This window comes from Muscardinus avellanarius (genome assembly GCF_963383645.1).
Source record: "Muscardinus avellanarius genome assembly, chromosome: 1".
Lineage (NCBI taxonomy): Eukaryota > Metazoa > Chordata > Mammalia > Rodentia > Gliridae > Muscardinus > Muscardinus avellanarius.
The window spans coordinates 70111821-70255999 of record NC_137786.1 but is presented as its reverse complement, the minus strand read 5'-3'; the positions used below and the strand labels follow the sequence as shown (position 1 = coordinate 70255999).

The window sequence follows — 144179 nt, the reverse complement described above, 5'->3', positions numbered from 1 at the left end:
ACTTCCCTTTCCCCCCTTTCCAACAATGAGTGTCCAGGTTAACCATGCTAAATTCATACTTTTACACATATTCAGATATAGCTCATCCACCAATTAACCTCAGCCTTATTCATTTCCTACACTTCCATTTCAGCTTTGCTGAGGTTTCTTCTCCAATGTCTGGAGTCCCTCTGTTATTCCCTAGTTTGGGCATATTAGAGAAAAAATAAGTCCCTTCTCTTTCTGTGCTTGCCTAATCTCACTTAACATAATGTTCTCCAGGTCTTTCCATCTTCTTACTAATGACATGATTTTGTTTGGTTTTATAGGTAATAGAAATTTATTGTGTGCATTTCCCATAATTTTGCAATCCATTCATCTGTTGATGGAAAACTAGGTTGGTTCCATATTTTGTCTATTATAAATTATGCTGCTATGAACATAGGTATGCATATGTTACTGTAGTTCTCTGAAAAATAACTAGGAGTGGTATAACCGTATCATATGGTGAATCTATTTTGAGTTTTCTAAGGAATCACCACACTGATCTCCATAGTGCCTGAACTAGTTTGCACTCCCACCAACAGTTTAAGAGTTCCTCTTTCCCCACATCCTTGCCGGCATTTTTTGTCTTTTCTTTCTCCATATAAAAATTCATGACTGATTTTTCTAGGTCTAGGAAGAATGTCTAGGAATTATGTTTTGAGGTTATAGTGAATGGAATTGTTTTCTTTATTTCTTTCATTTTAGATTCATTGTTAGCATTTAGAAAAGCAAATGATTGTGCTGGGCATGGTGGCACATGCTTGTAATCCCCATGCTTGGGACGCAGAGACAGGAGGATCACACAGATTCGAAGCCAGCCATGCTGGCTTAAGAGATCCTGTTTCCAAGTAAAAAAGTATAAAAATAGGCCTGGGAGTGTAACTTGGAGGTAGAAAGGTTTCCAGGAACCCCAGAAAAAAGAAAGAAAGAGAAAGAAAGAGAAAGAAAGAAAGAAAGAAAGAAAGAAAGAAAGAAAGAAGAAAAGCAACCGATTTCTTTAGATTAATTTTATATTCTGCAAATTTGCTGAATTGGTTAATCAGCTCCAGTAGTCTTTTGGTTGAGTTCCTTTTGTCTTCTAGATAAAGGATCATGTCATCTGCAAATAAGGATAATTTTAATTCCTCTCTTCCTATTTGAATTACTTTGATTTCCTTCTCTTGTCTTATGGCTGTGGCAAGAGTCTTGAGGACTATATTGAAAAGGAGTGGTGATAGTGAGCATCCTTGTCTTGTTCCTGATTTTAGAGGAAATTCTTGCAGGTTTTCCTCATTCCATATGATGTTGGCTTTGGGTTTATTGTATATTACCTTATGGTGTTGAATTACGTTCCTTCTATTATAATTTTCTGCAGTGTTATTAACATGAATGGGTATTGGATTTTGTCAAATACTTTTTGCTTTTTCAGCATCTATTGATATGATCATGTGGTTTTTGTTCTATTTCTATTTATGTGGTGAATAATGTGTATTGATTTGCAGATGTGGAACCAGCTTTGCTTTCTGGGATGAAACCACCTTAGTTGTGGTATACAATGCTTGTGATATGGTTTTGAATGCATATAGCCCGTATTTTGTTTAGAATTTTTGCATCTATGTTCATCAAGCATATTGGTCTGCAATTTTCCTTTCTTGAGGTGTCTTTATTTGGTTTGGGGATTAATGTGATATTGGTCTCATAGAAATAATTTGGAAGAATTCCATCTCTTTCAGCTTCCCAGAACAAGTTATGAAGTATTGGCATTAGTTCTTTACTGAAGGTTTTGTAGAATTCAGATGCAAACCTGTCATGGCCTGGGCTTTTCTTTGTTGGCAAAATTTTTATCACTTTTTCTATTTCTTTGCTTGCTATTGGTTGTTTTATGCTTGCTAGGTCCTCTGTGTTCAATTTAGGTAGGTTTTATGTGTTTAGAAATCTATCGATTTCTTCCATGCTTTCCAGTCTATTGGAGTATAAATGTTCAAAATAGTTTCTGATAATTCTTTGCATTTCCTCACTGTTTGTGATGATGTCTGTTTTCACTTCTGATTTTAATAATTTGAGTTGATTCTCTCTTCCTTTTGGTTAGGTTAACCAGGGGTCTGTCAATCTTATTAATCTTTTCAAAGAAGCAGCTTTTTGTTTTGTTGATTCTTTGAATAGTTTTTATTGTTCTCTATTGCATTCATTTCTGCTCTGATTTTAGTAATTTTCTGCCTTTTTCTAGCTTTGGCATTAGACTGTTGCAATCTTCCTAGATCCTTAAGATGTGTCATCAGGTTGTTTACTTGGTGACTCTCTGTTCTTCTTATGGGGGCACTCAATGCTATAAACTTTTCTCTTAACACCACCTTCAAAGTGTCCCATAGATTTTAGTAAGTTGTGTCTCTATTTTCATTTAATTCCAGAAATTTCTTTATTTCTCCCCTTATTTCTGATCTTACCCACTCATTATTCAATAGTTTATCATTTAATCTTCATGTACTTAAATAGTTTCTTTTGGTCTTCCTGTTGTTGATATCTATTTTCATTCTATTGTGGTCCGAAAACATTCAGGAAATTATATTATATCTTTTGAATTTTCTGGTGCTTTCTTTGTGGCCTGGTATGTAATCTATTTTTGAGAAGGTTCCATGGGCTGTTGAGAAGAATGTGTATTCTGCTGTTCCTGGGTGAAATATTCTGTATATGTCTATTAAGTCCATTTGGTTTATAATTTTCTTTAGTTATGAAGTCTTTACGCATCTTTTGCCTTGAAGATCGATCTAGTGGCATGAGAGGTGTGTTGAAGTCTCCCAATATTATTGTATTTGGGTCTATTTAAGATCTGATGCCCTGGAGGGTTTGTTTTACAACTGTGGGTGCACCCACATTTGAGGCATAAACATTTACTATCATTATATCTTCTTGGTGGATTGTTCCTTTTAATGAAGGAAGTGCCCTGCTTTGTCTCTTCTGATGTGTTTTAGCTTTAAGTCTTTTTATTTTTGGGATATCAGCATTGCTACCCCTGTCTGTTTTCAGTCTCCATTAGCATGATATATCTTTTTCCATCCTTTCAATTTCAGTCTATGAATGTCTTTGGCTATAAGGTGAGTTTCTTGCAAACAGCCTATATTTGGATTATGTTTTTAATCCACATTGTCAATCTATGTCCTTTGATTGGTAAGTTAAGTCCTTTCATGTTCTGAGTTATTATTAAAATATAATTTTTGTTTTCTGTCATTTTGTGTTCTATCTTCTGTTTTGTATAATGTTATTTCTTCTTTACTTAGATGTTCAGCTGATAAACTTCATCTTTTCTCCATTTCTGAAGTCTGCTTCTTTTTTCTTCTTTATGGTTTATTTCTTTAAGTATTTTCTCTAGTGCTGGCGTTGAATTCCTGAATTTTTTGAGATTCTGCTTTTTCTTAAAACACTTTTGTTTCTCCATCAGTTTTGAATAATACTTTGCTGGTTATAGCAGTTTTGGTTGGAAGTTGTTTTCTCCCAGGGTGTGGATTACATCATACCAATCTTACCTGGTATTCATGACTTAGGCTGTATAGTCTGGGGTGATTTTTTTGTTTTGCATATGTCATTTGTTCTTTTGTTCTTACTGCTTTTAAGGGTATGGTGGCGCACACTTGTAATCCCAGCATTCGGGAGGCTGAGACCTGGAGGATCACAGTTCGCAGACAACCTCAGCTACGTAGTGAGGCCCTCTGCAACTCAGTCAGACCCGGTTTCAAAATAAAGAATAAAAAATAGGGCAGGGGGTGTAGCTCGGAGATCAAATGCCCCTGGGTTCCATTCCCAGACCCGAAAAAAAAAAAAAAAGAAAAGAAAAGATTATTTCCTTGGCCTCTATGTTGGTCATTCTGATTATTACATGTTATGAGGAGGTCCTTCTTTGATCTTGTCTTAACAGTGTTCTGTATGTCTCCTGAACATGTAAGTCCAAGTCTCTTTCCATATTTGGAAAATTCTCTGAAAATGTTTCTCTGAAGAGATTATGAATACCCTTGGTCTGTACCTCTATCCCTTCTTCAATGCCTTTTATCCATAAGTTAAGATGTTTCATGTTGTTCCATAGTTGCTGGATGTTTAGGTTTTGCTGCTGTAATGACTTCTGTATGCTGTTGACTGTGCTTTCAGTTTTGAATGAACTGTCTTCTGACAGTGATATTCTGTTTTCCATTTCATCTAATCTTCCAGAATTTCTTTCTATTGCTGTCTTTTTTCATTTATTGAATCTTTCATTTCATTCCAGACCTCATTCTGATTCTTTCTTAATGTCTCCATTTCCTCTTTCATTTTCTGTACACTTGCTTTGAGGTCTTTTATCATATTGAAGATCAGGATTCAGAATTCTCCTTCTTGCATTTCTAGTAGGTCAGTATTTGTGATTTCCATTATTTCTCCACTGTTCCTAATTCTCATATTTTCAGGGTTCTCCCGCTTATTTTTCTGATGTCTATGCATCTCATCTTTTGTGGATCTAATGTCTGTGCCAATCTTAGTAGCAAGAATTTAGAAGTCTCAGCAGGTAAGCATAGAAATCTGTTCTCCACCACTAGGGCTGGTCTGGTCTGACTTCTTCCATTTTACCATAATTGGGAGGTCTGTAGTGACCCCAGAGATACTACTAGTTGGGTCTAATGTTAAGTATAGGTCCCCCCAACACTTTCCACTGATCAGAGCCTGAGTCTGTCTGAGCCTCTGCTATGTCCAACAGCAGACCGTACTCCCACCTTCTCCAGGTTGGACCACAAGGTCTCAGACACAGGGAGTTATTGGGGCTGCTCAAGTTCCTGGGGGAACCAGGCTAGGTATTTTCCCACAGGAACTGTGAGACTGCTCTTATGGTGTTATTGAGCACTGCTCTGGATCTGTGGGGGGGTTGGTAATCTCAGCTGCCACTTCTCCTTCACTGTGTTGTACCACAAAGTCTCAGAACCAGGAGATTTGTTGGGGCTGCGCAAGTCCCTGGGGGTGCCAGGCTAGGTGTTTTCCTGTGGGGACAACAACATCACTTATGGTGATATTGAGAGCCGCTTTGGATCTCTTGAGGGTGTGGTAATCTCAGCTGCCACTATTCATTCACTGGGTTCAACCGCAAGATATCAGAAACAGGGAATTTATCACAGCTATGAGAATCCCTAGGGGTGCTGAGCTGGGTGTTTTTCAAATGAAACTATGACTTCTCTTATGGTTTTATTGAGAGCTGCTCTGGATCTCTGGAGGGTGTGGTAATCTCAGCTGCCACTACTCCTTCACTGGGTTGAACTAAAAAATCTCAGACTGAGGGAGCTTTTGCAGCTGCATAAGTCCCTGGGGGTGCAGCACTGGAAGTTCTCCTGCAGGGACCACAGTTTCACTTATGATTTTGTTGCAAGCTGGTCTGGTTCTCTGGTGGGCATGGTGATGACCTTGGCCACTGCTAGCAATATGGCACCGCCCAGGTGCCCTCGGCCATGAAGGGTGCAGGTTTCTTTTTGGATGTTGAGCTTTATTCTGGATCCCTGGAATGCATGATGGGCTCAGCTGCTGGAAGTTGTAGCTGGTATTTGCACAGGAAGAACTGATAACTTACAACCCCTTGATCATCAGCTGCTCACTTCAGGTTCTTGTTTTCCTTTTCGGCTCTGGAGTCTGGTGCTGTGAGGCAAGATGGCGCTGCTGCAGTGCCGCTGCAAGGCAGGCAGTTTTCTTTTCTGTTCCCTGGTCAGTCTTCTAATATTCTTATTCTCTGTCCCTTGTATTATTTTTATTTCTCTACTGATAGTATTTTTTGGCTTTGTAGAAAGCTGTTTTTGAGGCACTGAAGATCGGATGTCAATAAGACTTGTAAGTGCCACTTCTGTCAGTTGCCATCTTCCCAGAAGTAAATCATTTATAATTTCTACAATTAAAGTTCTGATTTCTCCTGGCAATCTCTGCATTCTGTGTTGTCAGGTTCTATTATTGTGGGGTTATGAGAGCTCATTGCTTCCTTCTTCTTCCTCCTCATGATTTCAGGTTTCTTAAGTTTGTATCTTTGTTGCTTTTGATAGCTTTCACTCGATAGGTGTTGGCTGATATTATAAGGGCAATTTGTGTTGTATTCAGTGGTGAAGGTTGAGTGAGGAGGAAGGTAATGAAGTGGTAAATGCAAGAATAGGGTAAAGTACAGATAAGATTGAATAAAATGATAGTTTGTGTTTAGTAAGGTAGTATATAATAGAGATTAGAGATAGTGAATATGTTGTAGGATTCTAGTAACCAATGTAGAGTATTTAGTATAGTGATATGAAGTGTATTTAATACAAGACAAAGAAAAAAAAGAGAAAAGGGATGGAGAGAACAGAGTACATATGAATACAGAAAGAAGCTTGTGAAAAGGGTAGGAAACAGCAAAAAAACAAGTGCACACACACACAAACACACACACATACACAGTAACAGAAAACAAAATGAAGCAACAATCAAATAATACAACTCTACAAATATAGGAATACTGAGCAGACTTGGCCTCTGCAGTCCTCCTGGGTCTGTGTACATTCTTTCTGCCATTTAAGTTCACATCCTTTTTTTTTAAAATTTTTTATTGGTGCATTGTAGTCATACATCTTAATGGTATTCAAGATGGTGGAGGCATACAAGCACAAATCACCCAATTAGTCTTTACCCAATTTCCGTCCCATTCTCTCCCTCTTCCCTACTTCTCATGTATGGCTTAGTGATTGACTTTGATATATAAGGTTCACATTTTATAACAAGTTCTTGAGCATGTTCCAAGCACTCTCATTTGCTCTGTAACCTGTTGTTAGTTTATAGACCCACTCTTTGGTCTTCAATGATTGGGACCCTGGCCTAGTGTCCCTCTCTGTGCAGGCATCAAGTGCCACTACCAGCGCCTTTCCTGTTGCAAGCCTGGGTCTCTGATGACTCAAAATGGAACTTTCTCTGAGATTTTTTTAGTCTATTCAGGCAGCCAGTATCATTGTAACTGGTTCAAATGTAAAGTGCAGGTCTCCATGCTTTCCACCAACACTAAGTCCACATCCCTTCTTGTCTGCATAGACAGTAAGTGCCCCTGAAACCAAACTCAGTGTATATGTAAGAGTCCACATTCTCCACAGGTAGAGCTGGGTTGGTCTGACTTCTTCCTGGCCACCACAATTGAGTGGTCTGTGGTGATCTCAGGATGCCCTGATAGGGCTCTGAGCCCTGGGGACTATAGGCCATTTTGCCTGATTGGCCCTGGGAACCGTCTGTTAATCCATGCCTCTTCTGTGTCCTACAGCAGACTCTATCCCCACCTTTACCAGGTGAACTGCAAAGTCTTAGACCCTGTGAGTCTATGGCTTGCTGCTCAATTTCCTGCAGCTTCCCTCAGTGGTCTCCCACGGGGATGACTGGTTTACTTACTGTATTGATGGGTGCCCCTTTGGAACTATGTAGAATAAGGTGAGCTCATCTTCCACTGCTGTAGGTTGTAGCAGGGGTCTGGCAAGGGGAGCTGACTGCTTACAGTTCCATTGAACTTTAGCTGCTTACTTTGCTTCAGGGTACTGTTGTTTTTTTGTGGGGTTTGGGCTTTTTTTTTTGCCTTTTTTTTTGCTGGAGTCTCTGGAGGTGCAGTGCTGGCAGTTCCAGCATGGTAAGGCAAGAGATGGGTGGATACTTTTCTGCTCTTTCTTTTGCCTTCTAGCTTTATTTCTGCTGCCTTTCAATTCTTGATGCTCTGTTCAAATTTTTGCTGGTTTCTTTCTCTTGTCAAGATGCTAGTTTTCGTTTTCATTTGGTGGTACTGGGAAGTTAACCCAGGGCCATTCTACCTCAAAACTACACCCAAGCCCTATATTTTATTCTTTATTTTGAAACATGGTTTCACTGACTTGCAAAGGACCTCATCAAGTAGCTGAGACTGTCTGTGGGCTGCAATCCTCTTGTCTCAGCCTCCCTAATGCTAGAATTACAAGTGTGGGCCACCACGCCTGGCTCAAGATGTTGTTTCTATGGTAATAGAAATCAAGTGTTAGAAGAACTGATATGTACAGCTTCCCTTGGTTGCCATCTCCCCAGAAGTTTTCAGAAATAAATTTAAAAGGCTGGTTCTTCAGAGTAAACATATAAAAACTCACCACATATCTTTATGCTGTTTCTGATTTCACTGTAGACCAGGTTTCATTGGGCTCTTTCCTCTAGATGAGAATTAGTATTTTTGTTGGCCACTACTTTTCCAACAGAGCCTCACACAGTCCTTCATGTGTTGTATCTGTAAGGAAATATTTGCTAAGCAATCTTAGAAAACTGTTATTTGTTATCACTGTTACATATTGGAATGAAAAACACTAATAAAGAAGATATATATAGTCCCTAGATTAGGGATTCTATAGTCTTTGACCTATTACACTATTTTGTCTCCCCCTTATCCTGCATTTCCAGAAGCATTCTAAGGGAAGTTGTCTAAATTTCTTTATTAGAGTCCTTATTTATATATAAGGATAGAGAATATGTGCAGCCTTCCTGAACCCTTGCTATAAAGATGATCTAAAGTTATTACCCTCCTGTCAGTACTATGACACCAGTGGTCACTCCAACTAAAGGAGGATTAACTGAGCTGCAGCTCAGTTGAATTGTAAGCAGTCAGCTCCCCCTGCCAGGCCCTTGCTACAACCTGCAGCAGTGGCAGATTAGCTCACCCTGTCCTGCAGAGATCCATCACCATCTCTTCTTGCAGTAGTATCCACAAGGAGCAAAGCAGAACACTTCCACATTTGTGACATCTAGTGGCTGAGCATTTGCATGACACCCCCTTAAAGAAAGACAATCTGGCCAAGTCAATAGTGTCTCTGCCTAGGTATCATAGACTCTCTAAAGAAAATAAAATAAAGTAAATTACACTAGAGCACACCTCATCCCTCAGAAGAGTTCAGTGATACTCCAGTTTAAAAGTAGGCAGATTAAAACATAAGGTGTTTTTTTTTTCTGTCTGCAGAGTATTCGCTTGGATACAGAAAAGCACAAGAGTCAAAGTGTGCCAAAGACTAAAAATAATGATGATAAGGAAGAATTGAAAGCCTAGACCTCATCACCAGGCTATTCTTTCCTTCACAAAAGGGAGAAAATTAAGGAGGAGACATCCCCCACAGAATCATCTTGCATACCAGTGGGAGACCACATTAAGAATGAATCTTCAGACTAAATAGCTGGTGTCTTTATAGATGCTAGTCCCTAAGGAAAGAATTTGGAAATCAACTGAGTCTTAAATCATTTCTGCAACAATGCTGACTAGTTGGCATTCCCTTTATGCTTCTGCTACAAAAAGACATTCCAGCTTTGCACACATTATCTCATTAAAATTAGCCCTCACAACTCTAAGTGTCTTTAATTCCCTTATTTTGGTAAGTGGAAGTACAAAGTCTCACTGAGACTAAATATAACTTTCTGGTGTTTACAGCTAGAAAGTCACATTGTTGGCATCTGAGTCTATGTCACTTTGTCTTCAAGGGTAGATTTTTTTCTTCCATATGACATTTATTCAGATACTAGTTTTATTAGTTAACTAATATTCTTTTATTTTCTACCAGTATTTTCCTCTTTTCTTGCCCTCTTCCCCTGTAGCAAATATTCTGGGTTCATTGCCTCAGGGGAGGCATATAACAAAGCAGAAAACTGAAAATACTATCCAATATTGGAAGGGTTTTTTGTTGTTGTTGTTCCAAAAGTCTAAGTTAGGAAATTAGAGGTCAGGCATAGTGGTGCACACCTATAATCTCAGTACCTGGAAGGCTGAGAGAGGAAGATCACAAGTTTCAGGACAGCCTGGGTAATTTAGGAAAACTCTGTTTTAAAATAAAAATAAATTAAAAAGGGCTAGAGGTGTAGCTCAGTGATAGATCACTGCTGGGGTCTCTTCCCAGTACTACAGAGAAAAATGAAACAAAGAAATTAGAGTACTCAAGGCTTAGATAAAGTTTAGAGCATGTCAAGAAATTGGATTTGGGGCAAATAAATTAGGCCTAATTATTTTTCCGTGATTTCAGAGGTAAAGATGAGAGAGAAGACAGATGGGTTTTTATAAAAGAAGCCCTGAAGCTTTCTTCCTGAACAAAGCAAAAGACAAAAAAAATGCTTGCTAAGATATCTTTTGCAGTTCAGCTGTGTATACAAGAGAATTCTGGGATTGCATTCTCTGTATAGGTGGGAAGCTGCTGGAGCCATCAAATCTATAAAGGCCATGGTGATATAAACAAGAGATGTCCCCAGATGACTAGGTTGGGAAAAAGTAAACACTCTGCTGTTTAGATATAGTTCTGGGAGGAACATGAAGTGTGGGGGGGTGAGTCTAAATTGATTGAATTTAAATTTCTACCTCCCTGAAAAAACTGAATCATAAAATAAACCTTATGCTAAATGAGAGAAAATAAAATCATATTTAAGAATGATCTCATATTGGTTTTCTGGACTGCCATAACCCAAAACTATATGACTTAAAACAACAGACATTTATTCTCTCATGAACTGGAAGCTAAAGTGTGAGCTGCAGGTGGCAGCAGGGGCATGCTCTCTCCAAAGGCTCTAGAGGACCATCCTTTCCAGCCCATATTCTGATAATTGGATTTAGAATTCAGACTAATCCAATAGGACCTCATCTTAACTCAGTTTTATCTGAAAAGACCCTATTTCCAAGGAAGGCTATGTACACAGGAAACACTTTAGGAGAGAAATACAATTCAGGATACTGCACAACTGAATCTGTGGCCTTTGATTCATACCTATACAGGTAAGCTTGGTGTGGAGAAATGACACCATTTATGATTAAAAGTATAAATGGCAGGAGGTTGTGAACAAACACTAAATGACTGTGAAAACTTGAACAGAGTGATTAGCCTCTAAAAGTCACAAAGTCCTCATCTTCATTGCAACTAAAAAGCTGTCTACAATACTTTCTTGCACTGATATTCAATAATTTTAATAGCTCTGAGTGGAGGAGTAGATGAATCCCACTACCCACCACCACCAAACAATGTAATTCAACAGTATCATAAAACTACACTTACCTGCTACCTAATGATTTTCCCTTCCTTCTTGGCCTATACTTTTCACCATTAGTGTCAAAAGTATTAAAAGGCAAATGGACACATATATTATCTTCTGGAGGTCACTGCAAGAATAATCTTGATTCTGGATAACAAATATATATACATATATATATATGTGTGTGTGTGTGTGTATATATATATATATATATATATATATATATATATATATATATATATATATTGTGTGTGTGGTACTGGGGGTGGAACCCAGAGGCTTTCTACCTCCAGGCTATACTCCCAGACCCATTTTATATTTTATTTGGAAATAGGGTCTCACTAAGTTGCTGAAAGCCTCACTAAGTAGCTGAGGCTGGCTTTGAACCAGCGCCATTCTCCTGTCTCAGCCTCCCAAGTGCGGGGATTACAAGCATGTGCCACCACGCCCGGCTAACAAGCAATTATACTGATGACAGAATTTAGTCATAAAATGCTGAAACCATAGACAGACCTGATTTGTAGGAAACAAACCTCATGGTTGCCAAAGGAAACAAAGATATGTTTTAAAGGAGAAAATGCCAAAGAGGTAACATAAGGTCTAGGTTCTATGTGGTTGCTATGTTATAATTGCAAATGTGTTCTAGAAATAAAGCAGTGAGCCAAAAGCCAAGGAACAAAGGCCAGCCCAGGCTCCCACTATTCACCTCCAGAGGAAAAAAATGGCAAACTTCCAAAAGGGGCGGGGCCCTAGCCTGCAGAAGAAAGCAACAGAGATGGTCCACTTCAATAAGAGATCATTCCAAGGACCCTAACAGCCAATACAATACTGAAAGTGATTTTCAGTGGCAAAGCCTTGGCTGAAATCTGGGCTGCTTTTTATACCTAGAAGCTCTATTAGGGTAATCTAGAGTAAAAAAAAATGAGAGAGAGAGAGACTGAGACAGACAGACAGACAGACAGACAGACAGACAGACAGACAGACAAATAGAGATTAGGAATTACCTCATGTAATTTTGGAAGCCAAAGAGTTCTAGTGTGTCACCAGCAAGCTAGAGACCCTAGAAAATAAATTGTGTAAACTCTATTTCAAAGGCCCGAGAACCAAGGATACCATCAATGTTGTTAAGTTCTAGTTAAAGGCAGAAGAACACTGAAATCTCAGCTCAAGCAGTCAAGTAGGAAGAGACTTTCTTATTTTATTTAGGATCTCCGTGGGTCGAGTGACGTTCACCCTACTTGAGGAGGGACATCTGAGTTACTTATCCCACCAGTTCAAACCTCTCCCAGGAACCCCATCACAGACAAATGCTAAAAGAATACTCAATATTATCTTTAGATCCATAGTTTAAATATTTTGTGCCCTCCCAAACTCATGTGTTGAAAGCTTAATTTCCAGTGCAATAATGTGAGAAGATGGGGCGTCCAGATGGAGCCCTCATGGATGTATCAATGCTACAATGAAAACTGTAGGTGGAAATGGGCTCTGTTTTAGTCAACATTCTCACAACCATCATCCAAGCACCTGACACATAAAACTTAGAGAATGAATAACTTTATTTGCTAACAGTTCTGGAGATTTTGGTCCATGTTACCCTGGATTCTAAGCGGAAACTAGAGCTGTAAGACCTCAGGGCATCATGGTGGAGAGCAGGGAGAGAGGATGAGAACTGTTGTCAGCTCATGGTAGCAGGGGAGAAAGAAAGTAAGTGGCTGGCTAAGAAAATCAATCCCCAGCCACACCTTCAGGGCCCAACCTCTAGCCATGTTCCATCTCTGAACATGTCCCTGTAGCTTAACACATGCGATTTGGGGGTCATATTAAACCCCCCAAATAGCATACTCTGTCTTTTGCCTTTGCCTTGAAAGGAAGAAAGTTTTCCCCAGCCTTTCCCTGAGTATGCAGTGTTCAAGACCTCATCTTGGAACTGGAGTCTGAGCCCTCTCCAGACATCAAGACCATGGCAGCATGTTGACCATTTCTGTCCTTTATAAATTTTCCAGTGTTGGGTATACTCTGTTACAGTGGGACAAAATGGACTAAGAAGACATCTAGGAATTCCATAGCCCAGTCAAGTTGACGCATAAAACTAAGTATTATACTCTGTCAGTAAAATATATTCAATCATCCACTGGCAAAGAATGGTCAGGGTCTCAGAGTGGTGGTAAGAAATGTTGTTCTCTGGAGACAGACAAACTGCCTGGATGCCATATTTATTAGCTGTGTGACTTCAGGCAAGTTATTATTTTCCCAGGGCCTCTGATAAAATGAAGATGACTCTAAACCTCCTATCTGGAGTCGTGAAAATTAAAAGGGATGCTGCAGGTCAAGTGCCCCATAAAGCCTGATGTCAAAGAACTGACTGGTATTTCTCATCATGGCGCAGAAGCAGAGCCACAGTCTAACCATTGCATAGATGAGGAACAGGAAAAATAAAGGGGTTAAGTGATTTGCCCAAGGTCATCCAAGGTCAGTGGGCACAATGCTGTGTCTAGGATTTCAGTTGCTTGCTGTACTGAGAAGCCAGAGGATAGACTTTAAGCTATACCTAAGTTGAAAGGCATCATGATCTTATGAAACTATAGTTGAGACAGTTGATGTAGAGTTATTGGAAATCTGCAAAGATTAAAAGCTGCAAACAAGGTCAAATAAGGTGACAATTTTATTTCTAGCCCTAAACAAGCTTAGAATCTTACCTCAACAAGATCTCTCTGTTGACCAGAAAAAAAAATTGTCTTTGAAATAAATCATACAGAGCCTTGCAGTTCATTTGTTATCTACAATATTCACACTTATGAAGTACACTAATAACAAGGATACTTTAGGTTCACAAAAAACTGAGAGTGGAGAGAGCTCATTTGGATATTAGAAAGAAATTTGGCCAAAATTATAGAAAAACTCAACGAGTAAGCTAAAAATTGAACTGTAAGATATCAAAGAAAACAATAATATTTTCATTTAGAATGGAAAATATACTCAAAGTCATTATCCCTTTCTCCGTTTTGCAATATGCTTGTGCGTTGTGCTTATTTTTATGATTGTGTCTACTTTCCGCATAAACTCCATGAAAGCAGGATTTAAGGTGGTTTTATTTTTGCTAACTAAAGTTTTCAAAGTATTTAAATGAAGTGACAGATAATAATTCACAATTATTATATATTTACATATTTGTTGAATAAATGGGATATACTTATATTTGTTAGGGTGCCCCAGAAATACTTTAAGGGAAATTTAAAGCCACCATTTTGAGATTGGTCCATATAAACTTGACTGATAAAAACCATTTTTCTCCTGCTTCCTTTTCATAATTCTCCCCTTCTTTCCTGCCAGAAAATAACAGAGATCTCCCAGAGATTTCTGGAAAATGATATTTTCGCAAGTGAAGACAACTAAGTGACTCATTAACCAAAACTCTTCAGCAAAGCAGTTAATCCAAGTTAATACTCAATAGCTAAACATACTTTCAAAACATGAGGGTTAACCCAGTAATGAGAAACAGTAACTTTCAATATTCTATTTACCTCTAAAGCTCAAGGTTTGCTAAAATAAATACACTAGTGGCAATTCCCCTTTTGTACTAGAACTGGTTGTTCAGTTTAAATTAGTTGCTCCCTTCCAGGGTATCATTATATTCTCATGCTTTATTGCTATAAATATAATAAAAATGCATTAAGATTATCCATTCACAACTTCTTGGCTTTAGATCAGGTTTGAATGCAGAATTGGCAGCACATATTGGAACAATTACCAACAAAAGAGCATTTTTCCAAGATCACTTTGTGTTTTCCTTTCACTATACAATGGATTAAGTAACAATGAATTTTCTGAGCTATAATAAAATCATCCATTTCTAGCATTTTAACTGATGGGGAAAATTGTGGGTTTTTATCAAAAATAGAAAGTATAACACTTAGTAGATGAATTCATATCTAATTACATGCTTCTAAGTTTTGTAGAAAGTATAACAGTTAGTAGATTAATTCATATCTAATTACCCACTTCTCAGTTTTGTAGAAAGGCAATACTAGAAGATTGAAGTAGAAATCAATTTAATAGAATCCTGAATTTACATAAAAATATCTCTTATTGTTTTGAACCATATTCCAAATTTCCAAGTATAGACCTATTGAGTAAAGTTTTCACATCAATTCAATTTTAGTATTCAAATATATTTCCATGGAGAAGGAGAGGGAACTCATCTTACAACAAAAATCTGTGTCAATAGTAAGGAATATTAAATTCTGTTATTTATTCAGTGTATTTGCTTTTCTAGTATTCAGCCTATCTGGTATAGTGAAAATTTAGCAAGAATTGTTCAAAGCACCATGTATGTTTAGGTCACATCTAAGACTTTGGGTCTCTCAGAAGCATTTACTTTGGAATCTGCTCTGATTTTACCACTCTAAGTCAGCTAGATCTAAAACAACAGAGATGGAGAGGGAGGAGGCAAGGAAATGCTATTCTGAATTTGTGTGTGTGTGTATATATATATATATATTATATATATATGTGTGTGTGTGTATGTATATGATGTATGTATATGTATATATATGTATATGTATGTATGTGTGTATATATATATATATATATATATATATATATATCCTTCAATATCATGTCTGCTTTCCTAAGGAAGTAGTATATTAGCTTAGGCATTATGGACCTGGGATATAAATGAAGAAAGTGCACAATAATATGCAAAAAATCACCTTTATTTTTGCAAAGCACTATATTTGAAAAATACATACAAAGTACAGATAATCATTCATATTCATAAAAATCATATATGTGGATTTATATAGTTCCCACCAGGGGAGATTAATAGGGATCATGTTTCACTTTTTGTCTTAAGGAATTAAAGAGAAAGAAAAATATATATATACAGAACAATGGATTTCAGATACTGAACAATAGGCAGCACTGGACAGTGATCCTTGATTGAGGAGCGACAAATGAGACAACTCAAAAGATGCAGTTCCATTTGTAGAGTTGAAAAGTGGAAATAATTCACAGCCTCCAAGCAAGTATTTTAACTGGTCCTTCTTTCATTTTTCAGGATGTGTAAAAGATCCATTTTTTCAACAAATACTAAGTCCATGACATGTTACAATTATAAGCACTATTAGCTAGTGGAGGAGATAAGCAAGAAATAACTAAACAATAAAAGTTAATAGATTTCAGCTGATCAAGAGTATAGTATAAAAACAACGATTATTCATAGGAAGGAATAAGGACAAAGTAAATGGTTGTTTAGATGTGATGATCATTAAAGTTATTTCTATTTGAGCAGAGGACTAAAGAATGAGAAATAGAAAGGAAGAGCAAGAACATTTGATTCCAAACATAATCATTATCTATAAAGGTCATGCAATGGAAACTGGATCAACAGAAAAGCATAGAGAGCGGAAGAAACCCAGTAGAAAATGAGTTCCAAATGGCGAACAAGGGCCAGATGATGAAGGGCCTTAAAGGCCATAGAAAAAGCTCAGGATTTTATTCAAAGTGGATTTTACTTTAAATCAGGAAGCTCTTGAACCAGCAAGTAAAATGATTGTCTCTCTAAAAAATAATTCACCCAACTACTGTGTAAAGAATGAACAGTGTTGGGATAAGAGTAACTACACAGGAGCTGAAAAGAAGATACTTTAGGAACAGTATAAGAAATGATGGTCGTGAGAACCAGGGTGTTAGTTCTAGATATGGAGAGATGTGATTGGATTCAGGATACATATTCAAATTTATATTAAAATATACATGACTGATATGATCTGATTGACACAGCAGTCAATCATTAAACATTCCTATATTAAAGTACTCTCCCCACAGTGATGGTAGGAGGAGATGAGGCCATTAGAAGGTGATTAAATTAGAGACTAGAGCCCTTAAAAGCAGGATTAGTGCCCTTAGAAAAGAGACCCTAGACAGCTAGCTTTCCCCTGCTACCATGTGAAGTCACACAGAGAAGATGCCTTCTGCAAACCAGGAAACAGGCCTTCACCAACTATTGACTCAGCTGCACCCTGATTTTGTATACCCACCTACCTCCAGAACTGTGAGTGTTGATTTTCTCCTGTTTAAATACCATCCAGTCTATGCCATTGTTCTTATATTAGCCTGAATGGGCTGTGACACTATATTATACTCTTTTTTTTAAGTTTTATTATTGGTACATTGTAGTCATACATCTTAATGGAGTACAAGATGGTAGAGGCATAGATGTAAACATCACTCATTTAGCCCTTCCCCAATTCCCTCCCAATTCCCTCCCTCCTCCCTCCTCATGTTTGGCTTAGTGCTTGACTTTGATATGTTTGTGAATGTACATCATGTACATTAGGGAATTTCTCTCTTCCTCCCTCCCATCCCCTCAGTTAAGTTGCTTTTTTTGCTCATCTATAGGATCTCCTTCTTCATCTAGAGTTTCTCCTATGACTCATTTTCTCCCTAGCTTCATATATTATGGACAGCATCAAATTTCTTATTTTTTGTGACTGACTAATCTCATTTAACATAATGTTCACTCTTATAAGCAGTATGCACTGACTCATTTGGTAATGCCACAACCCAGGAGGTAGGCATATGGCTTTCCCATTTTAAACATTTAAAACTAAGATACACAGTAGTTAAGTAACTTGTCATCTATTACTATCTAACAATGTTACAAATGAAGCCAAAACTAGAATCTCTTAACCATTAACTAACACTGTAGAAACTATGGGAATTTATAATCTAGATATCACCTTCATCATACTAACTTTCTTTTGGTTTCCCAAGTATTCCATATTCTTTTGTCAATCAGGAACTTCATGTAGGATATTTTCCCCTCAAACATACTTTCTAATTTCCAAGTTTTTTATGTTTATTTTTGACAGTGGTGGGAATTGAACCCATGGCCTCTTGCATGTTAGCCTAGTGCTTGAATATTGGTCTACAATCCCAGACCCTGTTTATGTTTCTTCTCCTTCTTCTCCTCCTCTTCCCCCCCTCCTCCTTCTATTATTATTATTATTATTATTATTATTATTATTATTATTTCTACCTCACTGCAATTTAAATGTCTCCTCCTTATAGTGGCATTACCACACTATCTAAAATAAACACTCTCCACCATTCACTATTATTCCTTCTTATAATAGTTATTTCTGCTTTTATTATCTTTATATTACATACATTTATTTTGTTACTCAGTCATTTCTTTTTTGGATAATAGGGACAATGTTTCATTACTGTATTTTCAGCACTCAGTACAAGGTCTGGCACACAGCAGTCAATCATTAAATATTTATTCAATAAAACAAATAGAAAATCAAAACCACTTTTAGAACAGACAGACAGTAAGAAATAGGAAGAAAGAACATAAGAAATAGGGAGAAAGAACAAGTTAAGACACAGTTCTGTAAATATGGGTCACTCATTGCCCAAACTCTCGGAAGAATTATATGTAAGAAGACAATCACACATTAATTCAACAAATTATAGTCTAAGCCCAGGCACCCTTGAAGTCACTGGAATGGATATAGTAGTGAGCAGACCAGATGAGAACACCTGACTCATGAAGCCCGTAGCCAAATGGGAGGAGGTGGGCAATACCTCCATGACATACTAAAAGAAGAAAAATAAAGAAGGAAGTCAAGAAGTGTTGAGCAAGACAATTAGAACCTGGGGATGATGTTCAAGGAAGGCCTAGGTGAAACAGTGCCATTTTGTTAAAGATCTGAAGGAGGTGAGAAGAACAAGGCAAGCGATTTTCTGGAGAATGAGTGGTCCAGGCAGACTGGAAACACCAGCAAAGCACCAAGGTGGATGTGATAAGCCTAGAGTGCGATGAGCATAAACCCCACACAAACAGACTCCACCGAGTTTGTTTGGTTTTGTTGTTGTTGTTGTTGTTGCTTTGTGTGGTACTGGGTTTTACTCTGGAGATATGGGCACTCATTAGAAGAAATTCAGTAGTGGAGTGATATTCTCTCGCTTAGGTCTTATGTACATTTTGTTGTTGTTGTTGTTGTTGTGTATTGTTTTGCTTTTTGTTGTTTGGGGGTTTTGTTTTTGTGTTTCATTTTGTTTTGTTTGTTTTTTGGGATTCAGGATTGCCTCTGAAGAACTAGAATTACAGGCATATGCCACCACATCTGGTAAAACTTTGATTTAACATGTTCACGCTAGACACCCTGACAAAATTAGACCAAAATGGAGCAAGGATGAGTTCATACAGTAGTCCAGGGTCTATGTTATTGCTTGATCCAGATACAAAGTTGGACCAGGATGGGTTGGCCCAGAGTGGTAGCAATGGAGCTACTGAAAGAGTAAGACAGTGGATGGAGGGAGAAAGGGCAGGAACTTATATTTGCATATGTTATGTTTGAGATGCCTATTAAAATTCAAGTGGAGAAGTCATATTGGCAACGGACTCTATCTGTACTTTCATAAAGAGGTATACCTTGAATAATAAACATAAATGGCATTTACAGCCAAATGACTAGGTAGTACCAATAAAAGAGAAAGTGTAACTAGTAAAAATATGGAAGAAGCAATAAGAGAGCTGCTCAAGGAGTAGAAGAAAAGTTAGGAGAATGTGATTCTTAGAAATCAACAAGAGTTATTTAAGTAAATGATCCCCTGGGTCTAATGTTGGCTGGAGTACTGCACAACTCCTTGGCCAGACAACTTTTGGAAATCCTCACTTTTACTAGTTTTTTTTTCTTCTTTTCAAGCTTGGACCAGAAAAGAATTTATATTCTTCAACAGTCAGCAAGAGAGCCAGGCATGGTGGCACATGCTTGTAATCCCAGCATTTGGGAGGCTGAGACAAGAGGATCATGATTTGCAGATGGCCTCAGCTACTTAGTGAGGCCCTTTGCAACTCAGTGAGACCCTGCTTCAAAATAAAAATAAAAAATAGGTCTGGGGGTGTAGGTTGGAGGTATAATGGCCCTGGGTTCAATTCTCAGTACTAAACACACACACAAAAAGTCAGTGAGAAAGACCTGGAGTCAGAACAATGTGTAGTTGGTTTCCTTGCTACATTATAAATCTTTATGCCTGTAGATTTTCATTACAAACAAAATTAGCCTAAAATCTTATTGCTCTAAAAGACAACTAAGTATTGGAGGTTATGGTTCTAAAGCCCCCACAAGGCTTCCAATTGAGCCAGAACAGGATTTCATTGCCCAAGCCCCAAGTTGCAGAGGGAATCAGAGCTGCTGTTTCCATAGTTATGTGGATTCTCATACTGGAGAAATGAACACTGCAGAATTTGGAAGTTTTTCTGCAAATCACAGAAGTATGTTTACCAATAGCTATTTCTTCAACAATACATTGAGAAATTTACAAATTATTTCTACTTTTGGAATGAAATATATCATCATAAGTGATGATACTGCATGATCCAAAGCCTCAGATGAACAATTTCATAACCAAAAGTCAGGAAAAATTTTGATGTATATTTATAAATCTTTATTTATATTATTTGTATATTTTAAAGTAGCATGTAATATATTACAGCTATAATTAAGGTTATAGTTTATTATGTAGTACATATTTAATATACTTAATGGGTATAATTAAATATGACTAGTGTCATACAACCCATTTTTGTAATGAGATATTTTCCATTTTCAAAAAATTGAATGATCAAATTTTATAAAGTAATAAATATTTCATTTGAATCTAAAATCCAATTTTATATTCTTTCAAAAGAGTCACCATCTCCACTGAGGCTTGTGTTGGCAACCTCAGAGTATTAATTCAATAAAGAAGATTAAATATTAATACAGTGTGGGACAGATCATTTTCTTCCTTTCTTGAGTTTAAAACTTCCATTCTGCTTTTCTTTCTGAGTACATAAAGGGAATGCACATAATCCAAATAAAATTAGGGCTATTAGCATGTCATAATTAATACCAAATGACAAAGAGAAATCATTTTTGCAAGCTAGCTTGAATTAGGCTTTTTTGGATCCTTGTTAATTATCTATAGTTTCAGGTTTAATATGAACCACCAACTCCTGGAGCTGACTTCAGTCGACTTCATTTGTGGTTTAAGTAATTACTGTTTAATAATGTATTATACATTACACAGATATTCATGGGGAACCCAAGTTTCAATTACCTGTCACTTCAAATCACAGGCTTCCAGCAATTAGCTTCTGCTGCATAACTTTTAATGGAACAGACCCAAGTTAATAGAAAGTAGCAGCAAAACCAGTTTGGCATGAGTAGATTTCAAAATTACTCAACGTGGGTGCCTGTTAATATATTTCTTTACAGGAATTAAGGAATTCTCTGTTTCACCTTTCTGAGTTTCTGTTATGTGTGATGAAAGGGATAACAAGAGATCATCCTTTCAGGTGAAGCTCGGGTGTCAGAATTTCACCAGTGATCTGCTTTAAAACACTTTTAATCCAGCCAAGAATCATTTCTATTTATTTATTTATTTATTTATTTATTTATTTATTTATTTATTGTTGTTGATCTAGGGATGGAACCTAGGGGCATTCAACCTCTGAGGTAGACCCCCTGCCCTTTTTTTATTCTTTGTTTTATTTAGTTTTTATGTGGAGAAGATTTCAATATGTTTCAACATATTGAAAATGGCATATATTCAAACTATGCTTGGTACCCTTCCCCCCACATCCCCTTTCCCCCTCCCAACAATGAGTGTCCCAGTTAACCATGCTATATTTATATTTTTACACAAATTCAGATGTAGCTCCTTCATTAATCAACCTCATTAATCAACCTCAGCCTTCTTCCTCTCCTCTCCTTCCATTTTAGCTTTGGTGAGGTTTCTCTTCAATTGTCTGGAGTCCTTCTGGTCTCCCTAATACTCCCCAGTTTGGGCATATTAGAGAAAACATAAGTCCCTTCTTTTTCTGTGCTTGGCTGACCTCAGTTAACATAATGTTCTCCAGGTCTTTCCATCTTCTTGCGAATGCAATTTTGTTCTTCTTTATATCTGAGTACAAATCCATTGTGTGTATTTTCCATAATTTTGCAATCCACTCATCTGTTGATGGAGACCTAGGTTGTTTCCATATTTTGGCTAATACGAATTGTGCTGCTATAAACATGGGTATGCATATGTTATTGTAGTTCTCTGATTTCAACCTTTTGGACAAATACCCAGGACAGGTATAGCCAGATCATATGGTAGATCTATTCCCAGTTTTCTAAGGAATATCCATACTGTTCTCCATAGTGGCTGAACTAGTTTGCACTCCCATCAACAGTGTAAAAGAGTTCTTCTTCCTCCACGTCCTTGCCAACATTTGTTGTTATTTGATTTCTTTTTGATTGCCACTCTGATTGGGGTTAGATGGAATCTCAGCGTAGTTTTGATTTGCATCTTCCTGATGGCTAATTTTCATTTATCTATTGGCCATTCGTATCTCTTCTTTTGTGAAGTGTCTATTCAGTTCAGTTGCCCATATCTTGATTGGGTTATTTGTTTTGCTAGTGTAGAGTCTTTTGAGCTCTTTGTATATTCTGGATATTAGCTCTCTATCAGAGTGGTGGCTGGTAAAGATCTTCTCCCATCTGTAGGCTTTTCTATAGGTTCTTGGTAGTTTTCCTTTAATAAGAAGAAACATTTTAGTTTAATGCCATCCCACTTGTTAATTCTTGCTTTAGTTTCCTGTGCTTTGGAGGTCTTGTTGAGAAAGTTACTGCCTGTGACTATATGTTGGAGTGTTGAGCCTATGCCCTCATTTCTAAAAGCAGAGATAATTAAAAATTTATACTTGAAATAAAATCCAATGTCCTAATATGAGCTGAGACCTTTGTCAATGGTTTCCAAATTTGCTATACTTTAGAATTACCCAGGGACTTTAAGTTGGATTCTTTGAGCAACAAGGATGAAGGTTGGATGAGGAAGATGAGGAGAAATAGAGGTGCTTAGTATGGAATGTTTTATGGGTTTGCCAGGTATGGCCAGGTTTGTGAAAACTTCACTGTGTAATAATGCCCAGAGTTACATTATTTATGAATGTATTCAGACTGCAAATCCACTGAATCAGAATCTCCAGGAGCTGAGAACCCTAGAAAATTGAATAGGTATCTGAAGAAATGCTGCTGCCTGCTAAATTTTGAGAACTAGTGCTGGTATTGGTGCTCCAAGACCTGGCTGTTCAATGTGTGTCTTCATTACCCACCTCAGCTGCTCCACCTGAGAGCTTATTTAACCTGAGGAACTGCAGATCTCATCTCAAACCTCCTGAATCAGAATCTGCATTTTAATAATTTCTCAAGATAACTGATAAACATATTTGAGAAGCACTACTCTAAGACAGTGGTTCTTTTGGCCACAAATTAGAAGCAAATAGAGAAGTTGTTTTAAAATATATTTATCTGTCTGGTGAGCTGAGCAGGTGGCTCCCAGTAGTCTTCATTTCAACAGAGGGAACTCCACATTGATTGATTTATATGTGTTTAGGAGAAGCTTTCAATGTAAGGAAAAAGAGCTCTACTACCAGTAAACAGAAATGCAGGAAACACCTTTGTCCTTATCAACTGTCCTGTTCTCAGCAGCAAGCTCACAGGTGAACACAAAGACTAAAATATTGGAGTCTGACTCTTGACTCTATCTATGCAGAGGTAGTCACAGCATCCCTAGATCCCCAAGTGACTATGGTTTTTCTAGACCTCCCCAGGGATGCCCTGGTGACTTCCCTGCATTCTCTCACAGCAAAGGGTGCCCTTCTTTCTCTACTAGGGAGCACATTTCATCCCTTTTGCCTTAAAGCACAGCACTGCATATGCCTTAGTTTCAGTCTCTAATAGTTCTTCAGCTTTTGTCTCAAATGATGTGAATATTAAGAGAGGTCATTTAGCTATTCATTTAAGAAATATTTATTGAGTGCCTGGCGCATGCCAGACACTATTGCAGGTGTTAGGAACACCACGGTCATGTACAAGACAGAGGAGGCCCTGTGCTCAGGGAGCTTACGTTCTTGTGAAAAGAAACAGATGGCAATATACTCAGAGGAGAGCCAATGGCACCCAATAAATAGTCCCTTCGGCACATAGTTACTGAGCACACTTTAGAGCCATGTGGGTTTAAAAAAAATGACCTGATGCAAATATTCTCTTTTAGTTGTGTTTTTCTGTATTTCCCAACACATTCACAATGAGCAGATCTTACTTAAGTAATAAATTAACAACAACAACAACAAAAGAGCAATGACATAATTTAGCACATATCTAAAAGTGTTTTCCTGGTGTCTAGTAGGGAGAGTTATGATTTAGGTAATGATTCCATAAACATTAATTGCCCATGCTGCTTTCAACCGAGATGCATATTTTCCAGTGCTAACAGTGGCCCATTCATTCTCTTATTTCACCGGCTTTCATCCTTTGTGCTAATCTCTATCCTCAGTCTCCTTTATGAATAGATAGGACCATTTTTTTTGTTTTAAACCCTCATTTAATTAAAAATAATTATAAATGTGTTTCTTCCTGTATAATTAGACATTTCCAAGCTCTTTGTAGATGTTTGTCTATCAGTAAGCTTCAGTAGTCCTTGGTTTCCTACCTATCTTCTAATTTGGGCATGAATGCTTTACAATATTTCTGCTTTCCTCAACTCTGCATGATAAGTGTTTCTTTCTCTAAAACCTTGACAATATCCTATCACTCTCATTCTTCTGAAATCACTTTTCTAATTTCCTTCTATTTATTTAGCTGTTATATTTTTTGTTGTTTATTTCAAAATTCTCAAATCACTCTTTTTTAACCTACATACTTTATACAAGATGAAATTATTTTTAATTTCTCTTATACTTTAAGACCCAAAGTCAAAACTCAAAGGATTGCTACATATTAAAGAATAAAGATATTACTTATTAGAAGGCATGTGTAATACAAATGTTCCCACATTTATTTTTAAGTAGTGGCACTTCCCTTTAGTTCCAGACCAATATTCCCAAGCCCACACCTTACCCGACAACAATTTTATCAGACTCCTTTCCCTAGTGTTCTTGGTATATACCATAAGATATCTTGATATATCCCATTAAGGAATGCTGCCTGTTCCATAAATCTGCCTTGCAAATCATTCTGACCCCAGCCAGCATTTTAGTACCATCTTTCCCTGGCTTCCTAATGCTATGCTGCTGATCTTTCTACCTCTCCACTTCACCCAAATAAAGGCATGATCTAATTTTGAATTCTGAAAAACACACAGTTAAAATATAACTAAACTAAGTTGAGCACCTGAGATAATATGAAGTCTTCTGACACAGCTAAGCAATACTCAAAACTATTAACTTTATTAGACTACTTCCAGAATTCCAAGGCCCCTCTACAAATGTCTTCTAAAAGTTTCTCTTGACAGCTTAAGTCAAAAGAAACTGGAACTACCTTTCCTTTTCAACATGAAAAGGCTTTCTGCAAAGAATGTTCTTCTCCCTGGATTATGACCCCAGAGAAAATAAGCAGAATATGTATTTAAGTAAAAACTTATTCCAAATGATAGATTTTATAAGAAGAGAACATCCCTTTTAACCCAGAACAGCTCAGCCTTTCCTTTTACCAGCTCATTCTAAAAGATAAATTTGGTCTTAAACTTGTGTTACCTAATTCCCCCAGATTCCAAATGGATTCTCCAAAATCAAAAGAAGAAAAAAAATTCTATGAAAGATTGAAACATATCCATATCCAGAGAAACAAATTCTGGCAGATTTAACATGACAATCTCCTTTTCCCTTCTTGTCCAACTCTCCACACCTGTATGTGTAAATCTCAAAATACTGGGGTTTTAGCTCAAAGAAACTTGTTATGCACAAATGTAGCCTCTCTACTCTTTCTTTTCTCCTAATTATAAAACAAACATGGAAAACTTAACTTGAGTGTGATCTTAGTCTGAGGGATATCACACTTTATTTTGGAAATTTAAGCCAGAGAACAGAGCCTTAGAACCAACCTGTCAGCTTTGTAGTTGTGGTTATACATAGCTTAGTCAGAAAAATGGCTGGCAGCTGCCACAATCACATGGTTCAGTGGCTGAAAGAAAAGAACTAAAGACATAATCTCATAAAATCACACAATAAGGTGCTATGAAAGATATCCATGGTAACCAGTGTTGTGGCTTCCATTCTTTATGTAACATACCTATCTTATGGTTAATATGAACTAGGTTACTGTCGGGGCCCACTCGGCTGGACCGAGATGGCACCCAGGCTTGTTGCCAGCGTGGATTCAAGATGGCGCCTAGGCTTGCAGCCAAGTCATGAGACTCACAAGATGGACGTCTCCTTGAGCATGCGCAGTGTGCCATGCTACGTGCCTGCAGAATGATCAGTGACGCAGCACCTCGTGCTACCACCAGCCTGCCTATGAGAGAGTCAGAAATGTGCATGCCCTAGCTGTGGAAGCTTGGGGTTGGTAGGGAATAGAGGGAGGGATTATGATGCTGATATATATTGTGCTTGTTGTACGCATTGTCAGACATATTGAGAGATTAAGGATCCATTAAAGAAGAATTCATATTTCAGCTGAAGAGGTGTCTGTGTCGTTCTCTAAGCCCCTGTGGGTCAGAGTCTTGGGGGACGATAGGTTACTTCCATAATTTTCCTGAAAAAAATATATGTAAGGTCACTTTGTTAATCAGGAATCCATCAGGAAACAGATGAACAATCATATTGGGTAAGTAGAATAGAGTTTAATAAAGAGACTATTTTTAAAGGTGAGCAGCTAAAGAAGAGCCAATTTTATAGTGGTACAAAAGAGTGGAGCTCTCTTATAATGCCAGTACCAAAAGGTCCAGGGGAGAGAGCCATGGTGGAGCCAAGAGGCAGAATCTTTGGAGAGTGCAGCCTGGCTGGAGACAGTGACTTTAGACTAGGAATGCCACCAGTTCCTGGAAATCCATAGGATTAGGAAGGAGCCAAGTAGTCACCCACAATGGCATCCTGTCCACTCTGATTTCCTGCAATGTTTCCCATGAGTAAGCCCAATAGGAGCCTTTATATTAAGTGTCTTTGGGCACAGAGCAGGAGAAGGTTGGGTAGTGGATCTGGAAGGGCAAACCTATGTCTCACTGAGTCCAGTACCCTTCCTGGTCTTCCATTTCTGCCTCCTACCATACTACCACCTGGACAGTCTAATTCTTAATCAGAGTCAGAACAAGAAACCAAACTGACCTAAATAAAAGGAAACTTTGATAGCTGATCTACTTTAGGATTTATATATCAATTCCTTCTAAAGCACATAATACCTGAAACAGAATAGTGTGGTTTTATAACTTTATAAAGTATTAGATTGTACAGGTAAGTAAGGTCTATGAATATAAAAATAAAATTTATTTACAGGCAATCATGTTCAAAAATTCTGTACTGGGAAATACCAAGACCTGATGTGCCCAGTCTAAATAATAATCTTCTGCAGTAGGTTGAAAGGTCATTTGGAATGAGTTGCCTCTACAGATAAAAAGGCTTTATGAGACATTGATGCCAAATGGTGTAGAAAGAAGAACAAGCCTATGAGAAACTTTTGAGAGTAAAATTCATAGAATTTGGTGATTGGTTGAATACTGATATTAAGTTAGAAGGTAACAACTCTTAGGCTCCTACATAGTGCTATATTTCGAATCTTTGTCTCCTCTTAAACACATGAGGAGAGCATAATGTGCTTATGAAACCCAACTAGCTAGACACAGAAATAAGCATGAAATAGAGAGTAAAGCCATTGTTTGATTCCATCCATAGATGGAATCAGGCAAAGGTGGAGAGTAGAACCAAGAGTTGGCCAAGAATGGAGGCTTTGACATTTCAAGCAATCACCTCTTTCTACTTTAGTCCTTCTCTAATCTTTCCCATCAGAAGGTAAGCTCTGTAATCACGGGGACTTCTCCAGTCCTATTTATAACTGTCCCTATGTCTAGCATAGCACCTGGACAATGGTGAGTGCTCAGTATGTGTTACTCAGTGGATGGTGAGTTCAATCTGGCTAGTGGACCTGGGGGAGAGTGATCTGATCTAGGATCTAGAGCCATTCAGAAATCAGCTCACACCAGAGGATTTAAGAGCTCATCACTAAATTTGAAGGTTTTCTTCCTGGCTGGCTCTTGCTGAGAAGCTATGACATACCTTCTTCGCTCTATATTTGTCCATTTTTAAATACAGTTTAATTTCTGAATTTAAAAATTTGTCTTTTTTTTTTTTAAGAAATGAGCATTTGTTTCTATATGTGTGGAGGTGAGGATAGACTAAGTTTTAAACTCGGGGTTGTTCTACCTCTTAGCTACACTTTCAACCCTATTTTGTTTTATTTTGGAACAGGGTCTTGCTAAGTTGCTGAGAGCCTCGCTAAGTTACTGGGGCTGACTTTGGACCTGTAATCTTCTTGTCTCAGCCTCCCAATTTCTGTGTGTGCTCCCCCACTGCTGGCTAAGAAATTAGCATTTCTAATCACAATTATTTATTCAGTTTTCCTTGTAGTGAAAGCCTTTTCCAACGTTACCTTGTAAAACCAGAGGCTTATTCTAATGTTGGAAAGTAATTACTACCTGACAGAACATATACAAATGCAGATCCGTAGTGTACTAAAAACCTGAAAGAACATTAAGAACTGTGTGGCTCAGTGATCTCCAAACCAGGGCTGCCTACCTTTGGAGTATATCTGAATGCTCCACACGATGCATTAGTACACAAAGGGAAGCAATTTCCATAACTATATCATCCATAGAATATCTTTCCTAACACTCATCTGCCTGAGAAGATGAGTGGAGGCTGCAGGTTCTACCTCTGCAGCTCCCTTTTTGTTAATTCTAACAAGCTTTAGAATACAACAGAATCACCTGACATGCTTTGCAAAGACTCAGACTGCTACTCCTCTTCCCCAGGTCTCCAATTCAGTAGGGTAGGGTCTGAGAATGGGTACTTCTTAGAAGTTCCTAGATGATACTGCTGCTGCTTCAGGAAACGAACATTGAGAACCAAAGACTATATATATATAGTTATACATTTATAGTTATAGTTATGTATATTTATAGCTATATATTACATATATAAATTTGAGAACCAAAAACTAGATAACTATATATGATATATAGTTAAATACATATAGTTTATTAATATAGAGATTATATCAAAACATCATATATGTATACATCTACATATATATCTGTGAATGTATATATATCCACACATATATATGTATATATATCCTTTTATTTATATATAAATAAAAAACCAACCACTACATGAAATATATCTCTCATCCATTTTAAGTCTTTAGATTTGTTACCATGGAGTATAGGAATTCTATATAAACCAAGACAATTCAATGTGTGTGTGGGTGGAGGAGGTACTGGAAATAACACCTAGGGTGCTCTAATTCCAAGCTACATGCCAAGCCCTATTTTTTTTCTTTTTAAAACAGAGTCTTGCTAAGTTGCTAAGAGCCTCTCGAAGTTGTCCAGGCTGACTTCAAACCTGTGATCCTCTTTTCTCAGCCTCCCAAGTCCTGGGATTTCAGGTGTATGCCACTATGCCCAGCTCAAAATGCTTTTTGAGGACAGTGTGACTAATCTTTTTTTTTAAATGAGGTGTTTCTGGAAAAAAAAATAATGGAGAGTTTCATTGTGGTATTAGTTAAGAGATAATTGAAAATAACTTTTTTTTGTGTGTGTGGGTCTGGGAATGGAACCCAGGGGCATATGACCTCCGAGCCACATCCCCTGCCCTATTTTTATTCTTTATTTTGAAACAGAATCTCACTAAATTGTGGAGGGCCTCACTAAGTAGCTGAGGCTGTCTGCAAACCACGATCCTCCAGTTTCAGCCTCCCAAATGCTGGGATTATAGGCGTGTGCCACCATGCCTGGCTGAAAATAACTTTTGATACAGTACTATGTGACTTGTCAATAAGTCAGAAAGGGCTTAAAAACTGGGTGGGTAGCATTGCATACTAAAACTCTCAAGTCCATCTACTTATTTATGCATTTCAGTATTTAAGTCTCTGAAAGCAAAATAGTAATAAAATGTGTTAAGCTATGTCATTCTATTTTTAAGTAATCTAATAATTCTTTTTGCACTACTGGAGATGAAAGCCGGAGGCATTCTACCTCTGAGCTACAGCTACACCCCCAGCCCTATTTTTTATTCTTTATTTTAAAACAGGGTCTCACTGAGTTTCAAAGGACCTCACTAAGTAGCTGAGGATGTCTGTGAGCCGCGATCCTTCTGTCTCAGCTCCCAAATGCTGAGATTGTAAGTGTGCACCACCATGCTCTGTTCTAATTATCTTAATGAAATTTGTTTTTAGTATAATTTTATAACTTATGTAATTATCTTTTAAATTCTTTAATAGTTTTATATTATGTTGATTAATTGTACATGAATAAATTATAATGATACTCAAACTAGGATATTGTTAATTTATAACTTTGTTCTCATAAAAAATTTAATTTTTAAATTTTATGGATAAATTTGATGCATACATATGTGATAGCTTAATCAATGGAATACTTTAAAATATATGAATATTTCATATATTTTTTAAATTTCATGTTTCATATTTAATAAAAATTTCATGAAAAGGACTAAAATAAAAACAAGTCCAGAAATGAGAAGAGAAAAATACAACATTTCTGACCACTAAAAAGACTATCTTTTCAAATATTTGTAAAAATATTATATATATACACATACATAAATGTTATGGTATCTAGATTTAATTGAACAAATTTAAAAGAATGATGTATGTGTTATTTTATTATGGTAATATTTGAAATATGCCAAAAATAACATCCTTTACAATTGTTTAACTTTATGATAAAAAATTTTGATGACTTAAAATCTGAGGCGTTCCTAGTTTCAAAATTTTATTTTAGAGTAAACAGCATCAAAAATCATTTAAGAGTGACTGCCTAAGGCATTACACTTTTAATGTTTGGCAGGGATCATTTGATGGACTCAGACAAAACTCTGAATTAAATTCCAATTAAAACCCAGACTTTGCTTATTCTGTAAACACCTCAACACAAACCATTCTTGTTTTATTTTGGCATTTGCTGCTTCTTGTCCAGCTGGGATCCAAACACACAGAAATGAGAAAAGATTATAAAGTCTTGAGTGACTCATTCAAAGACCTCTATAAACTTTCTGTTCAGACTTCTTTCAGAAAGAATCATTTGGGTGAATTATTCTGATTTGCTTAGCGATTGCAAATTGCAGCCCAGAAAAAAGAAAGATACACAAATGTCAGTGCGAGCCCATCACTGTGGGCCCTGCTCTCCAAAAACCATTTCTCTGTGCTTCTAGTATTAGGGAGCATACAAAGAAACACTTTGAAAACAGACACCATTTGGTCTTCAAGTACTTGATAGCAGCTTTTACCTTTATGTAGAGTATGAGTTCCCTCATAGATTCTAATCTTGGTAGAACAGTCATGCCTAAGTCGTGCACAAAATCAACACCGAAACTGCGACATATTTTTGTCTTTCCATTTTCAAGCTTCATAAAATGAATGATTTGTAGACATGTAACTCATAACTAATCTAATCCCTACTCACAATAATATATCAAAATTTCACTTCAGATCAACCAAGGTCTAAATACTAATGCATTAAAATGAGGCATTTCTACCAATTCAATCTCTCTTACATGTTTCCCACGTGAGCAAAGCTGGAAGTCCAAGCCTATTAAATCGTCCCCTATGACAGAGGCACATACTTCCCCAGCCTTTAAAAAGGCAGAGATCCACCTCTTGCTTACTTGGGGTAGTCAAAGGCTCCTTACCCTTAGTCTGTCCTGGTGTTCTGGGCATCCCTCAGGCTCCAATTATTAATACCTAGATCAATCAATAATCTAATAAGGGCATATTTGCACAAGGGATGCAAATTCTTGTATTCTCCTTTTGAGTCATTTTTATTTAAAGTTCTGAAAGACTACACACTAAAAGGACAAGCCTAGAGAGGAAAACACTCTCTTCTATATCCAGTCTGTTCAACTCTGTGTAGTGTTGCTATTCCATGAAAGAAGACTCAAAATAAATTTCAACCCACTTTTGTGCTTTATCTTTTATATGACTTCAGGTTGTATAATGGATTTATGCTTCCTAAAAGTGTTAAATAAAGTGGAATCACAGATAATTCTCATTGGTTATAACCAGCATAAAAACCTTTATGTGGTGCTGCATGCCTGTAATCCCAGTACGTGGGAGGCTGAGACAGGAGGAGCTCAGGATTAATGACAGCCTCAGCATTTGGCAAGATCCTGTTTCAAAACAAAAAAGGCCCAGAGTTGGAGCTGGAGAGAATGGCCCTGGGTTCAATCCTCAGTACTAACAACAGCAACAACAAAACTCCTGTGTGGATAGAGACATGGCTAGCTCATTCACCACTAAATCCTCAGGGCCTAGTAGCAACTTGCACACAATAAGTACTTAAAAAATAGCTAGGGAACACTAGGGAACAAAAAGTGAAGGGATGGGTGGATCAGAGAATGGGGAATGAGAACTTAGCGTTTTTGGCATCCTCTTCTGATTATTGAGATGTGATCATCTAGCTGTACATTAACCTCCTAAGTGTAGAACAATCAGGAACATAATATCTTGCGTTTTTCTTGAGAATTTCATGCAGACTCTAGAGAGTACCTGCTTCCAGTACACACTAATGTTGTCACTTTAGGCAAATTACTTAAGCTCCCTATGCCTGATCGCTCCTTAGTAAAGGCCCATTTTTCATAGGCCTATTGTGAGACAATGCATGTAGAACTCTTGGCCTGGTTCACAGGAAGCAGCCTCTAATGAAGAATATCACTTTTCCTGTTGCACATAGCTTTCTTATTTCAGATTATGGCATCATACATAGATTAAAACATTGCCAGAATTACTATCTCATTTTTGCAGGTACATACATCGTCATTTCCCTAAGTCATTGCAGTCAAGCCAGCAGCTCTTCCTCTGTGTTGGAACCAGAATATAAAACTGTTGGCACAGCTTAGGATTTAAAGTTGTAAATAACCAGACAAGTCACAGTGTAGTAAAAGAAGGATTTTAGGTTTCTTTGGTGAAACAAAAGCAGATATAAAAAGTTACAAAGATTTTAGATTTTCATTCACAAAAAGTCATTCACATTTTACACTATACACGTTATAATATAAATACAGGAAAGTATTATGTGCATTGTAATGAAAAAGGAAAATAAAAATCTAATAGGTCAACACAGTGTTTTTCTATGCTCTAGAACACCTAAGGGCAGATTACATTTAATACAGGAACCAAAGGAACTTGCTTAGAGACACTGTGTATGATTGTGAGCTAGAGTCATTCCTTTTACGACAAAGGAGGTTTAATGAGAAAAGAATAAATTGGTTCAACCCTTGTCTGCTCTTTTTCTTTATCCTTTATTTTTAAAATTTAAATTAAATTCATCCTAACTGATACTTAAAAACATAAAATGTAATATATTTATGGGGTACTATGTAACGCGCCAATACTTGTGTATATTCTGTAATGTCTAAATCAAGTTACACATCTCTGTCTCCTCACACACTTATATCTATTTGCATCTTTTCTTTTATCTACTTCTCTTAATGTGGCTGTAACTAAAATGAGAGAAAGAGTCCTAAATGCCTTCTTTCCATCAGGTTTTTCTTTAAACATTAAATTAAGTGGATAATGATTCAAAGTCATCTTCAGCAGTCACTTTATTCAAATAGAAGGGAGTAAATGGAGTGGGAAGAGACAAGAAGAAATTTCAGCACATACACTCCACCTAACAGGAAGAAATGCCCACGCTATTTCTACATATACACGCTTGTTTGGAATGGGCAAACACCACTTGCTGAAAGCTATACACTTTTCCGCTCTTTTCATAATAAACACTTGATGCATTCTACCCATCACATTATTTAATCAGGGACAAAGTACTTATATTATATGGTTCCACGCTGTGTGAGCAAAGTATAAAGGCTAACACTGAAAAATAACTAGCATACTATATCAATTTTCAGGTCTTGGGGAAAATAACATCCAATAAATTAAATCAGTATGGCTTACTTCATTTATTTATGTATGCTTCACAGCTGCAGCATTCATACATGAACATTCAAAACTTTATAAAAGATTAAAATGGTTATATATACAAAAAAATTTTTTTGCAAGTGTGTTGTTTTAACAATCCCCCACCCTCCAGAGCCCTCAGTCTATATTCATTTGAAATGCCTTGGTCTGTAACCTTATCAGAGTTAAGTGTTATGAAAGCCATTAAAAAGTAGACCTGGTTGAGTTAATAATTAGCACTTTGACCCCTAAAAAAAATGCTCCTGGTCATAGAAAAGTCCTCCACTCAGGCCTTTCTTGTAAGTGAAGAAATGAGAATGCAGCAAAAAAGAGTTCCATGTTGGAGTTCCCAGGTCCACTGGATCCCATTAGCCAGGCTTGAGCATCATGTGGAAGCAAGCGGAACCGATGGCTGAGATGTGTGCAGTGAAATACAAGATTCTGTTTGCTGGTTGTCCAGTAAAAGCCATCCTCAGTCTTGGCCGACAGTCAAGGAGCAAGTAAAGCCATTTCCAGCCTAAATAAACTATGCAAAAGCAGCCGAACCAATGATTAAAGACCCCAAAGGCTCCATAATCATCATTAAATATGCCTGAACTCAGTGTGACTTTTTATTTTATATACAGGATTAAAAATCAACATTAAATCATCTTATTTACACAGCCATCGGTGCTGAAATTGAGCTTTTTAAATAGTACAGTAGGCTGGTATACATTACGAAATGGTCTGCACCAGAGGCAAATAGAAATCTAAAGAAATTACATAGGCTGGAAATGCTTACTTTCTGCCCTCCTTTTCTTTCATTTTGTTTGCTCTCTTTTCCAATGCCAATACTTCAATTTAAAATGTTTTGGGAGCACAGCAACCCCAAATGACTGGACGGTGGTCCCCAAATCCAAACCAAGTGATAATACTTCTTGAGGTGACAGGAAAGGCACGGCAAGTTAGGACTTTGGCTGAAAGGATGAAAACACATGTTCGCCATTTTAGGGATCAGCGCCTGGACTCCTGCCACCTTCGGCTCCAACGATGATCGTGTTTTGATGTATTTACTGAATTGTCCTTTGCTGATGAGGAATTTTTAAAGTATTTCTTAGAATAAGTCCTTTGGTATGTGGAAGCTACATGGAAGGAAAGAAAGAAAGAAAGAAAACACAACAATATTACTTGCTCCATACCCTAAACTATCAAGACCACAGTGGTAAAATGATGAGGGTGTCTAGTAGTTGTTATAGCATGGTTGTCCATTCTTTCTAAAGGACCACTTACGGTTCATGCAGGTAATTTTAGGCATGGCCCATTTTCCGTTTCCTAGGCACCGGATAGTTGGAAGGTGGCGTTGAATGAAACCATCTTTGCAATGATATCTAATCAATGAATTGATTTCATAACGAGGTTTCATCTTTCCAAAGGTCTTGGCATTTTCTACAACAGGGGGCTGGCCGCAAGCAACTAAGGAAAAGCAAATTGGGTTATTTTCAAATAATCTACTTATTTCAATTAGAATCCATATCTATCTATCCCTAGCTCTCTTTTCTCTTTAAAGTACTAAACCATGCACATTCATTAAGGGCAACCATCTAAAATTAAGAAATTGAAATTGGTCAAGAAAAAAATCAAGTTAAGACTCAGCCTAGTTTGAATCTCAGACTATGTTATCTTGAAGTTTGCTTTATTAAAAAAAGTCATGGACCTACACGATCATACATTTATATATCCATCTGACAGGGCCACTCTTCTGGGGAAAAAAATACAAATTAAAAAGCACCTATCTCATGCCAACAGTGGACTATTGGTATTGTTCTCATCACCATCCCCAGTTTTTATTTATTATTCACCTTCCCTTGGAATGATAATAGATTTTTAACAATATCTATTACCATCACTTCCCTGAAAAAACTTATAATCTATGATAACATCATAGTTTCAAAATATAGAATATACTCCTAAGTATAAACAAAATAGTCTGGGTTTATTTATATTTATATTTTCTTTTCTATCTCCTATATTGAGATAGAGGAAATGAATGACTAGTATTCATGCCTCACTTTTGTAGTTACTGTAACAAATTAAAACTCTTGAAAAGAGCAAATAAGGATAAAGATTGAAATACTTAACTCTCTTTTCAATTTACAATGAAAAATTCTAATCATCAAAAAACTGCAATAGCTGGGTATGGTAATGCATACTTATAATCCCAGTACTTGGGAGGCTGACACAGGAGCATTACAGGTTCACAGCCAGCCTCAGCTACTAAGTGAGGCCCTCTGAAACTTAGTGAGCCCTTGTTTCAAAATAAAGAATAAAATAGGGCTGGAGGTGTAGCTCAGAGGTAGAATGCCCCTGAGTTCAGCCCCCAGTTCTGAAAAAAAAAATGCAATACATAGAAAGAAATTTAAATATATTAAAATATAGAAATAATTTTAAAAGTAAAAATAAAATGAACCTCTCTATTTTGAAATTCAAAAAGTTGGAAAAATTGTTTCAAATAAACTCAACATATTTCTGTTTCACATTAGTGCATTTATTCAAATGATATTTTCAAATTACTGCAAAATTACTATGTTTTTCAGTATATCTATAATGTAACAATTTACATATAATTCTTCCTAAGTGGCATTTATTACCCATAGTTTAAGAATTCTGACATAACGGGCTCATAAGAAAATGTCATTCCATCTCATAATCCATGCAAATCTTCAGTGGGTGAATGAATATCAGAAACCATGGTGCCAAAATGTTCAGATTTTAATTTTCTAATATGAAAAGTTTGTTATTATTAAGCTTATTTACATATTCAGAAGACTGATCTACAACCAAATTCTTTTTGCATTCACAAATTTGGAGTTAACTATAGAGTTTCTTTATTTACTTCTGCTTGGTTTCAATCTCAATACATGCATACAACTTTACTGTAATGTGAAAGCTTACAGTATAGCCCGGATGCTAGCAAATATCAGATATAATCAGACCAAACTGATACGGAAGGTTAAAATGATTAGACAATTTTCGTATGTGATTCTGTGCTTCACTGTTCTAAATTGTTTCATCATTGTGTGGAAAGAAGTGTATGATTTTTTAGAACTCTAAATATATGAAAACTATAAAAAAGCTAAAATAATTCAACAAGTATGGTATTGGAAAGAGCAGGAAAATAGGCCAGAAATACATCTGCACATATATGCTTGATATTTTACAGAAACAACATGGCAAAGCAGTACAGGAAGGAGTTTAAAACTGGACAATTGAATAGTCATATGGAAGAGTACATTTGGTTTCCTACTTCAGAGAATGCATGAAAAAATAAATTCTAGATAGTTTAAATATATAAATAAAAAAGCAAAATAATAAAACCTCTAGAAAAAATATTAGAATACTTTTATGAATTTACAGCAAGTAGAGGTTTCTTAATACGCAAAAGGTTTAAACCATAAATAACATTCAACAAAATTAAGAATTCTGTTCATTAGAAAAAAATTAAGAATTCTGTTCATTAGCCAAAGAAAAACTCAAACACGGAGATGTTTGCAACATTTATAATGTGGCAAGGGATTAAAAACAATAATATAACAAAAAATCTACAAATCAACATGTTAAAAAGTACCAGTTTTCAAAAATAAAAGATGAATAAAAAATGTATTCAAGAAGAGCTTTAAGTGACCCATAATTCTTTAAAAAAGATATTGAGGAAGTAGTATCCAAGAAAATTTTAATTAAATCACAAAAGATAACATTTTATACCCACCAGGTTGGCAAAAATTTCAGTCTGATAAGTCCAAATGCTGGAGAAGATGTGGAGTAACAGGCCCTCAAACACATTGCTGGTGGGAGTATGAATTGGTACAACCACTTTGGAAAATAATTTTGACATTTTCTAGTAAAACTGATGATACATACAGCCTATGATTCAGCAACTTCACTCCTGGAAATATGCCCTTCAGAAATTCACAAAAGTCTAGCAAGAACAAGTTTGAAAATGTCATAGAAACATTGCTTATAGTAGTAAAAACACTGACTATAACCCAAATGTCCATGGACAGGAGAACTGATAAAATGCTGTATAGTCATAAAATATTATACAGCAGCAAAAACAAAAAACATGTAGCCACATGCATCAACACAGATAAGTTTCACAAACATGCTGAACAACGAGAAAAGCAAGGTAAGGAATACAAACGGTATGATACTACTTATATAAAGTACAAAAAAGTTGGGTGTAGTGGTGCACGCTTGTAATCCCAGCACTTGGGAGGCTGAGACAGGAGGATCACACAGGTTCGAAGCCAGCCTCAGCTACTTGGTGAGGCTCACAGCAACTTAGTGAGATCCTGTTTCCAAATAAAGTATAAAATAGGTCTGGAAGTATAGCCCAGAGGTAGAAAAGCCCCTGGGCCAGTACCACAAAAAATAAAATAAACAAAGCACAAAAAAATCGCAAAACTAAACAATTTGTTGTTTAGGGATATAAGAATATGTGATAACATTAAAGGGAAGAGCATGGAAATTAAGTCATCTCTAATGGGAAAATTGAGAGAAAATAAATGGGATTATGAAGTACCTACAATACACTTCAAAAGCGTGTAGATAATATAAATTGAAGTATTCTACTTTTATATGCTTTTCTACATACTATATTCCTTTTGAAAAAGTATATAATAATTCATTAAAAGCAGGACTACTTAGATCTATAGGTTTAAAGGTATCTAAAATATCTAAAAGGAGAAAACACTATAGGAAAAAGACTATAGACATTTATAAAATTCCCCAGAGCAGTGATAAGAAAATAATTGATTGTATATAAATACAAATTAAGCCAGGCTTAGTGGTGCACACCTGTAATCTCAGTTTTTGTGAGACTAAGACAGGAGCATCACAGGTTTGAAGCCAGCCTCAGCAATTTAGTGAGGTCCTCAGCAATTTTGCAAGACCCTGTTTCAAAATAAAAAACAATATAGGGCTGGGGTATAGCTCATGGGTATAAAGTCCCTGGGTTCAATACCCACACCCCCCAAAAAAAAATCAGATGGTAAATAAAATAATGATAGCTTTTCTTGGTTCACAGGGTAGAACCAATGTTTTATAAAACATATTCTTAGTAGGAAATGTAAGGCATACTACTATTTAGGTTGTTGGATTTTTAAAATTTTTTTTGTCTATAGGGCAGGAATTCTCAACCTAAATCAAGTTTACTTCTTCTCTGGCCCTATTTTTGTTCACAGAGACACTTAGCAATCTCTAGAAAAATTTTGGTTGTCACAATGCAAAGGGATGTGAAGGGGAAGAGGATGTTACTGGCATTCAGGATTTCAGCATACAGAAGGCAGCAATGATGTTAACCATTCTCCACTGCACCAGACAGCCTTCCATAGGAAAGAATTATCTGACTCAACACGTCAAGAGTACTGCTGTTGAGAAACCCTACTATAGGAAAAAAATGTTAATAATAGCATAAGAAATATAAGAATGTTAAGACCATAAAATGAAAAGCATGACTCCAGAGACCTTTTGGAAATCTAAGAATGCAAACATGGCATTTGGATAAAGACAGACAGTTGATTAGACTTCTTACACTGTAAAATGAAAAACAGCAAATATTTGATTTGCTGTTATTAGAAGTCCCATCATTGCTGAAGTAAGTCAGGAAAGCACCCTATGCAGAGAGAACATGGAGGATAAACTCAACCCTGGATGAGAAAGCAACAGAGTGGTCACTGATTAAAGCAGAGCTTCATCTGAGACTATGAATGTGTATCTTAGTATCTATTTTCTTCTAATACAATAAGTGTTGGTATGTAAGTCTTTTCTAAAATACTTACAAAGTGTGAACTTTTATTTTTATTATTTTTATATTCAAAGATAAGTAAAATAAGTATTATATTTTGCCTTTGATCTTTTTCACTCTCTCTGGAGATGAGCAAAACTCTTGTCTCAGGAACTAGATATTCATATTTTATACCATTATCAAAATTTGTTTTGAAATTTTTATGGAATTTCTATTTGTTTGGGGAACATATCTTAGGGAACATAGAATTCCTTAGAAATTCAAACATGTAGCCATTGATAAACACAATGCATAGTGTCTAAAAATCTGCATTCTTGAGATTTTTGGCTTAAGTTAACCAACCAATTTCCATCATGGAACTTCTATTAGAAATGTTTTTGTTTCATAATATCTTTAAGGTATTTCTTTGAAACAATAAGGTTGTCATTTGTGTTTCATGGTTTATAATCATAAAAAAAATGTGAAGGGAATGATTTTAAAATCCAGATACCTATAAAAATCAAGCAGTTAGCCAAAAAACAAGAAAGGACTGAATGAGAACTGTAATGAACTGTATGTAATAAACTCTCATAAAGAAAAGGCCATAGTTTTCAGCTCCAGGACTTCAGTCCACTGATCATGAACTTGAACCAAGTAATACCCGATCTTCTGCTTAAACAAGAAAAAGGCAGCTCACAGTGGGGTAGGCCTGTAATCCAAGTACTTGGGATGCTGAGACAGGAGGATCTCAGGTTGGAGGTCAACCTCAGCAAGTTAGTGAGACCATCTTAAAAAGTAAAATAGGGCTGGGCTTATAGTTCAGACATAAAATGCTTCTGGTTTCAATTCCCAGAACCACATACACATACCAAAAAAAAAAAAAAAAAAAAAAAAGAAGTCAAATCAAATTATTTCACAATTTATCCCAGTTTTTTACTGTTGACCACTTTAAAAAAAAAATACTCTTTTCCTCAAAATAAAGTGGTTTCTAGACCCGTAGGTTAATAGATGTTTTTCTTAAAGATACTACTTATTGTTCCTGAATTCTGTTTTAATTGAAATGCAAATAGAGTACACAGCATTAATGGGTTGTTACCTGTTCCTTTCTTGCAGGTATAGGTGAGATGGTAATTGCAAGGAACATCATTCCACTGACCATTCTCATGCCAAATGATCACCACACAGTCTTCTCCAGCAGAAAAGAAGCTGTCTGGCTGGTTGGGTCTCCAGTTCTCATATTGCTGTAAAGATGAAGAGAAAAGAAAATTATTTAACAGTTAAGGGGTAAATATCAGCAACAGTGGCAATTTGATTAGAATTGACCTAACAATTTCTGTCAGACCACATCGCTGAAATAATTTTCATGATAAAGATGTTTGAATTCTAAGTAAAAAATATATGGACCTCAGAGTCCTTATTTAACAAATATCTATTCTTTGAAGTGAGATAGCTTGGAGGAATTTTGGTCTAGTTATTCTAGATTTCTAAATATATAATCTACCCTCAATTAACATTTTTATCATGTTATCAGTATTGATTATAATAACATGAATGGAAGTGAAACTAGAGAAAAATTCCGAATTTCACTCTAATTACTCACATTTTCTTCCAGACATTATAAGCATATATAATCTAATATAGTTGTGATCAGAGTGCAACAGAATTTTTAAATTCCAGTTCTTATCTTTCCCACTATAAAATAGATTTCTCTGTCTTATTTAATGTTATTGTTTTAAATCCAAATTCATTTACTTAGTGAAATATGTTGACATATTTACAATATTTATTTCTATGGATCTGAAACACTTATTCTCATCATTTCATATATACCTTTTCAAAATTATTTTGTCTTAGAGGTGCCTCTTTATTTGCATCATGTAGTTGAGTTTGCTTTATGACCTAATCTGAAAGTTGTTTATTTTAATAAGAACATTTATCAAATGATATAAAACATATGCTTTCAAAAATACATTCTACCATAAATATATGTTCACCTTTCTTTGTGCAATGTATAATCAGTTGAAAAAAATTTTTATTTTTGATGTTATTTCTACTGGTTATCTTTATAGCTGTATCTACTGATTACCTACTTCAAACAAATTATATATAGTTATATATATATATATATATATATATATATATACACACACACACACACACACACACACACACACACAAATTATATATATAATAGCTTTCTAACAGAGTAATAGGCATCATTTCTTTAGGATCTATGATGTATGAAGTGCTCTTCTGGATACTTGATATGTACTATACGATATACAATAATTTAGCACAATTGGGAATAATTTGATCCTTGGGGATGTTAAGCACCTAAGACTCTGGTTTAAGTTCATTTCATTTTTCTGATAGGTTAAAATTGCCTCTATGGCAATGAATAATTATATTAAAATAATAATATGTCTGTTTAGGAATAATAAACTTTTTGTTAGATGAAAATAATATTGAACTAAAAATAAGAGACCAGTTTTCTAGACTTAGGTCGTTTTAGCTTTGATGTCTTATGAAAAAGGTTTGTTGTTCAAATGTCTTTCCGAGAAACCATTTTCCCATTAGACTTGGCCTATTATTATATTTCATTATGTCTAGCACTAACAAAACTGATAAGAACTTTAAGATAGTAGAAATATAGATTCAAATTTATGTGTCAAGAGTTAAGAGGACTATCTTTTCTAGGCCTATAGATCAGTTAGTTATTCTTTCCTTAACTTAAATTTTGAATAAATCTGCTGTTTGAAATGAATAGAGATTTTATTTTGGAAAGATAAATTCAGAGAAGAAACTGAAGAGTTAAAGCAATTGTTCTAAATTGAGAGCATAGAAAAAAAAAAAAAAAGACCTACTATTTACTTACTCCTAACTATACCACTGCACTTTTAATGTTAAACCCATTTTTAGTTTACTAGAACACTTTATTTGGTTATTTGTGCTATTTTTAGTACCAACTCTATTTTTAATCTTCAATACGTGCTGCAATAGAAGCTTCAAAGAAGTATGCCTTTACCTATGAAATGGACCTCAATGCACCAATGAACTCTAGTTTAAAAACAAGAAAAACATAACTACTATACCAGAAAATGACTATAGTTTGTCTTCTCATAAAAAGTGGTTTAAATTTTTTATATATGGTAGACACGTAGATCATCCATAAAATAATTTGTGAAAAGACCAACCAAAAGTTGGAAAACCTTCTACTTTTCTTTTGGTTACATTTTTTAGTTTTAAAGACCTCTTCATTCATGCTAAAATTATGATTTTGATCCCTGTAGTTAAAAAAAAATCTTTGAAGAGTGATAAAGTCACAGAATACCAAGGTAAGCTTAATGAAGTTGCTTTTTTTTTTTTTTTTTGGCCAAAACACAGAACAGAGGGTGTTTTTATTTCTCTGAGGAAAATTTAATCCAGAGACAAGATTGAAATTAAATCCAAGAGTAGAAACGTGAATGGTACCACAGAGTTACCCAGATAGCCTGGAAAGGATGTTCAGGGGTTCAAGTCACCACACTCTGACTGGTAGGTTTCCCTGCAACCAGGAACTGGCATTGAATCTGAAATATTCTAATTATTTCTCTATTTTCCTTTTCTTGTCTTTTCTTACTTCCCTTTCTTTGTCATCCCTCACCCTCCACCTACTAAACATCTTTTTTCTCTTTTAACTTCACTTCCAGAGATTAACAACGAAACAGAGGTATAAAGTTTATGTTATTCCTGTTGCTGATGTATAACTGAATAGTTTCTAACAGATAAATTAAAGCAGGATAAGATAAAAATCAACAGATCAAGAATTCATTAAAAGAATAAAAATCTATATTTAGAACATTCTATGGTCAAAGAGTCCAAAGTTTTCCAAATATTTGATTTGGATTTTGTAGCTCCATATTTCTAACTTGCTTTCTACTTAATCTCTTACAAGAAACCAGTTCATATATATTTTCGAAGGTGTAAAATTTCTAACATCCCAATAGTGCAGTATTCCCTTAAAACGGTGCAGTATTCCCTTATTATTTGTCCCTCCATGTTGCCCATCTCCCTTTTATTCTTCTTAACACTTATTATGCTCTAAAATCCTATGGAATTTTTTTAATTAATTTATTTTATTTTCTCTCCCTAGTAAAATATATGCTCATTTTGGACAAGGTTTTTGTTTCCTTTGTTTTCTACTATATACTTAGTATAGGATCTATATCTGGTACAAACCAATGTAATTTAATAAGTAGTGTGGTATTTAGAAATAATGAACCTTAGAGAACATTTTATTCATCTCAACCCACAACTACCCTAAATCAAGATGTTGCTTGATGCTAGTAAGTAATAGGTGAGACAAACAACCATTGATTTAGCCTTTCTGGAAAATGGTTGGCAATTTAATTATGATCCTTAAAAAGTTTCTGCCTTCTAAGAGTTAATTCTAAAAATATAATGAGCAATCTATTTTATGTTCAATGTTATTCATACTAGCAATATATAATCTATAGCAAAATCATATGTCCAATAAATTATGATATAGCCAATTTAATATTATAGCTATGAAATATTTTGTCCTTGAAGAATATATAAGAGAATGAGAAATAGTCAAAGAAATGTTAAAATAATAGCACAAGTTTTACACATAATCTCAAATGTCACTGTATGTGTACGTGTATAAGACCAAAAGGAAATGTAGTATTTTGTTTGTTTGTTTGTTTGTTTATTGGTACTGAGGATTGAGCCCAGGGGCATTCTTACCTCCAAGCTATACCCACAGCCTTGTTCATTTTCTGTTTTGATTTTGAGACATTGTCTCTAAGAGGATGGCCTAAGAACCTGTGACCTTTGTGTCTAAGCCTCCCACTTACTGGTATTACAGACATGTACAACCATGCCCAGCTCTGAATTATAATAAAATCTTATAAAATTTTATCTCAATGGCACAATATTAAAAGATAATATTTTAGTTTATATATTCTCACATATTTTCTAAGTTTTCTAGAGTAGATCAGAAATATGCTTCTAATCAGTAAAAATGATAAAAATGAGCATTAAAAATGATCTATGCACTTATCAGAAAAGACTCACAAATTTTCTAGCAAACTGTTTTTAATCTAACCTCAACAAATACCACTTCAAGTTTTCAAATCCACTTGACAGCCATGTATTTCTCAGCCGACATTTCCTCCAGGTCTGAACCATATCTGTCTCATTTTCACACTGAAATGAAATTCAGATTCTGTGCCATGGAAGTGATTCTCAGACTAAAACTGCCCAGACCTCTGGTAAAAGATTTAATTGTCTTTGGTGAGAACTGCATTTGGCCTGTAGCAATGATTTAAAATGTGTGTTCCTGTTGTGAATTGGCAGAGCTGTGCCTTAATGGTGCAGGACAAAATTTTAGCTCTATGGTTTTTACAAGAATGTCCACTACCCACAGGCATGCCATACTATTACCTCATATCTGATGGATCCGTTGTGCACATTTTTCTTGGATAGGATGCTTTGCTTTGCTCCATGCTTTTGCCAAACCCACTAAGCAGAGGAAACTAGTTTTCTGAACAACTTTCTTTGTTTCTGCCTTAATTATTTTACCACCTCATTATACATTACTTACAAGGAGAAAGATTATAAAAATAAGTCTTTGACTTTAGGTTCCAAAATACATATATTTTCACTAAAATTAGATGTTAGGAAGACATCTCTGCCCAGGAAGTCAATTCTGAGTTATGAGAATGGGAGCTGGGCATGTGGTACAGACCTGTAATCCCAGTACTTGGGGGAGTGATAAAGGAGGATTGTAAGTTCAAGGACTGCCTCAGCAATACGGTGAGACTCTCAGGACCTAGTAAGGCCCTGTTTCCAAATAAAAAATAAAATAAGGCTGGGGTGTAGCTTGGAAGCAAAATACCTCTGGGCTCAGTCCCCAACACACATTCTCTCTCTCTCTCTCTCTCTCTCTCTCTCTCTCTCTCTCTCTCTCTCTCTCTCTCTCACTCACACACACACACACACACTACAAATCCTTGCTCACTTACAGTGTCTCTTAAATACAGAAACAACTGATTTTTTTTTTCTAATGAGCAGAGATTAACTTGTTACCTCCCATCTAGATTTTTTTTCCTTCCTGTTTAGAATTATGAGCAAATGTTTTAGGTGATCTATTTTGAATTGACTCTTCTAGGGCTTAATAGGTGAAGTCGAAATTATTCCAGAAAGACAGCATGGGCTGGAAAATTTCATTTTAACATCTTTAACAAAAATAAATTCTGGACATGCCTCAGCACATCTATGCCTCAGGTGCTCATATTTTCTAATCCAAACCCCAAACTCTTCCTTCCTCCCCAGGTAAGTTAGATACAAGAATTAGATTGCTTAAAAATGAACCTTGAAATTACTTTGTATTTTTATTCTCTTCTGATGGCAGAGAAAATGATGACATAAAACTCCAATAGTTGACAGAGAGGAAAGCCAACTCAGATGTAAAATTTTCTTGTACTTCAATAGGAGATAATTATTTTATACCTAGTATAAAATTGCTTAATGTCGTATGTTATATGAAAATTTTGTTTTACTTTTTGCATTCCAGTTAAAAAACTAGATCTCCATGTCTGTAAAAAAGAAAAATGCCAAAAAGACAGCCATTTCAATTAAATTAAACTCAATTACTTTTCTGGTTTCTCCCCCCCCCCCAAATTAGGTAAAGCAACTGCCAAAATAATAAAACAATTCAAAAAATTCTGGACAAAATCCAACAGTTAACAAGTACAGTTCTCTCACAGGAAAATTATCTCCATGAACCAGAGAATTCATTGAAAACTAATTCTTATCTTTTTTTTTGGGGGGGGGGGGTTGGGGATGGAACCCAGGGGCATTTGACCTCCGAGCTATACTCCCTGCCCTATTTTTTATTCTTTATTTTGAAACAGGATCTCACTAAGTTGAAGAAAGCCTCACTAATTAGCTGAGGCTGTCCGCGAACCGTAATCCTCCAGTCTCAGCCTCCCGAATGCTGGGATTACATGTGTGTGCCACCACACACGGCCTTTTTTTTTTTTTTTTGTCTTTTTTTAATTGGTGCATTATAATCATACCTCTTAATAGAGTACAAGATGTTAGAGGCATTTATGTACACATCACCTTAGACCTTCCCCACTTCCCACCCATTCCCTCTCTACGCCATCCCTCTCATGTTTGGTTTAGTCACTGATAGTGATGTGTTTGTGAATGTACATCAGGTACATTAGGGAGTTTCCCTGATTCTAATACGGAGATGGGAAGAAAAACTCAGAGCTGACTGAGATTATTTATCGATTTACCAAACTACAAATGATTAGATTATTTTCCTCCAAACACTCTTTCCTGTCAAAAATGTATGTCCATTGCCAGGGCTGACAGTGTAGCTCCAAGGAAGAATGCCCTTGGGTTCAATCCCCAGTACCACCAAAGAGGGAGAGAGAGGGAGAGGGAGAGGGAGAGGGAGAGGGAGAGGGAGAGGGAGAGGGAGAGAGAGAGAGAGAGAGAGAGAGAGAGAGAGAGAGAGAGAGAGAGAACGAACAGAAGGTCTGCAGGTCTCCCCAGCACACATGACTCCCCAACTGCTGGCAGCCTCCCCCTAAGAGTGACTATGGCGCTCAGAGTTACTTGGTTACTTGACTGGTTTTTCTCCTTTATGGTGGGGGAGCTATCTCTCTCTTTCCTGGTCCTTGTAATTTTTCCATTTGATTCAATATACATACTGGGGGTGAAATGAGTTATATGACGAGAAGGCTCAACTTTGAATGTTATTAATAATCTAAGAATGCCCTTGGGTTCAATCCCCAGTACCACCAAAAAGGGAGAGAGAGGGAGAGGGAGAGGGAGAGGGAGAGGGAGAGGGAGAGGGGGAGAGAGAGAGAGACAGAGAGAGAGAGAGAGAGAGAGAGAGAGAGAGAGAGAGAGAGACAGAGACAGAGAGAGAGACAGACAGAGAGAGAGAGAGAGAGAGAGAGAGAGAGAGAGAGAGAGAGAGAGAGAAGGACAGAAGGTCTGCAGGTCTCCCCAGCACACATGACTCCCCAACTGCTGACAGCCTCCCCCTAAGAGTGACTATGGTGCTCAGAGTTACTTGACTGTTTTTTTTTTCCTTTATGGTGGGGGAGCTATCTCTCTCCTTCCTGGTCCTTGCAATTTTCTCATTTTATTCAATACACATACTGGGGGTGAAATGAGTTATATGACGAGAAGGCTAACTTTGAATGTTATTAATAATCTAATAAATTCAGATAAGTTTATATTAGTTCAAGGTGAATCTCTGATTGACTCATCTTGTATCTAGGACGTCCTAATGTGTGTGTGTGTGTGGGGGGGGATACACACACACACACACATACACACACACACACACACACACACACACACACACAGCAGAGGCATTCTACCATTCTACCTCCAAGCTATACCCTCAGCCCTCTTTGCTTTTTATGTTTTAAAATATGGTCTCACTACATTGTTCAGAGTTTTGCTAAATTGCTGAGGCTGGCTTCAAATCTATGATTCAACTGTATCAGCCTCTTAGGGATTGGGATTACAGGCATGTACCACCTCACCCAGCCTAAGAAAGACTCTTGAAACATAGACCAGCTCACTCTTATTCCTCCATACAACATTTCAAAACAGTGTTTTTTTCTTTCTACAACAAACTTTTAAAACAAATCCTTAAAAGAGAATGTAGATTTGAAAATCAAAACCACGAGGACACAAGGTCAAAGAACTAGAGCTCAAGAATTAAAGGATGTTGCTTTTAATATTTCAAAACTAAGAAGTCCTAAGAGTAACCATTTTTATCAATACCTAAGAAACCGGGAGTAGTAGCAACTGCTTGTAATTCTAGCATTTGGGAATCTGAGACAGGAGGATTCAGGTTCGCAGACAGCCTCAGCTACTTAGTGAAGCCCTTTACAACTCAAAGAATAAAAAGTAGGACTAGGGTTGTAGCTCAGAGGTAGAATGTCCCCGGGTTTCATCCCCAACACTAAAAAAACAAAACACAACAAAAATTAAGGAATAACTAGCCCTTCTTTAAAATACTCAACCTATTTCATATTCTTTTCACTGAGATAATTTCTTAACTTGATCAAATAATACATAGAAAATCAATGATGGCTGGTTTTCCTAAAAAGTTTAGACACTGTTTAGAGTCTCTTGGTAACTTCTCCTTTCTGCTAGCTCCTAAATGTTTCAATATAATGAAAAAGAAAAAAATAAATTTCATATATATTAGATAAAACTGAATTTTGCATCAATGTTGAGTCATAAGTTTGAGAATTACCTCTTTCTCATGTATACTACACACACACATAAACACGCACACATGCACAGTACTAGTACTTCTCAGCAGTAGGGAAAAATATAGTGAAGACACTTGGGGATGTCTCTATTCACACAGACTTGTGTAGCAGATAAGGTTTTGCCCAAAATATAATAGAGAAAGACCAGAAAGGTCAACAGAGTAGACAGCACTAGACCTCTTGAAATGGGAAAACTGAGCTGTTCATTATTCACACTTGAGAACAATTGAACAGTTCTTAAGTACTAACCAGCCACTGGGTACAGTTCAAATTTGTGCTTCAGGGTTTCTCGTATATAACTGGAATTGCAAATCTTGAACCTACTACATTTACCTATCCAAATATTAAGCTGTAATATTTCAGCTTAGATGCATTCATACTTTATTTATTTATTTATTTATTTATTTATTTATTTATTTTTGGTGGTACTGGGGTTCCTGGACGCCCTTCTACCTCCAGGCTACACTCCCAGACCTATTTTTTTATATTTTGAAACAGAGTCTCGTAAGCCAACGCGGCTGGCTTCGAACCTGCACAATCCTCCTGTCTCCGCCTCCCAAGCGCGGGGATTACAAGTGTGCGCCACCATGCCCGGCCACAATTCATACTTTAAAATTTGCTATAATTTAGATTGGTTTAAATGGACAAGTGAAGATAATATTTTGGACCTACCCTGATTTTGCTAAGCATATTTAACAACCACAGATAGCCCATTGATAAGCATCATTATTGACAATTGTCCAAGGAAGCCATCCTATGATCCAGTACATTATAATTGCTGGGAGAATTTCTCAAAGTAGAATTTGGAACTTATTTTGTGTGTGGTACTAGAGATGAAACCCAGGGGCATTCCATCTCTGACCTGCCCTCTCAGCCATATATATATATATATATATATATATATATATATATATATATATATTTACTTTATTTTGAAACAGGGCCTCACTAAGCTGCTGAGGTTGTCCTTGAACCTGTGACCTTCCTGTCTCCACCTCACAAGTACTGAGATTACAAGTGTGTGGCACCACACCAGGACTCTGGACTTGGAGCTTTTTGCCTTGAGCAATCTACTCACTGCTCATCAAATACCCTTTCTCTCTCTAAATGCTACTAACTTAATTCATAGTAAAAATTTCACACAAAACCACAAAAGTCCTCTAGGTTCACCTGCTGAAGAGACTACCCAAGTAAAACTTTCTACTAGGCTCTACTACTGTGCATAAAGTAAAGAGCCGGGTGCTTTGGTGCAAGGATGTAATCCCAGGACAGAAGGAACACAGTTTCGAGGCCTGGGATTGGTAACTTAGCCAGATTCTATTTCACAATAAATAAAATAGGGCTAAGGATGTGGTTCAGAGGTAGAACATCCCTGGATTCAATTCCTAGTGCTGTACATACCAAAAGAATGAAGATTCAGGAAAGACAAGTCCCAGTATTTGCTAGGATTTTTTTTTTTGGGGGGGGGGGTTACTGGGGGTGGAACCCAGACAGAGGGCTATACTCCCAGACCTATTTTATATTTTATTTGGAAACAGGGCTAAGTTGCTGACAGCCTCACTAAGTAGCTGAGTCTGGCTTCAATCCTGTGTGATCCTCCTGTCTCAGCCTCCCATGTGCCACCATGCCTGGCCTGCTAGGATTTTACTAAGCATGCAATTACATGTATTAGCTTTGTGCCATATTTGAAAAAATCATCTTGTTCTGCATTTAGCTCATAGGTTTAAATATCATGCAATAAATAGTAGAATTTTAAAACTCTTCAAAGCTACAGGAACCTAATTCACAGAGAATATTATTCCTGAATAGATCTGGGTGGCATTCCTGAAATGGGAAGTTTTGAAACAGAAAATATAATCTGGCCACTAGGTGGTGATATGTATCCATCATTATAGTATTATGACTTTACTAAATTGCTTAACAAAATGGAGCTTAGAAATACCCAAGACAATCACAATGATTAACTCCATGTGGCAAAAATGATTAAAGGATTATCTGAGACGTGTCCTCCCAGTGTTGTGAGTAAAAGCATTTGCTAGAAAGTAAACCTTAACTAAACAGTGTTTTCAATCTGATCTTATTCTAGTCCATTACTACCCAATGTAGCTATAATTTGAATGCTTTTAAACATTCATCTGAAATAGTTTATTATTTCCTTTTCCTTTTATCTGATAATTTTCATCTGTGATGAGACCTCATCGGAAGCAAAGTTAAGTCTGTAATATGCACCACAAACCCTTAGATGTCAGATCCTAAACACCTGTGCACACAATTGAACATCTGCGGTGTGAATCACAGCTTGTTCTGGGAGGAAAAGTCACCTCCATTAGTTCTGAACACACGATGCGGATGCCTGTACTAAGAGCTGACTTCTTTGTGTGCAAACTTCTGTTATCACCTGGGACCCACAATGACATTGCTTGTACTCCTAAAACTACGGATTAAATCCAGATGCATCCACTGCCAAGGTCAAGCAGATAACCACCAGGGAATGTGAGCAAGGATTCCAAACAGAAAACACATTCCCAAGAGGACAGGTACCTGTTTAAAACATGGGCTGATAAGAAATCAGTTTTTCACTACAAAATAAAGAACTGAGATGAACAACTCCTGAGTTAGCCCCAGACTTTCAGATCCCAGGTAAGTTATCTGAATAAAGGCTATGTGGACTACTTTTTCCTGAAATCAAAACACTTGGTAACTTTAAAATGATATGCCCCCCGCCCCAGATGGCTGCGGCAAACAATAGACATTTGTTTGCATTCTGTTGGGGTACATTTAACTTTGTTTTATTTAACTTGTTCAGGGCAAATGAATTTCCTGCAAGGTAGATGTATGGTCCTCTGATCCTTGTGCTCTGGTTTGGGTCCTTATTTATTTATGTTCTAAGGGAGATTATGGTTTTGCTGTTGTCTTTTAGTTGAATAGAGTGATTTGACAGACCCACAACCAAAAAGAAAAGAGCAGCTTTGTTTTAAAGGAGAAAGAGACGTTTGTTTTGGTGTCACTACCCTGTGCTGGCAGCCTGGGGTTCGATCTTACCAACAAGAACACGCTGAAGGGAAGAAAAATGAACTTGGGGTCTCCTGATAGTTGTTAAAGTGGCAATACGTCCATTATTTTCCTAGCTGGCAAACCTCTGTGCAGGAGAGACAAGCTGGCCTCTCTTGAGTATAGCACTAATCTTGTGTAATAGCATGAGCTCAGTGCCCTACAAAGCAGTAATTATCAGCAGCATTTTCAGAGGGATATAAGTCACTCCCACTGTGAGACCACTGTGAGACAGGGGGCCCCAGGCAGAGCCCCACAGAGCAGCTTGCATTTAATCCATGCAATGAATGGTGCCAGTGGGCTCCTTGAGCCTAGCTTGTTTGCACAGGTCTCCAGTCATGAAATGCTAACAATCCGAATGCAAAGAGAAAGTGCCAAAACCCATTCAACTTTTTTTTTTTTTTTGAAGGGGGATGTTTTTCCATGGTTATGCAGTGCCTTAAGCTAATTAGCAATTAAATTTAAACATCTGCATGTGATTCTCAAGTTTCATAAAGCCCTGTTGGTTAAACATCTCTGAGAAGAAACTACTGAGTTGATAAGGCTGTGTGTGTGTGTGTGTGTGTGTGTGTGTGTGTGTGTGTGTGTGTTTCCTTTTCCTTATCAGGATAATCTTGTCAATTATGAAATGATTTTCCAGTGGTGAGTAATTATTGTTTTTCCAGCTGCTCAATCTATCATGAGTATCTGAACTAAAAAAAGAAAAAGAAAAAAAGGGCAAGGTGGATGGAGAGGAGGGCTTTGTGTTCTACAACTATCCTATGACTCATTGTATTTTGCAGGTAGTTTCAGAAGAACCAGTAACCAGTTCTTGATTTCACACCAAACTAAACGGTAACACAAGGAAAATTTTTCATGAAGAGCTCAGTGTTCTGTGGTAGAAAGGAATCTGGGAAGTCTTCCACTCATGAGAAATATGTTAAAGGATGAGGAGAGAACATGTGTTTTTCTTGGCTGTTAGGTTAAGGAAGCCTGTGAAGTTTAACATAATTAAATTAACATTGATAATGCAGTGTGACTTGTTCACAGAGACTCAGCCTTTGACTTGGAGGGAGAATCACAGCACAGCTGACCGGAGGCAAGATTTTTTTCAAGGTATTTTACATTTTTAACTGATACATAATCATTGTACATATCTATAGGATATAGTGTGACATTTTGGTGCATACACACAATGTGTAATGATCACTTCAGGGTAATTAATATAGCCATCACTTCAAATATGTTTCACTTGTGTGTATTGGGAACATTTAAAGTACTCTCTCTTGGCCATTTTGAATATTTTTTAAAAACTTAATTTGGCAGGGAGCGGTGGAGGATGCCAGTAATCCCAGTATTTGGAGGCTTAGACAGGAGAATCATAGGTTCCAGGACAGCCTCAGCAGCTCAGGAACATCCTCAGCAACTTAAGGGGACCCTGTTTCAGATAAAAAGTAGGGCTGGGAGAGTAGCTCTGAAGTAGAATGTCCCTGACTCAGTACACACACACACACACACACACACACACACACACACACACGGAGTTTTTGATGTGAGAGTTTTGTTTCATACTTTTTTTTGCCAGATTATGTGCAATCTTTTCAAACAATCAGAAACCTACAAATAAGTTTGGAAAGCAATGTAATTCTCCTAATTCTCTTTCAAAGTCTAAGACATCTGGGAGATGACAGAGAACAGAAAATTTTGTGTTTATAAAAAGGGTAATAATGATACATCCCAGCAGAAAAAGAATACTGGTTTATGGCCTGCGACTTGTTACTCCTCTTCTCTGCCCCTTTTAAAAGTTTCGTCCTAGGTTAGGGGCTATTTCTTTATTGTTTCTATCTTTTGTGAAGCTAGTTTTGCTCAAGGTACTTTGCCTAACAGACTGATTTGTTTGAAAGAGGAAAAGGGGCCTCTGAGTTTAAAGTCAAATCAAGATCAATTTAGCCATTCCTGTGCGACAACTCTAGTCAATTGGTGGGTGTCAGACATTCTAAATGCCACGGGGTGTGGTAGCACACGCTTGTAACCCCTGCATTTGGGGGATGGAGACCAGAGGACCTTGATTCACTGGCAGCCTCAGCTACTTAGCAAGGCCTTAATACCCTGTTTCAACAATAAAAAGACTAAAAAACTATGGCTGGGGATGTAACTCAGAGGTACAATGCCTCTGGGTTCTATCTCTGGTACCACAAAAAGAAAAAAGAAAAAGGAAATTCTAAATGCGAGCTTGTAAGTGCTGGACTAGGCTTATAACAAAGGAAAAAAAGCAAAAATCAGTTATCTTTCAGAAACATTTAAAAGTAGAATTTTTTTCCAGTACAAAAAAAAATTCTACAATTAATTGTACTATCAGCCTTTTGTAGTCTGAATCATAACTGTCATTGTGCAAGATAAGTTAGTTAGAACTAGGAAATAAGATATTACTGGATCTGATTCAGCAGCTTGTTCTAGACCCAGATTCAGAAAAATACAGAAGAGAGAAAGTCCTCTGTTTTATCCCAACAGCCGACTGGAGAGATGGGAGGAGGAGGCCAGGCCTACTTTCCAGGAAATGAAGATGCCAAGGGAGGTCAAGAGTGAGCAATAATGATGATAAAAATGTGCAGGGGATGTATATGTGTGTGAATAAAGTCAGGGCATTTTTGCAGGAAAAAAAATATCAAACTTGCCAATGCTTCTCAATAAAAAGGGAACTAGATATTCTGGTCACCTCAATCTCTGGACAATGCCACCCAAGGTGTCAGCTTTCTTGGAAGTAACTACATCTGAGCAGCTGAAGCCAGGGAGGATGCCTAGGGACAGGGTGAGCTTTGATGGTGCTGTGGCTCCCTGAAGGGAGAGGAAAAAGGAGCAGTGCAGACCAGGAGGACTCATCTCATGAGAATGTTTTCCTGGAGGCCAAAGGAAAGAGGGAGCACAGTGGTAATAGCTGTAAGTCTCTGATATGCAAAATTTTATTTTAAACCACTGGTTAGGAAGGTACATTATTCAAGGTCAATGTGGTGAAGGCCCCTACAAATTTCTGCTGTCCTTTCATTGTGCTGTCCCATAGATACACAACTATCTTTAGTTGAAAAAAAAAAAGTGCTGACAGTGATTTTGCCAGAAAATATATAGATAAAGAAATTATTCAAAGTGCTTGCTATGTCTACTTTCCTCTAAGCTAAAAAGTTTAGCCTCAGGTTATGGATCAAGAAATGAAGGTCTAGCCAACATCAGGTAACCAAATCACCCTCGGCCAAGCAACTCATACTGAGAACATTTAAGAGTAATATTTCCTTTTGCTTCCTATACTTCATTTTGGATATAAATACTAAGTTTTTTTAAGGTATTTTTTTCTTTAGAAAACACATGGACTGAATATATGTCTCTTTCCAGAAAGAAAGAAAAAAATCGTCTTCAAAGTTCTGAGTAATTGTTGGTTTCCTAAAGCATGATGAAAACCCTGCCCTGCTATCACTCAAACATGCATGGGTGGCAGGGGCTGAAAGTGCACTTTCCCTTTTTAACTTCTAAAGTTTACTGCAAAGGTGTTCCTGGGACAACTGTAGCCACAATTGTTATCATTTCCAGTAAAAATGTGCTTTCCTTTGAGTTGAAGCCTTTTGTAAGATATATTGTGCTCAGCTACAAGTCTTTTAGAGAAATGTAATTTTTCAGTGTGCCATCTTTCAAAACCCACCAATTATGTTTCGATGTTTTCATACTGTTGCAACTGCAAACAGAGTTTTTAGATGAACAAGAAATGTCACGAAGAGACTCAACCGAAGGGTTTAATGTGGTCAATTCAAGATTCAAAAGATCGTGTGAGCAATGAATGTATATGAATGGCCATTTGCTGATTCAAAAATATTTATTAAATACCTATTTAATAAATAATTTTAAACAATTTATTTAACAAATAAGTATTTAATAGGCAACTTCTTTAGGTTCTGAAATAATGGAGAGAGATGGAAGTTAATTCCTGCCCCAGGAGGCTCTGTTTCAGAGAGTCAATCCCACAGGAGTCTGTGCTAGGACGAGAAGACAAAAGGGCCACAGGAACAAAGAAGAGGAGTAAGTCTCTGTCCTGCCCAGCTAGGAATGCTCCCTGGAAGAGGGGGACTCTTGGATAGGCAAGGTATGTGAATATTTTGAAATGAAAGTAGGACAAGAGGTGAGAATACACCCAGCACGAGGACAAGTATATGCAAAGCCAGCTTAGGAATCAGCAATCAGAGTTGGTGGACTTTGTCTGCTATGCTTATATCTAGAATTTTGTATCAAAAGCAATGGGAAGCCATCAAAAAATTTTAAGAAGGGAATAATAAAGTGCATAGCCAGGGGAGGGAAGGTCATTGACACCTCGGATAAGTCAGTCATTTAACAATAGTTCAAAGAAACAACTTTAAAGCCAGCTTATAGTATAAATGCTAGATAAGAAAAGTTTGCTTAAGACTGCCAGCTTTAATATGTGTTTAACTTAGCATCTCTGAAGACGTAATTTATGTGCCAAGGAAAGCCATCATAACTGAAGTTATCTGTCAGGTTTTCTAATAAAGTACTAGGTGTGTTTAACTATGAAGAGATCAATAGTGGAGTTAAAGAATAACTGCTTAGGAGAAACCCAAGTGACAAAATGGAAACTGAAATGTTTTAAGAGAAAATAACTTGAACACTAATCACAAGGGTAAGGCTGAATACAACTCTATAGGTGAGTGCATTTGTGTGGAACTTATCGAACAAACACCCCAAGTAAATAATGAAAACAATTTTAAAGTATAACAAAAACAAGAATTTGGCATTTTATCAATGATCTCAACATTTTATTATAGAAGCAAATAATGTGGAATGAATCAATCAGAATCTAAAGATTAAGACCAATTTAGATGACTTGGCCAAACATCATCAGTAATTTAATATAAGCATATGAATTAAATTAGTCTAGCTATAGGACATAATCATGTTAAGTATGATATAATTATACTGCAAGCTTATTGGAAGCAAAGTTTAATCATTTCAATAAAGGAAACCATAGAAATTAAGACCTAATATAAACTTGTTTATTTTTTCTGAATTATAAGATTGAATATCAAAAGATAATATAAGGTAAATACCAAATGTTCCCTTTGTTTTAATACTGCTCTACCTCCCAGATGGATAAGCTCTAATAAATCTTTAGGGGAAAAAAATGAAGAAAGAGAAAGAGTGCAGAAGAGCGAGAGAAAGAAATCTTGGGCATAAACAAAGTCCTTAAAATTGCACACAATCACTTTAACACCATTTCCAAGTGTAAGCAGATACCCTGAGGCCCAATGAAGACTGGCCCAGCTAGGAGGGATAGTTTCAAAAGTAAAAGGCTTGGAGTAAACAGCATAACAAAGGAGAGCTATTTTATTGCAAGGGCAGCACACATATGGAACCTGTTAAGGGGATGGTGAACACAGAAAGAACTACAAACGAGTTTAAAGAGACACCTAGGCCTTCTCAGAAAGGAAGGCGACAGAAGGAAGGGTGGATGAGAAAGCAGGAAAGTGGCAGAAGATCAGTCAGATGGGAGGCAGACAGGCTGGTGGGCAGATGGTCTTTTCTCTTCCCAAATGTTCAAAGTCAAGGGACACTCCTTAGCACACTTTTATTTTACACAAAGAGTGAATTAAGAAGAAACCAAGAATCTGTCCGAATTTTTCTCTGGATATACTTGTGTCCTTTCTTTGATAAACTTTGTTTATGTATTTCGTTAGCTGCCTTCTTCAAACTAAGGCTCTCACTGTGCACTTAATCCTTGGGCTTCAATAAAAAGTGTGTGTTAACCAAGAGGAAGGTTCTAATTTATGTTGTATGGTTATCTACATTACATTATACTGTTTTCCTCTGCAAATTTCCAAGGAAAATCAATGTTTCTCTTTCAACAAGGTGCAATATCAAATTCAAAGTCAGTCTAGACTGTGGAAATGATAATCAAGTTATTTTTTCACAGTATTTGTGTGCCGACATCAAAACCCACTGAATATAGAAAAAATATATATAGCTTTGCTGGGCGTGGTAATACCAGCTTTTGGAAGGCTGAGACAGGAGGATCTCAGTTCGTGGATAGCCTCAGCTACTTAGTGAGGCCCTTTGTAACTCAGTGAGACCCTGTTTCAAAATAAAGGATAAAAAAAATAGGGCTAGGAGTGTAGCTCAGAGGTAGAATGTCACTGGGTTCCATCCCCAGTACCACACACACACACACACACACACACACACACACACACACACACACACACAGCTGACTTTCCTTGGGAGGCATAGAGAAATGACATCTCAAGGTTCACCTGTATGGACTAGGCAGAGAAGGTAAATTCCCTAAGATATTTAACAGACCCCAGATGGCTGCCAGATGGAAGACAATATTTTATCTCATCCTAAGTTTGCAAGGCGGAGGGGAAGGGCTTTATCCCAAACACCATGAGAAAGACAAAGCAAAGAACCACTTCGTCAAAAAGACAAACTCCTAATAGAAAGACCAGAATAAACATCTATAAGCACACATTTCTGCTAAGAATGAAAGCGTACAAATCAATTCTATGTAACTAATGACAGATTAGAAACAGACTTGGACTTGGCTCAGTCAGGACAGTGTGTAGCAAATGACAGACTTTTCCTACACTACAAATGGCCAAATGTAGTTATTCTAGGCTCAGGCACCTAGCCAAAGACAAAGTCTTCAAGATAAGCCATGGCCCAAATCTCAAGACAAGCTAAGTACCAAGCAGAATTGGCCACTTGAGTCTTGGGTGTTCTAGCTTCTGTAACAGTGATGAGAGCTCACCAAGAACTGTACTTTTCACCAGGCTGTATAAAGTAAACGTTATGGAAGATCAATTTACTAGTGGGCATCTAGGAATTCCAGGTTATTCCATAAGAATTCAGCAAGGAATGCTGAACATGGTGGCGCACGCTTGTAATCCCCGAGTTTGGGAGGCAGAGACAGGAGGATCGCGCAGGTTCGAAGCCAGCCGTGCTGGCTTAAGAGACCCTGTTTCCTAATAAAAATATAAAAATGGGTCTGGGAGTGTAGCCTGGAGGTAAAAGGGTTTCCAGGAACCCCAGTACCACCAAAAAATAAAAATAAAAAAAAGAATAAAAAATAGAGCTGGAAGTGGAGCTCTGAGGTAGAATGCCCTGGGTTCCATTTCCACTACCACAATTAATTAATTAATTAAAATACATAAATAAAGTTCAGGAGGTGGCAGCCAGAAGAAATTACATCTTTGGAGACAGGGCTGAGTTCAGATACTGGCTTCACCATTTAGTGGTTCAACCTAACTAACCTTCCCTCCCTTTACCTACAACACAGGTAGCACAAATGGACTCAGTGAACACCTAGACAGAGATGGACTAAGCGCACAGAGCACAGAGAAGCTTCACTGACCTGAGCAGAATTTCCAAAAGCAGAGATTACTTTGGTACCTATTCTAGAATAAAGCTCCTGTCTTGCCCAACTCATTAACTCTGAAAGAGTGGCAGGTAAAGAATAAAATTTAAGCACCTAAGCAATTCATACACAAAAAGAACTTGATTACTTTTTGAATTTTACTCTCTTATCAAATTTAGAACTTAATTTACACTTACTGGTTAGCCTAGTGGATCCCATTACCTGCCTCTCAGAATCACCGGAAGCATTCAGAAAACAGAGCTGCTAACGGTTTCACTATATTCATTCTGGGCTGAGGCCTACACAACAGCTTTTAATTATTCTCCTCTGGTGACACTAATGAACAGAAATCACCGAGTACCAATGGCATAGCCAATCACAACAGAACTGTTTCTAAAGAATTATGTCCATTTGTGTTTAGTAGGAGTGACTCAAAATGGCTTTGCCTACTCTGATTTAAGAAACTACTGCTGCGCACTCAAAATTGTGGCTGGCAGCCGGGCGTGGTGGCGCACGCTTGTAATCCCCGCGCTTGGGAGGCAGAGACAGGAGGATCGCGCAGGTTCGAAGCCAGCCGCGCGCGCTGGCTTAGGAGACCCTGTTTCCAAATAAAAATGTAAAAATAGGTCTGGGAGTGTATACCGAAGGTAGAGGGACTTCCAGGAACCACAGTACCACCAAAAAAAAAAAAAAAAAAAATGTGCCTGGCATTTTCAAGATACTTTTTTTTAGTAGAAAAACAATTTCATATAAAATTGGTCATCAGCATTTGAATAGAAAGAGATTCACTACATCATAAGTTAGCAAACTTCTTTAAGGAAAAAAAAATGAACATTTTTACCTGGATAAACACGAACCATACTTTATAGCATATTTTCCTTGTAATTACGTAAAAGGAAAAATATTTTAAAAGGACATTTTCTCTTACATTTATTTTTTTCTTTATTGCTCTGAAGCTATAAAAAGCAAATATAACCATGAAACACAGACCCAAGGCAATTCTTCAGATTTTCTGTTTTCCCCCTCCAATGGAAATTTGCTGCAGTTCTATTTTAAAGCTACTGTGTAAAAGAGCTGCTGGTGATCAGATCAATTTGTCTAAAACTTTTTTTTAAAATTTTTTTGGTGCATTATATTCATACATCATACTGGGGTAAAAATACTTGTGTGTACATACATGTATGCATCACTGATTTAACCACTACCCAATTCCCACCCCATTCCCTCCCTATCCCTCCTTCCCTTGCTTGGCTTAGTGGTTGACTTCGATATGTTTAACTACATTGGGTGTTTTAGAGATTTTCCTCTTCCCCCCTCCTTTCTCCTCCTTTAGGTTGTCTTGTTTGCTCCTCTATAGGATTGCCTTTTTCATCTAGAGTTCCTCCTATGACCCATTTCTCCCTAGCTCTCACATATTAGGGAAAGCATCTGATTTCTTATTTTTTATGTAACCTGCCTTGTTTCACTAATTGTCCCAGAGCCAGCCACTTAACTTGTCTCTGTCTAGTGTACTCTGTTCCATGCAACCAGCACACAGTACCAAGTTCCTACGACTGTATCCTTTTCATCAGCATCTTACCAGTGTGCTGCCATCAGTCCATCGGAAGTCATGCTCAAACATCTTGTCATTGAGGCCGATCCACTGATAATCATGGCCCACACCTACAAGATGGGAAACAACACAAACATTTTTACTACCTTTTCCATATATGGATGAAAATATGTCAAAGAAAATTATTTCCAGAATGAGTCATGCATCTTTCTTTTTGGTGGGAATTTTGCTTAGTTGTTCATAAAGAATAAAATAAAACTCCCCTAGTTAAACTATCTTTTATTCTTTTGTCCAATGTGCTTTAAACTAAATAGCTAATTTGCAAACACTGTGAAACATTAAAATATCAGACATAGGCAATAATTTCCCTAGCATCTTACTATAATTAAATACTTTTTCCATCCTTACTCATGATTGAAATTTTCCATTTACTTTTTGTTGTTGTTAATCTAAGCCACTGGCAAAAAAAAAAAAAAAAAAAAAAAAAAAATGCCATAGCCCAATAAAAATTGCCAAATCCTGGTCATTATTCTACCCTCATTTTGGAAGCCATATGTTTCTCCTCAAAATGTTCTGAAAAGTGAATACCTAGGCTACATAATCCTGAAAAATTATCCTCAGAAATATTTTCTTATACCATGAGATCAATCACTGGCAAACATACATGCAGGCTGGGCATGATAGTACACACCTGTCATCCCAGTACTTGGGAGGCTGAGACAGGAGGGTAAGACACTGAAACCTAACAAGGCCCAGTTTCAAAATAAAATAAAATAAAATAAAATAAAATAAAATAAAATAAAATAAAATGGGCTGAGGGTGTAGCTCAAAGTATAACACCCTTGGGTTCAATCCTCAGTACCACAGTAAGTAAGTAAGTAAATTAATAAATTAATTAATTAATTAATTAAATAAAGCAAGTGAGCAAGCAACCAAGCAAAATGTTAAATGGGCCCCTACCTACACTGCAAACTAATATCAAACTTCAGAAGAACATCATGAGAACACCTTTAATAGAACATCAAACAGTGTTTCATGAGCAAAATAGTTCTATATATTTGTGACACAAAACTAGCTGCCCTCCTCTGCTATAGTTTAAGAGGTTAATAAACAGGTCTGGTATCAGGTTTCAGTAGCTTTCAATCTCCACCTATTCATGTTCTTAAAGTGTAGCTCACTTTCTGTGGTCTAAAATATTTAGAAATCTGGATGGAAACCAATATGCACAGAGGATAAGATGAGGATGTTATTCATAATTCATTTTTAATTAGCAGGACATAAAACCCTGAAAGCAACTTTCTAACTCTAGGTAACACATGCAAATACTCAAAATAGATACCATGAAAATACTCAAAATAGAGACCATGAAAATAACCATGATGAGAATTAGATTGAATTCTAAGAAATGAACATTTTCATTAAGTCAAAAAATGATCAGAGTAATTTTTGTGACTTAACCTATAACCTACTGTTTCACCTATTACCATTGGTAGGCCAAGTAATGGCTTTCTATATTATAGTTGAACATTTCCCAAACCAGAGTAATCATATAGGTGAGATGCTTTTTAGGCAGTTCAGAGATGACAGAATGAATAAATTGAATCAAGACTGAGAAAGCTACTTCTTTGGTTGGATACGGAGAAGACTAAGAAAGTGGTGAGAGTCAATGTGGTTCCAAAAAACCCCTGTCTCTCTGGTACATACGATTCACAAACATTTGCTCCTCGTGAGACAGGATGCTGGTGAGATGTGCGCCCTGCAGACGGCACTCCCTTTCCGCTGCGTCCCATGTGCGTCGGTGGGCGAAGTATTTGTAGCACTGCCCTTGGAATTTGTGCCAGCCGTAGTCACACGTCTCGGTGTCTGAGAAGAAACAAGGCAGGGGCTTATTAAACTCATCTACGTCATTCCAACTTGGCTCCTCAGACCAAGTGATGATAGGATACCCAAGCCAATATCTATGCAATGTCCCTGAAGAAACTGATTCATAAAAGTTGGTCTCGATGACAAAGAAATCATTATAAAGTGAGCCCAAGTGACCCCTGCGAAGTGGGTGGCTGTACGTCTTTGGACAGAAAATGCAATATCTAACTACAACTTCCTTGATTAAATCCAGTTTCTCCAGAAGAGAAAACTGAAAGATTGGCCAGCCCAAACTTTGCAGGGCTGCGGGGTCTGCTGACTTACTTGTGAATCAGTTGGGACCAATTCCTTACCAGCTCAACTTTTTAAAGAGAACCATTCAAGTGATAAGATAAGAATTCCGGGTAACAGAGTTATGAATGCTCTATTTGCAGAAGACTTCAAAGGCTCTAGAAGTAGTCCTTCCTCACTGCCCAGAGGAAGCCACGAGCTTGCCACATGTAAGATTTACATAGATACTGCTTAAATGTGTGCTTTTTTTCTCAAAAAGAGAAAAATTGGTGACTTCCCAGAATAAATATGTTAAACATTCAAGTTTATTAAAAACAAAATAACTCTGTTCTTTAACTTAGTACCCTTCCTCCAGGTCATCGTGTGTGTGTGTGTGTGTGTGTGTGTGTGTGTGTGTGTGTGTACACATGCACACATGCATGCTTTCTCTTTTACAACAAGCATAGCATAATAAAGATCATGTTGTATTGAAAACTTTTCAAAAATATCTAAATTGTACAATGATAGTAAGCTTCAGATTTACTTTCTCTTTTGCCAGCTTTCACGTATGTTTTCCAAAAAAAGTGGCCTTGCTAATAACACTGTATTTTCATTTTCTAATTTCCTGCAGACTCATTCATGGGGGGATACTCTGTACATTAAATCATGATCAGTGGAAATCATTTCAACTTTAAAAAAAAATGCATCTCACAAATATATTGAAGTAGTAACAAAGCTAACAAAACTGCAATGTTTATAGAATGTTAGACACCAAGGAAACCTTCCAGATTATCTAATACTTTACCCCTAATTTTGCTTGTCGATAAAGGAAGCCAAACCCAACTAGATTAAATAAGTGCTTGTTTTATATGGTAGACTTGGTGGCCAAATTGGAACGGCTTATCTGGCTTATCTCCTCATTCTCCCTCAGTATACTCCTCTTTCTAAAGTTGTGGGAAAGTCTCCTTTTTAAGAGATTTAATTTTTTTTTCCTGGCTGCAATGATTTTAACCATAACTACAACAGATGCGGCTTATCTCTGGATGCAGCCTTCATCTGAGTTTAGTCTATCAGGCCTGTTGTTTAGTTACAACTGGCTGACTAATTGTTTTGAGTAATGTGTACTGGAAGTTTTATTCAAGTGTGGTTTGGAGATCGCCAAATCTCACTGGAGAGGACTAAGGACACAGCTCCATGGTTTGGTATGGAACTAGCACTAATCCCCAAATAAAGCAAATTTTGACTATTTGTAATGTCCCTTTGGGGAAGTTCCTTTGGAAGAGTTAAGAGGTAAGGTGGGAGGATAAGGAGGAAACAGACCTTTATATATGAGGAAATTACTCTATTCGGTAGGAAAATAGAAAAAAAATTTAGAACACTTTACCACCAAAGTCACTACTGTGAGGTTTTTAGGCGCAATAAAAAAGGCAAGAGAGACCGTGCGCCAAGAAGAAAAAGAATTTTAATGCAGTCTCGGCGGATGATAGGAACTGGACCGCTCCTAAAGACCTCCAAATTTCTCCGAGGCTGGAAGGGAAACGCCCTTCCTTTTAAAGTTTACATCTGTGGAAAATCCGCCCCTCTCGCGATATCGCCTGTCTCGCGATATTGCCCAGCAGAGTCTCCTCCTTTTCTAAGGTCCTGCGCTGTGGGACCCAACCTGTCAACTACTATACTATATAATGCTGTAAACTAGTATTTATTATAATAGCTTAGCTCTCCTTAATCTTGGAAATTAGCATTTTCTTTGAGACACACAGTTAAAATTCTAGAGGATTTTTACTTCTTGAATAATATATCAGAAGACATTCTTCTATGCATTTTTTTTTTCCTATTAAACCTGGATGATTTTAGTTTGGTTTTACTTTGTGTGTGTGTGGGGGGGGGTAGGGGGTGCTAAAGATTGAACCCAGCAACATTCTACCTCTGAGCAACAGCCTCAGTCATATTTTTATTTTGAAACAGGGTCTTCTAAGTTGCTGAGTTCTCTCTAAATTGCTGAGACTGGCATCCAAAGGTGATCCTCCTGTCTCAGCCTCCTGAGGACTGGGATTATAGGGGTGCATCACAGCATCGGGTTTGGTGGGATTTTACTGCTGTTGTTGTTTTCATCTTTTATCATCAAAGTGTATTATCACTAAATATCTTTTCTTCCTTATAAATATCCCCAAATGACTATTAAATTTAGGTGTGTGATCATGTCATTGCTAAATACTATCTTGGTTTGTCCCAAAGAGGTACATTCAGGGAAAGCGTGGTCTCCAATATATTGAGGCGGTGTGAAGAGGTGGTTCGTTTAAGAGGTGGGACCAAGAAGAAAGTAATTGAAATGGATCATGGAGCCTCTCTCTCATGGTAAACTAATGCTGTCCCACAGAGTGAAAGGTTTGGCAGGAGTGGGTTAGTTCCTGCTAGAATGGATTGTTTTAGAACAAGCAAGCTCGCCAGGCATGGTGGCACATGCTTGTAATCCCAGCCCTTGAGAGGCTGAGACAGGAGGATCACACAGGTTCAAAGCCAGCCTCAGCTACTTAGTGTGGCTCTCAGAAACTTAGTGAGACCCTGTTTCCAAATAAAATATAAAATAGGTCTGGAAATATAGCCTGGAGGTAGAAGGCCCCTGGGTTCGATCCCCAGTACTGAAAAGGAAAAAAAAAAAAAAAAAAAAAAAAAGAGCAAGCTTGACTCCTTCAAGATCTCTTGTCTCCTGTGTTACCACGTGGTCCTGCCCTTTGCCTGAGGTCAGTTTCATTTCTGTTTCTCCATCACATTGTGATGTAGCAAGAAGATCCTCACCAGAAAACAATAGATAAGGCCACCCTATCTTAGTTGGTCAGTCTTCAAACCTAGGAGCTATCAGACATCTTTTCTTTATAAAGAACCTGACACCCAGTATTCTGTTATAGCAACACAAAACTGACAAATACCTTTCTTCCTATCAGAGCATAGGTCTATAAAATAAGCAACAGAGTTTCTATTGAAACCAAGATGGGAGAATTGATTGATTTGTAATACCTGAGCCACACCTTCTTAATGATTATAAATACATGTGCAAATGCCAGTTAATAAAATGGCCTTTTGTATTTTTCAAAATGTCAAGTATCCACACTGATCCTCCTAATGTATCACTCATGAATTCCACAAGTATGTAATGAAGGATTGTGTGTCCAGCAGCCTCTCCCAGGATGATATTCTGATAGGAAAACTCAAAATAAGTTTATTTGATTTTTCAACCTTACCTAAATAATGTGACTCTCATTTCATGTATTAAAAGGCAACAGTTTTTTGATGATATTTTCATAAAAATTATTCAGCGTTAAGGAAGAACATTTTGTACTTTAAAGCCACCAGAGTGCAAGAGCCAGATTGATAGAGTGTGAAACTCCTGTTCATGACCACAGAAGGTAAAACTGTCGCTCTTAAACAACTCCCCTATAAAATCTACCTTTTACTGCTGAACAGGTAATGTTTACAGCACTTCTGATATGTAGCTGCCAAGCCTTAAGAAATGGTCAGCACTTTGTCTTCCCTGGCAAGTGGCATCATTGACTCGGGCCCATCCCTGCATGCAGAGCTACAGCCCCAAGAGCCATTTTTTTCTAGATTTCCTATCTGTTATTATTCCACCAAAATGTGTCCCCTAGTTGAGAGTTTCTGAGACTTAAGAAGTTACTGATGCAGAGAAAAGGTCAGCTGAAGAAACAATGACACAGTCATCTGGGAACTTTGGATGGAAAACTGTTTAGACAACAGTAAATGCTGCTGCTGTTAATGAAGAAAACATTTGTTCTTAGGCAGCCTGAAAAGAAGAGAAGAGAAAAAAGAAAAAAAAAAAAACTTTCAGAGTTCTGGCAATAAATCACAGGAGCACAGCTGCATGGGGTATTCAGTCCGGGATGGATGTTTCTCAGCAAATAAAGTGAATGAGGTTAAAATTGATTGAAGAAAAAGCAGAATGCACCTGTAAGTTAGGTAGCACTGCAACTGGAGAACCAACTTCAAACTGGTCCTTTCAATCTTTCTTTAAAGACAGGGAAGAGGTAACTGACTCCAAAGTCCCTTCTAAGAATGCATGACTGCTCAATCCATCAGAAGCAGGTAAATAAGACAAACACCTCAGAGAACTGCTTCAGAAATGTGAAGACATGGAGGCTTTGCAGTTAATGCTCAGGTTCACTTAGCCCCATTCTATAATTTATTAGCTGTGTGATCCTGAGTCCATTAATCTTCTTTGAATCTCAATTTCTTTTTTATTTTTATTTTTTCGTGGTACTGGGGATTGAACCCAGAGGCATTCTACCTCCAAGCTACACCCCAGCCCTGTTTTTTAGTCTTCATTTTGAGACAGGGTCTCACTAAGTTGTGGAAGGCCTCACAAGTTGCTGAGGCTGGCTGTGAATCTGTGATCCTCCAGTCTCAGCCTCCCAAGTTCGCAAATTACAAACATGTGCGCCACCAGCTTTGAATCTCAATTTCTTTTTATTTTATTTTATTGGTGCACTGTATTCATACATCATAGTGGGATACAAACTTTTGTAGACATACATGCACACATCGCCCAGTCAGCCCCCACCCGATCCCCACCCCGTTCCCTCCCCATCCCTCCTTCCCATGCTTGGCTTAGTGGTTATCTTTAAGTCATCAAAAGCTTGGTATCAAACAAATGAAACTGTTATATGAGATTATCATTTTTAATTTTGGATAAATTGCTATAATACTAGATGTCAACCACTAAGCCAAGCATGAATCTCAATTTCTAACACACATAATGCATAGAAATGTGGTGTCAATCAAATTAAATAATGTACCTGAAAACAACTGGAAAACTATAAAGGAAAAAACAAATAAGCTGGGTATGGTGGCATGTGCCTATAATCCCAGTACTTGGGAGACTGAGATAGGAGGGTCATAGATTTGAGGCTAGGTTTAGCAATTGAGTGAGACTGTCACCAACCTGTTTCAAAACAAAAAGTAAAATAAAAATAAAAAGAGCTGAGAGTGTAGCTGGACAAAGAATCCTTAGACCCAAAACAACAACAAAAATAATCTCTTTTTGTTCTCTGCCAAGAGCTACACTAAGTTACTAAGGACTTTTTGTTGTTATTCAGAGCTCAATCTCCAATGCCAGCACAGTGTGTAGAAAACAGTAGGTAAGTACTGAACAAATACATTTTTAAATGTTTCTTTGTATTTAAAACTAAGAGAATCCAGGCTCATTTTAACACATTTGAATGTTTCAAGTATTTCACCCTTTTGTGGACTCAGAAAATTCTATCTTCTTACTTTTTTACTTTAAGAAAATAATTTTAGCCAAGCATGGTGGCACACACATTTAATATCAGTGTTTGGGAGGCCGACACAGGATGATCACAGCTTCAGTAATGTAAAAAGACTCTCAGAAACTTAGACTATAATTCAACATAAAATGTAAAATAGGGCTGGGGGTGTAGCTCAGAGGTAGAATGCCCCTGAGTTCAACTCCCAGTACCAAACACACACACACACACGCACACACACACGCACACACACACGCACACACACACACACAACACACACACACACACACACACACACACACACACACAATCTTGATCTTGCTTGGTCTAGTTTTATATTTAAAATTTTAAGTTTTGTTTTTTTTGAGGGTCTGGAGATGGAACACAGGGACATTTGACCTCCAAGCTACATCGCATGCCCTATTTTTTTATACTTTATTTTGAAACAGGGCGTCACTAAGTTGCGGAGGGCCTCACTAAGTAGCTGAGGCTGTCCGCGAACCGTAATCCTCTGGTCTGAGCCTCCCAAATGCTGGAATTACAAGCGTGTGCCACCACACCCGGCTTATATTTAAAATTCTAAAAGAGACTTACCCTATGCAATAGAAATTCCTTGTAACAGTAATTCAGCATATGCTGCTGTTAGCTTTTCTTTAATTGTAGTAACATCTGGATTAACGCCGCAAAGCACAATGTGTGGCCAGAGCGATGTGTCTCAGTGTCTAACACAGTTTCGTTTTGTCTGGTAGAATGGAAGCTTGGCACTGAGCAGTTTTATCAAAGCCAAACCACTGTATGACTTTAAGTAGAGGAAACCGGGATCCCAAAGCGGAGTGTGCTGAGCATGCAGTGTGTTTCTGATTGATGGGCTAAGAAATGTTAACATTGACCACCTAAAATACACTCTTAGGTTGGCCATAAAACACAAATTACAGGGATCCTGAGATTCTAGGCCTTTCTTTCATTCAGAAAAAAAAAAAAGCAGGTACTTCTTTAGTCAGAAAATTTCCTAGTGAGCAGATCTTTTACATAGTGTATGCTGAGCCAAGGCTACTGTATCCTAACAAGTGCATCAACTCATTCTCCAGATATGATCACTGTAAGTGCTGAGGGGGTAAAAATATAAGCAACTAACATAGGACTCAATGCTCCCTGGCACACAACACCCACTGAGGTCAATGCCTGCTTTAGCCTTAGGAAGAATTTTTATAACAGCATTCCCTTTGTTGACAAGATGTCTTTAAATTCAGGTCAGCAAACTTGTCTGCAATTCCAGTCTCTCAGCAAAGCAGCCATAATCAATTCAACACTATAACTGAGATAATCTGAGTTATCCAGATATAATTAAACCTAACACACTAGGTAACCTGTGAATTTCTTTCACAGGAAAGAGCATGCAGTCAGGCCAAAACTTTGAAATCAATAATGTTCATCATGCAAATCTTATAAAAGCTCTTACCTTGTTCACAAAGTGCACCGACATAGCTTGGAAGGCAGAGACACCTAAACGTATTAAAACCATCAACACATGTGGCTCCATTCCGACAGGGGTTAGAGTGGCATTCATCGAAATCTGCAATAGAATTTGAAAACCCACAAAAACTACTTTCAAAACTAGTGAAAGAAGTCTGTTTAGTGTGAGATTGCCTGATATGATAAAGTATGGCCAGTTATATTTAAATTTCAGATTACTTAAAAATTCCATGTTTTAGCAAACGTATGTCCTATGCTACTTTTAAAGCAAACTTAAACTAAAAATAATTACTCCATTTTAATATGAAATTCAAGTTTAACTGACCAACTGCATTTTTATTTGCTGAATATGTTTGCCACAAGAAAATTTCAAAGCTATTGAGAGTACGGTCAATGTCTCATTAGGTAAATCTCATGGGCCCTAAAACTGATAAAGAATCCTCCTAGCATTCCCATCTCCAACCTCAGTTTACACCCTGATTATCTCACATGTTAAAACATACAAAACAACCTGCCCTGACTACCTCTGGGATCTTTACTCTTCAATATATCCTTTCCCCTGCTGACTGTCATCTTTTTTGAACACAGTCATGATCATTTTATTCTTTTGCTTCCATCTTTCCATGGATCCCACTCGTCCAGGGCAGCGGTCCTCAAAGTGCACTCCCTGGACCAGCAGCATCAGCATCACCTGAGAATGTTGGACACGCACGTCCCAGTCCCACCTCACACCTATTGAATCAGGTGCTCTGGAATGAAGAGGACAACCTGTGTTTCACTACGCCTCGTGGGTGATTCTGTTGTATTCTGGTGTTGCAAAAGCACTTGACTAGATATGAATTAAAACTATGCGGTACACTGAATTCAAGACCTGCTCAGGTGTCAGGGTTGTCTAGCATTGATCCCCAAACATACTTGGCTTCCCTTTTTAAGAAAATGAGCCCCCATACCCCAGAAATCGATCTTCTTTAAGTAAGAAACAAAAAGATGCAGTGAAAATTTCCAGTGTTAGCAGCCCTCCAGGTGGTTATCTCCTTGAGTTTCAGTTAAGACTCTACCAGCTGCTAGTTAGTATTCTCTCACCACAAGTCTCCCTCCCCTCAAATCTCTAAGTAGGCAAACATGAATGCTTCAGTCACTCGAATACAAATGCGTTCTGCACTTTGTGGCCACTGTGTTTCTGTCTGCAGTGTTGGATCTCCCTCCGCCACCTAGCAAACCCTCCTCAACTTTAAGGTTTCTGTCCAGTGTGATCTTTTTCTATACAGACCTCCATGTTTTCCCCTGATGAGATGAGTAACTATATTCTCATAGCATTTTGCAATAACGCTATTTATTACTCATTAAGTTATTTTAATTGATCTCAAGGTAAAACAGAATGGGAGCAAGATAAATGCTTTTATACATGTAAATTTGTGGGGGAAGGTACTGGGGATTGAACCCAGAGGTACTGTGCCACTGTGATACATCCCCAGCCCCTTTTTTTTTTTTTCATTTATTTTGAAATTGGGTCTCTCTAAGTTGCTGAGATTGGCCTCGAACCTGTGACCTTCATGTATCAGCCTCTCAGTACTGGGATTATAGATGGGTGCCACTGTGCCCAGCATTATACATGTAAATTTGATATAATTTATCCTTAAATATTATGTGTTGCTATTTCTATACTCCCAGTCATTAGCACAGAAACAGAGCTCACTATGGACTTAAAAAAAAAAAAAAAAAGACAAGCATTCTTTTAACATGAACATTGGGATTCTATCCCAGTATTTTTGTTCAGTCCAAAATTTTATTGGTGGACTTTCTCTACACAATCATTTTAAGCAAACCTCATGGTACCTTCGAAAAGAACATTTATACAAAATATCCATTTTTTCTGTCTTTTCCATCAGTCTTTCATCATTCTTTCCAATGTACTAAACATTTTCACTTCATATTCCAGTCTAGTGGTCCTGAGACATCATCATGTGCCATAATGACCCCAAAGGTCTTGGAAAACCACAGATTTTCCACATTAGGTCTGACATGGGACAGGATTTCTAACATTCTCAGCTGATGCTGGTTCTGCTGTCCAGGGTCCACTCTTTGAGGACCACTGTCCTAGGCGACTGGGATCCATGGAAAGTGACATCTATATTTAGTCAAACTGAAACAGATGACTTTTTTGTTTTTAAAGAGAAAGAAACCAAAATAAGAATATGGAAGTTAAAGGAACTGATTTATTAAAGAGTAAATCATATTTTTTGGAAACCAAAGGGGATGAAGGGAACCCAAGTGTTTGAGAAAGAGAGGCTGAGTCAGAGAAGGGTCTGTCTTATTTGTAGAAGAGAAGAAAGTTATCCCAACACAAAAGAACTCAATTTGTAATTTTCATTGTTTCCTAAACTTTAAAATGGAGTTTTCTTTAAACTGTATTTAATCTGAATATGTATTAATATGAAGAAATGAAGAATAAATAGAAAATTTAAAAAATATATATTTATTTATCTTTACATTTGAAGAATTTATTCTAAACCACACACACAGAATCGTGGTATGGTGGCGCACACCTGCAGTCCCAGCGCTTGGGAGGCTGAGACAGAAACACTGTAGATTCAAGGCAAGCTTCAGTGACTTAGCATGACCCTTAGCAACTTAGTAAAACCCTGTTTCAAAATAAAAAAAATTAAAAAGGCTGAGGGTATAGCTCAGAGGTAGAATGCCACTGCATTCAATCCTCAGTACCAAACCAAACGGAAACACATAGTTGACTTGAGTAAGCCTCACTGAGTCTGGGTTGTATTAACAGAATTCAATAAGCACCTGTCCTCATTTTCCAGACCCAAATTGATTACTCTCCAATTTTAACTGCATTCACATATGGTTCATCTAGGCCTGGATTTCTCTAACACCTCTGATTGATTCAATAATACAAATTTCCCCCGCAGTGTACCCTCTGGAAACGAATTGCCGTCTCTGGGCCAAGAAGAGATCTTACCAAGTTCACACTGGTCTCCCCCGTATCCGGGCACACAAGTGCATACATAGGAAGTTTCAGTAGGGTAGCAGGTGCCTCCGTTAAGGCACGGGTTCGTTTTGCACCGATTAAGTCCTACAATATTCAGGAAAGTAAGAAAAACAGTCAGGCTCATCTCTAAAGTTCTATGTATTTTAGCATAAAATGTCACTTATTGCTACCACAATCTAAGCTTTACCATAGCACCTTAGAGATCCTACATATAAAAATTGACATTAACTTTACTCTGGAGTGTTTCTTGACGTTTTAACTGATTGTTACAAATTGAATCTAGCTCATTTCTAGGGTTCAATCATTATTACTTTTTAACGGTATTTTATACTTATCTGGGAACTAATATATTCTACTGCAGATTTAGTTGGCATGATAATGGTAATTGATTTTAGTCAAAAATGATTACATGTATGTGCACAGTGAATGGAAAATGTATTCTTTTAAACGGGGTTAGTTCATGTGAAATGGCTGGGTACACAGAACATGCATTCTTTTTAGCAGATTGGCTTGTTACCATTATTTGAATTATCATTGCCTTTTACCACTTAATGCTCAGAAACTGTTTTTCTTCGAAAGTGTGCACTGAAGTCTCTTCTGCTACATTAATATGCTTTTTCCAAAAACACGTTCCAAATGTACTCCTTTAAACTATACTTGAAGGAAAGCAACATGAGTTAAACTCTTCTGTATAAAAACAAACCCAAACACAAAATCTTCACCTAACCCCAAGCTTTTATTATGATTTCCTAATCAAAACATAATAAGACCAACCCTTCTAGGAGATCAGTGAAAAGACCAACAACATAAATTTACGAGGACAGATAATTTAAAACGTATTTTCTAAATGCAAACACTTTTATACCATATGAAGCACAAATTTTATTTTTAATATAGTTTGGATATGTGTATCTTCATTAAGAGTTTATATTTATTCTTTGAAATTTTTTCCAGAACTGCTTAATTCTCAAAATGTTCAAGAATCCGAATGAGAGTTGAGAATCTTACAAAACAACTGAAATAAAACAGATCGCATATGGAATACAACCAGATTACGAAGAATTGTAAATCTTAAAACCCTAATATAATTACACATCAAAAGATGTCTAACTTCTGATGAAACATTGGCTCTAGAAGATAATGAGCCATTTCCCACGCAAGAATGTCAAACTCAAACTTTTTGAGTGTTAAGTACATTCTGGAAAACTAGAAAGACTAGATGAATACACATTCCTCTTTGGAATTCACAGTAACTGTAGGAAAATTTGGACATATACATTAACTTCTAAAAACACCCCAAGTCAGGTGTGATGGCTCATGCCTGTAATCTCAGTACTTGGGAGGCTGACACAGGAGGATCAGCGGTTTGAGACCTCCTTCAGCAATTTATCAAAACTTTCTGAAGCCGGGCGTGGTGGCGCACACTTGTAATCTAAGCATTTGGGAGGCTGAGACCTGAGGATCACGGTTCATGGACAGCCTCAGCTACTTAGTGAGGCCCTCCGCAACTCAGTAAGACCCTGTTTCAAAATGAAGAATAAAAAAATTGGGCAGGTGTGTAGCTTGGAGGTCAAATGCCTCTGGGTTCCATCCCCAGACCAGCAAAAAAAAAAAAAAAAAAAAAAAAAGACTTTCCACAATGTAGCAAGGCCCTGTTTCAAAACAGAAAATAAAACTTGTGGGGGTATAGGGTGGTAGGTAGAATGCCCTTGGGTTCAATTCTCAGTACTACACACAGATAAATAAATAAATAAATAAATAAATAAATAATAAATATTGTCCCAATTTTTCTATGATACTTTTCCCTATATAGTTCCAAACATAGTTAAATATTCCTAGCAATCTTAGATGTCTACATTTAAAAGCACACTGCCTAAATAACACAGTTTTGGGTAATGGTATGTCTACATCTGTGCAGAACCAAAATGAACTGTCTCTAAAAGTGCTCTGAGACTGTGATGTGTCACATAAACAGGAAAACTATCATTGTTCCCGCCAGGACAGTAGACACCATGCTGAGATCACAGGCAGGAGTTGGTGAGAAAGTGGATCTTTTTGTGAACCGGAAGAAGTTGTGATGAGGAGAGAAGATTGGCTGTTAGAAAGTTCTTCTTTCCCTAAGTAGTTTGCATTAGCCTCCAAAAGTTGACTCTCCATCAGATAGGCCAGGCAATCCCACGTGAGCTGCTGTTTACTAGATTAAGCTAAAGTGACTGTTTGCAATAAAGATACAAACTCCAGTTTTTGGTAAGTATCGCAAACTGGATCACTGGTATCCATTTCTCACTCATTTCTCAGACTTCACTCTCCATATATTTATATAATTGCTGCCAATTATTTCTGTAATATATTTTCAACAACCTGAAGTATATTTCAACTTAAATTATGAAACAACAAATACTGGCCACATTACAAGGTTATTAGTTACAAAATAAATATTGAGTGACACAAAAAAAAATCCAATGTTAACATCTTTGAAAAATTTTAATCACAAAATACTCCAAGCCATCGATTTTTTTAAAAATTACTTTCAGAATTTTTTGCTCTTTCTGAAATGCAAGATGAAACACAAGTGGCACAAAAATAGTATTATATGATCAGAATCATTCTCATAATATCCATATCACACAACATATTCACTAAAATAAAACAAATATTTTCAACCAACACAGCCTTTCAAGTACTGATTTCTTTCCTTGTCTGTGTAGCAGCTAGGAGGTGATAGGGATTTATGGTTTTCTCTGACACTATTATTTTAAAAATAGCATTCCAAGAAATACCATAAAAGCCAACTTCCCAATATTCTCAGACTGAACAAAGAAAAACCTAATTCTAAGTTAAAAAGTCCAAGATCTCTGACTGCATATCATTGTAAAAACAACTGTTCATTTCTATATTACATTGAAAAACAGCAAAGGGCAGTAAAAAGACCATGGATTTCCAAGTGTGACTGATCTAGGTTCAAATCTTACTTTTGCCGTGATGTGGCTTTGCAACCTTGGGCAAGTTACTGACCCTGGCTGAACCTCCACGTCCTAACTTTTTACATCAGGGTAATAATTGTGCTTTAGAACCTTTTGGTGACGATCAAATGAAAGGGTCCATGTGAAGCAGTATCAAATACATGTTTTCTGGTATGTCCAATAAATAAAGAGAAATCTCTCAATAGCAGGACGCAAATATATGCTAAGTAAATATCCACTATGGTCAGGCACTATTGGAAGCCTTATGTAGACTATCTCAAGCAAGGAAATTACATTAACGTATGAACCGAACATTGATATTACACAAGCTGCAAAATATTTATTAAAGCTATTTATCACTCCCAAATGTTAAAGGTCTGAAAGATTTTGATAATTGTGATATATCATCCATCAAGGGTAGAGTTTTTTAAAAAAGAAAAAGGACATTTTTCTGTTTAAAAAACTAATAGGAGCCGGGCGAGGTGGCGCACGCTTGAAAAACCCATATTCGGGAGACTGAGACAGGAGGATCGTGGTTGGCGGGCAGCCTCAGCTACTTAGTGAGGCTCTTTGCAACTCAGTGAGACCCTGTTTCAAAATAAAGAATAAAAAAATAGGGCTAGGGGTGTAGCTCGGAGGTAGAATGTCCCTGGGTTTCATCCCCAGTACCGCAAAAAAAAAAAAAAAAAAAAAATCAATCTAATAGGTACAAACATAAGTCATATGACAAAGGTGAGGTGTAGAAACACATTGAATTTTTATACCATTATTTTCATTTGTCCATGTCGCAGCTGAAAATTATTTTTAAAACACAGAAAAAAACAGTACATCCGTAAAGCCCCAAAAGGCTCTATACTTACTTTCATTGCATCTCATTATGATCTCAACACTGTGGACTGGCCTGCTGCTATATAAACAATATAAAAATCTCCATTGATTTCATTGCACATTAGAAATTACATACACATAGGCGTTAGAACCAAGGGACTGTTTCCAGGTTTGGAAACAGATTTATCAATGTTGTGCTCTTACCTGGTAAATAGACTGCTGTGCTTTCCACTGAGTCCTCATTAATGCCAATCAGGAAATCAGTTTCATTAGATGTTTCCAGAAGGGAAAACGGTGGTGTCACACGCTCCGTGTTTAATTCCACAGTGCTCACTGTTGCCTGATTCTCGGAACCAAGAATTCTCGCCGATAGTAGCATTTCTGATGCTGCCATTGTGGAATCCTCCCCTCCAAGGAAAGCTGCATGCGTTTCAGGGTTCATTTTCAAAGGAGAAAAAGTGGGCCTCTCAGAAGTCTGTGGGCTGGGCTGAGGCACCACACCTACCTCCACCCTGAAAGTTGCAGAAGCAGAAGTAGAATGTGGCCACTGTGAAGCACCTTCCAAATTAATGTCACTGGCAGCTGTAATGAGAGTCCCGGCCTCAGGAGTTCTAACACTGGTAAACATTTCAATTGTTTCTCCTGAAGTCTGACCATTGCCTTTGTTTGGGGAATCTTGGGAAGACTCGGGCGCTTCCTCAGCAAGTAGTTCTGTGGGAGAAGCTTTCATTTCCTCTAATGACTTAGATTTACTGTCATCTTCTGACAGTTCTGCTTCTGTGTCCAGAGGTAAGGATACAGAATGAGTTGCATGGACGTATTCTTCACTTGATGGTCTGACAGTGGCCTGGATATTTGCAGGAACTTCCTTAAGACCATCCTCTGAAGACCTTGGAGATGAGTGGGCATCTGTACTTGGCAGAGCACTTGGCTGGGGAACGTCTGTGTGTTCAGAGGCTCCACTGTGTACGTAGCCAGGGAATGACGTCTGAGAGGACAACTTTGCAAATGCTGAAACCACTGAGGTCATATCAGTGTGATATGGGGGACTGGATCCTCCCATCACATCAGGCGCTTCTGTTAAACTATGAGCCATAAGGCGGATATTACCCATACTTACATAGGGACTGAGGTCTATTAATGCTTCCTCAGCTCCTGAAGAGAATTCTGGCTGAAAAGAAGGACCAATGTTTTTCTTTTCTTCATACTCTGCCTGTGTCTTTTCTGAATGGCCCAATGTGGATATAATTTCACTTTGGTCTGCAATAGCTTGGCCATCAGACAAAGTGCTTGATTCAAATATGTCATCCAGAGGTTTTACTTTGATTTTTGATTCTTTAATCTCTGGGTTAACTGTGGCAGATTTACTGGGACTGAGCAGCGATGTTTCTGTGGGAAGCAAATTATCTAATTCTGCTTCTGTGCTGGGGACAGGAATCCCAGTTGCAAAGTTAAAGCCAGTGTGACCTAATAGGCTCCCGTTTTCAGAAATCATTGATTTATCATGCGTTGCCTGAGTGTAGCTAGCTGGAAGGGCATCGCCCGAGCTCTCAAACGCTTCCTCAGTGGAAGAGAGGTTCACAGCTGCCTCGTAATTATCTTGAACTTGGATGCTTTCGTCATTATTGCCCTGAGGTCCTGATGGTACTTCTGTATCTATATCTGTTTGCATTCCAAGAATGTCTTCATACACAGGTTTAGTGTGATCGATGTCTATGATAGTATTTTTATCTGATGTCAGCTCGGGAAGAATTTCAAGAAGGGTACTCTCCGTAATTGTCAATATTAAATCCTTATCCTCTTTGTCTAGGTCTATGATAATATTTTCAGTGGCTTTTCTTCTGTTAGGCTTTAAGGTAGAATCCTTGAATTCCCCAAAATGATCTTGGAAATTACCTGAAACACTTTCTGTAGGCCTCTCATATGGCACTGTATATGACAATGTGCTAGCTGTACTGGGGGGACTTTCATGCTTTTCTGAATGAAGAGGCAGCATCACAGAAATTGTTGAAAATGCATTCGCTGTGATGGCTTCAGCACTCGGCACTTGAGGATGCCTTTTCAGGAATCTATCAGAAACAAATGTAGTGCTTCCTTGCCCGGTTGGCTCAGTAGTTCCATAAGTGTGGGCTACATCAAAGATACCCACTTCTCCAGATCCTTCCGCAGAATTTTCATAAAGCAAGTCAGATGATTTTGGTGCTGCTGTAACAGATTCTTTGATCATTTCAAGACCATGAGTTCTAGCCAAAAAAACAGTGGAAGGGGTGGCTGTTTCTTTAGCGCCTGCTGATGAAGAATTCTCATCAGAGTCTTGCTCAGCTATGGTCTGTGGTCGACTAGTCTGGACTTTTGCTTCCCATCTGAGTGTCTGATTTTGAGGAGTTTCAGTGTCTGCAAAGAAAGGGAGAGGTGCTGTTGTGGACTCTTCTGTTCCAGCGTCACCTAAACTTTCTACTAAGGTCGAGTTGGATGCTGCCTCACTGCCTTCGAAGATGTTGTCTGTCGTGGAAATGAGTGGCCTAAATTCATTTTCCATGTTTTCCATTCTGTCATCATTCTCTATCTTATGACTGAAGGTGCTTATTTCTAAACTCTCCACATGAGAATCCTGGGAATACACTGAGCTAAGGAGTTGTTCCATTTCAGTAAAATTCGCTGACATGGTAGGTTGAGTAGGCAAAACTTCTTCTCCTGATCCTAGCCCAGAGAATAAGAGATCAGCGTCCGACTCTTTCACTGTGGGTCGCATACCTATGGGAAAGGGTGTTTTACTTTCATCATCTTTAGTTGGTGAATTTGTGACTGAACTTTCAGCTGGTGTTGATTCAGTTGCTAAGGCAGTAGTTAAGAAGTGTGACTTTTCAGTAGACTCCTGGGTAGTAGCATACGATTCTAAGCCTTTCGCATATGGTCCTTGAGTAGACAAGTAAATGAAGGGAATATCGTTCTCCTCCATTTGCTCTGCAGCACTGTATGTCTTCGTTGTAGAAGCATCTGTAGTATGGAGTTTAGTTTCAGTAAGTGTTTGTGAATCAGAAGTTGTTTTTTCTGGCCCTATTAAGCTTTGAGAGGATTCGAAAGGCTTTTGTTCTTGAATCTTTTCCCCTGATGCTGTTTCACTTTCAATCCCTTGTCTTGCAGGACTGACTTCTTGCCTGGACCATAACTTGGCTGGCTCCATAGTGCGGGGAAAGTCTACTGAAAGTGTGCTACTGATCTTTTCTTCCCCACGTCCTATTGGATCTACAGTGCTTTCAACTTCTGCTTTTGGTAAAATAGTGGATCTTTCATTAGTTTCATTGACAGCACCCAATTCTCCCAATCCTGGGGTAATAAATGGGGAATCTGTATCAGAGAAGTTTCCTACCACAGTGGGAATCGCTGGGTCAAAAGAGTTACTGACTGTGCCCTGTGATTCGCCTGAGCCCTCGGCTGAGGCTGGGAACTCTTCCCAGGGTAAAGCAGAAGTGCTGAGCACATCGCTACTGGGTACTTCCAGGTCAGGCATGAGATTGGTACGATCTGAAGTAGGTTCTAAGGATGGTGATACCTGGGCGTTCCTCAGTGCTTCCTCTCCAGAACCTTCCATCATCACTGTTTCTTCTTTTGTTATGGGAAGGGATACTGTTGAATATTCTCTAAAGTCACCACTAAACTCTTCTTCGAAAGGAAAACCCGTAGGAAAGTCCCTTATTTCTGCCTCATGATTTGGTTCTCCCGATACCTCTGCAATCAAATTTTCTTTGGATGTTTGGCTTGTAATTTCAGCAACTTCTCTGTTCGTCACAGTACTCAAAACTAGTTCTGTTGGCTCAGAAGAGAATATCGTATCCAAATGGGGAGATAAAGTGCCAGCTACTTCCTTCTTGGCTTGGATTTCAGACTCTACATTTAATGAAAATGATGAAACAGTGGTGATTTCTGGGTCAGCAACAGCTTCTCCAGATCCCTGCTCCATAGCAAAAGACACAGGGCTACCCAAAAGAGCGGTGACCCCTTCCTGAACAGCAGACTGGCTACTACTGCTGTGCTCAAAGGGCCGTGCCCCTAAACTGACTAAAACATTTGTTTCTGTAAAGACAGCAGTGGGACTTGTCATTTTATTTCCAGACTCTGTGGGTGCTGTCAAGGTGATAAAACTCGTCCTGGTCGCTGCATCACTAGATGCAACTACAGTTGAACTTTCAAAATCAGGGAGTAAAATTAATTGCTCTGATCTCTGTGTTGGTGAATGTATCTCCAGTGTAGATGCTGTGCCTATAATCCTCTCTTCCTCCTCCTCTTCCTCTTCCTCTCTCTTCTTCTTTTCTTCAAGAGATGTACTGAGAACCCATTTGGGAATATCTGTTTCACTTATAAATCCAGTAGGCACCTCTTCTGCAGAAGCTTGCTCAGAAGCTAAATAGATGGTGGTTGCAGGGACATCCAGAAGACTTTCTGGGATTGCTGTCCTGTTAGTGTCTACAGGAATGAATGTACCAGTAGCATTTCTCTGTGACAAATCAGTTACCAGGCTGAACGTTTTACTGTTGTAGTCTTCTGCTTCCCCAGAGCCTTCTAGAATGGGGACTGAAGAACTCCCTGAGAACTCCCCTATTTGTCTAGGGGTTATTTCTTCCCAACTTTTTATGGTAGACAAGGAGTTAATAGGCTGTGGGTTTTCCGTGAAGGTAACTGATCCTTCCTCTGAAACATCTGCTGACAAAGAACTTGGGACCATACTGGGACTGGTTGTGATAGAAGTATTTTCCTCTGCCTCTTCACCAAACGTCACTCCAGTGGCCCTTGAAAAGACCATTTTCTGAGACACATGATCAACAACAGCCTCTCCAGATGACTCTTCAGAAAACAAAGGCACAGGTTCAGATTGTACATGCCTCAGACTTTCAATTTCAGGACCTCTCTCTGTGACCAACTCTGCCCCCTCTGTGGTTTTTCCTTCAGAGAATGGAATTGTGGGGTAAACATCCAGCTCACCGCTTGAAAAATGTTCTGGTGTTTCGGGGTAGTTCTCAGGTTTCCATGTCATTTCCAGAAACTCAGTGGTTTCTTTAGATTCATTTGGTTGCACCACAGTGGACAATTCTGTTTCTGCCATGACAAACTGATGAGGATCACTTTCAGAACTGTCTGAGAAATTCTGAGAAGGTGCAACACTTTCAAACTGGCCACTCCTAGCTTCTGCAGCCTCTGGGTCCCTGGGAATGGTGGTGACTAGGTGCTTCCCATTTATGTACTGCACAGACGGGGTGGTTGTTACATCGGTCGCATTTGCGCACTCTTCATCTTCTTCATCATCTTCTTCGGGGTACAGTTCTATTTTAATTACATGAGGTAATTCAGGTAAAATTTCAGCAATTAGATCGCGCATTGAATCTGTTTCTTCACTACAAGGCTCATCTTCTTTAGATTCTGAATCTATTGGATGACCATTTACATTCAAATCACTCATTCGACCTGAAAAAAACAAAGAGTTTTCACAATACTTAAATAGAAGCTTTGGCAGTGTATGACAGAAGAAATCGATAGCAAGGCTGATCACATTCACACACACAGAGAAGGATGCACATCTTTTTGTATTAATTGCAATCACTCTTCTACATATGGTTGTCAGACTTCGATTTGCTGTTTTATGTTAACAATTTGAAAGACAAATCCCATTTAAGATGATACAAACAGGTTATGAAAACACTTCAATATGTTGAACAAAAAAGTCCATAAAATAAAGCTGAAAATCACATATGCATGGTAATCTTGAAATGCAAGGATTCATCTTTGTGCGAACTGCAAAACAAGTTAAACATTAAGACCATTTCACCAGACCGTGTACAAATGTCTTTATGTAAGGGAATGTTTAGACACTCTATTCAATACAGAAATGAAAAGATATTCCTTTTGGTCTCCTCATAGCCTATTTGAAAGAAGACTATGTTTTAGAAAAGTGAAATCATTGCCAACCTCTACCCCTATGGGAATGTGAGGGGAGCTTAGCCTCCTCCCGTACATGACAATAGAGAACCTTGGATGGAAGGCCCAACGGGAAGAGTTCACAGAAATGATCACGGGGGGAGACCTTCCACACCTCAATACCATTATCCTTTATGAGATGTGACCTGGATTAGATCCATTTTAGTTCTTGCTATTAACATTTTCTCTCAAGCCGGGCGTGGTGGCGCACGCTTGTAATCCCTGAGCTTGGGAGGCAGAGACAGGAGGATCGCGCTGGTTTGGAGCCAGCCTCGCTGGCTTAAGGGACCCTGTTTCCACAAAAAAAGTTAAAAAATAGGTCTGGAAGTGTAGCCCGTGGTAGTGTATCCCGGAGGTAGAAGGGCTTCCAGGAACCCCAGTACCACCACCAAAAAAAAAAAAAAAATCTCTCAAGAAAGTTCAGGACTCACATCTATATATTCTGAGCAGCATAGTTCAAATAAGACATAACATCAGAACAGTCCCTGAATTGTAAATTGCCACAAGGCATCAACCACAAAACCGAGTGGACTTTTTTGCCACCAGAAATACACCATCAAAGCCCTATGCCTTGGGCAAAAAGGAGAGAGAAATTCTGAGGCTTTGTTCTCATTGTGGTGCATCTAACCATCCTAGGAGACAGTCCTGCCACCACAGCTGCCTTGCATCCAGTAACACAGCAATGCAAAAGGTGCCTGCAGCAGCGCGGAGCCATGAGGAAGGCAAAGCACCTTGGGTGCCTCAGTGTCCTGCCCAAAACAACATCCCTGCAGAAGGGGTTTCCTGTTCAGCTCGACCCACACCACACAAGCTTAGGCTGTCACTAAGAAGTGTACAGGAGGAACGAATACTAAGATGTGTACAGGAGGAATGAATACGATAAAACCTTCCTCGCCTTTTCCACCCGTAGGCACCACGGGGAAACACAAATGCTTTCTCCTGGATTCTTCCCTCTGAAAGAAGCAGCTTCCCTCCTTGTTTGGATGGATCAACATCTAGCATTTACTGTTTAGTCAGGAAAGAGGAAATCTACTGAGGAGGAATCAGTACCATATCACTTGTATTCTAATTTGCTGGGCACAAACATAAATATTGAAGTACTGTGTGAACCATCAACATGTAAACTGTGAAACTTATTAAATATTTGTAAATTTATAAAAAGAAAACCAAAGACCACAAGACATAATTAATGTAGTCAGAGGACATATATTGTATTTGTGTTTCTCGCTTTCACCCTAATAAAAGCAAAAAACAGTTTTCTGTATCCCACAACCTCACTAAATTATCCCACTAAATATGATTTACATAGATTTGGATTATTCTTACCCTGTGCATACGCCCTTCCTATTTAACTTTCACACGACGCAGCTTATTTCTTATATCCCCATCTCATTCCACCCCATACATTCACTTACTTAAGCTTAAGTATATGGATACTCAAAATGAATGAGAAAGTTTTTGTCACACAGAGAAGTGAGTTTAGTCCCTTACTCTGGCATATTATAAAAGCAGAAGATGCATGCAGATTGTTTCTGGCACAGATGTTGTGATTATTCCTAATTAACAAGTTCAAAAAAGTGACTTGAACTTTTTGAAAAATATAATTAAAAACATAAACCTAGCTGGGCATGGTGGCACAAACTTGTTAATCCCAGCATTTGGGAGGCTGAGACAGGAAGATTGTGGTTCTTGAACAGCCTCAGCTACTTAGTGAGGCCCTCTGCAGCTCAGTGAGACCTGTTTAAAATAAAGAATAAAAACGAGGGCTGGGGGTGTAGCTCGGACGTAGAATGCCCCTGGGTTCTATCCTCACTACTGCAAGCCATTAATGTTGTTACTCTGTTTTGTTTTGTTTTTTTTTTTTTGTTTGTTTTTTGTTTTTTTTTTTGGTGGTACTGAGGTTCCTGGAAACCCTTCTACCTCTGGGCTACACTCCCAGACCTAATATATATATATATATATTGGAAACAGGGTCTCCTAAGCCAGCAAGGCTGGCTTCGAACCTGCGCTATCCTCCTGTCTCCGTCTCCCAAGCACGGGGATTACAAGCGTGCGCCACCACACCCAGCTGTTACTCTGCTTTTAAAGTGCCCAGTGTGTATAAGATTTTAAAAGGACACAATGAAATATTTAGATAACAACATTTTACTACAGTTTGCAATAAAAATAAGATTTTTTTCTATTTAAAAAGAATGTGCAGAAAATGTTGACACAAATGAATCTCTTGAAATACCAAATAAGCAATTTAATCACGCAATCAAAGTTTTTCGTTGCTTAATAGTATTTGAGAATGGGTGAATAAATCAGATTTAGTTATAACCATTCTATACAACTTGATGGGCCTTAATTAAAGTTTCAAAAATGTGCTGTGTGTGTGTGTGTGTGTGTGTGTGTGTGTGTGTGTGTGTGAATGATACTGGGGTGAATGATACTGGAGTGAATGACACTGGGGTGAATGATACTGGGAATCAACCCCAGAAGCATTCCATCTCCGAGCTACACTCCAAGCCCTATTTTATTTTTATTTTAAAATAAGATCTAAGTTTCAAAAGACTATTTGCTGAAGCCAGCCACAAACCTGCACTCCTCTTGACTCAGCTTCTCGAGTACCAGGATTACATTCAAACACCACCACGTCTGACTAATAAGGTGCCCATCTTAAACTGCTTCTGCTCTCATTTTACATTCAACCCTTTTATGTTGTTTTATTATGCATAAGTAAAACAAAAACTGATTAAGAAGCATTGCTTTCAGGTATATTATGTTTGCATCTATGTCTGCTTAATACTATGTCTTTCACATGAGTGCGGGGAAAAAATTTAAGTGAGAAACAAGAATCAGTGTGAAACATAATGAATCCCTGCAACATTCTGTACCATCTTATACATAATGGGGTTTAAAGCGGATAGGCTACTCTGACCAAATACAAAAATAAGGAAGGAAACTTCTGCTTGGCATTGCATAGTTAAAAATTCTCACACCAAGAGTAGGGTAGAAACATCCATTATTATAGATTTGTGGGGGTTCCCAAAAATAATCTTTACTTTAAAAAAATAAAACTGATATAAACATCCCATTATCTTCTTAGTGAATAAGGATACATGGACGGGTCTGTGAAATATAGTGTTGATGGTCTCAAAAAGTGGGGTGAAAAAAAGCAGAGAAGACACTAAGGTGTGTCAATGTGTCAAATGTAAACAGTGAAGAAACTGGTAGTCATGATGCTCACTTAAATATATATATATAGTCTTTTTTTCTGCTAAGCAAAGGGAGAACTCTCCTCCAAAACCAACAATTTATATAATCTAGTTAGCTATTGACTCATTCCAAGTCTACTTGATTCTGTTAAGGATATGACATTCGCTCTATGCTCTCTGATTTCAACTCAAATGAACAAAGTAAATCATTCTTCTAGTTCATGTGCCACTTACATAAAGAACTCTGGAACTTCTCACAGCTAATACACCTATGAGTTTAGCTTTTTAGACCGTAATAGCAGAATACTTCACCAAAATCAATTGTTAGATGCAATCGATTCTATCTTCTAACCAAAATAAATACCATGATACTTAAATCACACCAATCCAAACCAATTAAAGGATAACCTTTACATATACTTCAAAAATACGTTCATTTGGGTTTGTGCTTTCAAAATTAAGTTCACTCTCTATATCCCATGCTCACCATACGATCTCTCCAGGAGCCAACTGACTGCACAAGTTGGCTAAGTACCTATTGGGTATTAGACCCTGTGGATGACACTGGCTTATCACCCTTATAGCAATTTAGGTACACCATCTAATCCCCCAGTGCCCAAAACAGTAAGTTAGAGTGACCAATAAGCTAGAGAACTGAATTGTTTAAACTCTTTTCTTTCTGTTTTAAGGGGAAGTTTGCTGAGTATATGTATTGCAAATATACTTATCATTACATTTAGGTTAGTATTCCTTCCTCCACTATCTCCCAAGTATTTGGTCCGACTTGCCTTTAAAATGTTAGAACACAGGCCGGGCGTGGTGGCGCACGCTTGTAATCCCCACGCTTGGGAAGCAGAGACAGGAGGATCACGCAGGTTTGAAGCCAGCTGCACCGGCTTAAGAGACCCTGTTTCCAAATTTTTTAAAGTATAAAAAAATAATAGGTCTGGGAGTGTAGCCTGGAAGTAGAAGGGTTTCTAGGAACCCTAGTAACACCAAAAAAAAAAAAAAAAAAAAAAAAAAAAAGCTAGAACACAGAAACATATTAAACAATTCTATATATATTTAAGGTTTACAGTATGATGTTACGATATACACATAGATAGTAAAATAATTACTAGAGAGAAGCAAGCTAACATATCTATCACTTCAGTAATTGTTTTTGAGCATGTGACCAAAGGAGCTAAAATCTACTTATTTAACAAAAATCCCCAATATAATTCTATTAGTTAGAGTCCTCATGTTATAGAGCTCTATAAAAGTATTCTACTAATTGGGACTTAAATAAAACCAAGTGTGGTGGTGCACACCTCTAATCCCAGTACTTGGAAGGAAGAGACAGAAAGATTGCAGGTTGGAGGTCAAGCCACGGTAACTTAGACTCTGTTTCAAAATAAAAAAATTTAAAGGTTAGGGAGCATAAACTCAGAGGTAGGTAAGGTTCAATCTATAGTACCACAGCAACAACAACAACAAAAAAAGGCAAAATGAGAGTAAAAATTACATTGCTCCCTTTTTTCTGAAGTATCCTCACAATGAAGCAACTAATACTCCATGTTTAAATAAGTATTGTTAACTTCTAAATGGTCTCATGGAATTTCTTAACATTGTTTTGAGGGTGGAACTATATCGTTTACTTAGGGCTTTCAGGTTAAAGTTTTCTGCCAACAGATTCTCTACATATCAATCTACATTTTAATCTGTTTATATATCGTTTGTTTTCATCCTTTTAGTATTCCATGGATATGGCGGCTGCATAAAATCTCTCCTTCATGTAGATAGGTGAATTTTTTTTCCTGCCATATGGCCTGAATTCCCATCACCAATTTTTCACAGCTCAAGAGTCCTACTTGATCCTCTTTGTTTATTCATCCTCCAAAACTGCCTCATCACCTTCCTTTCCTATCACCACCTCCCACCTACCACACATATTATTAGAGAATTGCAACCATTCTAATTATTGCAAACCAGAAAGGTTTCTTTGTGGTGTATGGTGAGGGACACCTGGGCTATTGTGAAAGTAGTGGCCTCATTCCCACATGGCGATCTGCTCTATTTCACACTAACAGAACGACCTAACAGAATTATTGACATTCCAAGCTCTTAGATGAACAACTCCTTATAATAAACTGCTCTAGTTTAGAATTTTACTCCAAGAATAATGCAACTTCTATTTGAATTTCAAGAGTCAAACCACAGAACTCTATGGAGTGTATGTATAATCTTTTCTATGTTTATATAAATGTATTTTAACAGCTTGACTTGAATATGCTTCTACCATGGTTAATAGGCTTTTTAATGGCATTTCACACAAAGCTTTATTGCTAGCTGACCTCAAACTATTCACCAAGTATTTTAAAGTACTTCATGGCAGAGTTTTGTAGACAGAATACAAGTCTTCCAGTCATGCTAATACCAGACACAAAACATAGTTGGCTACGATGCGTGGGCAGTTGGTTAAAATTCATATTCTCTTTAGGGAGTTTTACAATTTATGTTGAAGAGCTTTTAATTAAATGTAAGCTATATCTATCAACTCAACAAAGATATATTAGGATTTATTATTTCTTTGTTATAATGGATTTCATTGTGGTATGTAACAAAAGATCATATTTACTTATTTTGAAAATGCAATGGATAATCATTCTAAAGTGCTTGATAAATACTTCCAGGACTTGAAATTCCTTAAGATGTTTAAACTTTTGGAACATACCTGTAGGTTTGTTCCAACAAAGAGACAGAAACAAATGTTTCAATTTCATTTACCTTTCATATGCTATTAATTTAAATTACATCCTAACTAGCACCTTAAGAAATGAAAAAAGCCATAAATTTTGACCAGATTGTTTTAAGTTACCTGTATTCTTAAAATGTTTAAAGTGATACACTAAAAATAGCATAAACTTAGTATGTAAAAAAATTTGACAGCAGTCATCAAGATATAAACAACCACCCTAAATCTTGTCAGATATTTTTTTTTACCCTTAATTACTTTAATGATGGAATATCCCTAGAGACAGAGAGTTTAAGGTGAAGAATGGAAGACAATATGACCCCTAACTCTCTTTGAGCAATGTTACCTGGGATCCATTTGGTTTAACTTTCAAACATGTTATCTTACACAAGATAGCATCCTCATTCTGAGCACAGAGCTTGGTAACTCTCAGTTCAGAGATTTTACAGCTAAAAAGGGTAATATATGTATACAAACAATATAAGTGTGTCTGATGGCCTTGCTTTTAAGAGGCAGACATGTTATGGGAATCATCTTTCTTCCTAACTTCTGATAATCCTCAAATACTGCAGTTCCTTCAAGTGGAAAGAGAGTCCTCAGATACAATATCTAGCCCAAGTACTCTGGGGAGCTCTCACTGAGTGTGGGCTCTTCTTATAAAAGAGGCCCAAAGAACTTCAAAACTTCCAATTATTAAAAAAAATAAAGGATTTCCTGCAATGATATTCAAGTAAGTTGGGGACCTTTCAACAAATTCTGAACAATGAAATAAAAATCTACATGAAAACAAAGTAATTCATGTAATTAAGTTTCCAAATACTTCCTTAAAAGATATAAAACAGAGCAAAAACATAAAAACCAACCATTAACAGTGCTTCTATTATTTTTAATTATTTCTCTAACATTGTTAATTCTTTTGCTTGCTAGATAGATATAGATAGATAATAGATGATAGACAGATGATAGATCTACCACGTCTTCTAATACTAGAAAAATGCTTTATTAGGATCAAGAATTTAAAAGTAAGTGAAAGCTTATTTTCTTGAAGTAAAACAAAGGCCTCTCATAAAGTTCCTCTTTGACCCCTGAAACTATATCTACAAAGCTAAACTTTATAAACACCATTTTATTTTTAATTATGTCACTCCTTTGTTGAAAAGTTAATAGTAGTTTCCAGTCACCTCTCCCACCTGCCCTCTCCCTGGCTCACACTTCCTCTTTTTCAGCTCTGTTGATGTCATGCTCTGAGGCTGTATACTAGAGCCCAGCAGGTCCATATTCCTATTTCAGTTTCCTTCTCATTTCCACCCAGACCTGTTCAAGAAGACAGTGCTTCAGAAAGCCTCTCTTGAACTCTACCATCCAGCTCTGAAGCCCTCAGTCTTCCAATACACCTTTTCTAAAACCCCTCAACCAATAGCCATGTCTCTTAATCTGTAAGAGGACTCATCATAGGAGTTCTTACTAATAAGTTTCCCCGTTGTTTTTATTTTTTTTAACCTCCCTTACATATATTCTAAAACAAAAGCAATGGAATACTTTAAACACATAATGCTCTCCTACCCTAGCCACATAGCTCCTCTTTTGAGAGTTTAGTTATAAGAATATCTACAGGTATTTGTCATTAAGAATGAAAAAGGCTGGCACAATGGTACATGACTAAATCTCAGGGACTCGGAAAGCTAAGACAGCACAATCACAGGTTCAAGGCCAGCCTTGGTAACTAAGCCAGACCCTGTGATCAAATAAAAAACAAAAAGCTCATGGATGGGAGGCCCCTGGGTTAAATCCCCAGCACTGCAACAAACAGAAAAAGAATAAAAAATGTTTGCTTCTGTTGGGTAAACACTTCCTTTGAAAGATTTATGTATTAGACTGAAGGAATTGTTGTTCTTTGGTTGCAATTACAGTGCAAGTCTAGACACAAAGAATCCTACCAGAAACTCAAACGGCAAAGATTTTTGTGGTTATAAGAATCTAGATAGTTAAAATGTGCAGGCACAGCCTCAATTCTTTTTATCATTTATTTTCTTTCCAAATCCATATAGGCTCATAGCAAGGCAGTAATCACTATTTTTCTAAAATATAAAGTAAACAGACTTACTTTGTTAGTACAGCCAAAAGCCCCCATAAGCACAATTCCTTTTAATCCCCATGTTTGCAGATAGAAGTTAACATGGATACAACAAAGAGTGGTATGCATTTCTGAGAAATTAAAAATGCACTTTGCACTCTATTATCACTTTTGATTCAGTTATGATTATTCCAGAAACCCCAAAAAACATGTATTTCAATGATATGCAATTACATATATTTTTTTCTTATTTACAGATCCCAAGGTTCCTTAACATTTGTTACAAAAAGTATACTCAACAAAATCTGCCCAAAGACTACCACGAAGATTCAGGAAAGATGAAATCATATTCTTTTCTCTCCAAACAGGGAACGAACGTACCTTCTACACTGACAGAGGTCAAAAGCAGCTGCCAGCTGAAGTGTCTGCATTTCAGCTGGCCACTGAAGGTCAGAAAGCTCTTGGTTTACTAGTAGTGTTCAATATTTATTGTGCATCAAAATCACATGGGATGCATTAGGAAATATTAATGCATATGAAAAAAACATTTAAATAGTAAAAAACACACAAAAATTCAAATGCCTGAGCTTCACCACTAGAAACTCAGATTCAGATTGTCTAATGGAGTTGGGGCTGTGGATAATTATTTGGAGGCTCCTTGATAATTCTGATGTATAGCTAAGATTGAGAAGCAGTGGGCTTTATTTATGTGGGCAATATTTATGCATTGGACGATTTTCCAGTGCCCTTCAAACATCCCACACACTGGTGTTGTGGATGGTCAGCTACGGGGCCTGGTTGATGTGGCCCTGCCAGTTAAACTCAAGGAACAGGTAAACTTGAGCCTTGTGTTTTCTCTGAGATCAGTTCTGAGACTGCCTGCCAACAATGCTTCTTATCTTATTTCACATTAGTCTCTAATATACATATTAAAGCAAGCAATTGGTCTTCATTACATACCCTCTTGCTTACTAATTACTTCAAGTTGCCTTCCCAACTAAGCCATGTATCTTATTTTCTTTTCTCCAGCCACATACTACTTGATCAAATGACTTTATTTCAACAATCTCTAAACATATTCTGGTAGTGGATGTAAGGAAATGGGCAGAGGCTTTTTTCTCTAGGTAGCAAAGGAAATGCCCAATGAAGCAGAGAAAGATGGGCTTTCCATGTGAAGATGACGACTATACTCTATCTCAGCATTTTCTCCAGAATGATACACTGTTATGTTTACTTTCTCCTTTTATTTTAAAAAAACTAACCCCTTTCACAGTGTAAGGTTAAAGTAACTAAATGACCCTCATAACACACCAGAAATCCTATGCTCCTAAGTAAAAGGATGAAGTCACTACAAGGCAGTCAGGGTATTTACTGTAGACTGATGACCCATGTGTGGCAGACAAGTTGGACATATTACAGTGACACTGTATTGTAATTAAGCGTTTCCTCCCATCCCTGAGATTCTTTCTGGCTTAAGACCTCCAGTTTTGGACCAGGCATGGTGGTGCACACTTGTAATCCCAGCATTTGGGGGGCTGAGACAGGAGGATCGCAGTTCATGGACAGCCTCAGCTACTACTTAGTGAAGCCCTTTGCAACTCAGTGAGACCCTGTTTCAAAATAAAGAATAAAAAATAGGGCTGGAAGTGTAGCTTGGAGGTAGAATCCCCCTAAGTTCCATCCCCATACCGCAAAAAAAAATTCTAGTTTATATTTTTAATTTTTTTCAGAGAAAGACTTTATACTTTACCCTGATCATTTTAGCAAGTATTAAGAAGGTTCTCCAAATTTGTTTATTTTCCTCCAAAGGATCAAGTCACCTATTTTTTTTTTTTAAGAACAATTGTATCTTTCTTCTTGCCAATAGATTCATACTAAAAAGTCTTGGCTCTATCTATCTAAGGAACATCGTGTGTGTGTGTGTGTGTGTGTGTGTGTGTGTGTGTGTGTGTGTGTGTGTTGGGGGAGGAGTGGTACTAGAACTGAACCCAGCACCACTCTACCCCTGAGCAGCACCACCAGCCCTATTTTTATTTATTTTGAAACAGGATCTCACTGAGTTACCAGCTGGCTTTGAACCTGCAATCTTTCTTTCTCATCCTCCCAAGTACTGAGATTATGAGCATGCACCACCAATCACAGGTAAAATATTCTATTCTATTTTTTACTGATACATTTTAGTTATACATCTTAATGGGATAAAAGATGGTGGAGACATAATACACATATCACCCAATTAGCCCTTACCCAATCCCCACCCCATTCCCTCCCCATCCCTCCTTCCCATTCTTGGCTTAATGATTGACTTTGTTTCTTTAAGTACATCACGTGCTTTAGAGAGGATATCATTTTTAATGAAATAAAGTAGGTTTTTCAGTTGTCCATATGATTCTCTATTTTAAAAAAGATATCTTATACTACTTCAATCATGTTGTAAAAAATTTAAAATACTTAGATAAAAGTGAAATATAGCCTGGTGGCGTGGTGGAGCACACTTGTAATCCCCGCACTTGGGAGGTGGAGACAGGAGGATCGCGCAGGTTCAAAGCCAGCCTCACTGGTTTAAGAGACCCTGTTTCCAAATAAAAAATTTAAAATAGGTCTGAGAGTATAGCCCAGAGGTAGAAGGGTTTCCAGGAACCACCAAAACAAACAAACAAAAAAACCTGAAATATAGTTTTCTCTAAAAAGCATCAGTACTATGCCCAGGAATCATGGCCCCATTCTTGGAAATTTCTTTCAATGAAGCCATTTTGTGATCAATTATTTTTGTACATGAAAACTTGCCTCACTGAGGGATAATACAATACTTTTTTGGACAGAGGTGGGTGATGTCTTCTTAAAAACATATCATTTCCTTCTTTACCTCAATAAAATCAAACCTCAGAGGGCATAACTTTTTCTTTTATCCCTATAACATCCCTCCCTACAAAAACAGTCTCAACACTGTCTAGACTTGTGAATACACTTCTTATTCATTGCACAAATGAATGATCTAAGAGCTATTAAGAAAGAAGAATGTAATCCCTGTGTAGAACCAGAAGTGGGGGAGGTCCTTGACAATGACAAAAAGACAGGGGTGATGTTCATGCAATCTGTGAATATACAAGAAGAGGCTAGACCCAACACCTGGGTCATTTATAAAGAATTTGTTTTATGTCTTCAAAACCAGCACTAGAGAAAATACTCAAAGAGATTAACTACAAAGAAGAAATAGGTAACACACATCAGAACTAGAGAAACAAGATTTTCCATCCAACAGACAACGAAGATTGGTTATCTGTGGAGATTCATTATTTATGTTAGTCTTTTACCTATCTGTAAAGGGTATTGTTTGCCTTTATTGTTGTTAATTTTTAGGATTTCTAGTTGGAATATTAATATACCTTCAGATATAGCATTTGGAAATATTTTATCCCATTCTATTAGTAACTGTTAACTCTGTTTACATTGTCTTTGGATATACAATATGTTTTTTATTTTTTAGGGAGTTTGTATACTCTTCTGTTGCCTGTGCCATTGAAATCATAACCAAGAAATCACTGCCAATTTCAATGTTGTGAGGTTTTATGACCCAGATTTTCTCCTAAAAGTTTATAGTCTTAAGATTTATATTTAGGTCTTTTATCTATTTTGAGTTAATACTTGTATATGGGATTAGGTAAGGGTCCAATTTTATTCTTTTCCATGTAATTATTATTTTTCAACAATATTTAGTTAAAAGATTATTATTCCCACCACCAAATGTTTGTGGAAACCTTGTCAAAAATAACTTGACAATATAGGGAAGAATTTAGCTCTAGGCTTTTATTTAACTCCAATGGTTTATATATCTGCCTTTAGAATAGTACTACACTGTTTCAATTATTGTAGCTTTATATGGTTTGAAATCAGAAAATATACATCTTCTAGCTTTGTTCTTTTTCAAGATCGTTGTGGGTACCTAGAGTCCATATTCCATATTAGGATAGATTTTTTTTCTGAAAAATATATATATAAATATATGATAGTTTCACCTAAAAAATAGAAAAAATAGATTCTCTGGTAAGAAAGAAAGCAAAAAGAAATATTGAAATGTTATCTTTAAGTCATCAAAAGCTTGGTATCAGACAAATGAAACTGTTATGTGAGATTATCATTTTTAATTTTTGATAAATTGCTATAATACTAGATGTCAATCACTAAGCCAAGCATGGGAGGGAGGGATAGGGAGAGAATGGGGTGGGGATTGGGTGGGGGCTGACTGGGCAATGTGTGCATGTATGTCTACAAAAGTATGTATCCCACTATGATGTATGAATACAATGCACCAATTAAAAAAAATTAAAAAAAATAAATTTTAGTTAATAAAAATTATCAAAAAAATAAAAAATAAAAATAATGAGGGGGAGATTAACTGATAGTTGTTAAAATCCTAAACCAAATGTTTATACACAAAAGATAGCAGAAAGCTAAGACATTCTTGGGTTCTATAGAACCAATATTATATTTAAATTTTAAATAAGAGCTGTAGATATTTCTGATTTGCATGCAAAGTGACATCACACTAAACTAACATAAACCATAAAAGATTAAAATTTCAACCTGCTCTGATAATCAAGTAGATACTGAAGTACAATTATATTTGGCTCTTTGAGCCAATGTAAATTCAAATCATCTTAAATTTTAAGATAATATAACATATCCATTTAATACAGACCAATTAATGTTTTCCTATATTTAGAATTTTAAAAATAATTCCTATAGTTAGGGGGGGGGATATTTGTACTAAGTGGCTTCCACGTGACAAATACCATGCTTGGTGCTACACTCACCTAAGGAATGTGAAATATGGCATAGGGAAGATCTCAGAGATCCCTTGCTTTAAGAAATGCTGTGAAGCTGTAGTGTTATTATACAACTGAAACCTATAGAGCTTCAACAATGTATTCGAAACTAAACAGACAACGAATCCAACTAAGTTCCTTTCCAAAGGCTCTCTCTCTCTCTCCTTTTTTTTTTTTTTTTTTTTTTTTTTTTGGTGGTACTGGGGATGGAACCCTTCTACCTCCAGGCTCCAGGCTCCACTCCCAGATCTATTTTATATCTTATTTGGAAACAGGGTCTCTTAAGCCAGAGAGGCTGGCATTGAACCTGCGCGATCCTCCTGTCTCCGCCTCGCAAGCGCAGAGATTACAAGCGTGCGCCACCACGCCTGGCTCCAAAAGCTCTTTCTACCACATTAACTGCCTCTTTCCTGTACCCAGTGCAGCAAACTGGCTGCCTATATCCAGGCTCAGTCACACTATTACAGAGTACACTTCAAAAGATCCAGGTCTAGTGTAGTTGGTACATTTTCATTATTTAACTGTTAAATATAAAAAAAGAATACATTATATGTGCATTATACATAAGTATATGTATATATAACTATTTATATAATCTTCATTACTTGGCAGGCTGAGACAGGAGGATGATCACAGTTTTGAGGTCAGTATACAGAAACTTAGGGAGACCCTTTTCCAAAATAATAATGGCTGGGGGTGTAGTTCAGTAGAAAAACCCTCTGGGTTCAATCTCCAGTACCATCAAAAATTTATGACAGGGAAATTATATCATTGATAAATTCCCAAGTCTACATTGCAGATAAGCAAAACAGGGACTCACTCCAGATTCCCCAACTTATAGCACCTGTTCTGTAATCCTGCTGATTCAACATTCACTTGAATTAAAATGTCATAAACCTTTAAATCAACTTTGAGGTTATGTAGACACTCTTAAAAGTAGGTTTTATGCCAGTTAAACTTGCAAGTAATTCTGAACAGCAATACCTTGTGGGAATACATTTTGAAAAGTTAAACACACTTAACCTACAGAAAATGCTATCTTTATCAAATATAAGAATCACTAAAGCACAGAAAAGTATGAGCATGCTCTTTTCTGAGGAAGTTGGCTGAATAGCTCTGGTTCCCATGAATAAGTTTTTTGGTAAACCTTGAAAAGGCACCGGGTTTCTAAAGCTAGCCAGGCCCTCTCTGTCATTGACCCTCAACACCACAAAAGGAAGAAGAAAACATGGTTGGTTACACTTGGGGTTCCTTAGCCCTCCTGGTGAGCTTGAGTTGGGAAGCAATTGGTAACTGGCTTTCAGTAATTTGTTTTTAATCTACACTTCCAAAGAAGATGAGTTTAAGTCTCTTCCTTCTTTCAAATTATTCTTCAACTTCCTGCCTCCATTGGTACCTTCCTTGCTGACCTCATCTGTCCTTCTGTCCTACCTTATTACCTAGGGTATGATTATGTTTTTATACCACAATTATATTTGTTTATGTTAATAGTGGTTCACCAGTGTGCATTTAAAAGCTTGTGAGAATAACCTATGGTTTCTTTCTTTTGCCTTCCTCCCCCTTAAAATTTGTCAAAGGACTAGCTTTATTTAAATATAATTCTTGCTGAACTGTACTCTGCTGGAAGATTATGAGTGCACCTTTCTTCATGTAGCTGCTAATAATAGTTAAGTAGCATTTGTCTTTAGATAATACCCCTACCTCTGTGGTAGTTTTGGCAATGCTAAGTCATAATTTCAAGTGCCAATTTCAGAAATTAATGGTTCATTTTAGGAAGAAGAAAAAGTTCCTTTGGGTTATCTATCCAACACTTTTTTTGTTATTGAACTTCAACCTTTGAGGGAAAATGCTTTGAACTGTTTAATTTTTTTCTTAACTTTACTGAGTTAAATACTTTAAGAATATTTTAAAAATTAAGATTGTGTGTATGCATGTACATGTTTTATATATGCAAAATATTTCACTTAGAAGTGACTGGTTTTAAAAAGGTAAACTTTGTCTACAATTCAATGTTAAGTTCGCTAATGATTTAGCAACACCAAAGTCAATTATTTTCTCCATCACACTATTAAAAAGAAGGGAAGATAAACATTCTCTTCTTTCCCTTCTATTATATGAATAATGCAAGAGTTATTCAATACTTTCCTACACTTTGGGCAGTCAATGAATGATGGGTAAATTCATCCTAATTTCTGCAGTAGGGGGAAAAAAAAGTGTTTGGGGGGCAGTAAGCCACAGCAGAGAGAGCCACTCATGTGCTTGCAGACACCAGCCCCAACCACTTTCACGGATGTGGTACAAAATTCTGCAGGAAAGAGGCAGCCCAGGACTGCAGAATAGCATGCCACCAATTTCAGAGTGTTGTTTTCTTCTCATGGAATGTATGTGAATAGCATGTATAAATAAACCCCTCTATTAATACTACCGGAATCTAAATTATATACTCTGAAAGATCAACAAGATGCTACTGGGAAATCAGTCTTCCAAGAATCTCGGCTTCTTTGGGAATTGACAAACAGGACAATACCTGAGTCATTTTTACTCTGCTCATCAGAGGACAGAATCACTTCACTACAAAAATGCTCCAGAAAGGGTCAAGGCTACTGGAGCCATCGGCAAGAATGTTAGACCGGTGTGTTTCTATTTGGCTTTTATTTAAAAATAAAGGTGATAGTGTGCGAGGGAAATGTTCTGGCGATACAAAGCTTCAAGTGCAAGCTTGACCATCACTTAGTTCTTCACAAGAAATGTGACAGTGAAATGTGACTCTACGTTATCTGGATAGCACGCAGACATTAATAAGGCTGAAACTACATTTGCTTAACTAACATTTTTAAGTGCAATGCATAAAGCTACACAGAGATGAACATTAATAACTATGTAGATTTATACTGAGATAAAGATATTGGTAACTGAACCAATTTTAAATACTTTTTCTTAAATAACAAATGAGCAATTGTTTCTGCTTTATTTTGAATTATCTAGACCCTGTCTTTCTCTTTCTTGCCATGTGTCCGAGGTGCATGTTATTCTAGAAACTACCTCTGGAGACGAAGGGGAGATCTCAGTAGGTGGGGCTCCTGCTCCCGCACCATGTTAACCAACACAGCTACCCTTTTACCAAGATATGGAAGCCTATAATAAGATATTGCCTGAAGAATGGAATATAATCTTATAATTAAAAACTCAAAGTAATTTCTCTATAAAAATATAAAATTCTATAAAAATGAAAAACGTAGGATTTTTTAAAATATTAAGATTATCTTAAATAAACAATAGCTTCTAAAAGGTAATGGCTAGGCAAACAATAATATAAGTATTGACATTTGGGCAGATATCTCCTGCTCCCAGAGTAAATATTTTTTATTCTCTCTTATCCAAAACATCAAAATATTCAGAAAATAAGCCTTTAGCTCTAGGTACATTTTTTTCAGCTTTATGTACAAAAAAAGTAGAAGAAATTAACCATATGTGAGTTAGGTCCAATTTATGTAAACAATAATACTTAGAAGGAAGCTGAGCAAAGTCAATTCTAATTTAGATATATTTCTCAAATTTAGTTAACCCATATCACTATGACATAAATAGTTGGTTAATATTTTATCTTCATATGAAGTTAGTTTAATACTGGCTTTTCACTTACTTGCCTTACACCTATATGTGGGTAGATATAAACTATAAAAACAGTTAAAAAAATAATGAGAAAATAAACAGCCCTGACACATAGTAGCATATATGAACTTGTTTATAAAAAAAACTAATAAGCTACATCTTTTAAGGTTATAACTATGAGCACTTGCATGATAATACTGGTAGTTAATATATGTATATTTATAAATATTCTTTAATTTAAAGATACTGAGATGTACATTTAAAAATAGTTCATTTTGTTACATTAACTTGTAACATTTCAGATTGGATTGCTCTTTAAAAAAAAAGTTCTAGAATTGTAAAAAATTCTTCCTACAGCTCCAAATCCTATAGCCTTCATATATATTCACAAAGAAAACCTTTCAATAATTTTTAAAAATGCAGGTGTGCAAATTACTCCTGAAATAGACAGGAGTCAAGTTTTCAGTGCCCCCTGAACCACTGTTAAACACACCCCATAGCGTTTTTCAGCTCATAAAACTTTTATGAGCTGAAAAGTTCCTTAAGATTTTTTTAACTGCTAACTACAGTTGCCCTCCAGCAATAGCACCCTAAGTTGCTATTAAGATCCATTTGCACAAATATAACATAAGCATGTCCTGAGTAGCATGTTTGTTTCATAGTATTAAAAAAAAAAAAGAAATCAAGATTTATGACTGCTGAGTGCAGCGAAAAATTACTAATGCCTTGGTTTAGTGTAGCATGGGTGGTATTTTTGCTTACTTAGATCCATGGTATATGTAAAGGTCAATTCTATTCAGGTGAATGGATTTATACACATTCACAGTTCACACATGCACCAAGGATTTTCCAGTCTGGAAAAACATGCCCTGATAAATAAAATGATTAGTTTTTCAGACATCTATGTACTTTCCCTTATTAATATTTGCACCTGCCTTAGAACTCATTAATTGAACATCTACCTTAAAGGTTTTTTTGCCAAAGTTTAAAATGTTGGAAAATTGAATTTCTCATAGAAAAACAAAATTAGTAAAAGTGACCAGTTGGGTCTGAGTGAGTAATACTGTTAGCCATAAAAATGGCAGATATAGAATAGATGAAATAGAGATGACATATAGAAGATAGCTAACTCCACAAATACATTATACACACACACACACACACACACACACACACACACACACACACAAAACCGGCCTCTTGAAAGTAGTAATGTATTCCAAAGTTTCTTGACCAGTTCCCCAAACAAAACAAAATTAGTTTGAAGGTGGAACATGATCCCATGTTTTAGAAGAGAGAGAAAGAGGAGGAAATGCCTACTCTTGTCTCCCACATCTGACTGATGTGGAGAGTCCACAGCTCACATATAAATACACACCTTTGTATAAGTTGTTTCACAAAGGGTACTCACATCTTCCAGTTTGAGTAGCCACTTATAAACTTGGTTTTGTTTTGTTTCTTTGCTTTTCTGATGACCATCAACTCTTCTAGAGAGATGGAGTTTTATTTTTTTCCCATTTCTTAATTTGATCATCCTTACTTTAATTAATAATTTCCCACTGAGAAGAATTGTTAGATAAAGAACATTTTTACTGTATTTTGTATTATTCAATTCAACTCAATACCTACATAAAGGAGTAAATCAATTGATAAAAGTCTCTCAATAATTAGATGTTCAAGTACTTCCCAAATTTTCAAATTCAGCAGGACACTCTGGTCAGCTACTCAAGAGGCTGAGGCAGGAAAATCACAAGTTCAAGGCCAGCCTGAACAAAGTATAGAAACCCTGTTTCAAGATTTTAAATATCTCAAATTAAATGTCAGTAGTAATTTACTTCTTGCTTCTCCCACCCACTCCTACCTTTTGTATCTTTCTGTCCCTTTTTTCTAATTCTACTAACAGAAAACCTCATTGCCACTTCTTGATAGCTCTTCTTTTTCTATACCAGTTCTGAGAGTCGAAAAAGGAATGCAGAAGACAGGAAACAGGGTTTCCAATAAATACCACCATTAGCAAGAAAATCATGTGCCAATTCTGGCCTCTTTAAACTGTTCCAGGAAGTGGAGATCAACTTTAATCTCTAGGGGAATCACTCTCACACACATGCTATTACAGTGAGAAAATTTTGAACAGAGGAAACATACAGAAACCATGAAGTTTCCACCTACAATAGTGAAACCCAGCTGACTTTACAATAGAGCTGCCTGTTTGATTCCAACAGGTGCGCTCCTGAACAAGCTAACGATGACAGCATGGGTCCAGAAAATGCCACGTGCAGTAGTGTATTACAGTATTACAGTACGAAACCCTGCTAACAACAATCTTTCCAGCCTTCCTTCTCAGAGCCAAGTCAACGAAAAACCAATGTGCATTCATTTCACTCTTACATTAAAATTAGGACAAAATAACTGACTTAAGTCAGTGATATTAACTTCTCAATTACAAGGAGACAGACTAGATCTGTTGAACTATATGGGTTATGTATTCTCACTCACTTTACAGAACCTAAAAAATGGTGTGATCTCACCTTAACACAAGGATAAGTCATGTTTGATGATGACTGTTCCAAGTATTGATCAATGTAAAGAGACAGCATATATAAAATTCTGCCAGAGAGCTAAAATATCACAGTGGAATAATATAGAAGGCATTGCAAAAGTTCCTAGAGACAAAACAATTATATCATTATATCAATAATATTACAACCTGGCTTTGAGGAAACAAGAGCAACACTTCCATCTCCACATTCTGAGATTGTATCCGATACAATGAATTAGAGCTCTGTCTAGAAGGGATCCACATTGGATTTGTTCCAAATAGTTAACGCACACACATTAAGACATTCAACAACAATAGGTTAAAAATACATTGAATCTGAATGAAGATAACGTTGAAAATATGGATCTATTACTCACTCAGGTTATTTAATAAACCTGCAAAATCATGGGCGAGAAAAAAACAAAGCAAACCTTTAGACGTCTTTCTGTCAGCCCTGGAGATATGCAAAATTGTTTAAGCTGTCCAGGTTGTGAGTACTAAAGGTTAATAGTTACAGACCAATGGAATGTTAACACAGTCTAGTGCTACACTTGAGTAGTAATGTATGGAAAGACACTGAAATTAAAACACTTGGTTCTGCATGTTCTGAGGTGAGGTAACAGTGATGGTTTGGTGATATTAGATGGCAAAGCGGGTTTCTCATGACTTTTAAACAAAATCGTATCTAACATTCTTCCAAATTGTTTAACATATTCTTCCAATTCTTGTACAAATACATGAAGCTAACACACTTTATTTTTTCACACTCCAGTTATCTTCTAATGGCAGCATTTGGAATGTTGATTTTTTTTTCCCAAAAGTAACTTTCAAGATAAAATGCTGATTGCCTTGAAAGGTATGTCTAGAAAGCAAAGACTTACCTGTCTTGTTTTCTCTGACCTCAATAATATAAACATTTATGTCAGGGTGGAATTTTGTGCCCTCCGGGGGTTGAGGAGTTGAAAATGCCTGAGGTGGTCGGGAGGCCTTTGTGCCTTGCACCGTGGGCAGTCTTGTTGGCTGAGTAGCAGTACTTGAAGTCATTGTAAAAAACTCACTGTCGATACCAGTTTCTGTTTCCTTAGCGATGACATCAACGAGGGTAGTTGGGGAAACAGGAGATGTTAATTCGCCATTGAGTACCACAGTGTGCGTTGTTTTCTCACTGTCAACCGGAGGTGGTTTTTCAGTAGATGCAGAAGTCGTGTGAAGTTGGTCCCCTGGACTGAAGGCCACAGTGACATCACTTGGAACTGTTGGCTGAATTGTTGAAAAATCTGTGAGCTCTGTGGCTTTGGGCTTTTCAAATAATCCTGAGCCTAAATCAATATAATCTAGGGATGTTTTCTCTCTTTTCTCAGTAGTGGTTTCCTCTGTAAGCTGAGTATCCCTGGTGCTCAGAGGACTCAAAGGTGACGTAAATTCTGTTGGACTACTACCTTCTGCTTCGTATTTTTCTTCAGGCTCTGGACTTAAAAATACTTTTGGACTGATGCTTGGTACCAGTGTTACCATTTCATCTGTTTCCTCTTTGTGCTCTGTTACAGCACCAGGTGGATAAGATACACCATGATCAATTTTTCCTATTGGAGTTGTTTCTAAAATTGGAACTCTCTCAAAACCTGTCAACAATGTGTCTCCAGAGACTGTAAACGCTGAGCCTTCACCCTCTTCTTCATCCTGGGTGGTGCCCACTGTGGAACTGAGAGCAGGAACTGGCTTCCCTGCCGTGGGTTCAGCCCAAGCAAATTCTTCCTGAGTTGTTCCCTGTGTGATTTCTGTGGTTGTTCTCAACATGTCAGGAGACATGGTTGTTTCCAGGTGAGTTTGTTCAATGACATGTATGTCTTGAGGGGGTTCACCCAAAACTTCACCTTCTGACAACACAGAAGGTCCTATCCCTCCCCCTTCTGTCTTGGGAATTACAGAAAGAGGAATGGTATGGGAAGTATCTACATAAGTAGTAGGCTCCTGGGTGCTACTGTAATTAACAAACGTCAGTCCTCCTACATCTGAAGTACGTGTAGATGTGGGGAGAGTGTATCCTGACTTAGCGATGTCTACCTCTTCTTCTTCACCCAGTGTACTTCCTTCCACTGTGGCATAAACCACTTGGTCTTCTGTGCTTGTGATATATGGGACTCTTTCTATAGATGTAGAAGAGCTCAGAGTTGACTTTTCTGCAATGCCAATTGATGTTGGCTGAAATTCAACTGTGAATTTCCCATGATCTGTAAACTTTTCTAATGGCTTCTGAGTACTGTCTGGAATGAGAGTAAATTCATCTCCTCCATCTTTAGTGAAACTTGGGATCTCTTCATCCTTTCCATTTGCTCCCATTGTGGTGAGTAAGACAGGGGGCAACTTGGGGGTACTCAAGTGCTCTGTGAACTCTAAAGGCTTTGATGTTGCGTTATCTTCATCCCCTGACCATTTTGATACAGTGACCACCTCCACCTTTAAAGTGCTACGGGTCAAAGGCACCGCTGTGGTATCTTCACCATACTCGGTAGTTTGATAGCCATCTGTTTCTAATTTAACCAGAGCACCTGTAGTATCTTCCTCAACACCTCTCACTTCGGTTGGCTTCACACTGAACTTCACTGTTGTCAATGCTGGGAAATCCAGAGATTCTGTTGTTTTCACAGAAGACTGTGTAAAATGAGTTTGCTCAAAGGGAGATGTAGAGAGCTTCATTCCAGAGAAGTCTTCTTCTTCTGTTTTCTCTGTCAATGGCTCTTTGGTGATCGTTTCCGGTATTCCAGCATCTGTAAAAGGATCTGTTCTTATCTCTGGTCTTGGTGTTTCTGTTCTTTTTCTGCCTAGTGTCACTTGTGTTTGTGGCAAGGGATAAATAATCGTGGATATTCCCTCTGCTGATATTTTATCACCAGAATAAGGAAACAATTCTACATTTGTGAAATGCTGTGATGGGAAAGGTGTAGTAGACAGAGACTGACTAAAGATATCTTCAGTTATCCTACCATTAGTTTGTTTCTCTTCCTCGCTGTCCAGGGATGACCCATCATTATCAGGCATAGTTACAGGTGAAACGGTTGTGGATGCTGAGATGGATTCTAAGTCCTCTACCTGAGAGGGTGTAGTGTCTTCCCAAGTCTTTGATACTGTAATGACTTCAGGTATTTGGCTAAAAACCGAGGTGCTCTGGCCAGATCTGACTGTAAGTGTTCTGTCTTCATTCTCATCTTCTCCCGAAGTGACTCCATAGCGACTTGTACTCACTGCCTCAGAAAGGCCACTTACTGTTTTCTCTTTAGTTTTGGATTCCAGGGTCTTTTCTGTGGATACAAATGGTGCTTTGGTTACAGACAATTCCCAGGAAGGTGAGTGCTTCGAGATTGCCATTGATGTTACTAAGGGACCCACTTCTATTTGTTCGATCTGTGTAACTGATTCTGGGCTCTGTGTGTCTTCCATGACACCATCCCATGCATCTGGGCCATGCTGGGAGACGACAGTGGTACTCTGGAGTACTTTTTCCTTAATATCAGGTATGTCTGGCTTTCTAAGTGGTCCTGAGGCAGAAGGAGAGTAGTAATCCATATCCCGTGGCTTCTGGGTACTTCCTGTGGGCATTTGTGATACAGTGGCTAATCTTTCTGTGATAACCTGAGGCTGGATGGTGGCTTTCTGTTCAAAATTGACTATATTTCCTACAGGAGGGAACGTTTTTGTAATGATAGGTAAGCTGGTGACTACAGGGATGATTGCTGTAGTTCTGTCGAGTACCATTTGTGGCTCTTTGGATAAACTGGGTGATGCAGTTTCTGCGAGGATATTCAATTCGATGGTTGTAGCCTCTGTTATATTCTGTTTAGCTAGAAAAATAATTTCAAAGAGTTGATTAGACAAGTCACTAATACAAAGCTGTATGCCCAGTGTTTGTTAAGTGCTGCCATGTATTTTGGGGTGAATCAAAAGTATTTTGCGATGGAAAGGAGTCTACTAATTAACCCCAAGACAGATCATGAAATACCTAGTCACCACAAATTGGTAAATTGTTTTATATTGTAAGGGTAACTGCTTTTACCCATAGGTGTAAATGACTGCTCTCAACAGAGCAAAATGAATATTATGTAATTTTAAGATAAGAAGACAAAAGTATAAGTGCAAAGTTTGGCTACAATGGATATAACGTTCTCTTGTTATGAGATGCAGCGGCACTCTGACGCCTTGAGGGAGAATGTGGCGCTCCTATCCTGAAGGCTACTGACCCCCACCATTTCACCACACACTCCCTCCTTCACAACTGCACTGTGTCTCAGGGGAAAGGGAGTGTCTCAGGCTGCAAAACAACAAAAAAGCCACATCAAATGTAGCCGAGTTACAAACCATTACGTTGTCCATAATGTGGAGCCTTTCATAAAAACAGGATATTAAACTTTTTAAAAACACTCTCCACTTGATTCCAGGTGCCAGACATTTCTCTCCATCTTCCTTTCAACTCTGTAGACTTGTTTCTAATAAATTACCAAATGTGTCTGGCAGAGGCTGGCTGGCATCTGTGGTCGTTCTGCATTGTGTTCTATATTCTATAGGCTGTTTGTGCCTCTTCAGGGTCGTGGTTCCAGGCTTACTTTAGCATGAAACACAGGCGTACAGGAAGTGAAGTGCCCACATGATGTATTTTATGTCTGTAATTACAAATTGCTAGAACAATCCTGAGCATCAGTACACGTGGGCTCAGACAATAGGAAATAACCTGTCCTTGTGAAATGCTACATTATAATGCCACCAGGTTCCTGGAGAAGGGCTGGCCCATTTAACGATGCTTAAGTTGTGAACCAAAAAAAAAAAAAAATGTGTAAACAAAATTCTTTCTCAACACAGGGCAAGTACAGCAGTCGGGCACATTAAAAGTATTTTTTTTTATCAGTATTTTTTAAGTAAAAAAGTAGTTGCTACTGAACTCAGAAGAAACTATTCTGAGGAAACCTATTATCTGGATGCTACATCCTGTGTGACTTAAAGCTCCTTGTCTGGATGATGCCTGTCCTTGCTGATAACAGTTGTAATACCTGTAGAATCTGTAATATCTGCGCCTTCCTTTCAATAATCCCCAAATAAGAACCCTTGAAAACAAAACTAGGTACTTTTTGGGACCATCTGCTCTTTCAAACCTTAGTTCTAAAATGATGTGATTTTATTGTAAATCAGAACAGTGCATTAATAGGCTTTCTTTTTCACCTGGCCACATTGCTGTTGCCATTCCCCAGATCATTAAGATTCAGCAATTGTATAACATGAACTTGGTGGCCATTTACATTACATTTAAATGCTAATCCTGTCACTATTTATCTTTTATATTAAGACAAAGCTAAATAAAATAAAATGAAAAAAAGGAACTGGAGTCTTCAAATCGTTTTAAACAACCCTTTCTTCCCTTTTTAAAGAAAAGCGCTCTTTTTGCCTTCATTTCCTAAAAAAAGCACTGGTCTGCTTTGATTGACATGAACAACTTAAAGATCCAAAACGTGGTTGACTATTTTTCTTTTAATTCAATTCTCTCTCCTCTGAAATTCCATAACCGTTACCTCATTTAACTGCCAAATATCATATTTGTCTTATAACTGCATTCTTTGGGGAAATAGTAAAATATAGGTACAGAGAAAGTTCCCATGGAAACATAATCTAAACTTTTTTAAAAAACTGCATATGAGAGAAAATCTAATCATGTTATTATTAATAACAACAAATTTTTTTTCTGCGTATTTTCATGGCTGATGAAATTAACTTAAAAGAAGGTGTTATTACATTAGGGCCAAACAAAAGGCCTATGAATCAGATCTTCTTATGTTCCAACCCAGGCCCTGTGCTAGCAACTCTCTAAAATGCTATGAAAATATTTTTATAGCATTTTTAAAATGGACTCAGATTTTTAAAAATTAAATAAACATATGTCATTGTCAATTATTGCTATTGCCATCCTGAAATGGTCTTGCATAGTCAAGTGATAGTGATACTTCTTAGGGAATCTGCCTTACTAAACCAGGATTTACATGACTTTGTTTTCAGCAAAAAAGATTTTTTATAATTTTAGAAGCATGTTTTAAAACGTCTGCTTACAATTAAGTTAATTAATTGTACAACTTGGAATGGAAAACCTCAGACTTCCTTTTGGGGTTGGGTGGCTTTTTTGTCAACTTAACAGCTGATTTCCATCACAGCTCAGTGTATCTGATCATCTCTGCCATTTGTTGCAGCCATCCCAAAAAAGGAAAAAAGTTTTAAAAAGCACAAATACCTACAAAGAGATATCTTAAGAATATTACTTGTATTACTGATGACTATCATAAAGATGAAAACACAACTCCAGATTAGTCTGAAAGTGTCCTTCCAGAAGGTCCATTCACATGGACACATTTGGATCTTGGAAAACTACCAGTGTTCCTTCGGTTTTATTACTGAGGAAGCCAACAAAATTCAGCATAATTCTCTTCCCACAAAAGTTCCCTTCCAACCTTTGCAGCTGTCTAACACACAGATGTTTTACATCACTGTACTTATGGTATTTTATGTCCTATGGACTATCTTCTTTGTGCTTCTGTTGTGAGGCATGAGGCAGGTTTTCCTAATAAAATATAAAACTCCTATTAGGAGCATGATCGTCAGTTTAACTCTTACCCCATACTGTCCAAGTTATGAAGAAATGATTGATTTTAACCGGTTCTTCTATATTAAATTTCATATACAGAAATAAGTGTAAACATGAGAAGAATTCACAAATAAAGTGGATATTTAGTAGGCTGGCTCTGGGTTTACAATTGAGGAAAGTGTCAAAATTGAAACAATAGGATTAGAATTTGAACAACTTTTAAAAGTTTTATGAGTGATCAAATACTAATTGATGTGTGTGTGTGTGTGTGTGTGTGTGTGTGTGTGTGTGTGTGTGTATAGTACCAGGGATTGAACCCCAGGGGTGTTCTACTTCTGAGCTATATCCCCAGCCCTATTTTTTATTCTTTATTTTGAACCAGGGTCTCACTAAGTTGCAGAGGGCCTCACTAAGCAGCTGAGGCTGGCCACAAACCTGCGATCCTCCTGTCTCAGTCTCCCAAGTACTAGAATTACAAACATGTGCCACCACACCCAGCAGCAGGAAAGGAGATATTTTTAAATACAAATTAGGGAAAGATTACTTTGTTTTAAGATTATGATATACTGCCCAAAAGAAGATACCAAATGACCATAGTTTAGAAGGGCCAATTTTAAATGTGAACAAATATATAAGATAGCATATAAAATAGCAGAAACTAATTTAGCCTCCTCTGACCACTATTTTCAGTCCTAAACTTAATCAAATAGAGGGATGTGAAAAACAGTTAATATCTGAGGCAAGATATGATTAGAGGTTTCAAAATTAAAAGTTCAAAACAAAAAAATTGTTTCAGTTAGAGAAGATGATAAAGGACAATTAAAATTTGGATCAATAGAAATAACTTATTTAAATATTGATCTCCGCCGGGCGTGGTGGCGCACGCGTGTAATCCCCATACTTGGGAGGCAGAGACAGGAGGATCGCACAGGTTCAAAGCCAGCCGTGTTAGCTTAAGAGACCCTGTTTCCAAATAAAAAAATATAAAATAGGTCTGGGAGTGTAGCCCAAGGGTAGAAGGGCTTCCAGGAACCCAGTACCACCAAATAAATAAATAAATAAATAATAAATAAATAAATAATAAATAAATAAATAATAAATATTGATCTGCAACTTAAAATGTAAAAATATGTTCAAACTCTAATATTTAAACTCTTAAACAATTAGAAATACTTGAGAATGTTTTCTAGGAAACCTTTCTTCTCCCTCTCCTGGGACATTAATAACATGTACGGAATATCATGAGTTAAGAATGGTTTTGAGCCGGGCATGGTGGCGCACACTTGTAATCCCCGTGCTTGGGAGACAGAGACAGGAGGATCGTGCAGGTTCAAAGCCAGCCGCGCTGGAGTAAGAGACCCTGTTTCAAAAATATAAAATAGGTCTGGGAGTGTAGCCCGGAGGAACCCCAGTACCACAAAAAAAAAAAAAAAACAGAATGGTTTTATTTAAAATTGGGGATATAAGGAGCAAACTGTCAAAGCCCTATATTACTTTCTAACTTTCACAGAACTTCCATAATTCTGAGGACAAAGAAAAATTAAAAGTGAACAATTTACTTTAATCAAGGGAAAAGAGACAGAAAAACCTTTATTTCACAGGCATCTGGTTCACCTGCTTTTCAAATCTATTTGACCAGACTAGATTCTAACTATATTTATGATCAGTGATTGTAAGTGTACTTTACATTTACATGTAAAGTGACTTACTTATTGTAAACGTACTTACATTTACAGTGACTTTATATGGAAAAGGGGATTATAGCTAGTAATAGAATGTTTATTCACCAAGTGACTTAAAATACTTTTTATATTTGATGAAAGCAAATGAGAAAACTACAGTGATATTTCTAAGTTTTTCTACTAACCCAGCCTTCTGTATCTCACTGAAATCACTATGGAAACAAAAGCCAAAGCCACAACTCTGATAAACTTTACCCTATAGAATTTAGTCATTCCTGAACTATGTGGGAAAACTGGACATAAGTCATTTTGAGAATGTTTTTCAAAGTCTCTAAGATTGTGTACTCAAAGATCTTTGCAAATTTGGAGAAGACACTGTCACTGTGTCTAGGTTAAGGAAGGTCTTCATGTTATAGCTAAACTTTCTTAACCTCTAATGTGCTGAATGAATTCTGAATGTGATAAGGTTTTAGGGAGGGATGAAATGAACACCATCTTAGGAGGAAAACCAAAGTAAATCCATTCTATTCTTAATTTCTATATATTTAAAAGAATTAGAGATATTAAAATAAGTATTTTTGCATTTTATATAGATTTTGGTAGGTGATTAATCTATTTAAATCTAAGTACTTCATTATTTTATATATTTATATGAATTTTCATTTAAATAAATAATTTAAAACACATCCAGATGAATTCTTTATTACTCTTTGAGGCAAGAGATAGGCTTTGATTTCAATTTTACTCTCAGGGGGAAAAGTGCTTAAAAGTTTTCTAGTCTCAGTTTTACAAAGCACAGGAGAAGTTAAGTTAGGCAGCCAGAGAGATGTTGTGCACCTCCCCTGAGCTGGCCTCTCCACCCCGCCCCACCCACATGTCCATCTGACATCCCTCACCACTTCAGTCACATTTACCTCAAAATCACTGTTGTGAGAACATGGCTTAAAGGAAGGGATACCTGTCTACTTTTAGGGTGAGGTTTTGGCTATTGTTATTGTTTTCCTGAAGACCATCAGGAAAGTCTTTTTGTGTTTTTTCAGGACCAGAGAACAAAAGCTCCTGTTTTCTCCAGTCTCTTTTGTGAATCAACCAACTGGCATAAAGGTAATATGTGGCACACAGCTGTAACATTTAGAAAGTTGAGTCTCAGGGAAGAGATGCAAACAGAGGCATCTTAGCTGGGAGACAAAAGTGAAATAAAATCTTTGTATGGTACTAACAACTCTTCCACTGGCTACTTAAACATCATAGCTGTCTCTTTTTCCTGAATGAAAACACCCATGTATTTCACATGATAAACTAATTATGTAATATGCTAGTATACATTCTACTCATTGTAGTTACATATTGCTATAACAAGATATGTTGGGAGCTTAGTAAAAAATGTTTATGATATTTCAGTTTAATATGACTCTGTTGGACACACCAAGATCATAAAAAAACTGGGTATTTGTAGTTTAACTGGTACAATATAAACCCTATGGTAAATATTACAAGAAGACTCCAGAATACTTGGTGACTTAATTGAGTATTCTACAATCATGATACTATGTTATGTGACTAATATTGCTAACAATAATTTAAAGACATTTGAAAAATCAAGTCATTATATCATGAATGTAAAAGATATTACTTAAAAGTAGGTTGAAGTAGTAAAACTAACTGAAGATAACCTGCTTATGTTACTTGTTACAAAGAGAAAATACATCAATTAATTATACAAAGAATTAATCATTGAAAACACATACTTCATTACTTGAAATAAAATTAGACATATGCAAATCTTTACTGACATCGTTGTTCATTTTTAAGTGGGAATTGAATAGTATGCTTATCCATGTCAGCTCCAAGTACTCACCTGCCATCACTGAAATTTAAATTATCAGTCATTTCACAAAAAGGATAATAGCAAATAAAGACAAAATAAACATAATTCAATGATTTAACTCGGCCACTATTGGCCTGAACATTATAGCATCAAGAATAAAATTACATTTAAGGGCTGCAGTTAAATAAAATAACTGCTTAGAAATATGTTCTGTGACTCTGGCACAACAGGGCATAGTTAAGATCTTAACCTGACATTTCAACAACCCTTCTAAAAATCCACTTGTCAAACTTTGTTGTTTTAACCATATTTCTGTATTTAATGTTTTTGCTTTTGAAAGTCACTGAACTGTCTCTATTCTGTGCACAAACTGCAAGACATGGAATCCATCCCAATATCTAGCTGAACATCAGTACATGCCTTTGACGTATTTTTTTTTAATCTGTAAATTTTAAAAAGATATCAAACACTTACGTTTAAAGCAGTAGGCATCAAATCTGCTATCAGGGGGAGGGAAGCCTGTCTGGTTCTCAAAACGATACAGGGTTCTCACCCCAAGTAGACCACCTCCACACTGGGCCCTGGCCACAGTCACAGGGTGGCGCACGCTGGCATCTGAGAGCCACCCGTAATCGCACTGGTCAAAGCCGTTCCTCCAAGCTGCCTGGAGTTCCCCCACCGTCGCCAGGGTGGCATCCTGGTTCGCACACTCTTCTTCAGCCTCCTCAAATGTGAATTTATTGGGAGCAGTGATGTGGAATACATCACCTGGAATAAGAAGAGGGAAAAGAAAGCCCTTAGTTTCACTATTCATTTCTTTCCTGATTTGATCAATGAGGGATGTGTGATACTTTTTTATGGCAAGGCAGCAGCTTCCAATACTGTAAAATGGAAAATATAATTCTCATTATTGGTATAATTTTGTGCGGGGAGGGTCACTGTCACTGGAGATTGGACCAAGGAGTATCCGACCACTGAGCTACAGACCCAGCCCTTTATTTTTCTTATATTGAAACAGGTCCTCACTAAATTACCACATGCACTCTCCTCAAACCTGTGATCCTCCTGTCTCAGATTCCCAAGTACTGAGACTATAGGCAAGTGCCATTGTGCCTAGCTGTTATAATTATTATTAATATAATAATAAAACAACATATCAGTGTGTGTGTATGTGTGTGTGGGTAGGTGTGTGTGTGTGTGTGAGTGTGTGTGTGTGTGTGTGTGTGTGTTCCATAAGCCATAGAAGCACTCACTTAATAATAAAGTTACAAAAAAATCTTTAAGGGGCATATCTTTCCAAGTTATTCATCAGGTTCTAGGGAATGGGTTTTCTTTTTACTACCAGAGTCTGTGTTGTTCTTGGCTACATCTTATTCTAGAAGGAGTGAGCCGTATTGAGCTGCCACCAAGGCTATCTTACTTTCTCACTTATCCTAAAATCAAATTGTAATTTTATGACACCTCCCTTCTCACATGCTACAACCATTAACATAGGTTAACTCCCATTAAACCAAGCAACTAAATAAGAAAATCTCTAGCCAAGTACAGGGGTACACACATGTAATCCCAGCACTTGGGAGGCTGGAACTTTAAAAGGGTGGGAGTGTGACTGGGGATATAATTAAGAAGCAGAACACCCTTGGGCTTGATCCTTAGTACCAAGAAAAAGGAAAAGAAAAGAAAAAACCTCCAATCTAATGTTTGAAGGCAGGAAGGATTATAGATAATATACAGAATATAGTACTGTACCAGGCTTAGGGCTGCCAGTACAGTTCTGCAGGCTGCAGCCCTCAGAGCCACAGCCTGGTAGGTGTTTGGCAGCTGGCATCAGCTCCCACTCCAGACCAAAGGGAAGGAAGGAAGACTTGCTTCGCAGAACACTTGCTCTATCCAGGCAGGATACTTTTGGAATCTTCCTACCCAGAGGGGGCACTTTTTAAAAAATTTTCACAAAGACAGCCTAAATGCTAACAGGGCCACTAAGTCAATTTGGGAGACTTTTACAGTTGCGGATTGATTGACAAGGAAAGGCTGCCTTTTACTTTGTTCTTCGCTGGAGTTCATTTACTCATTATCAGTTAACATGTTATAATAAAATATTCTGGAAAATTCAGTTCGTTAAATTAGAATTTTACTTAGGTAACTAAAATAACAATTTGCCCAAGTAGATTCAAATGAAGTTAAAGGATGCTTTGTCACATATGAGCACAAGTGGCTAAAAGACAGAGGCAGAATTCAATAACACCTAAGCAAAGATGGAGGCACAAGAGGAAGAGAGATTGAGACAGGAATCTAAAATATTGATAGCCCACTACTGTAGCAGCTCAGGCCCTGTTTCCATCTCACTGTGGCCAGTCTTCTGATTCTGCGATATAGTAGACAGCAGGTACAAAAAGAGCTCTCATGATTGGATGTTCACTGGACACAAGCCAAGCAACGAGCAATTGTGTAAATTGAACAGTGCCATTACTCTGAGCATGTGACAGCTTTATGAAAAAAACATATGTATATGTATGTGTGTGTGTGCCACAGGGGAAATGGCCAAAGCACACATATCAGTTTTTCTCACTATAAATTTAAAATTACTACTAAGAAAAGTAGACCAAATTTTAATAAGAACAATTTGAAGAAGAGAAAGAAAAATCCCTTCTCCTTAGCTATAAGAAGTGTAGCGGTAAGGTCAGGTTTTTTTTTTTTTTTTTTTAATTATCTATTCTGGCAAAAGACAGTAATCCCAAATTCAAAAATACATGAAAAAAACAAGTTTCCCTCTCTGTTCTTGCAATGTCTCATTCTTTAATAATTTTGCGTGTGTTTTTGCAGTACTGGGAATTAAATCCAGAGACATTCTACTTCTGAGCTAAGCCCCAATCTATTTTATTTTCTTTTTTTAGACGGCACTGGCCTCAAACCTGCAATCCTTTTGTGTCAGCCTCCCAAGTATGAGATATATAAGCATATAAGATATATAAGGGCACCCAACCCTTACAAATTTTAAAACTTAAGGGCAGCAGTACCTGTTGCATAGTATGTATTCAATCATATGTGTTAAGTGAGGGACATTTCATGTTCTTGTTAAGAAGTAGGATGCCTTTCTTACATTCTTCCTGAAGAGCACGTTAAGTAAACTCCACTGTCTTGCTTTGGACAGCTGCTACTTGGAATGGGCATCCACTCACCTGTGGACCAACCTGGCTCCAAGCAACATGGAAAAGAAGAGATGGAGAAACGACGTTGCCCTGAGCTGCCCGTCACCTCAGTACGACACTTGGCCTGAAAAGGTTGCAAGTGTATAAAGGGCAGTTTGCCACTACTCTGCATCCAAAGAGACCAAACCCTTGTCCTGACAGCTGAAACATCAGTTTTGTTTCTTAGTTTCCTTCCTATTAGAAACTTCTACTTTAAGTCAAAACTGCTGTTCCTCCTAAGTAATGAGAGTAGTCAACCAGCCAAAGTGGGGCTAACAAGTCTCATTGAGTAAAACTCTGCTATTCCAAAAAGATGTTGGGAGATGTCAACTGCTCCAAATACAACCAGACCAAAGAGCTGTGGAGGAGAAACCATAGCACGATAACTGGCTTCCTCATTTGTTTTGTTTTTAATTTTCTTTTTTCTTTTCTTTTTCTTTTCTTTTTCCTAAAGGCCAAAGATCGAACCCAGGGCTTTGCACATGCCAGGCAAGGGCTCTGCCATGGAGCTAAATCCCCAACCCCAGCTTCCTGAAATTTGAAAAAATTATGTTCGGAATAATAAGGCAAAGAAAGTTTCACTTGCTGGCAGGTTAGAACGAGAATTTCCTTACTGTGAAATAAATACAGGTTTACTTGTATCATTTTTAATACAGAAATTCTTATTAAATCTGAACTTATATCAGAATTTTAATTATTTAATCCACTTGTTTTGAGGATACAATTTCATTTATTTATTCAATACCCATAGAATAATGATATTGTTGCTTTGATTGAATTTTCTCATCCCAAGACTATTTATTTTACTTTTCTTTTATAGGTTGAAACTTTCAAATACTGCAAATAAAAAAATATATATATATTGGAAAAGACATCATCATTAGGTTTCATGTAACTCAGGTGGAAAAAAGAAGAGTTTAATTGGAACAGTTGAGTTCACTTTAAGATGAGGATTGAAAGAATTCATGTGTGGTCAGTCATCATATGTGGCATAGCTGTGGTTTTACTTCAGAGTAATGAGAAAAAGAAAAGAAAAATATTGACTTTAACCCTGCTCCAAAATTAATTATTTGAGCGTTTATAAATCATCATTGTTTAGACAGAACAAAAACCTAATGTTAAAGTGAAGCCCGTACACTTTAGAACTAAGAGTGTCTTTAAATTCTTACTATTAACACTCAATTTATACCCAAAATGATAAGCTATCCATCCAAACTTCTGTCCTTTATACAAATCACTCCCAAACAGTAAGGCCCTAGATCTGTTTCATGGAATGGTTTGGAAAACATTGCTTGAATATATTACTCTTGTGTTTCATTCAAGAAGAGGGCTCTGAACTGATTTACAGCACACATAATTCAGTGGTTACGATTCCAGTAGCCTCTGGGTACACCTGTTCAAGATAGAAGCAGAGTACATAGACCAGGTACCAGGCAGAATAAAGGCAGGAGCTCACAAAGCCAAGTGCATGTGACCCAGGGTTGGGTCAAAGGCATCCTGGGAGCAGGAAGGGGGGTAGGGCAGAAAAGGAAACCCTGCCAAACTCACAAAGATTCATTTCTTAAAAAGAAGCTCATTTTGTGAAAAGTAAGCTAGGGTATAGCCAAGAAAAGCAGCGGAACTTCTCTTCAATAATAAATTACAGGAACAAGTCTTTCAATACTATACATCACAGAAAAACATGTTGTCCGCTCTATACTGGGAAAAGAAGTCACGATGTTAATATTCTCGATGTTGTTATTGATCTACTTTCAATCCATAGCCAAGAATTATTAGCTAGTCACATTAGATGTTCTAAACTATAGAACAATGGAACAAAATTAGAAATTCAGTCTGGGCCAGAAACAGTCATGTAAACCCAGGCATGGTTCAAAAAATAAATGGTCATTAGAATAGGTCAAAAGATAAAATCTAAAGTCTAGAGGCAAAGGCAAAGCCGAAACCAAAGGAAGCAGACAATTAACTCCATCGATGTCAGCAAACATGAGACTTCAAGTCCAGCAACTCGGATGTTTGCTTAATTGTTCTTTCTTAACATGATCTAATTGGTCCAGCTGCATGAACTCCTACCCTAAGGATATTATACAGGCAGCTTTTAGCTTCTAATTCAAAGAATGCAAATTTATTCCAAGTTTTTATCACAGTACTACATTTAGAGTTAGAAGAAGGATAAGCAGCCTTCTATAAGGAAAAAAATGCCTATTTAATTAGCATAGGACAAGCTTATGTTCTTTCTCTACTCATGGACACTTGTACCTGAACAGTTTAATGCAATTTTAGATACACTAGATAGTTTCTCTCTTGGAAAAGAAGCATCTTTTTAATAATTTGACAAGAAGTCTACTATTAAGTTCTAGGAGTGGCCACATCAATGTAGCCTCGTGGATAGGATCTTTATCAAATGTGTAACTAGAGCGGAGATTTGAAACCCACTGGAGAATATTTTATTTTTTCTAATTAAAGAGAGCAATAATGCCAATAAATAAATTTTGTATATACAAAAGAGTGTATAGTTAGGATAGAATGCCAACTTAATTTATATATAAGATTTTATATATATGTATATATACATTCATAAGGTAGGCATAGATATATACAGTTTCTTAAGCTATAGCTTCCCAAATTTTCATGTCAAATGCTTCTAACTTTGAATTATTCCTGTTACACCAGGATGTTCTGAAATAACAACTTTCCAGAGATGTTCTGAAATAACTGAAAGACACTATTGATTGAAACTTTAATATCTGATACCATTCCACAAACTAAATTCAAACTTAATCATGAGAATTAACATCATTAGAAATATTAAAGGAAAATTAATTTGACTACTAGCTGCTATAAGACTCCCTGGAAAGTGCACCATGCCTGTTCTTTTTCAACTCTTTTAATTGCTAAATAGCAAAACTGGTTCTTGGCAGACTCCAAAATGACACACACTGAAAGAGCAAGCAATGGTGAGAATAAGTCAAAACATTAAAAATGACCCACAATTTTCAAATGCTAGCATTTATCTCAGGAGTCCCTCGGCAAAATTATTAAAAGGCCTACGTCCAGGACAAAGCTCTCCCATGGACGACTGCTAGCTATCACCCAGGGGAAACTGATCACAGACAATTCAACAATTCTTCTAGGCTACAGGGTAATGGGCTGACCTCTGTGGTAGTCAGTGCTGAGAGCTCACCCCGATTTTCTAGATGAGAGTATTTGCTAAGTAGTGTGAGGAATGTCGTTTCTTCTGTCCTCTTGTGCTCATGGACCTGCTATTGGGAAATATTTGATCTGATGATGAATGAGTTCATAAAAATTAATCATCATCTTCGTTGCTCATTTGAGAACAGAACTGCTTGTTTTGGGTTTCACTATGAAAGTTTAAGATATCCAAGTGCTTTTATATTTCTTTGCTATTTCTGACAAAGTGATAAGTAATAAACGTATATACTTGTCTATAGATGTGATGCGTAAGCTGGAAATAATCACATATAATGAGGGTTTAAATATCTATAAGATAAAACCACTTAGCAAACATGCCAGGTATCATTGTGATAACAATTCAGTATAATTATTAGCTTTGAGGTATTGACTTTGACATTTTTTATATTACCTTCTGGATCACAACAGCTGATGAAAAATACAGATATGTGATGTTTAAAGGGCCAGTAGAGGTAGATAATTTTAAAATGAGTCAGTTTCCTTTTAAGATTTGGTGATATAACCTGCACCAAACTCTAGGGCTGCTGAAATAACTTCACTCCATTTCAGAACCCAGAGTTAGCATTAGGTTGGCAATGTTTCTAATTTGCAAATAACGAAACTAGAAGCTAGGTTAGCACCTTCCAAATGTCTCACTCATCTTAGGCTGCAATGAAAGTATGATGTGGCTTAAAGAATAAACTTTGAGTTTTGAAAAATTTAACCTACATTAGTCTAAGTGATAGTCTACTGTTATAGTTAACATCCTCTAAATTAGATTATATTCATTTGAAAAGGAATCTGCATATCTGTGAATGCATTATTATATAAAATCTCATGTGTATCAGTTAAAAGACACCAAAAGCCCCCCACTAAATTTTACACATGGCTTTTGTATGGCTTTCGGGATGTCTGAACTCATTCTTTCCCATTGACAGAGCAGTAGATTTTAATTAGAGCAAGAAAGAGGCTCCAAACAATTTCTGGTTTTCTGAGTCTTCAAAATACATAAGGGATTGAACGTGTAATTTGCTTTGACAGGCACAGTGTGGCCTCAGGTCAGCACAGGAGGATCAGTCTAGTTTTTTTTTCATAGCTTGAAGGTAAATGGCCACTATATTTCAAAGAAGCTCTTTCTTTGTATTCAGAGCTCCTTGGAAGAAATTACTTTAAGAGGTTTATAGTAAGACATTTCTTTTATTTATAAGGTAAGATTACAAAACAAAAAGAATAAGTGTAGAAAATCCTAATGAATCCACTAACAAACAACTAGGACTAATAGACAAGTCCAGCAACCGCAATGCTGTAAGCACAAGGCCAATATATAAAAATCAATCATGTTTCTACAGACTTTTAATGGATAATCAAAAAAGAGAAATTAAGAAAAATTTATTTATATTTTCATCAAAAATATTTAGGATTATGTTCTTTCTTTCTTTCTTTCTTTATTTATTTATTTATTTTGTGGTACTGGAGATGGAACCCTTCTACCTCTGGGCTACACTCCCAGACCTACTTTTTTTTTACCTTTTTATGTGGAAACAAGGTCTCTTAAGCCAGCGCAGCTGACTTCAAACCTGCGCCATCCTCCTGTCTCCGCCTCCCAAGCACGGGGACTACAAGCGTGCGCCACCACACCCAGCTAGGACTATATTTAACAAATAAACTATAAAACTTTGAAAACTATAGGACATTGCTGAACAAAATTAAGAACATCTAAAAAAAAAAAAACAGCAAGATATCCTATGCTCATGGATCAAAAGAATTAATATTGTTAAGATAGCAGTATACTACTCCAAATTAATCTAGAAATTCAATCTAGACCCTATCAGATTAGTCACTGGTTTCTTTGTAGACACTTGCAAGCTGATTCTAAAATTCATATGGAAAATCAAGAAACCCTAAATAGCTAACACAAGTTTACAAAGAAGAAAAGCAGAGGTCTCACAGTTTCAAATTTTAAACTTTACTGGAAAACCATAGAAATAAGAACAATGTGGTACTGGCATAGAGATAGGCATTTGTATATCAATGAATTAAATTTCCATATCTCAAAGAGTTCATAAGAAAATAAATAAAAGAGATGTTTTGGTTCCAGGTCAGGCACAAAGATGACACCGAAGCATTCAACAGGTCATAGAAGCAACCTGGATTTTGATACCAGAAAGAAGAAAAGGAGGGAAGGAAGAAAGGAAGGAAGGAAGGAAGGAAGGAAGGAAGGAAGGAAGGAAGGAAGGAAGAAGGAAGGGACTGACTATATTTTGTGGTATGTATAAGAGAGGATAATGTGTTGTGAAGTTGGGATGGGGATGGAGGGAAGAATAGGAAAATCCTGTGAGAGTCCAGGAGGGAGTTTCTCTGGGAAAGAATTATTTCTAAGAGATCACAGAAAAAAAGTGAAAGGAGAGCTTCCAAAGAAAGAATTAATGCTTTGCTAATCTAATAATATTAAAAAATAAAAATAAATAGAACCTATAGGATCTTAGTAAATTTGGTAAAGAAAAGAAAGCAATTTTTCAAGTGTTATCGAAATGGAAAGGTGATGGTCAGGCAGTTTCCAAAAGAAACAACAGTTGGAGAAATACTGAAATTATCACCAACTATTTCTTGGGTAACTATTTTGTGCCACATCCTTAAACAGATCACTGATTATTAATTGGAAAGATATAGATGTTGATGGCCTTATCACTACTAGGAGCTTTATTTTTCCAGAAATAAAACTGATAACATTTTATATTTGATAAACACAAAGTAATCAGAAAACAAACACCAAAATATATGGAACTAACTCTAAATATAGTAGGAGTTCATATTAAAGAAATCTCAGTGTGAGATGGGATGGTCAAAGGAGGAGTCCTGAAAACAGTAAATTTTCAAGTACAGGCAAGAACAGAAGGTTGGGAAGACGAAGATGGCTATGTGTTCTCTGAGAGGACCAAAGCAGAACCGCTGGAAGAGTGAGCGTAGGGTCTGTGCAGGGTGAGATGCATCCTGCAGGGCCATCCTGGAGAGGGAGGGAAGGGAGAATAAAAAGAAAACAGTAGAACAAGCTTTAGGGGATTTAAAAGACCAGAAGAGTTTGTGTTTCTGGAAGTGCAATAACAAGAAAAATGGCACAAGGTTGAGTTTGGGGATAAAATGATAAAGATGTTAAGATGGTTAAGTGGATTGGTAAGTCCCTTGAAAGCCTGTTAAAGGCACAGGTGCTATTTGTGAGAAACAAAACCGGAGGTAAAACACAAAAACGAAGCCAGGCGTGGTGATGCATGCTTGTAATCCCTGCCCTTGGGAGGCTGAGACAGGAGGATCATACAGGTTCGAAACCAACCTCAGCTACTTAGTGAGGCTCTCAGCAACTTAGTAAGATCCAAATAAAGTATAAAATAGGTTTGGGAGTATAGCCCAAAGGTAGAAAGCCTCTGGATTCCACCCCCAGTACCACACACACACACACACACACACACACACACACACACACACAACACAAAAATGATTCACAAACTAGAATTATAGACATGAAATTCAGAAAAGCATTGAGGAATAAACACACAAAACTAGAAATTAACATCTGTGCTCTTCACACATTTGTTATTTGTGCCCCAATCATCCCACAAAACAATTGACTTACAATTTGCCTACAAGAGAAAAAAAATTAAATTAAATCCAACAACCTACTGAAAATAAATGAGGTGATAAAAAGCTAGGAAGCAAGTAGAATGCAGAGTTAGTCTGGAAAAGTACGAAGCTACCCAAAAAGCGAGTGTAAGGCTGGAAGAGTGGTGTGGATGCTTATCATTTTGATGTCAATTCATTAAATTACTCATTTATTCAACACCACTAACAGAACACCCACTATGTACCAAGAACATATAAGAATACAAAGATACGTTTGTATGAGTCTCTCCCTCCAAGGATCCACAGGCTAGTACGAGAGAAAAAATTGTAATAAGATATTTGCAGGAGATTGGCCATGTATCTGTTCAAGGTTTCTAGATGATAAAGGTGAGCATGCTCAACCTTAGGGAAATGATATAAAATGAAAGAAGTGTCCACAGCGTAGGTCTCTCCAAGGATGCTCGCATAAAAGCCAGGGCTTTGAAATACTGGAGTGGTCAATCTGGGCGAAGGAAAAGCCGAAGGGGAAGGGCACACAGAACATACAGGCCATAAAATCAGAGGGGTGGGTCTCGACGGTTGTAAGAGAATGAGATCCTGGATCAATCATATGTCAGGTCTGGGCACAAGACTGGGAGTACTGACTCACTTCTAAGGGGACTAAGTGGGTCAGCCATGGAAGAAGGCGGTCTGACCGCATCTGTCACCCTCAGATTTATCTACAGGGCAAATAAAATGCACCTAAGAAAAGAAACTATTTTCTTACAAGTACTTGCTACCATCAGGCAACCAAATAAATAGCCAGTCTAGTAAATTCACTAAAAAAAATTAAAAAAAAAATCTGAAGTTTTTTTTTTTAAAGTTCAAGTGGGTATTTTTTTAAGCTGACACGTTTATAGTATACTCTATACAACCCACTCTCATCTAGCTTGTTTAGGAATTATTTCTTGCTGTGGATAAAGCTGGACACAAATACCTCCTCATAAAATGACATTTTTAGCACAGAAAATTCGAAAAGCACTTTTGAAGTACTGAAACTCTCTAGAGACAGAATGAGCATGTCTGTATGTCCATAATCTTGAGTGAAGAATTAGACGCCAGATCATTCCTAAAAGCTGTGATTTAGGAAGATAGAAAATCTTATTTTTACCCAATCATTTTAATTATTTAATAATTCTCAAGCATTACATTATTTAGCATATTCAAAATGACCCTTCTTGCCAGATGTGATGGTCAACACCTGTAATCCCAGTAGCTGGAAAGCTGAGACCGGAGGACAGCAGGTTCGAGGCCAGCCTCAGCAACTTAGTGAGGCTCTCAACTTAGTGATACCCTGTCTCAAAATTTTAAAAAGAAAGAAAGAGGTCTGGGGGAAGTACGATGTCCCTAGATTCAATCCTCTGTGCAAAAAAAAAAAAAAAAAAAAAAAAGTTCACAAAGTGTAATTTCTAGCTATTCCCTGTATTTTTTAAAGTGCCATGACTGAAACAGACTTTGATAGAACATTGCACTCATAACATCTCAGGTCAATTCTATTTTAAGAAACCTCCAGAGAAGACGTTTTATAGCTTCTCAGGATTCTTTCTACATTTAGCAATATTCATTGTCAGAATTTTTCCTTATATCAGAAGTTTTTTCTTTATTGAAACTAAGTGGTAGGGTTGCAATTTTAACTCCTTTCTTCTCCTTATAATTTCAGCAAAAATAAGGAACCTTTCTTTATACCTATAAGCTATAATAACAGCTAGTATGTTAAGTACTTACTTTGTACCATACACTATAATAAGAAGCTTTACACATTAGCTCATTCAATCTTTGTAAGATGATTTAAAAGTAAATATTTCATTGGTGTCTGTGTGTGTGTCTTTGTGTTACTAGGGATTGAACCAGGAGGCATGTCTGTGTGTTACTGGGGATTGAACTGGTAGGCATTCTACCTCTGAGCTATATTTGCAGCCCCCTTTTATTTTTTATTTTGGAAGCAGCATCTTAGTAAATTACAGAGGACCTCCCAAGAAAGCTGAGGCTGGCCACAAACCTGAAATCCTCCTGTCTCAGCACCCCCCTCCCAGTATTGAGACTACAAGCATGCGCCACGACACCCAGAATAAAAGTATTCTGATTGTTCCCATTCCACAGAAGAAGAAATTTACCTTAGAGATGTAAATTTTTCCCAGCATCTCACCAGTAGTAAATGGCAGAGCTGGAGCTCAATTGAAGTTCCTTCTCTTTTCAATTAAGAGAATTCTGACTCTCAAGAATGCTCTTGGCACTGTCTCTACAGTTCCTAAACACTGATGGTCCCCAATTTACCATGGTTTGATTTACAGTTCTGAGATTTTGCAAAAGCAATACACATTCAGTGGACACTATAGTTTGAATTTTTAATTTTGATCTTTTCCTGAGCCAATGACATGCAGTGTGATATTTTCACAGGATGCTTGGTAGCGGCATTAAGCCACAGTTCCCAGCCAGCCCCTGAAGAGTAAATTACATATTATGCAAAATTCTGTGTTGTTAAGCAATGACATTCCAAAGGCTAGGTATATTGAATGTATTTTCAATTTGCAGTGGGTTTATCAAGATGGGATTCCTCTGCAAACCACGGAACATTTATAGTTCCAATCCTTTACCTAGTTTTCTGAACCATTTAATCATTAAAACTCTAAAACCATTTCAACATTTTCCAAACCTACTTCATGGGAAAACAGATTAAACGTCCTAATAAGGACTAGCTTAAGATCTTAACTTCTACATTCCTACATTAGAATCCTACTTCATTAATTTCTTAATAACAGTGTTCTGTTACTAAATCATGCATAGCAAACCTCACAACTTCTAGAACATTTCTAAGAACACAAAGTAATATCAAAATGCGATTTCTTCTATAAAAAATATACTACATACATCTAATGTGACTGCTCTTTTACATTTACTAGGTTATTTTTAAAAATAAAATTGAATATTGTATTCATATGCAGAACTGTGTTATAATCACTTTAGAAAAGGAACCAGAAATCTGGCTGGATTTACTTACATATAATTATTTGAATTTTGTAGAGAAATACACATATTGGGATAAATATGACACTATGAAACAAGAAAGGAGAAAAAACAGAAGGTCCACATTCTGTCAACTAAATAAATTTCACAAAAAATAACTAAAGTAGAAAATTAATTGCCTTTCTGACACAGTTTTATTTTATACTTAATTGGACTTTTTCATTAGACCATCTGGAATAATATAGTTTCTGATCTAATGTAATTACACATTTGCTCATAACTCCTATGTATATGTTCTGCTACATACATCGTGAGTATATCAATATCTCTAATTTTCCTGACATTGAAATCTCTCATATATAAGCACTGAGCTCTCCAAAATATAATAAAATGTAGGCAGGAATTATTATACCTATCAATATGGCACTAGATATCTTTTATAAAGAATTTTGGCTCACCTTTAAATGACCTTTAATCAATGTGGCAACTGAAATACAAGATATAATTTCATGGAGCCACTTTTCCCCAAGTACTTTCATCAGTTCAGTTTAGACAATGGCCATTACTTCAAAGGGAAGACATACAGTTCAGTAAAGTAATGAGAGAAAACTCACAGTAACAGTCTTATGATCTTCCACTTCCATCATCAGTCATGAAATTGCTTTTTAACCCCCATCCAGTCCAAGAGTCAAGAGAGAAAAGGGCAGTGTCCAAAGACTTGCTAATTATTTCAAGAGCCAAGACACAAGGAGGATAAGATTTCCAGAACAATGTAATAAACATGCTGAACATCCTCCAGAACTATCAAGCTGCTTCTGTGAAACAAATAAACACCTTGTTCCTTTGCCGACACAAAGTTTAACCAGGACTTGATTTAGTATGTGTACTGATTCTTTTTTTGTTCTCTTCCAACTTTTGCATACTAAAACAGAAAGGTTCGCGTTGTGTTGAATGTATGCTATATTCCACAGTACAAGTTTTCAGTCATCAAATGAATGGAACATTTATCCCAAGTAACCTTATAGGAACAAGAGTTAGATTATACTGAAGGAGAAACTGGTTTACACAGAACATTTACCTAAGAAGTGACTATGCTCATGGAGGTGGGAAAGGACTCCTGTGAGGACTAGTAAGTCAGTCCTCATTACAGAATTGCACACGTCCTCGGAACTACTTCCCTGACAGAGCCTATCTCCTGAGCCCGGGTTAGGTCACCCTGAGTAGACTGAGAGGGAGCAGCTCCCAGGGGGTACAGTGTGGCTAGGAAAGCCCTGGAGGACCCCTCCTGCCAAGACTTTCAAATGGTACTTGCAGAGGGACAAGTTTCTAGAACTTCTACCGAAGCTTCCTCTGAGCTTGAAAGAATTCCGTTGAGGTTGGGGAGTATATAACCTCTGAGTGCAGGGCTCTAGTGGTTCCATAAGTATAAACTGAAGAAGAGATGCACAGAGAGACCCGTGTGGCACTCCTGCAGGTGAGCTCGTAAGTATACGAGCCTGTCTCTCCACTGAAGACTCTGCCATGGGAAGCATCTTTATATTTGTATCAGGCCATGAATTTTCACCTTAACATCCACTATGCCAATAAGATGATGTAGAGGTGTTTCATTTATTTATTTTAGTTAGTTATATTGTGGTACTGGGGATTGAACCCAGGGTCATTCTATCTTTGAGCGACACCCTTAGCCTTTTGTTTTGTTCTTAAACAGAATTCTCACTAGGTTTCTGACCGTCTCGCTACATTGCTGAGGCTGTCTTCAAACCTGTAATCCTCCTGTTTTAACCTCATAAGTACTGAGATTACAGGTGTGGTCCACCAAGCCTGGCAGTAAAGATGTTTTAGGTTAATAAGATCTTTCATGCACTTTTTCAAAAAGTACTGGTTCAATTCCAATACTACAAGCATTTCAGATATTTTTAAATTATCATTCTGATAGATATTTCAAATTAAAAATAGTGATACAAATTTCTATCGTACTAAAATAGCAACAAATTTATCCCTAGAACCAGACTCTCCAACCAACCATCTCCTACTCTAGTCACTAAAATAAAAGGAAAAAGAGCTCTAGTTTATATACAACCACTATATCTGGATGTTATATGTTTTTCTTTACCTCTATACAAAAAATAAAAGCTGTTAAGATCTAGTGTTTTGGTTTAAAACATACATTTACTAGTCTTAAATGATAATAATAAAACTGTGAAAGTTCTAAAGAACCATACCTTAGTGCCCTCTTTGAAACAAGCCTTCCTATTTAAATATACGCTGCTTGTATCCTATATTTCAGGTTCTATTTTTTTAATTCATCTGGTATAATAATAGGCCAAATACAGTACTACCTATAGACCTAGCTACTGGAGAGGTTAAGGGAGGAGGATCACTCAAGCCCAGGAGTAGAAAGCCAACCTGGCCAACATAGCTAGACCCCATCTCAAAGAGAAAGAGGAAGAAAGAAAGAAAGAAAGAAAGAAAGAAAGAAAGAAAGAAAGAAAGAAAGAAAGAAAGAAGGAAAGAAAGAAAGAAAGAAAGAGGGAGGGAGGGAGGGAGAGAGAGAGAGAGAGAGGAAGGAAGGAAGGAAGGAAGGAAGGAAGGAAGGAAGGAAGGAAGGAAGGAAGGAAGGAAGGACGGGCCACTACTACTGCTACTAATACAACAACAAGTAAAATAGAACCACAAATTATAATGTTGGAAGGGACTGAAAATTTATATGGTCCAATCTTCTCATTTTACACATAAAAAATTGAGGTAATACTTTTTATGTGTACCCATTCAAAATTATGAATATAATTCAATTTGATGGCACCATTTAAATACTTAGGTTTCTAAGACCTGTTACTACAAATGAAAATCCACTTCAAAAAACAGAAACTTCCATTCCAAGTGTCTTTACAATAAAACTCCATGATGCCTCTTAGACAATGTTAGCACTGTTGAAATCAAACTTGTCTTTAAGAACCTCTAACTTAGTTACTGGCATGGGGGCCCATGCCAGTATTCCAGTACTTGAGAGGCTGAGACAGGAGGATCATAGGTCTGAGATCAGTCTCAGCAAGTAACAAGATTCTCAGCAACCTAGCAAGACCCCATTTCAAATACAAAAAAATAAAAAGGGCTGGGAACCTAGCTTGGAGGTAGAATGCCCCTGAGATTAGTCCTTTAATCCTGAGTACCAAAAAATACGCACACCAAAAAGAACCTCTTACTCAGGCAGAGAAGAAATGACAGAGCCCAAATCAACAGCCTTTTGTCTTAAGGCAAGGGCTTTATGGTAACTTACTTCACATCTGCAACACCTATCACACAATAGGTGTTTTCGATTGTAATTTTTGATGTATTTCTTGGTTTTACCTGTTAAATCGTTGAATGAATGAATGACTGCTCTAGATATCAACAGTAACAGAGGCAGGGTGCGGTGGGAATAGTGGGGGAGTAAAACCCCTCCTGGCTAGTTTACAGTCACTTAGTGAGTGAGCTTTGGTGTGTTTACCAACACTTGGATTCCCAATGGTTTGTCATGACAGGACTGTTACCTGAAGTTCCCTCTAGAATAGGTACCGCCCTTACAGTTTCTATTCGGGATGCTCTAAAAGCATATTGGAAACAGTCCAAGCACAGCATGACTCTAAGAAAACCTGCCATTAACTAAAGACATGTCTGACCTGCAAAACCACTGACATGTTCCTCCTTCCCTATCCACTTAAATTTAAGCTTACTTCACTGCAGAATCAAACCATATTTTAAACAAAGTGCTGCTGTGTGGAGTCCAAGCAAGCCCAGGAACTTGCTCTGCTCCCCTGTGCTTCTGGTCAGTCCTTGGTTTTCTCAGTTAAAATGAAGCTTCAAAAGAATAAGCATCTTACCATCCAGGTGATCCACATAGCAGTACACGTCGTAAGTTTCATGAGGAGCACGGAATCCATATGTCCTGACCCCTTCCTTCCCCATCATGTCTCCATAACAGCCTTCTCGGGGAGCCCGGATGGGATATCTGGGGAAATACAAGGCTAGCTAGTAAGTGGCGCTTGTTTCTCATTGCCAAATTAATGAACTAAAGCCGGTATCCCAGATCTCTCACCTGACAGTCTGGTCAGACAGCCATCCTGCGTCACACTGCTCAAATCCATCTTCATAGGCAGCAAAGAGCTGCTCGGGGCTAGCGATGACTGCTCCAATGTTCACGCAAGCCTTCTGAGCAGCCTCAAAATTCAGAGTGTATCTGCTGGTTGCTGCCCTGTAGTGAAACACAACCCCTGCGAAGATAATAGCAAACAATTACCAGCATGTCCAAATCTCCCACTGTATTGTGCAAGATTTCCCACTGGAGCAATATATCAAAATTATGGGTAACCATAATAGTATCTTCCTAATTCCTTGCTTAAATTATACTAAATTGTATTGACTTGAAGAACTTTAAAAATGTCATTTAGGTGTCCCACACTCTGTTCCACTAGAACATTTAGCCAGAAAAGTTCTGTTAACATGTAAACAATCCAAGGAAGTGGGAAGTGATTTAAGCCACTGGACCCCACGTGATGAGTAGTTGTCCCAAGTGGGCATCTAAAGGAGTGGGTTCCACAGACTCTACAGAGTTGAGGGTCCAAAAATTAATATTTCCATTTCACTACTTTACCCAGAGGCAATCCGATAGAAGGATAGAATATTCATCCATCCCATGAAAATATTCACAAAGGCCACTTCCTCCAAATACAAAACATGGACATTTACTTTCAGAGACAATATACTGGAATAGAAAGAAGGCTGGACTATGTCTGAGTGTGAAGGCTTATTGCAATCCCTAATTTGCTGCCTATTCATATAAAGTCAAGCTTTCATTTTCTTTTTTTGAAGCTGGGAGTTGAATCCACAGACCTTCTACCTTTGAGCTACGCCTCCAGTCCAATTTTATTTCTTATTTGGAAACAAGGTCTTGCTAGGTTGATGAGAGTCTCACTACCTCCTGAGGCTATCCTCAGACCTGCAATCCTCCTGCCTCAGCTTTCCAAGTACTGAACTATAGGCATGTGCCACACACCCAGCTTAAAGTCAAGCTTTCTCAGCCTTAATTTTTCTCTCCCATAAAATATATCTAATATTATTTATTAGTTTAATTAACTAAAAGTCAAATTAAGTAAAGGATTTAAAAATGTTAGTAGTTTACTATGAATTACTCAAATGTGTATCATAGTTATTGTCTGATACCATAATTTAGGGTCTCTTCTATGACAGATATAATGTATCATATTTATTTATTTTAGTACTGGGGATTGAACTCAGGGACAGTCTACCTCTCTGGTTCACTCTCAACCCAATTTTATCTTATTTGTTTTTTATTTTGAAATAAGATCTCACTAAGTTGCTGAAGCTGGCTCGAACCTGTGATCCTCCTGTCTCAACCTCTCACATACTAGGATTATAGGTTTGTGCCAGCATGCCTAGAATATAATGAATCATTTTTATCTTAAAGAGATTAAAAATAAAGTTTTCCACTCCTTCCCCTGGTAGCAGCAAGCCATCCTGGTACTTGCCTCAAATCCCACTTTGTTATAATTTACCAGTTGCCTAAACCATGCTCTGAATCATGAGAGCTCAAGGAATTGTCAAAGGGATGAGGAAAGAAGGGGGTGGAACTATGGGTCTTCTCTTCCCATTTCAAGATGAGTATTTCCATTTTTAACTGGACACTATTTCTATAGATATCAAAATAGGTCAAATAAATGAGCCAATGAAGACACTGGAAAATAGAAAACCGGAACAGTAGCATATGCCTGTAATCCCAATGCTTGGAAGGCTGAGACAGGAAGATCCCAAGTTTTAGGCCAGCCTCAACAACTAGATAAGACCCTTTTTCAAAATGAAGATAGGTCTGGAAATGTTGCTCAGAGGTAGAATGCCCCTGGGTTCAATCTTCAGTACCACAAAACTAATAATAATAATAATAATAATAATAATAATAATAATAAACACAACAACAACAATAATAAGTTGGGTATGGTGATGCAGGCCTATAATCCCAGAACTTAGGAGGCTGAAACAGGAAGATCACGAGTTCAAGACCAGATTCAGAAACTTAGTGAGACTCTTAGCAACCTAGCAAGATCCTATTTCAAAACAAAAAATAATAAAAGTGCTGGGGATGTAGCCCAACAGTAGAATGCCCCCTGGGTTCAATCCCCAGTATCAAAAATAAAAATATAAATAAATAATAGAAAGTGACAACTGGGTCTTACAAATAAAATTTTATTAAGTCATATCATTTCAGACCATTTTTGGTTGTTGTTGTTTGCAATAAATTGTAGTTTCACACCAGGCTGGGCATGGTGGTACATACCTATAATCCCAACACTGTTTTGAAACAGTTCAAAGCCAGCTGCAGCAATTTAGCAAGTCACAGAAACTTAGCAAGAATCTATTTCCAAATAACAAGTCAAAAAATAGAGCTGAAGCTGGGCATGGCAGTGCACACTTATAATCCTAGTACTTAGAAGGCTAAGACAGGAGGATCCGGGTTCAAGGGCAGCCTCAGCTACTTAGTGAGGCCCTTTGGAACTCAGTGAGACCCTGATTCAAAATAAAGAATAAAAAATAGGGCTGGGACACAGCTCGGAGGTAGAATGCCCCTGATTTCCATCGCCAGTACTGCCCAGAAAAAAAAATAAAAAAGATGAAAAGAAAAAGGAAAAGAAAGAAATAGAGCTGGAGGTATAGCTTGGAGGTAGATTGCTCCTGAGTTCAATCCCCAGTGGGAAAAAAATCACCAAACACCAGTGTGTACCTATATTTAAACTCTCTCTAAAATTGTCAGGAAATATATGTGGTGCTATCTGGTAAGTGTGGGAGAGTGGAGATAGCTTTAAATAATTGGTAAAGTTAAATAAATTTTTAAATGGCTTTGAGTTCGTTTTATGTTGATCAAAGTTTCGGACACTCATTTTGGTAATTAAAAATCTTCCAGGAGTGCTGAAGATTGGTAGTAAGGGAGGTAAGGGGTCTTCTTCTTGACCAAGGAGGGGAGCATCAGTCTGTGTAAGTATCTGCAATTTTGGAATAATCTGAAGACCCCATGGGGCTAAGGAGATTAAGCAGAGGATTTCCATTGTTTCAGAGGAGCAAGGGGCAAATCCATTGCTAATTCTTTAATGAAGAAAAATGGTAAAAAGTTTTTAAACCCCTTGGGGGATTTTAAAAAGTGATATAAAAGGGAGAAAGAGATAATAACAGAACACACTTAGGCTAACTAAGATAAGTGATTAGAAGGTTAGAAGAGCCCAGGGTATTTAGCAGATACCTGAATACCATAAATAGTCTTATAGAAGAAGCAACAGAATTTGAATGTTAAAGAGTGCTTGGTAAGTTCATTTGTTGTATCTGAAATCCAAGTATTTCCTTTTGGCTAAACAAGAAAGAGTTTCAACAAGACCCTTTGTATATATTTCTGAAAGGTAAATATTTTATAGGGAAATGGAGTGTCGGATGAAAATCTGTTCCATCATGTCTGAGTATTAGAGTTTTGCTTAATAACTTGCCAAAACATTCTGCTTCCAAGAGCTGGGGCACTATGTGTGAGCCCAATTAGAGCAATTTTTCTTTGCTTTGCCTCCTATCTTAAATTCAAGTGACATATAAACCACCACTGAGAGGCAGGTAAAACTAGAATGTCCCCTTATAAGACTAAAGGGATAACGATTCACATACTAACCTAAAGTTTTGCTGATTTCTTATTTTGAACCAAGTTAAATATTTATTAAGTCTTGACCTTTTTAAGACATTGTGATATGTATCCCAGTGCTTATTAAATCTTATTTCTTCAGTGTAAGTTAAGATAAAATTTATATTTCTTAAAAGTAAACACAGCAATTTTAATTGTAACACTAAGAATAATAAAAAAGGAGTCTTTTCTGTGCCTGCGTGTGTATATGTGCGTATGTTTGTATGTCTAGGTTCACATACATATTTACAGAATTTAAATAAAATGTAGGTCAGCTTTTATAGTTCTAAAAAAGTAATCATTTATATGAGTCCACATTGGAATGATAATTACAGAACTATACACTGTGTCTTGAGATACTCATTATTTCCAACATATACTACATTGAATCAATGGAACTGCTGTACAAAAATCACCAGCCTTGACCTTAAAGTGCAGAATTGTTTTTGGTGAAAGGCGTGGACTATGGTGGAAGCTTCCACCCCTTGTCCAAACCCTGAGCAGACCATTACTTTTGAGTACCGATGCATAAGAGCTGCTGCCGGCATGGTGCTCTATCACCCTCCTAAGGCTTACCATCCACGGCCAGTGACACGGTGTCCTGAGTGTCTTCAATCCCGTACATGACGTCACAGCGGTAGAGGCCCGCATCACTGGCTTGCAGTTTGACCACGGTAAGAGATGCATCACCCACGTCTTCAGGATGCGTAGGCACAGACACTCTCCCTTTGTAACCCTGACCGATCTTGATGTTCCCACTCTGGGCCACAAGCACGGTGGTCTCCTTTAAATCTTTCCCATTTTTGTCCACTTCCATCTTAGACCACTTGATTCGAAGAAATTCGCTGGTGTTGGAACTTGGTGTTAAGGTAGGCATGGTTGAAAAGTGACAAGGTAGGCTGATTTTCCCAGAGAGGGAGCCTTTAACAGGTGGTCGTTCTTCCATTTTGACTAGAAGAAAGAGAAAATACCAGATTAACAGTCCTAGTCAACCAAAACTGAGTCTGCTGGACATGCAAGCCAATAAAAAAACCCTTGTAGTGCTATGGATACATCTCTAATATGTGAAATAATTCAAATATTTTAGATAAAGACAATAGCATATTATATTAATAATGTTTCATAGTAAAAACAGAGATTAGAGCCAGGCATGGTGGCACACACTTGTAATCCCAGTACTTGGGAGACTGAGACAGGTTTGAAGCCAGCCTCAGCTACTTAGTGAGGTTCTCAGCAACTTAGTGAGACCCTGTTCCAAATAAAAATATAAAATGGGTCTGGGAGTGTAACCTGGAGGTAGAAAGCTCCTGGGTTCCATCCCCTGTTCCAAAAAAAAAAAAAAATAGGGCTGGAGGTGTTGCTCGGAGGTACAATGCCCCTGAGTTCCACCCCCAGTACTGAAAAAAAAAAAAAAACCAGATTAATATGTTCATCTTTATCAAATATGGAGTTCATTTTAAAGTATTTGTAACTGTGTTTGTTTCACATGAAATAAAAATTGATAAAATAAGGTAAGTGGTCTGATCCCTAGCACCACAAGCAAGAGAGAGAGAGAGAGAGAAAGAGAGAGAGACAGAGACAGAGACAGAGACAGAGACAGAGAGAAGGGGAGGAAGGCAGGCAATCAAGAGTAGAGTAGGCCAGGCGTGGTGGCGCACGCTTGTAATCCCCACACTTGGGAGGCGGAGACAGGAGGATCCTGCAGGTTTGAAGCCAGCCTCGCTGGCTTAAGAGACCCTGTTTCCAAGTAAAATATGAAATAGGTCTGGGAGTGTAGCCCGGGTGTTGAAGGGTTCCATCCCCAGTACCACCAATAAAATAAAATAAAAAATAAAAAACAGGGCCAGGGATGTAGCTCGGAGGTAGAATATCCCTGGGTTCCATCCCCAGTACTGGAAAAAAAAAAAAAAAAAAAAGAGTAAAGCAGTAGGGCAGGCTAGAGTCCCTAAAATACATAGTGCCAGTTCAAAAGACTGGACATGTGTTAGGAGAAGTAGTATAAACAAAAGGTGAAAATTATGTTTACATATCAAGAGATGAAAAACATTTGTCAATAACAGCCACATTACCTTAGAGGAAATGAAAATAAAGGAGGGAGATTTGATTTTCTAGAATTACATAGGACTAGAGCAAGGGAGAATGTAACTCAAAAATGGCTCTGTGTTCCCCAATTTGAACCAAAGGCTTTCATTCTAAGGACAAAACCAGCTGTAATCATTTTATAGTGAAACATTACCTCTCATTATATCCTGGGGGAAGCTGGCTTCTGTTTACCTAACCCTTTTTTAAAAATTATTTTCTGTTTTTAATCCCTTAAACTTTTAATGACAAAGAATGCGCTGACTATAATTTAACGTCACTGCATGCAAAAGAATGTCCTTTCACTCTTAGAGGGATCGTTTCCCCTCTCCTGAACCCTCCTCCCATCACTCAATTTCTATTAATTGGGTTGAACAATGTGTTGGTAATCAAATCATTGTTAATGCAGAAGTGATGCCCACTTCCTGAAAATATGGTCAACAAGTTGACAGCAACCTCCATGTAAAGCGAATAAATTATTTTTAATTAGCAAAATAATGTGTATCTAGCACCCTGCTAGTGGTCAAAGGTATGAGCAGCACTTATCTCAAAATGCTTCAGAAATAGTAGAGCTGCCAACATAACCCTTAGATACAGCTGGGGATATGTTATTTTGAAAATTCTAGGAAGATATTAGGTAGATATTATACCCTTCAAGAAAAAAAATGCTCTCTATTGCTAAAGACTGAAATTTAACTTAAGACTGGCCTATAATATCTACTATGTACTATAAATAATCTAAAATAATACAGTGTTAAGTATATTTATTATAGGAATTGTGAATCTATTCCAAACTTTAAATGGCGATTGCTATCATCTCTTTTTTTAAATCATTATTCATCTACATTTAGCTTGTCCAAATAGATTTAAAGGACTTAACAGATTAAGTAAAAATAAGATGAAATATGCTATTAGCTGCACTGTTACTCCTTAAAATGTTACTAATATTATTTGAATTTTGTAATGTCATAGCAGGGTAATATATCCATCTCAATGGCTTTCTTGTCTTAAAAAATAAACTTCCAAATTTAAATTTCATCCTTAGAATGAAACTGCCCTAGTCCGTAGCTAAGGATGCTCCACCCAGAGGAAGAGGCAAGAGCCCAGCTGGGCACACAGATCTGAACCAGAACACTTTGTCTCCTTATACCTAATGGAGAACGCTTCTAGCTTTGATGTTCATTAGATTCCTCCCTTGCCTCCAAATTAAAGCGAAGAAGTCTTCATTTTAGTTTCCTTTCAGTATCAAGACTCACCCTACTTTTCTAATTCTGTACCTACTATCTCAACTGAAACCTTTTAGTAATTTCATGATCTTTTAAATAAAACCATAAAGTTTATAGGAAACACTCTAATAGTAGCTGCTACCCGATCCATAATCCTTTAACTTGAAACCAATTAGGGATAAACGGTAACAAAATAAAAGTATCTTACATATTTGGAGTAGAGAGTAGGGATTCTAAGAAAAGTAGAAGTGAGAATTCTGTAATCTAAAATTCTCACCCAGGTGTGGTGGCACACACTTGTAATCCCAGTACCTGGGAGGCTGAGATAGGAGGGTCGCAGGTTCGTAGCCAGCCTCAGCTACTTACTGATGCCCTCTGAAACTTAGTAAGACCCTGTTTCAAAATAAAAAAATAAATAAATAAAAATAAAGCCAAGCATGGTTGGTGGCCCATGCTTATAATCCCAGCATTCAGGAGGCTAAGACAGGAGGACTGCGAGCGTTTCGCAAACAACCTCAGCTACTCAGTGAGGCCCTCCACAACTCAGTGATACCCTGTCTCAAACTAAAAGAATAATAATAATAATAATAAAAAGAACAGGGCTGGGGGTATATCTCGGAGGTAAAATACCCCTGGGTTTAATACTCAGTACTGCAAATAAATAAATCTCTTAATTTTATATCCATCATATGTCCCAGGAAATCTCATCTTCCTTCCTGAAGAACTGTTCACTATAAATAAAAAATGGTGACATTACCACAAATAAAATAGTGCTTTTTAAATGAAAAAGTAATAAGCTTTACATCAACTTCAGTTATGATATAAATTATGACATCCTTTACCATCTCCTTGGAAAATAGTTCAGGATAAATTATTTCTAATTTTTAATATTTATTATTAAATTATAGTCCTTTTCACAATTTTATGTTCATAGGGCAGATATGAGATTCAGCTGAGTCTATCCAGTAGAGACTTTTGAGAACATTTAAGCATCACCTACTAGTATGCTGTAACGAAAAGATACATTAGGACAAAATAATATCAAAAGGAAATTTCCCAAGGGCTACTTTTTTCTGGATGTTCATAGATATAAGAGAATTAAAAACTGTGGTAGTACAAAAGTATAGATACATATAGAATCCAATTTTAATAAGATTAACAAAAATCAGTATGGTCAAATCTTCAGTATATTAAATCCTGGATCTTAATTTACTGGGTCACAAGAAATAAGTTTGCTAAACCTAATTATTTTAAGAGAGAAATTTAGTAGTTCAGAGCATAACATGCATAGACTATGCATGCTTTTTTAAAAACTCTGCTACCTGCAAGAACTGGTCCGAAACTCTGACAATACGAGTAATAAAATGAATCCTAACAAAGAAGTTTGCTGTTCCCACTAGATGGTCTGTGGTCTAAATGAGTACAGTAAGGGAGAACGCTCTAAGCAATGAATGATCAATTACCCCTCATTCTATCAGTAGATTCTGCAAAGTAAGGATGATCTAAATTCCACATCTGCACAGTTTGAACACACACACACACACACACACACACACACACACACATCTTGGTCAAATAAATGTCAAATTTAGAATATGAAAATTTATCACTCTCTTGATAAATATCATTATCTAGCTCATTCATATGGCTGTGTTCATGGCCCCATTTCTTTTTTTATTCCTTTTTTAATGTGTGTATGTGTGTGTGTGTGTGTGTGTGTGTGTGTGTGTGTGTATGTGTTACTGATTTGTTTTATGTAGATCTTGTATCTTCAGTGTTTGCTTCTTATAGGAAAAATTAAATTATCCTAAATGTAGCACAAATCAATTAAATCCCAAATAGTGAGCCTAGATTTACAAAACACAAGGTCTGACATGCAGCAATTACTCAATATTGGTTGGTTATTACTATATTTTTTTAAAAATACTGTAAAAGAGCTACAAAATACGTTGCATATTTTTGGTTTTCATTGCATTAGTTCTTTATTAAGTGGAGCGCCTAAACTTAAGGGCTGGAATGCTTGTCCTTACTTTCTCTATAATTGCCTTCTAATCCTAGCTGCCCTACTCAACCGCTCTTTCCACATCCCTTTCTATGCACTCTCCCGCTCTCTCGCTCTCTGTGTGGTCTCTATTGTCCTTTCCTCTCTGTGCCTTTCACCTTGATTTCCTGAAAACTTTTAAGAGGACAGATAGCTATGAAGCTCTTAGGCTAACAGCTGGTGGAGCCTGGTGTTCATTCATTCCTTCAAGTCAGTTTCCATGAGATGTTTCCATGCTGGCAGTATGCCTAGTGGGCTGCGGAAGATTTGAAAGACAGCCCTTTGCCACTTTCAGGCCGCTTGGGAAGGAAATGAGAACTAACTGATAGCCAGAGAGGTGCGTGTGCTGTAATGTGCATAACACCACAGGGCAGGAGGGAGCACGGAGATGAATGAAGGGCTTCTATGTTGGCCAGAACAGGTAATGGCGAGGCAAGAAAGAGCAGGGAGGAGGCCATGCCAGGAGTCGGCTCCCCTGACTCAGCCATGCCCTGGCCACACTGCATCTAGTGTTTCCATTGGTGTGAGTCCTCCTCAGCCTCTTACCTCCCCACACCTCCAATTTACGTCTCCCCATCTCCATGGCCACCACCTAAGAGAGCAACCCTATTTCATGGACAGGTAGCACCACAAGAACCTCCTAAATAATCTTTTTGGAGCAACAAAAATGGAATTTAGAAAAAAAAAAAAAAAACACTGGTGAACTCATGTCTTTCAGGGGCTAAAACATTTTAGAGCTTCCCTTGTACCTGGAATAAAATCAGGTCTTTTCTAGAGCCTACAAGGCCCTATATAAATATGTGACCAGGAGGTAATGGGAATGCAGTGCAGGGACTGCCTCGGTTCAGCCCATAGCTCTGCTACCTGATTGGATGGGTCTGTGTGCAAACTCCTTAGCCTCTCAGTACCACACTCTCCTCCAGATTATGCATGAGGAATGGATGATGTGTCAATGAGTTAGTGTTAAGCACTTAGAACAATTCCTGGCTCACTGGGAGTCTTATCCAAATGTTGTGGTATTTATCAGAGCTGGTCTCTGCTTATCTCTCTGTCTATAGCTCCTACTTTCCCTTTGATGGCTATTCTCGAACTACAGTGACTTTTCTATTGCTCAGACACACCTGCATCTTTCTAACTTGGGCCACATCTTGGCTGGTTGGCTATTCCTTCATTCTTATTTCATCTTAAATGTGATGCTCTCAAAGAGGCCTTACCAACTTCCCCCAACCCAGACATTCCTTAGAGCATCATTAAAACACTGTTTCATGCTAGTGAAAACACCATTTTCACCCTAATATTTTATCTAAGATTTTCATATTTAAGAAGGCAATCCTTTATATTCATGATTCCATACTGCTATTCCATCCCCTGGTGCTTAAATTTTCATTTCAGTTAGCAACAAAGAAGTTGTTAGCACACTCACCTTTATGTACTGCGTGAGTTATTAGTAAGGTTGAGCACATCCAAAAGATGTTTTTTATATTTATCAACATCTTGTCCTACAGATGAGAAAACACAAAGTAAATCACAAGCATTCAGGCTGGTCATAAATCATGTGTTATTTGTGCATTGTATATAAAAGTAAAAGAAGTAACTCCTCTTGGATTGTAAAAACAGGAGGAAACTTGTATTAGAAGTTATCTCAAAACTCTAATTATTAGTTTGAATCTCACCTGAGGCAGTAGTTACCAAAGTAATTCCAGAACCCAATGTGAAGTCATGTAACGTTGTGAGTTTGTATGACAGTCAAAACTGGGCAGGTCATAGGAAGAACACGATAGAGAGCATGGTCTAAAACTAGCTAGACATCCTCGCTGGCACATACTTGAGTTGGTACCCTGAACTCCCTTTACCTTCCTTAGAAAACAACTATATTCTGAACTATTTAGGAAACCTAAGTTGAAATGAAATAAGTGCTATAAGAGTCCAAGTCCACTTTGTACTCAACTTCAGTTTCACAGTTTATGACAGCTATTCCTTTTCTCTAAATATCATCTACATTCGGATTTATTTTATATGTCTCAAAATAAGTATGAAAACAAAATTCTTTAATATTCTGTAGATATTTCCTGAAGAATGTTTTTAAAGTTAACAGCACTCCCAATAAGTCTCACATTTTGCATCTATAGGTCAATTACAAATTCACAATGAAAACCATAGAGTTGATAATCCTAAATTAACTTTGACCATTAACTTTATTTATCATATATGCATTAGGATATGCTGGTAGACTTTGTTAAACACTGACTGTAAGGTACCATATTTTCCACATTTCTGAATTTCCTGAGGCTTACCACAGAAAGCTGGCATGGCTTATAGGGTTATGTTTTACCTATATTTCAATGACATTATGACATTTCAGAAAAAGTAAAGCTATCAAATTCAAGACCAACATGAAAGTTTATGTTGTATCATAATATACTATTGGAGATAGTATATTCCATGAGTATTAACTAAGTCCAGACAACAATCCTTTCTTTAATTATACCTAGAAATAACAGTTTCTATTTTCGTTCTAAAATGACTACTCTCATTATTTTCTTTTCACTTTTTTTCAGAAAGCCTTTATAAGCATGATTTTAGAAGTCCGGTTTCTACTGTGAAACAATTCCAAATTCATCTGCATCCTCTACTTACACGCTCAGCTTTGGAGTAAATGACTGTGCCTCTCTAAACATCATTTTCTGTAATGATTTAATGGTAAAAATTAATACTTATTGAAGTGATCAATGAGAACTAAAAATAGAGTACATAAAATATAGCTCAGTGACACAGTGGATTCAGAACTCAATATTTATAGTTCACATTACTAATTCAAGATTTCTACAAGTGTTCTAACTCCAGCCTCATACTACTAATAATGAAAAGAGAAGTATCTGAAGCTCTACCTGAATTACCACTAGAATAGCAGTGTACAACTTAATGCTTACAATAAATTGCCCTATAACTTATTGCTGCGTACTTTGGATCATTGTGTACAAATGTGTTTTATCTCCTTTATAGAACAGTGTTCTCTGGAACAGTACTGATCTCCACAATATTTCTACAGTGCTAGGTTCACAGCAGACTGCTGAAGAATGTTTGTAGACCAAATGCATTGCAAAGGTTTCCAGCTCCTACTGAAAACACACTTTGAAGCTAAATGCCAATAATCCCTTAGGATTTAATAATCTCTTTTAGAGCTAATTAATGATTGGAATACATTTACACATTTGTACAGTTATCACCCAATAATATCTGATATTTCTCAGTAGCTACTGCCAAATCTCATAACAAATCCAGAAGAAAAATATGTGAGCCTGACCCCAGGGATGAATTTTTTGCATCCTAATTTCCTACTCAGACAGACACTCAAAAGTCTAACTCTTTGTACTATACTTAATCCTTATAAAAGTGTTTTAATTTTTTGACTGGGGAGGAGTTGTCTTCTACTTATATAACTAAAGCAAATATACTAATCCCTTGCCCTAAAACTATTTCTACTATTAACAAAGGAAGGAAACCAGTGCATTAAAAACACAAAGAATAAGCCGGGCGTGGTGGAGCAGGCTTGTAATCCCTGAGTCTGGGAGGCTGAGACAGGAGGATCACACAGGTTCAAAGCCAGCTTCAGCCACTTAGTTAGGTTCTCAGCAACTTAGTGAGACCCTGTTTCAAATAAAATAGAAAATGGTCTGGGAGTGTAGCCTGGAGGTAAAAAGCCCCTGGGTTCCATCCCCAGTACCACCAAAAAAAAAAAAAAAAGTAAAAACACAAAGAATAAGCCAGACCCTACCAGCACACCTTATTCCCAGTACTTGGGAGGCTGAGATAGGAGGATAACAGGTTCCAGGCCAGGTCACAATGACTTTGTGGGACCCTGTCTCAAAATAAAAAATAAAAAGAGATGAGGGGATAGCTCAGTGGTAGAACACCTCTAGGTTCAATCCCCAGTACCATAAATAGCAAAAAGGAATAAACCAGAGATGATGGTGCACACCTATAATCCCAATATTTGGGAGGCTGAGGATCACAAGTTCAAGATCAGTTGCTGAGACTGATTTTGAGGTACTGAGGTCTCAGAAACTTAGTAAAACTCTATTTCAAAACAAAAATAAAATAGGACTGGGGGTCTAACTCTAAGGTAGAGCACCCCTGGGTTAAATCCCCAGTAAAACACACACATACACACACACACACACACACGCACGCACGCACACACGCACACACACATGAAAAGATCAGATACTTTTCTACATGCATTTGAATAAGTTGCATAAATACATCTGAATAAATTACTCCAAGTTAAAAATTATTAAACAGGCTTGGTGATGTGTGTCTATAATCTCAGCTACTGGAGAGGCTGAGGCAGGAAGACTCCACGTTCGAGGCTGGCCCAGGTAACTCAGTGAGAGCCTACATCAAAAATAAAAAAATAAAAAAAGGTCAGGGAGTAAGCTCAATGGACTCAACCCACAGTACGAAGACAGGGACGGAGGCAGGGGTCCTCATGCTAACCCCAGACCCCTAAGGTCTTTTGAATAAGGAAAAGTAACAAGGCCAGGTCATATTCCCCCTGGCGATCAGCAGCAGGAACTCGGCAGCGGTTCTCCCCTTGAGTCTGCGCCCCGAGTCCTCACTGCCCCACTTAGCCTGGCATCCATTTCCACTCCATGCCAGGCCCCTGCAGGCACCTGAGCTTGCCGCACTCAAATTAAAAACAATCATTTATCTCCTGAGCAAATGTGTCAAAATGCTTCTGCTGACCTTAATTGCCTCTGAAATACACTTCCATAGCCTCACCCTCCGCACCCTTGAGCCCTCAGCCCAATTCTCTAATTTGCAGAGGGCTATGCCCATGCCCTTGATTGTTAAAATAACACTGTTGGTTTCCTGCATTTGATCTTAATAAATGGGAAACTCTCAAAATACTCTGTTTAGCACCACTCCAACCCCCATTTCCATTGTTCTGCTCTTCTGTATCTGTCTTGTAAGAGCAGTCTGTTAGTGATAAAGAGTCCATGTGCATGGACAGGAGATAAGAGATTGGAGAGCCAGTGCCTATTTTTAGCCCTCTACTTCAGGAAAGTCAATGAGAAGAGGAAAAAGGCATCAAGCAATCAAGGTGCAGATGGCTGAAACAGTTCTGTTGTCTGGGAGACAAAAAGAGACAAGGTCAACAGGACTCTCATCCAGAGAAGTGTCTGCAGAGAGGAGGGATCACACCAGGGATGGGCAATCTCGAAGAGAGAGAGTGGAGGTTCTATTAAACAGATATTTAGTATTCTCCCTTGATCTGAGGGAAGCCCAGCTGAGCAAGGGGTGACTTAAGGACGAAGACACAGGGTTTTTGTCTACCATTCTGCTAATTAGCTACCCTAGACAACAAATTGTCTAGAATATCCCAACTGCAAAGTGGATACAGTGCGCCTTGCCTATCACACTACTCCAAGACAGCAGTCTTTAATGTTTTACTTTGTTTTGTGTCTCCAGTGCCTAAGACTTCCCATAAATATATGTTAAAAGGATGACTATATACTCATTTTTACATAATCAGGTATAATTTTACATATTAATTTCTTTACTTGTTCCAAGTCACCATACATAATTTTGGGGGGGTACTGGAATTGAACCCAGGAGTATTATACCTCTCAGCTACACTCCCAGCTTTTTTTTTTTTTTTTTTTTTTTATTAGAGACAGGGTCTTCCTAAGTTGCTGAAGGTCTCTCTAAGTTGCTGAGGCTGGCCTTGAACCTGGCAGTCCTCCTGTCTCATTCTCCAAAGTACTGGAATTCCAGGTGTACACCACTACCATATTTAATTTTTCTGTTATCTTTTTTTTTGGTGGTGGTAGTACTGGGGTTCCTGGAAGCCCTTCTACCTCCAGGCTACACTCCCAGACCTATTTCTTTATATTTTTATTTGGAAACAGGGTCTCTTAAACCAGCACAGCTGGCTTAGAACCTGTGCGATCCTCCTGTCTCCACCTCCCAAGCACGGGGATTACAAGCGTGCGCCACCACGCCCGGCTCATTTTTCTGTTATCTTTTAATAATTACAAAGCTCTCCACTAGGTGACTATCCTACCAACGTTTATTTAACCAGTTCTGTATGATGAACCTTTCGGATGCTTCCAAATTTTTGCTATTAAAAACAGTGTTCCAAAGGACATCCTTGTCCATTGTTTGGGGTGACATTTGTACCAATATCTATGTGATATTGTCTAGAAGTACAATTACTAGGTCAAAGGATATATGCATTTTTTAAAAGATGGTAAATCAGCCAGGCATGGTGGTGCACACTTGTAATCCCTGCGCTTG

At 37.4% G+C, this 144179-nt stretch overlaps 1 protein-coding gene across 4 annotated transcripts; it reads right to left on the bottom strand.

Moving 5' to 3' along the window:
- Window positions 1-35006: 35006 nt before the first annotated feature.
- VCAN (versican) lies at window positions 35007-139372 on the bottom strand (the record flags this gene model as incomplete). Of its 4 annotated transcripts, XM_080696291.1 has the most annotated exons (14): window positions 35007-35134; window positions 35283-35465; window positions 40871-41015; window positions 61106-61188; window positions 62783-62941; window positions 69947-70060; window positions 72935-73048; window positions 76960-82215; window positions 102589-105546; window positions 112308-112601; window positions 128689-128816; window positions 128904-129078; window positions 133110-133484; window positions 139303-139372. In XM_080696291.1, 14 exons carry the CDS (start codon window positions 139370-139372, stop codon window positions 35007-35009), a joined length of 10182 nt encoding a protein of 3393 aa, XP_080552417.1. The 4 variants fall into 4 exon arrangements, with proteins under 4 accessions (XP_080552417.1, XP_080552419.1, XP_080552418.1 ...); XM_080696293.1 differs by lacking the exon at window positions 76960-82215; XM_080696292.1 differs by lacking the exon at window positions 102589-105546.
- Window positions 139373-144179: the final 4807 nt, after the last annotated feature.